Below are 144,179 nucleotides of genomic sequence, written 5' to 3'. Positions count from 1 at the left end.
ATTTGTTAGCCGAGAGATAATGTCGGTATTTCTTGATTGCGTAGACCATGGCCAATCCTTCTCTTTTGGTACTAGTGTAGTTCACCTCTGCATCATTCAATTGACAACTAGCAAAGCCATCTGGATAGTCCAACTTGAATTCACCAGGTTAGGCTAGCAACCAATTGCAAAATTTGATGCATCGATGTGTACGTGGAATATAAGATCCCAATTGGGGGGTCGCAAAATGGGTGCTATAAGATTCCTCCTCAGCTTGAATAATAAATAGGCTCTACTTCAATCCCCTGTAATCATTCCCTATTTCTGAATACAAGAAAATATTATTTTTTCTTATTTTTGCCTAGAGAGATAAAAATTCTAGAGAGTTGTGATTCAATATTGAGATATTTTTTGATAAACAAATTCTCCTAATATCAAAAATATGTTTCAATATTGGATATTTTTGGAAGAAGAGAGCGAAAGATTACCCCCACTTTACGAGATGAGGACATCTCGCGTTTTTCAAGTGGGAGGAGAGGATGTAGATTCCTTTCTCAGAGCCTAAATAATGAATAGGCTCTACTTCAATCCCTTGTAATCATTCCCTATTTCTGAATACAAGAAAATATTATTTTTCCTTGTTTTTGCCTAGAGAGATAAAAGTTCTTGAGAGTGGTAATTCAATATTGAGATATTTTTGGATCAACAAATTCTCCTAATATCAAAAATATGTTTCCGTGAAATAGAAATTCAAAATAAATTTTCCAATGTGCATTAGGAATCAATAAAAAATGATTTAAAAGACCTTAGCCTAAGGGTCAAGATTTTCTGAAATTTTTGGATTATGGTCCAATTAAGGTTCCTATGGGCTAATAAGATTAATCCAAGTGTTGGGATGAGATAAATCCAATGAATAAAATAAAATACCCAAAAATGAGTAAATGCCCACATAAGATGAAGAGTTGACTGAGTACAAGGTTTATTAGTTAAAAACTATTAGATATTACTAAAAAATTAAGATATTTTGGTATAATGATACATTTTTGACACCTTGGTAAGCAGGGGGAGAGACTTCAAGGAGGCACCAATTTCACACACGTGAATGAGTTTTAAATTCAAAAATATTAAGATATTTTTATCTCTCCTCGATCAAATTGAATAAGATATCTCTCCTCTCTCCTCGATCAAATTGAATAAAAAAGGGAGCTAAACTGGTCCAAATCTTGTCCAAATTCAACCAAACTGAACCTGGATCAAATCAAATAAAAAAGGGAGCTAAATTGGTCCAAATCTTGTCCAAATTCAACCAAACTGAACCTGGAAAAATCTAGAACTTAGTTGGACTCAGTTAGTGGCCTCCCTCACCTATAAATAGATCCTCATTCTTTTGTATTCTCATATGTGAACTAGACCATGCCAGTATTCTCATATGTGAACTAGACCATGCCAGTATTACATTAAAATAAGCATATTTTCTATTATCCCCTAAAAATCCTCTACAATTTGGAGAGATTGGAGCTTCTCTCTCTCTTCAACCTTCCTTGGAGCTTTTCTCTCAACATACTAACCAATTGATTGGTTGGGGGCTTCTTCTAAGAATAGAGAAGCAAGCAAATCAAGAGGTAAGATGTGCTTTTATGGTTTTTTCTCTAATATTCTAATGTTTTCACTTCTCAATCCCTCTCACGCTTCAGAAGTATTCAAATGAATGGTTTTTCAATGCAAATGAAGCTCTCTAATGAATTCTAATGATTAATCATAAAAAGATTATCTTTATGCTTAATTTAGGATGTTTTTTTAGTATATCTCTCTCTCCCCCAAAGAATGGTCATTCCTAGGACCAATTCTCTATTCAAATGAAGCTTCTCATGGAGCAATTCTTAATTCTAAAATCAAACTCTATGCTAGTTAAGCTAGAGACTTAAAAAAAGGCTTTTTAATGCTTTTATGTTACATAAATTATGATGAACTTATGATTTAGATCCATAAATTGGATTTAGATCTATTGATAGTTAATCTATCATAATTGTATTACTAAGTCTTATGCTTTCTAAAATTATTAAAAATTATCAGTAATAGCAGCGGAGCTATGGTAAATTTTTAAGAATTAATACATAAATCATTTTTATGCATAATTTGAAAAGAGAACTTCCTACCATATTCTAGGATTAGTCATCCTATGTTAAAAGAATAATTCTCATCACATCCATGGAAAATTAATTTTTAATGTTTATGCCTAAATAGTTAATTAGAGAAAAAGAGAAATTTTTAGTAATTTCATTTTTATGATAAAAGAGGAATTCCCATGATAATGGAGATCCATGTATTTCAATGGAGAAATAGAAAAAATAGGTATATTAAAATAATGAATATTTTTATTTAAAATTAAAGAGAAATTTTAGTTAAATTTATTTTTATGCATGAATAAATTTAAATGATGAAAGAGGAATTCCCATCATATTTGGAATTCAATCATTTAAATAAGAAAAGTGAAATTCTTAGTATAATGGAATTAATGGATATTAATATTTAATTTTAAGAGAAATTTTAGTTAAATTTATTTTTATGCATAAGAAAAATTTAAATGATAAAAGAGGAATTCCCATCATATTTGGAATTCAATCATTTAAATGAGAAAAGTGGAATTAATTTTTAATGACAAAAGAGAAATTTTCACCATAATTCCACCTAGGGAATTAAGGTTGAGAAATTAAATGGTAGAAAGAATATCTTTAGATATTTTATGTGGTTAAATCACTAAATTGGTATTTACCCAAAAATAGATGTTTATTTGAAGAAAATCCTTGTCAGAACTAAACCGAATGATTAGACTACAAGAGGGACGGATAGTAAACCTACTTGTCCATCTCCTGATCTGAATCAAGCAAAAACTTCGTGATTGACTAATTCCAGTTCCTAAATACAAAGAATAGACTACCGTTGAACTAAACTAGTTTTCCTTTGACCGAAATCACAAAGAATCTAGTGGACAATCAGTCAAATGATGGGTAGTTACTCTGATGAGAGATCAAGGACACTCATTATGAAATTGGGAATTAAGGACAAAGGGGTTTTGTGGAACCAATCTTAAACTGGGAATTTTACTTGCATTGGAACCTCTGTTTTTCATTTAAAGGACTGTTTTACGCCAGAATGCTGGAGGAAGCATTTGGCATGTGTTTTACTAAGAGGAGGTTCGTTGTTGCAATAGCTAGCGGGGAGTCGTCGAGGGACGTCGCTCGCGGCAAATCCTATCGAGGTCTTGACCAGCCTCGGTACGATTAAAATGGTGTGCTTCCGCGGTACGATGGGCGAGTACCAACGAAGCAGTCCCTGAGTGAAGTGCTAGGACTCTAAATAGGATCCTAGAGGGTTCTGACCAGGTGATGCACGGGCTCACGGTTGCTAGGACACCCATGCATGCGTCGAGGAAGATTCAGATGGACTAAGAAGAATGACTTTTGGTGAATCAAATTTGGGATATTAGATCTCGTTGGTTGGCCAGGTGGTCTTCAACGGAGAGTTCAGATGACATATTTTGGAATATAATGGACTCAGAATTTTGGAGGATGATGATCAGTAATATTATGATTTTCATTGAAGGATTGTTTTAAAGACAGTCGAATTTGTTATAAATGGCAATTTCATATCGGGTGTGTACGTGGTATGCCTACTTTAAATTTTGCTTGAAAGCTGGCTAGGGGGCCTGGGAACTCTTTTCCTCGGTACCCGGGCGAAACATAACCAAATCTTTATAAAGGAATCCCACCAATACAGTGGTCGGCAGGTGGTTGGCTGGCTAGATTGGGGGATTCTTACGAAACAATTAAGATATGATTAGTTACGTTAGTTAGATTAAGTCCTGAGAAGACCCTTGTTCTATTGGGAGGGAATCAGCGGCGGGCTGTGCCTCATTAAAGGAGGAAAAAAGCAGTGATTCTATAGACCAAGTGCAAGTATGTGACTTTAGGTTCGGTCGGATTAGTTTAACTAGTTAAGACTTGACTCCTTAGATTAATTCCCCCGTGAGAAGATTTTTCCTTGGCGGAATCGCCCGTGCCTTCCGAGCGAGGGAAGTTTTTCCGGGCTCGGTTTCGGAGGAACAGCCGGGCTAGTCTCTTGTTTGGACATTCGCAGGCGAGGCCCCGAGTGTGGATCCCCGCCCTGCGGGAGAGGCTGACGCTGCTTCCGTCGCCAGCACCCTCGCAGGGGGTAGGGGTCTCACAGGTGCGCTTGCCAAGGCTTGCTTCAGACGATCATAAGCCTCTTGACGCTCCTTGGTCCACTCAAAGACAATGAGCAGTTTATACACGGGTCTGGCTATCTCCGCATATGTAAGATTCCTCCCCAGCCCCTCAAGATGTCCAGTTTCTCCGCCTGTAATCAATCCACTTTTCAGAATAATAACAGATCTTGTTTCTATCTATTTTGGCCTCCTGGCAAAGAGAAAATGTCTAGAGGGAGGTAATTCAAAATTGAGATATTTTTGGATATAAAAATCCTTCTAGTGTCTAAAATGATATCCCTTGAAACAGAAATTCAAAAAGAACTTTCCAATGTGCAATTGGAATTAATTAAAAATAGGTATAAAGGACCTTTGCCTAAGGGTCCAGATTTTCAGAAATTTTTGAATTATGCACCAATTAAGGTTCCTATGGACCAATAAGATTAATCCAAATGTAGGGAGGAGATAAATTGAAGAATAAAAGAAAATCTCCCAAAAATGAGTAAATGCTCAAATAAGATGAAGAGTTGACTAAGGACAAGGTTTATTAGTTAAAAAAGAAGAGATAATTAGAGGAAATGATGCATTTTTGACCCCTCAGTGTGGGGATCTCCTCTCATGAAGGAGGTGCCTATTTCACATGTGTGGAGGAGTTTTAAACTCAAAAATAATGAGACATTTTTATCTCTCCTCTCTCCTGTTTTAACTAGAGGACCCATGCCCGCAGATTGCGCTTCTTCATCATGACTGGTTTGGAGATCAAAAAATCAATGATCCCACTGGACTTAGTTGGAGAGTGTGGGTTGTCACCTTCCCCAAACCCAGTGTATCTCAGCCCTTCTTCCATGGATTTCATCTCTCCTCTCTCTTGTTTTAACTAGAGGACCCATGCCCGCAGATTGCGCTTCTTCATCATGACTGGTTTGGAGATCAAAAAATCCCTGGGCTATATCAATGATCCCACTGGACTTAGTTGGAGAGTGTGGGTTGTCACCTTCCCCAAACCCAGTGTATCTCAGCCCTTCTTCCATGGATTCCTCACAACTAGTTTTTGCGGTGGTCAGGTTTCTCAAGACACTTGTGTGTGCTTGCAGGCTATCCCGATCCCACACTTCTTTGATAGGAAGTTCCTGGATGATTTGATGCACTATCGTCAGGCGTAAGATTGTCTCTGATGAGTTTTGTAGATCTTAAGTGCATGTATGTATGATTTGATAAGATAGTATCCAACCCAATTGATTCAATTCCTTGTTCTATCGCTCTATTCAGGAGGCGTGAATTAATAGAGAATATTTCACGTCATGAAATAGCAGGACTTAGCTCATGTCATGAAACTGCAGAACAAATGGTTCACATCATGAAACAAGAAGTGTTTCACGCCGTGAACTACTTCGAAAGTGTTTCACACTGTGAACTACTCAAAAAGTGTTTCACGTCGTGAAACACTTTCACGTGATCTAATCTTTCTCCTTAAGATAAAATTCCTTCTTTATCCGACCCTCACAGCCTTAGTTTTGTCAATTTGTTGGTTTTGGTCTTCTCGTGAAACAAGAGGATTTAAGTTCACCTCGTGAAAATAAAAAGTGTTTCACGCTATGAAGTACTTCGAAAATGGTTCATGTTGTGAAAGTCTACTGCACTTTCATGTGATCCATTTTTTAGCGGACTGAATCGTGTTAGAGGTGTCAGGATAAGGGTTTCTATTTTTTGAATGTAATCTCGTGAATTTTGGCTAAAATCCTGACATTGATTTTGTGAGCGACTCGCGGCGTGAAATTGCAAGAAAATGGTTCTCGTCGTGAACAACTTCTTGCACTTTCACGTGAAGTTTTCCACGTTGGTAATTTGTAGTCTTGGGTGCATAAAACTTATCCAATTGATGAAAATTAGATTGTGCCAATGCTAGGGAATGAAATGCAAGTTCCTGGCTCAATCAATGGTCCCTTATGTTTTTGATTTTGTTGAATTTTTTGAAAAAGGAAGAAAACAACACACAACCTGCTTCTTCACGTTGGTGTTTTTTTTTTTGGTGCTAACAAACTTATCAAGAATAACCAATGAATCCTTTCCTAAACTACTTTCCACAACATTCACAGCATCAAAACTATAAATTTTTTTTTTCAACCACACACACCTTATCCTTCCATTTTCCACATAATGCATTACCAAAATGCAAAGGCAACAATGAATACTATGCAATGGGAGTTGAAACTCAAAGAGTATGGAAGAAACAAAGGTGTTTCCCAGGTAGCGGCTCCAAAAATGTTATGCTAAACCCCACCTCTAAGAGGGAACTCTACACATTCACCTAGTGGATGAGCAATAAAACACAACCGTCGTGGGGTACTTACCAATGCTTCGAGCTCATGTCTCTTGAAGCCTCCAAGCTTGCATGTATACTCCAAACTCCAAGCTCCACCTCCTCACTGTCACCGTGGAGTTGCTCACACTATCACATAGGCCAATCACACTCTCTCTCACTCTCTCATACAAGCATAAACACACAAGCATGAGAGAGGCACAATGCTAGAATGCTCTCACTCCTCACTCTCTCACAAATACAAAGGAAGAGCTCTCAATAGCACAAAGGGGATTGTATCCTTTTATTTATGAGAAAATACCTTATATACAATTGGTCCTTATTCACACTTGAGCGCCCAAAACTTACTAACTAGGCCTTGGGTGGCCAATGTCTCATAATATACAACCTTTATAGTGCCTTTATATAACACTTATTAATGTCCTCAATTGAGGATCATGGTGTTAATCCAAATGGGATTAACAATCACATCAAGAAGGCATAGATCCGACCCATCCACCATTGTTGTGAGCTCACCAATTCCCTTCACAGATACAAAGACTTATTAGCACATGTGAGACTATCTTTCCCTGTGGGGTAGTGTGGTAAACCCTCCTCGAGGTGATATGCCCAGAGGCACTACTATCAAAGTACCATAGACTATGATGTCTGATTAACACTAAGAGACATGTCCTCCTTGAGGTGATATGCCTAGAGGCATTGTGCTATCAAAGTACCATAGACTCTGATGTCTGTTTAACACTAAGAGACATGTCCTCCTTGGAGGCATCATAGCTGCAAACAAGAAATGTTTAATCCTCTTGCACTATGAGATCCCACTGCCCCCTCCATGCACCGGACTCCGGTAGCTAACAGCGGAAGCAGCCCCCCGTGCGCGGGGCAAGGTTTCTCACACGGGGCCTCGCCCTCGAATGTCCGGGCACGAGACTAGGTTGGTGGTCACTCCGAAAACCGAAATCGAGAAAAATTTCCCATGCCCGAAAAGCGGGGACGATTCCACCTTTTTGAATTTTTCTTAACGAGTTTTCTAACGAGATCACTTCTAAACTATCCTTCACCTGAATAAACCAGATAGAAGAAAACTATCACTGATATAATTTGATCATCTGAGTAAATTTCAACGCTTTTTTCCTGATCAAGATCAGGCACAGCCGTTGATCCACTCAATTGAAAAATTTATCAGGGAAATTAACTAGCTAATCGAATCCTAGCGTAATCCTAAGATTTTTCAATTTGATTATTAAAACTCCACTGATTCTAGCCTAACCCCATCCGGCCCATGGGTTAGCCACCACCCTGCCAGTCGAATCGGTGGAACCAAACAAGTACTCACCCACCCATAATTGAAATGCCTTTCTTAACTTTAGCTTTAGAAAACAGATACGCGCACATTCCTCTTTAAAATTTTAATAAAAACAATCCATTGACAAACAATTTACTGGTTACACATGTCATACTTCAAAATTTCCATTGAGTCTTTGTTTCTCACAAAACAGTATCACTCTGCACTCTCCGTTGAGACCAGCGAGTGAACAACGAGATCCAGTGATAGATTACAATAACATTGGTCTGTCATACAATATCTTCCTCGACATACGAATGGGTGTCCTCGGCACCGCGAGCCCGTGCATCGCCTGGTCAGAACCCTCCAGGATCCTCCTTAGGTGTCTTGGCACTTCACTCAAGGACCGCTTCGTCGACCCTCATCCATCATACCGAAAGCGCACCATTTTAACCATACCGAGGCTGGTCAAGACCTCGACAGCCTTTGCCGCGTGAGCTGTCCCTCGAACACTCCCCGCCCACCAGCTGTTGCAACCGAACTTCCCTTAGATAAACATATATGCCAAATGCTCCCTCCAGCATTCTGGCATAAGACAGTCTTTTAAGAAAACAGGGTTTCTATGCAAGTTTATAGTTTTGATTTTGTTTGAAAAGCATGAATAATCTTAAATCCGTATCTCAATACTTCTAGATCCAGGTGTGAATTCCAAACAGAATTCCTCGAATTCTGTTAACTTGATCCTCCTTAGATCAAAATCAAAAGTCTTAACTTAGTTTCAGATTTGGTGAGGGATTTGAGTACATTTTTCCTGAACTGGGCACATCGTCATTGGTTGAATTTGACGAAGGAATTAGGTCTTGGTCAATAGTCTGAATCTGAGTTTGGGTCTGGAAAGGTTTTTCTTAAACTATCTCTCTCGAAGGTACTATTTCAATTTCTCTTTTTCTAAATTTCGCTCGACGAATATTTGCTTACAGATTTCTAAAACATGGATTTCTAAATTTCTCTTTTTCTAAATTTCGCTCGACGAATATTTGCTTACAGATTTCTAAAACATGGATTTCTTAAAAGGAATAAAATAATCATTTATCTCGATCTCCGACTTTGATAGTTTAATTGAATTTTCTCATTACCATCTTAGTGAATATGAAATGGTAGAATTTCCTCTCACATATTATCTATCTATTCATTTTTCTATTTTTTACGAAAATTAAATAAAGGATTAAGAAAAATCCTTATTTAATTATAAAGATTCTATATGCATCTAATTATGCATAAAATCCGATTCTGATGAAAGTCACACTTTTATCATCATAAAAATCATTTATGATGAAAATCACTCTTTTAATAAAAAAATATCTTTTATGTATCCATTTATGTAAAAAAACCATTTATGATAAAAATCATACTTTTAATATAAAAAAATATATGAGGAAAATCATACTTTTAATATAAAAAATATCTTTTATGCATACTTTTATGCATGAATTTCAATTATGATAAAAGTAACACTTTTATAATAAAATAAATTTCTTTTATGCATACTTCTATGCATGAAAATCAATTATGATAAAAGTAACACTTTTATAATAAAAAAATAATCTTTTATGCATACTTTTATGCATGAATTTTAATTATGATAAAAGTAACACTTTTATAATAAAATAAATTTCTTTTATGCATACTTTTATGCATGAAAATCAATTATGATAAAAGTAACACTTTTATAATAATAAAAAAATCTTTTATGCATACTTTTATGCATGAATTTCAAATATGATAAAAGTAACACTTTTATTAAAAAAATCTTTTATGCATACTTCTATGCATGAAAATCAAATATGATAAAAGTAACACTTTTATAATAAAAAATAATAATCTTTTATGCATACTTTTATGCATGAAAATTAAAAATGATAAAAGTAACACTTTTATAATAAAAACATAATCTTTTATGCATAAAAATCCATTTTGATGAAAGTAACACTTTCATAATAAAAGAAAATTATTCCTTTATGCATAAAATAATAATAATCAATATGCATTTTCTATGCATGAAAATGACACTCTTAGAGTATAGAATTGATAGGAATTACTCTTTTAGCATAATAAAAGATAATTCTTATAAAAATTTTACCATAACCTCCTTTGTATGGCTGACCATTTTTCAAATTTTCCTACTTGATTTTGTCACATAAAAATTAACTCTAATTGATTTAAAGTAATCTATACTAATCAAAATTTACTTACACAAGAGAAAACATTATGAAAAGTTTAATTCCATCAATTATCACTTAGCTAGGATAAAGAAGGGTTGATTCTAAGAAGAGAGAGGGGAAAAGCCTTTCGATCAAGGCAAAACATCCATTTATCACTTCAAACAATCATAAACATTAGAAAAACATAAAACCAATAAAGAAAAATACAAGAATCTCTACTTACATAATTTCTTGGAGCTTTCCTTTGGCTTGATGGTTTGAGGGTTCAACTCTTGTTTGTAACAAGAGTGGCCACCAATCTTTTGGAAGAGGGAGGGTCAAAAACTAATGAATTATGAATTAAATTCACTGTTTTTGGCACTTGGGAGAGGCAGGGTAACAGTGCATAACACTATTGAGTTTCAACAAAGGGGAGGGCTTCTATTTATAGGAAAAAGTGAGCTTCTAACCAAGCCAACTGATTCTAGAATTTTCCAGATCAGTTTGGTCACTTTTTGACCATTTTTGGGTCAGTTTTGGTCACTTTTTGGATCGAACTGAAACAAAGGAGAGGAGAGATAAAAATATCCCATTATTTGGGAGTTTAAAACTCATTCAAGCATGTGAAATAGGCACCTCCTTCATGAGGGGAATTCCCCCATGCAGAGGTGTCAAAAATGCATCATTTCACCTAAATATCTCTCTTTTTTAACTATTAACCTTGTCCTTAGTCAACTATTCATCTTATGTGAGTATTTACTCATTTTTGGGGGATTTTTCTTTTATTCTTCTATTTACCTCCTTCCTACATTTGGATGAATCTTATTGGTCCATAGGAACCTTAATTTAAAATTTCGAAAAAATCTTCACCCCCAGGATAATGCCTCTTGAACAGATTATACTTAATTTCTAATGCATCTTCTGAAAATCTTTTTGAACTGTTTCAAGGGAACTTATTTTAATAAGATGAGAATTTTTTCTATCCAAAAATATTTAATATCTGAATATTATCTCTCTAGAATATTTTCTCTCTCTAGGTCAAAACTGGTAGAAACAAAATCTTTTATATTTCTGAAGAGGGATTTGATTACAAGGGAGGATGCTGGACATCTTGAGAGCCTGGGGAGGAATCTTACATTCTCTCCCACTTGAAAAACGCGAGATGCCCTCATCTCGCAAACTGGGGGTAATCCCACAACAGATCGGCTTCATTCTCCTAGGTGGCATCTTCAAAAGGATAGAACTTCCATTTTACCAATAATTCTCTGAGAATTCTGTTCCTGAGAATCTTTTCTCGAACATCAAGAATTTCTTCAGGTTGGAGTTCCATCTGCCCTTGGGTTGAAGAGGTTAAGATTTCATCATCAAGCACATGATTTGGGCTTGGCACATATTTCTTTAGAAGGCTTACATGAAATACATTATGAACTTTGAGATGAGGAGGCAGAAGAAGCTCGTAGGCTAAGTCACCTACTTTCTTTGTAATCAGATATGGCCCACAATATCTGGGGGATAACTTCTTGTACTTCCCAAGAGATAAAGAACTTCTTTTGGACCGTACTCGAATGAAGACCATATCTGCTTCTTTGAATTCTCTATCTGTCCTCTTCTTATCTGCATATTGCTTCTGTCTATCCTGGGTAGCTTTTATATCTTTACAAATTAAACCAGGATAATGCCTCTTGAACAGATTATACTTAATTTCTAACGTACCTTCTGAAAATCTTTTTGAACTTCTGTTTCAGGGGAACTTATTTTAATAAGATGAGAATTTTTTCTATCCAAAAATATTTAATATCTGAATATTATCTCTCTAGAATATTTTCTCTCACTAGGCCAAAACTGGTCGAAACAAAATCTTTTATATTTTTGAAGAGGGATTTGATTACAAGGGAGGATGCTGGACATCTTGAGAGCGTGGGGAGGAATCTTACATTCTCTCCCACTTGAAAAACGTGAGATGCCCTCATCTCGCAAACTGGGGGTAATCCCACAACAAATCGGCTTCATTCTCCCAGGTGGCATCTTCAAAAGGATAGAACTTCCATTTTACCAATAATTCTCTGAGAATTCTGTTCCTGAGAATCTTTTCTCGAATATCAAGAATTTCTTCAGGTTGGAGTTCCATCTGCCCTTGGGTTGAAGAGGTTAAGATTTCATCATCAAGCACATGATTTGGGCTTGGCACATATTTCTTTAGAAGGCTTACATGAAATACATTATGAACTTTGAGATGAGGAGGCAGAAGAAGCTCGTAGGCTAAGTCACCTACTTTCTTTGTAATCAGATATGGCCCACAATATCTGGGGGATAACTTCTTGTACTTCCCAAGAGAGATAAAGAACTTCTTTTGGACTGTACTCGAATGAAGACCATATCTGCTTCTTTGAATTCTCTATTTGTCCTCTTCTTATCTGCATATTGCTTCTGTCTATCCTGGGCAGCTTTTATATCTTTACAAATTGCCTGCATCTGCTGCTCCATGTCGTCAAGCATCTGTCTGGACATCTCAACCCTAATCAATGGGTGTCGGACCAAGTTAATGGAGTTAAGTAATCTTGTCCATACAGAGTTTTAAAAGGGCTCATCCCGATACTTCGGTGATAAGAAGCATTGTAGGCGAACTTGACTAGGTGCAGATAGCTTAGCCACTTCTTGGGTTCCCTGCCACACAGCATGACCGAAGTATATCTTCAATTACTTGGTTTACCCTTTCAGTTTGACCATCGGTCTCAGGGTGATAAGCTATGCTGAGATCCAAGAAAGTTCCCACTGCTTCGAAAAATGCAGTCCAAAACCTTGAAGTAAACTTGGGATCTCAATCACTTACTATCTCCTGGGTAGGCCATGCAATCTGAAGATTTCTTTGAGGAGAACACTCTAGCCACATCCACTACAGTGTAGGTGTCTTTTACTGAGATTAGATGGGCAACTTTGGTTAGTCTGTCAACTACCACGAAGATGGAGTTGTAACCTAATTGCACTGAAGGTAATCCAATAATAAAATCCATACTGATACATTCCCACTTCATCTGGGGGATGTCCAACAATGGATGTAACTTCCCAGGCATTTTTACTCTCTCGGCTTTGACTTTTTGGCATGTCAGACATTAACGTACATGATTCAGTATATCCTTTTTCAGACCAGGCCAAAAGAAGCTTTTCTTTACAGACATGTAGGTTTTGATGAAACCTGGATGCCCTGCTCTCTATAAGGCTGTCATGGGCTTCATTCAGAATTTGGTCCTTGGTTCCCTCATCATTAGGAATGCATAGCCTGCGATTATAATACATAATGCCATCATCCAGGTTGTACCCCTGAACTCTATTCAACTCCTGAGGAGTTTTGCTTTCCTGCATAAGTAGGGTAGCAATAGGGCCAAAGAATCTGTCCTGCATGATCTTCTCTCTTGCTTCAATAATCAAGGGATTTGATATTACAGCAATTGCAAGAGCAAGGAGGCTTTTCTGCTGAGGGCATCTGCTACCACATTCTCTTTGCTTGGGCGGTACTTGATTTCAAAATCAAATTCCTGCAAGGTCTGCATCCACCTTCTTTGGCGCATGTTGACGTCCTTCTGAGTAAAGATCCACTTTAAGCTCTGATGATCTGTCATCAAAGTGAATCTTTTTCCCAGTAGGTAATGTCTCCACAACTTTAAGGCATAGACTACTGAAAGTAATTCTAGGTCATGGACAGCATAATTCCTCTCATGCGTTCTGAGCTTTCGGGATTCATAGGCCACTGCATGACCTTCCTGCATGAGTGCACCTCCCAAGGAAAACCACTTGCATCAGTTACTACCTCAAAGGGTAGAGAGAAATCTGGCAGCTTCAGAACGGGACTGGTTACCAAGGTGGTCTTTCACTTATCAAAAGCACTCTGGCACCTGGCAGACCACTGAAACGGGGCATTCTTCTTGAGAAGATTAGTCAGGGGAGAAGCTATGAGAGCATACTTTGGTATAAAAATCCTATATACCAACCAGTCAATCCCAAGAATCCTCTAATTTCTTTCACTGTCAATCACTGCTTGGACTTTTGCGAAATTTGGAGAAATTCCATCTTTGGATACCAGAAAGCCCAAGTATTCAACGTGGTTGGTAGAGAAAGTGCATTTGCTCTTTTTGGCAAAGAGTTGATGCTTCCTTAGAATCTCAAGAACTTTTCTGACATGAGTCTCATGGTCAGTTGCATTCCTTGAGTAAATCAGAATGTCATCAAAGAAAACTAGAACAAAATCATCCAAGTATTCTTTGAGGATGTCGTGCATTAGGCGATTGAATGTAGCTGGGGCATTTGTCAATCCAAACGGCATGACAGTAAATTCATAATGCCCATACCGAGTATTGATGGCTGTCTTCGGGATATCTTGCTCATTAATCCTGATATGATAATACCCTAATTTGAGATCTATCTTTGTGAAGATCTGGGCTCCACTTAGCCTGTCTAGAAGCTCATCAATTCTGGGGATAGGATATTTATTCTTAACTGTCAGCTGATTCAGACCTCCGTAGTCCACACAGAGTCTAAGCGTTCCATCTTTCTTTTTCTGAAAGAGAACTGGCGCACCCCAAGGTGAAACACTGGGTCTTACAAACCCTTGTTCTAACAGCTGTCTAAGCTGTTCCTTGAGTTCAATGGCTTCAGGAAATGGCATTTTGTACATGCACAGGGCTACTGCGGGGGTCAATTCAATCACATGATCTACTTCCCGGATTGGAGGCATTTCAGTTAGTTCTGCTGGGAATAGATCATCAAATTCACTTAACCATTCAAGTTCTTTAGCCTTAAGCTTTGAGTCTACTGGGTTCATTTTGACAACATAAATTTGCTGCTTCTTTCTAAGTCCTTTCAGCAACCTAGAAGCTTTTACTAACTGAAGGTCTGGGGATCTGGAAACTCCAGTTCGTTGAACTTTGTTCCCATGAAGATCATGGAAGGAAATGGTTCCATTGTGACAGTGTATGTCATCTTGATTTTTGTGGAGCCAATCCATTCCAAGGATCCCATCAAAAACTCCTAGAGGTAAGACTTTAAACTGGCAGTCGATTACGTTACCATCTAGATTGAACTGGATAAGATTTGTCTCATGGTGAGTGAAAAGAGTCTTCCCACTGGCCAATTCAACTTGCATAGGTTTCCCTGACTTCTATTCTAAGACTAGCTTACGCAAGCATCCAAGGGAAATGAATGAATGAGAACTGCCTGAATCAATTAAAAGCTTAAAAGGCTTACCCTGATACTCTGCTGGAGTATGGATGACAGAGAACTGCTAGTTAGGCCCTTGATTTTCAATTGCAGCATAGATCTGCCCTCTTTCCTCTTCTACTACATCTGAAATTGTGACCGCTCTCGCTGCTGCAGTCTGAGGTGGAACTCTTTCTCTTTGGTTGCCCCAGTTCTGGGAAGGAGTTCTGAGATTACTCTGGACAGAGGCAGATGGCTGAGCTGGAGTTCTTTTGGGGTTACCCTGGCTTGGACGAGATGGACCTTGGTTAGATTGGTATGAAGGGGTTGGTCTCTGAATTCGGGGTCCTTGACTTCCCTGTCCCCTTGACATGGCAGGAGTCGGGCAGTCTTTTAACTGGTGACCAAAACCCTGGCATCCAAAACATCAGTTTTCAGTTCTGAGCTTATCTCTCTGATTTCTTGAAAGAGGCGGGGCTCCTGAGAAAGTATTCTGGGGGAAGGGTCTTCCTTCACTTCTGAATCTTCCTGCATCTTGATTCTGATTCGGGCCTTGCTGTCTCTTTGGGGGTGGAAAGTTTGAAGTACTTCCCTGGGCTTGGAATCTTTTAAAGTTAGAGGGTGTAGGCTTTGGCGGGACCTTTACTACAAACGCTTTGGCAAAATCTTTTGCCATTCTTACTACTTCAGTCATGGACACTGGCTTGGCATTTTTGACCAGTGTGTCCAAGGGTTCGTTCATTCCCCGAATGAACCTGGCCATGAGTTGCTCTTCATCTAGAGGTGGTGAATATTTGAGTAGAAGAGAAAAGGCCTGGTGATATTCCTCGATGGTTTTACTCTCCTGCTTTAGCTATCATGTCCTGACTCTCAGAGAGTCCAGGAATTCTAGATAGGTTTGGGGTGGCCATCTATAAATTTCCAATTCAATTTATAAGTTTTCAATTTTTGAAGTTCATTCACATAGTATTAACAAGTGAAAAACATTTCTTTCCCAGATTTCTATTAAAAAAAATTTTAGGCAATTTCTGCTCTGATACCAACTGTGAGATCCCACTGCCCCCTCCGCGCACCGGACTCCGGAAGCTAACAGGCGGAAGCAGCCCCCTCATGCGCGGGGTAGGGTTTCTCACACGGGGCCTTGCCCTCGAATGTCCGGGCACGAGACTAGGCTGGTGGTCACTCCGAAAACCGAAACCGGGAAAAATTTCCCATGCCCGGAAAGCGGGGACGATTCCACCTTTTGAATTTTTCTTAACGAGTTTTCTAACGAGATCACTTCTAAACTATCCTTCACCTGAATAAACGAGATAGAAGGAAACTATCACTGATATAATTTGATCATCTGAGTAAATTTCAACGCTTTTTCCCTGATCAAGATCAAGCACAACCGTTGATCCACTCAATTGAGAAATTTATCAGGGAAATTAACTAGCTAATCCAATCCTAGCATAATTCTAAGATTTTTTAATTTGATTATTAAAACTCCACTGATTCTAGCCTAACCCCATCCGGCCCATGGGTTAGCCACCACCCTGCCAGTCGAATCGGTGGAACCAAACAAGTACTCACCCACCCATAATTGAAATTGCCTTTCTTAACTTTAGCTTTAGAAAACAGATACGCACACACTCCTCTTTAAAATTTTAATAAAAACAATCCATTGACAAACAATTTACTGGTTACACATGTCATACTTCAAAATTTCCATTGAGTCTTTGTTTCTCACAAAACAGTATCACTCTGCACTCTCCGTTGAGACCAGCGAGTGAACAACGAGATCCAGTGATAGATTACAATAACATTGGTCTGTCATACAATATCTTCCTCGATGTACGAATGGGTGTCCTCGGCACCGCGAGCCCATGCATCGCCTGGTCAGAACTCTCAAGGATCCTCCTTAGGTGTCCTGGCACTTCACTCAGGGATCGCTTCGTTGGCCCTCATCCATCATACCGGAAGCGCACCATTTTAACCATACCGAGGCTGGTCAAGACCTTGGCAGGCTTTGCCGCGTGAGCTGTCCCTCGAACACTCCCCGCCCACCAGCTGTTGCAACCGAACTTCCCTTAGATAAAAATATATGCCAAATGCTCCCTCCAGCATTCTGGCATAAGACAGTCTTTTAAGAAAACAGGGTTTCTATGCAAGTTTATAGTTTTGATTTTGTTTGAAAACCATGAATAATCTTAAATCCGTATCTCAATACTTCTAGATCCAGGTGTGAATTCCAAACAGAATTCCTCGAATTCTGTTAACTTGATCCTCCTCAGATCAAAATCAAAAGTCTTAACTTAGTTTCAGATTCTGTGGGAGATTTGAGTACATTTTTCTTGAACTGGGCACATCGTCATTGGTTGAATTTGACGAAGGAATTAGGTCTTGGTCAATAGTCTGAATCTGAGTTTGGGTCTGGAAAGGTTCTTCTTAAACTATCTCTCTCGAAGGTACTATTTCAATTTCTCTTTTTCTAAATTTCGCTCGACGAATATTTGCTTACAGATTTCTAAAACATGGATTTCTTAAAAGGAATAAAATAATCATTTATCTTGATCTCCGACTTCGATAGTTTAATTGAATTTTCTCATTACCATCTTAGTGAATATGAAATGGTAGAATTTCCTCTCACATATTATCTACATATTCATTTTTCTAATTTTTACGAAAATTAAATAGAGGATGAAGGAGAATCCTTATTTAATAATAAAGATTCTATATGCATCTAATTTTGCATAAAATCTGATTCTGATGAAAGTCACACTTTTATCATCATAAAAATCATTTATGAGATGAAAATCAATCTTTTAATTAAAAAATATCTTTTATGTATCCATTTATGCATAAAAACCATTTATGATGAAAATCACACTTTTAATATAAAAAATTATCCTTTATGCAACCATTTATGCATAAAAATCATTTATGATGAAAATCACACTTTTAATATAAAAAAATATCTTTTATGCAACCATTTATGATGAAAATCACACTTTTAATATAAAAAATATCTTTTATGCATACTTTTATGCATGAATTTCAATTAAGATAAAAGTAACACTTTTATAATAAAATAAATTTCTTTTATGCATACTTCTATGCATGAAAAGCAATTATGATAAAAGTAACACTTTTATAATAAAAAATAATAATCGTTTATGCATACTTTTATGCATGAATTTCAATTATGATAAAAGTAACACTTTTATAATAAAATAAATTTCTTTTATGCATACTTCTATGCATGAAAATCAATTATGATAAAAGTAACACTTTTATAATAAAAAATAATCTTTTATGCATGAATTTCAAATATGATAAAAGTAACACTTTTATAAAAAAAAATCTTTTATGCATACTTCTATGCATGAAAATCAAATATGATAAAAGTAACACTTTTATAATAAAAAATAATAATCTTTTATGCATACTTTTATGCATGAAAATTAAAAATGATAAAAGTAACACTTTTATAATAAAAACATAATCTTTTATGCATAAAAATCCATTTTGATGAAAGTAACACTTTCATAATAAAAGAAAATTATTCCTTTATGCATAAAATAATAATAATCAATATGCATTTTCTATGCATGAAAATGACACTCTTAGAGTATAGAATTAATAGAAATTACTCTTTTAGCATAATAAAAGATAATTCTTATAAAAATTTTGCCATAACCTCCTTTGTATGGCTGACCATTTTTCAAATTTTCCTACTTGATTTTGTCATAAAAATTAACTCTAATTGATTTAAAGTAATCTATACTAATCAAAATTCACTTATACAAGAGAAAACATTATGAAAAGTTTAATTCCATCAATTATTACTTAGCTAGAATAAAGAAGGGTTGATTCTAAGAAGAGAGAGGGGAAAAGCCTTTCGATCAAGGCAAAACATCCATTTATCACTTCAAACAATCATAAACATTAGAAAAACATAAAACCAATAAAGAAAAATACAAGAATCTCTACTTACATAATTTCTTGGAGCTTTCCTTTGGCTTGATGGTTTGAGGGTTCAACTCTTGTTTGTAACAAGAGTGGCCACCAATCTTTTGGAAGAGGGAGGGTCAAAAACTAATGAATTATGAATTAAATTCACTGTTTTTGGCACTTGGGAGAGGCAGGGTAACAGTGCATAACACTATTGAGTTTCAACAAAGGGGAGGGCTTCTATTTATAGGAAAAAGTGAGCTTCTAACCAAGCCAACTGATTCTAGAATTTTCCAGATCAGTTTGGTCACTTTTTGACCATTTTTGGGTCAGTTTTGGTCACTTTTTGGATCTAACTGAAACAGGAGAGAGGAGAGATAAAAATATCCCATTATTTGGGAGTTTAAAACTCATTCAAGCATGTGAAATAGGCGCCTCCTTCATGAGGGGAATTTCCCCATGCAGAGGTGTCAAAAATGCATCATTTCACCTAAATATCTCTCTTTTTTAACTATTAATCTTGTCCTTAGTCAACTCTTCATCTTATGTGAGTATTTACTCATTTTTGGGGGATTTTTCTTTTATTCTTCTATTTACCTCCTCCCTACATTTGGATGAATCTTATTGGTCCATAGAAACCTTAATTTAAAATTTCGAAAAAATCTTCACCCCCAAGATAATGCCTCTTGAACAGATTATACTTAATTTCTAATGCACCTTCTGAAAATCTTTTTGAACTTCTGTTTCAGGGGAACTTATTTTAATAAGATGAGAATTTTTTCTATCCAAAAATATTTAATATCTGAATATTATCTCTCTAGAATATTTTCTCTCTCTAGGCCAAAACTGGTAGAAACAAAATCTTTTATATTTCTGAAGAGGGATTTGATTACAAGAGAGGATGCTGGACATCTTGAGAGCCTGGGGAGGAATCTTACATTCTCTCCCACTTGAAAAACGCGAGATGCCCTCATCTCGCAAACTGGGAGTAATCCTGCACAACAGATCGGCTTCATTCTCCCAGGTGGCATCTTCAAAAGGATAGAACTTCCATTTTACCAATAATTCTCTGCGAATTCTGTTCCTGAGAATCTTTTCTCGAACATCAAGAATTTCTTCAGGTTGCTGTCCTTGGGTTGAAGAGGTTAAGATTTCATCATCAAGCACATGATTTGGGCTTGGCACATATTTCTTTAGAAGGCTTACATGAAATACATTATGAACTTTGAGATGAGGAGGCAGAAGAAGCTCGTAGGCTAAGTCACCTACTTTCTTTGTAATCAGATATGGCCCACAATATCTGGGGGATAACTTCTTGTACTTCCCAAGAGATAAAGAACTTCTTTTGGGCCGTACTCGAATGAATACCATATCTGCTTCTTTGAATTCTCTATCTCTCCTCTTCTTATCTGCATATTGCTTCTGTCTATCCTGGGCAGCTTTTATATCTTTACAAATTGCCTGCATCTGCTGCTCCATGTCGTTAAGCATCTGTCTGGACATCTCAACCCTAATCAATGGGTGTCGGACCAAGTTAATGGAGTTAAGCAATCTTGTCCATACAGAGCTTTAAAAGGGCTCATCCCAATACTTCGGTGATAAGAAGCATTGTAGGCGAACTTGACTAGGTGCAGATAGCTTAGCCACTTCTTGGGTTCCCTGCCACAGCATGACCGAAGTATATCTTCGATTACTTGGTTTACCCTTTGAGTTTGACCATCGGTCTCAGGGTGATAAGCTGTGCTGAGATCCAAGAAAGTTCCCACTGCTTCGAAAAATGTAGTCCAAAACCTTGAAGTAAACTTGGGATCTCGATCACTTACTATTCTCCTGGGTCGGCCATGCAATCTGAAGATTTCTTTGAGGAACACTCTGGCCACATCCACTGCAGTGTAGGTGTCTTTTATTGGGATTAGATGGGCAACTTTGGTTAGTCTGTCAACTACCACGAAGATGGAGTTGTAACCTGATTGCACTGAAGGTAATCCAATAATAAAATCCATACTGATACATTCCCACTTCATCTGGGGGATGTCCAACAATGGATGTAACTTCCCAGGCATTTTTACTCTCTCGGCTTTGACTTTCTGGCATGTCAGACATTAACGTACATGATTCAGTACATCCTTTTTCAGACCAGGCCAAAAGAAGCTTTTCTTTACAGACATGTAGGTTTTGATGAAACCTGGATGTCCTGCTCTATAAGGCTGTCATGGGCTTCATTCAGAATTTGATCCTTGGTTCCCTCATCATTAGGAATGCATAGCCTGTGATTATAATACATAATGCCATCATCCAGGCTGTACCCGTGAACTCTATTCAACTCCTGAGGAGTTTTGCTTTCCTGCATAAGTAGGGTAGCAATAGGGCCAAAGAATCTGTCCTGCATGATCTTCTCTCTTGCTTCAATAATCAAGGGATTTGATATTACAGTAATTGCCAGCAAGGAGGCTTTTCTGCTGATGAGGGCATCTGCTACCACATTCTCTTTGCCTGGGCGGTACTTGATTTCAAAATCAAATTCCTGCAAGGTCTGCATCCACCTTCTTTGGCGCATGTTGATGTCCTTCTGAGAGGTCCTTCTGAGTAAAGATCCACTTTAAGCTCTGATGATCTGTCATCAAAGTGAATCTTTTTCCCAGTAGGTAATGTCTCCACAACTTTAAGGCATAGACTACTGAAAGTAATTCCAGGTCATGGACAGCATAATTCCTCTCATGTGTTCTGAGCTTTCGGGATTCATAGGCCACTGCATGACCTTCCTTCATGAGTGCACCTCCCAGGGAAAAACCACTTGCATCAGTTACTACCTCAAAGGGTAGAGAGAAATCTGGCAGCTTCAGAACGGGACTGGTTACCAAGGTGGTCTTTAGCTTATCAAAAGCACTCTGGCACCTGGCAAACCACTGAAACGGGGCATTCTTCTTGAGAAGATTAGTCAGGGGAGGAATCTTACATGCACAAAGTTTATATATGCATCACCATTACAAGCATTAGAAACCGAGGAGTTTGCAATAGACATACCAGACTCTTGCTTCTCCTACTTGGCAATCCTTTTCCTACATTCATTAATAAAATGCCATGGCTTCTCGTGATCATGGTAAGAACCTGTGCTTTTGATTGGAGCTCCCACTTCCCCCGCTCTGCACACATATATTCCCCCATCACCTAGCCCTCTGCACCCCCATGCCCCCCTTCCCCCCCACCGCCCACCAAGCCCCTCCCTCGTGCATGCTAGGTAGTGTCCTCCTTGCCCTACATGTAAACCCCTTTTGCCATTGGTGGGACGAGCATCATTGCTATTTACATAAACCCCCCATAGGCCCTTGGCTACCACCACCATTGGTGGGATGAGCATCATCGCTATTTACATAACCCCACAGGCCCTTGGCTACCACCACCAATAAATTTCTAACCATAAAACTCCATAAAGCATAATTGCTCCCATATGTGTGATTTTATAAAATATACAACTAGTAAGGACTAGAAAAAGGCAAAGACATCCTATATGCAACCCAAATATGCATTAATGTGCACTGCTAGGCATAATGAGCACAAACCGTCACCAATGTAGTAACCCTGTACTTATCTTGTGCAATCATGTTGTAAGAATCCAAAGGAAAGAGTGAAAAAAAAAGCCTCGCTTACAAATGTAATTTTTTGACACTAGAATAGTGTGTGTGTAGATAGCCAATGCCGAGAAGCTTAAGAACCCCAAAATAAAAAAAGCCCCAGATTCGTTTTTGGCATCTCTATATTATCTTAAGAGTTTCAGAAAGATGCCACGTGGCAAGAATTTGGAGGTTTGGGAAGGGGAGGAGGAGGTTTGGGTAGAATTTGATTTTGGAAGCCTCAAAAGACGTGCGAAGCACAAGTTCCCAACTAGTAGCAATTACAGGTTATAGCCAGTTACAATCATGCGGGTAGATAGTATGAACATTAGTACACTAACTGTACAGATGCGCAAGGAAGTACGGGTAGGAAGGGGTAGAGTTGCTACCACTAATGCTCGTTGAAGCTCTCGCCCCCCTGCTCGAGCCTGTTGCCCACCTTCGCCCTCACCTTCGCCGTCGCCTTCGTCCCTCGCCTTCGCCATCGCCTTCGTCCCTCGCCTTCGCCCTCGCCTTCGTCCCTCGCCTTCGCCCCCTCGCCTTTGCCCCCTGCCTGCCTGCCTTCGCCGCGCCCTCGCCCCCCGCCTACGCCCTCGCCCTCGCCTTCGCCCTCTCCCTTCACCCTCTCCTTCGTCCCCGCCTGCTCGCGCCCCCCCTCCACGTCCTGCCCTTGCCTGCCTGCCCCCTTTTCCTTTCGCGCCCCCCACTCCCCTTTCGCGCCCTTCTCCCCTCTTTTTCCCCCCCTTTTCGCGCCCTTCCCGCTACCCGCTCCTGCTCCCTCCTTGCTTCCCCTCGCCTTCCCCCCCCCACCTTTTTCTCTCCTCTGTCATCTGCCCCTCCCCCCCTCGCTTTCGGTCTTTCCCTCCCCGCTCCGCGCTTCCCCCCGTTTTCGTGCAGCTTGGTTCTTGTAGGACCCTCCGTCTCCGCTTCGCCCTCGACTCAGCTTCAGACTCCGATGGAGGCCCCTCCCGCCTCACCTTAGAGGGACTCTTCCACAGCCCCCTCGCCTGCCCCCCTGAGGATACCCCCTTCAGGCTTTCTCTTTTGCTAGAGGAGGAAGTGAGCCTCGTCCCACAGAGGTGGAACGCCTCCAGGTACATTCCACCATCTGTCGTATAGTTGGCACCTGCCCCAGCAGAGGGGAGATCCGGGATCTTCTCGAGGCCCGCCTTCTTGTTGCAGATGTGGGCAAGATCCTGGACGTTCAGTTACTGGGCTGCAGACACTACCAGATTGAGTTCGAGACAGCCCAGAGCGTGGCCCAGGTCCTAGCCATGAGTCCCCTTGACATCAGGGGCGATCGGGCCTTCTTCAGACATTGGCAGCATGGTTTCGACCCAGCAGCGAGACCGAGCAGGGAGAGCGCCTATTCCATGTCACAGTTTGCTTTCTTGGACTTCGTCGCACGTACCTTCCACTCCTTCTAGGATAGGTTTATTGGTGGGCTCGGTGCTTGAGACTGGCCCCACAGCAGCTTCAGTGGTGGTGGCTAGAGCAGCTGGCCTTCCTTCGGTCAGAGTTTTGGTTCTTAACATCTCCTCCCTTCCGAAGGTCATTCAGTTACCTAGGATAGGGGGGATGGATCGATCAGAGAGTGGAGTTTTCGGGGCTCCCGAACCACTGTTTAATATGCAGGCAGGTCAGCCACCTGCAAGGCCTGCCCTCGCAGGAGACCCCGACCTTCACCGCAGCAGAGCAGACCTCCGATGGCCCGTCCACAGATGCGGCTCGGTAGGTAGCCTCTGAGACACCTGCTCAGCCCCCAGAGACCTCTGATTGGCAGCCTGGACAGGGGCGCTGTAGAGGGAGACAGCCACAGCAACATGCCCAGAGACCGACGTAGTAGGAGACACAGCCTCAGCATCATTGGGTTCCAGTGAGGAATAGCTTTGCTCCCCTCTAGGAGGAGACCCCAGTGCAGACTGAGGATCAAGAGATGCCAAAGCCCCCCTTCACCTCCACCCCCCCTCCCCCCTCCCGCCTCGCTTCCACCCTCGCCTCCTCCCGTTCCCGCTCCCGCATTTTTAGCGTCTCCTTCCCCACCCCCTTCCCCCCCTCCCGCATTTTTAGCGTCTCCTTCCCCACCCCCTCCTCCCCCTCCGCTAGTCTCAGCTCCCCGGGAGGCACTGGCAGTGCCCTGGCGCTCACTTGCAGTCCGGCGGGCACTGAGCACCGACCTTGCTCGTGTACCGTAGAGGAGACCTACCATGCCGTTTCGTGCTTCACGGATATCCTCTATCCGCAGTCGACTGAGTAGTCTCGACACTAGACAGCGCTCAGAGGCTTTCGACTACTCCTTTACATGCCTATTTGGAGCGGAGGGCCCCCATGAGCTAGCACCTATCAGATTTCATGTGGTGATACGTCTGGCCCAAGGGGAGGAGGCACTTGATTCAGCGGTGGCCTTCTCCTTCCTTCTTTGCAACACTCGCGATCGGGAGTGGACTCTGGATCTTGCTCTTAGTATTTTGCAGACACAGGCAGTTGAGTTTTCTCACTATGTGAGCGACTTGGAGATTACAGACATGGTAGGCCGACTCTGGGAGTTGGCACATTTCTTTGATACCGGGAGTGCGGATGCCTCCAAGAATCAACACTTGGTGGTTTGCATAGTGGCAGACCTAGCACAAGACCCTGGCTATGTATGCATACATTAGGATTCTTTCTCCGAGTGGGAGGCAATCGCTATGGGACAACACAGCCACTGGCGCCTAGTCCGAGACTCTTGTAGCACACCGGGTGGGCAGATTCATAGTCGCTCGGATGGGGATTACTCTCCATCCAAGCCGCTTGCGAAGGCCCGGTGTATGGCTGAGACAGCCTCCACCTCAGCAGGTCATCCATGAGGATAATCTCATGGAATGTACAGGGCCTTGGCGGTGCACACTATGTACGTTATCGTGGTTGCTTGAGGTAGGAGCTTCAGAGATGCCTGGTTGGGGGCAGTATTGATATTCTGATGATGCAAGAGCACCATTTGAGTGAGAGCAGGATTCAGAGATATGGTTCGGTGATGCCTGGTAGATGGGACACTTTTTGGTCTGCAGGTTTTGGCCCCTTGGATGGGCAGGGAGTATGGTCATTGTGTGGATGCATGGTGGCAGGCCATTGTGGATTCGCAGGGTCATTGTGCCTAGTAGAGCGCAGTATGTTATTCTGAGGATGCAAATGCATTGCCTGAGGCTGCACATTGGTGTGTTGGGGGAGACTTCAACATGCTTGAGGACCCGGCCCCGATAGGGTGGGAGGCAGTCATGTTACAGTGCACGGCACGGAGCTTGCAGCTTGGGAGCGATTTTATATGACACTGCGGATCACTCATGCATGGCAGCATGAGGCTTTCTCCCATTCTCAAGACAGTCTTAGTTTTTCTCGGTCGGATCGCCCCGGCAGGGAGGGACTAATCTATCACGGATTGATCGCTTCTATGTGGGCGACAGGTTCGGGGAGCGTGGTGGCTCAGTTGGCATTCTCGCTGGCACCTCTTTCTTAGACCATGCGCCAATTATTTTGACTCTTGAGGAGAGGACACGGGAGACCAGCTTGCAGTTGAGGATCCTAGAGAGGATACTTGCAGACCCCAGTCTTTTTGAGGACATTGAGAGGATATGGCAGGATAGCCAGAGCTCTGACTTGGATGCAGCAGGCCAGTGTGCCCAGGGGCTCATCGAGCTCAGCTCTTTTTTGCACGGGCTACAGCCTTGACACGGCTGGGAGAGACACAAGAGCGGGAGCGTTGCTTGAGATGTAGCCTTGCTTCGCTCCAGTGCCTTCAGGAGCAGCAGCCTACATGTGAGTGGGTAGCGTCCCAACTGAGCCAGGCATGCCAGGAGAGGTTAGAGAGGCAGAGGAGCAGAGACACGAGTTTTACTATCATCGTCAAGCCTCTCAGTGGACTCAGCTTGGTGATAGAGTGATTGGGGGGTTTTTTGAGATCATCGGACCACCCTGCCATGCTCGAGCAGGAGTACGCCAGCTTAGGAGGCAAGACGGATCGTTAGCCACTGAGCCCGAGGAGATTAGAGCTATTTTCGCTGAGTTCTACAGAGACTTGCTTTCAATGGAGCCAGTCACATGGAGGCACGTGATACTCGAGCAAGAGTACGCCAGCTCAGAAGGCAGGACAGATCGTTAGCCACACTGAGCCCGAGGAGATTAGAGCTATTTCCACTGAGTTCTACAGAGACCTGCTTTCAGCGGAGCCAGCCCACGGAGGCACGTGATGCTTGTAGAGAGACTGTGTGGGCCCATGTGCAGATCGTATGCGCACAGCTTTGGGTGAGCTCCTTTCAGAGGATGAGCTTGGTGAGGCTTTGAGGGCTCTCCCGCATCATAGTTGCCCTGGGGAGGATGGATTGATGCCTACCTTTTTTATGCGCTATTGGGACCTTTTGGGGCCAAGCCTGCGTAGGGGTTTTCAGCATGTTTTGGACAGTGGGGTGATGCCACAGAGTTTTTCAGAGGGCTTGATCTTTCTTATCCCCAAGGGGGAGGGAGTGTCAGATGATATTCGGCAGTGGAGGCCTATTACGATCCTCAATACTGTCTACAAGGTCCTAGCCAAGGCCTTGAGTTTGAGGATCCATCCCTTCCTTGGGAATTTGATTCATGCTACCCAGACAGGATTTGTCAAAGAGCGTAGTATCCTTGACAACATTTTCACCTTCTGGGAGGCGACGGCCCGAGCTAGATTTCTTGGTGAGGACTTGGTCGTTATGCTTCTCGATTTTGAGAAGGCATACGATAGAGTTGACTGGGTTTTTCTGGAGGGCACTATGCTTCGCTTGGGTTTTGAGCTAGACTGGATTCGAGGGGTGGCGGCTCTATATTTCACACAGCTCGTAGGCCAGGTATTGATGTGGCAGGAGGACGGGGGCTGAGTTTTGAGCTGACCAAACCAGTCCGTCAGGGATGCCCTCTCGCTTCGTTCCTTTTTCTTTTCTTTGCAGAGGCTATGAGCATGTATCTGACAGCAGAGGAGGTTGGTTTGAGAGGACTCCAGCTTCCAGTCTAGGGTGAGGACTTGCTTGATTCTGAGTTTGCTGATGACATGGGATTGTTTTTTCATGGCCAGGAGGCCAATCTATAGAGGGCAGAGCAATCTCTACAGGTTTTTGGTGTGGCTTTGGGAGCATTGATCAATTGGCACAAGACAGTGGCTTTTTGGATCAGTAGCGCCCCCGCTCCGGCATGGAGCCCAGACCCAGGTTTTAGATGGATTCCTCCTGGCACAGCAGTGCAGTATCTGGGATGCCAGATAAGACTTGATTTGTCACCTGAGCAGCAAATCGCCCCGCTTCTTCTAAGCATTCGAAAGAAGCTTTTATATTGGAGTACAGCTCGACTTTCCTTGGCTGGGAGGGTGGTGGTGACAAACCAGGTGCTTTAGCGACTGTGGTATATCACATCTTGTTGGATTTTCTCGAGCTCTTGCATTAGCCAGGTACAGAGGCTGATCAGGAACTTTCTTTGGTCTGGGCGGGATGGTCAGCCGGCTCAGGCTAAGGTTGCTTGGGCAGTTATTACTCTTCCGCTGGCCCAGGGGGGCTTGGGCATTATAGATCCAGCTGATCAGAGTAGAGCCTTGTTGTTGGGGAAGCTTATTGTTCGGGGGCTGCTCCCCAGCAGGGGGCACTTGGGCACTTGGGCTGCTCCCCAGCACTTGGGCACTTGGGATCTTCATAGAGATGAGGAGGACAGGCCTCAGTAGAGGATGGGAGGACAGATTTGCCTTGAGTATCCTGCGAGCTTGGGAGTTGCTGAGATCGGGGCTTTCTCAGAGACCTCCCACTTGTGAGGAGGAGCGGGCCAAACAGCCGCTCATCTGGAGCCCCGCGGTATGCACAGAGCAAGGTCATATGCTGGGTTCTCGGCCTTGTCTAGCCTGGGGACCATTGGTGGGGCAGGCCCAACACGTAGTTTTGGAGATTGGAAGGCCTTTTGCAGTCTCCCGGAGGAGATCCAGGTGGAGAGGCTGAGTCATTTCAGAGGAGGGTTGATTATGAGGGATGACATTCGGGAGGCTCTCACTGGGGAGTGGTTCATGCCTTTTGAGCCAGCGGCCCCACGGTGGATGGGAGCCTTTACACAGTTGGAGATCTTGATTGCTGTCAAAGCTTACACTGAGGATGGTAGATGCCTCTACTATGAGATACAAGATGAGGGCAGACTTCAGAGAGTGGAGGCGAAGTCGCCTTTGGTTGCAGAGTGCATCTTTCAGAGGATACGGATAAATAAAACCTAGTCTAGGTGTCGTTTCACACCCAATGTCCAAGGGGAAAGACACGTAAGACAAAAGTTCCCTTGGAGTTACACATGTAGCACTAGATGTAGGCACATACCTTCAAGTCCCCCCTTTAGTGGTAATGCGAACTTGTACAAGGATGTAGATCACTCTCTGTAGGAGAGTAAGCCCAAAGCTTTGCATAAAGCTTCAAACTTCTCTTGAGGAAATGCCTTGGTAAACAAATCTACAATGTTATCATGTGTAGAGTAGTAGGTCAAAGTGATCTCCTCTATCAAATTGATGTCCCTTGCATGAAGCCTCTCCTTAGCATAGTGATAATTAATGTATTTCTTTGTGCTTTGTACGTGCATGGAAAACTTGATTCATGTCTTTAAATCCCTTCAGAAAATATGATCCATCATTTTGTTAAATGTGGTAAGGGAATTCATGAGACCAAACGGCAAAAGCAAAACTCATACTTACCTAATCATGTCCTAAATGCTGTTTCGTGTACATCCAGTGGGGACACACACACCTGGTGATATCCACTATTAAAAAAAAATTGATTAAAACATGCATACCCCCATCAAGTTCATTGAGGACATCATCTATATGTGGGATTGGAAATCGGTTCTTAATGGTAAGGTTGTTTAGAGCTCGATAATCTAAACACATGTGAAAGAAACCATCCTTCTTTTGCGTAAGACATGTGTGAATAATATGGAAGAGCTTGGCTGAACCAAACCTTGGTCCAATAATTCGGTCACGTTGTGAGAGGAGTCTAGAGCTGAAAGTAGACATGGTATGTGGGAACATCTAATGTACATAAGATGGACCCTAGATGACAAAACAACGTGTGGCAACCAGAGTGGATAAGCACAGGTGCAAAAAAATGAAAATAGAAGGTGTATGGGCGATTATGGGAAGCCGATGACACAACAATTTAGAAGGCAACAAGGCAGTGAACGAGCCTATGAAGGGAAATCAAGAGGATTTTCCTAGGGGTAGGGGTGGATGAAGAGAGTACGAAGAGAATAGAAGAGAGAAGCAAGAGAGCGAAGAGTGAGAAAAGTGAGTGACTACAATGAAGAGACTACTTGTTGTAGATTGAAGGTCTTACAATATTCGATGGTTGTAGAGAGTGAAGTTCAGTGCAACAGAGATGAATTTGGATAAATCAAAGCAGAGAATGTGCCTAAGGCCAGAGAATTAGATAGGAGGAGGTTTCCCTTTGATTTTTGTGTGGCAACTTTGTTAGAGATATGATTTAGTCCAATTCTTGCTCAATTGTTGCTGCTATCAGTCATCTGAGTGCTAAATTGTGTCTATTTAAGGAAGGCCTGCAATTTGTGGTTGTAGATTCATTGTAGCTTAAATAGTTGTAGGGGTCTATTAGTGGAATATTCCCAAGTCTTTTAGTGTGTTTTATTTTGTCATGTGTTTGAATCAATGTCTTAGCGGTGTTGAGACAAAGTCTGTCTTTGTTTTTGTGAAGAAAGCTGAGAGTTCAAAGCTTGAATCTGTGTTAAGATTGATCAGAATTTTTGATATGGAGCTTGGTATGTGTTATTTTTTATTGGCTTTGTTGAAATAGAATGACTATGAGTGTATGTCTAATATCATGGGAGTTAGAGTGGTCTTATTAGCTAAAACAATCATCTTCTGTTGAGATAGAATGACTATGAGTGTATGTCTGACATCATGGGAGTTAGAGTGATCAGAGTGGTTTTATTAACTGAAACAATCATCTTTTGTTGAGAGGATTCAGAGACAGGTCAGTTGTGTGTTTAGGGGATTAGCTGGTGACGCAAAAGGGTTGTTATGATCCTTTTGGATTTAAGGGAAGTAGTTTTGAGTTTAGTCTGACAGAAGTCAATAGTCAGGCAGTCGGGTTTGTGGGTTGATTGATCATTCAAAGTCTATCAGTTGATTGTAATCAGTTGGATGTTTATAGGGTTGTAACTTTATGTAGTTTGAGTGTTTAGAGAGTTTAGAGGTGTTAGAGGACTTAGAGCTAAGGAAATCTGATCTAGTTGGATGTCAATTGTTAGCCATCACCAATCAGATCAGTCAATTGTAAGTCAGTTTGTTGACAGCAAAGAGTCTTTGGTGGTATATCTCCATGAAATTAGGGCACCCTAAGGGTTAGGAAGATTCGGCTCGGACAAGTAAGAAAAAGTTTATGTCTAGGTAAGGCATTTGAGTCGGCTGGTTCTATCTTCATTAGTTGAATCAGTATCCATCAAGACCAATCGGATTGATGTCAGCAGAAGATACGCATAGCATAAAGAAGGTGTTCGATGCGGTTTTGGGGTAGAAGGATTGAGGTTAGCTAAAACAGAAAGACAATAAGAGAGCTAGGAGGACTTATATTGGATCGTATCTACATCAATCTTTCGAATCTGTTTACAGACAGACAGCAAGGTGAGACTAGTGTTGACAGGGTGTCAGCTACTACAGCAAAGGAGAACTCATTCACAGGTTGTTCTGAGAAGTTCTAGGTCAAGTGTTTTAAGTTGGCTGATGTTGGAATACATTTTGGGAGTCAAGTGGGTGGACATTAGAATACATTTTGGTTGACGTTAGAATACATTTTAAGTTGGCTAACGTTGGAATACATTTTGGGAGTCAAGCGGACACATTTCTATCTGGGATTGGCAACAGGTATCCGTCTCTAGACTACTGTTAGAATTAGATCAATTATGTGTAAGCAGAGCTGGGGGGATTTAGGTCAACTACTTGTCAGGGAAAGTTAGCTGAGGCATTTAGACTAAAGATCAGAGGTCTTAGTAGTTTGATCGAACCTAGGAGGTAATAGTCAAGCCAGATTGAAAGGTCTAAAAGTGTCCATTTTTGTCAGCCACCAAGGTCAGAGGATTGATTCCTAGTTGATTGGTGCCTTTTGAGTTGGGATCCTAGTGTCCCTTAGTTCTGATCCCTATATTTTTTCTTCTTGTGTGCCTGCTAGTGTTGTAGTACAGGCCATCATCCAGCTACCTCACATGCTTTGGTGCCCCCACTGAGGAACATGAAGCTCTTGCTTAAGACTTTGATCAGCAGGTTGAAAACCACTTACAGATCAACTCAAGACCTATGGCTGATTTTGCTATATTTTTTCAGAGGTGAAAGGGGGGAAGATGTCACTCACTTCTTGAGGAGGGTTAAGTTGACAGCATTGAGGAATAATAGGGATGATGATGTGTAGAAAGCGTAGATGGTAGGATTGCTTTTGGAGGGAGCAGCCCGGGAGTGGTATGAAGATGTGTTAATAGAGGAACAGAGGGGTAATTGGGAGTACTTGCGGAATGCACCAAGAAAAAAATACGAGAAGACTAAAAGTACAGAGGATATCTGGAAAGAAATCAATATGTTGTACGAAGGGGAGGAAGAAAAGATTATTGCTTTTGTAAATAGATTTGAAGGAGTTTGGAGAAGGATTATGAGGATATTAGGGGAAAATGAGATGCCTCTCAATTTCTTGAAGAAGGATAGATTCATAGGAGTGCTACATGGGGTTATTAAAGATAAGATTAAACTAAAGGACCCTGATAACTATGTTGAGGCAATCAGGTTGGCATTAGAACAATGGAAGAAGAAGGTGAAGAAGGAAGAGCTGGCTTGGAAAGGAAGGGAGCCAGGTTTGTTAGCTAGATATGACCATGGTACCTATGGGCATATGATTGAGCCTTTACCTATTAATGTTAATGTAGAAAGAGATCATTGTATTGAGATGCCAAGGGCTGCTGAGATAGACACATAGGTTAGGAAGGTCTACATCAGGAAATTTAGAGGCTAACTAAGTAGATAGGGAATCTAAATCTTGTCGTGCCAGTCATTTAGAATCAGGTCCAAAGACCACAGGGAGAAAGACCACCAAGGAATAGGATGGAGAACTTTCAGTGCTATAACTGTGGGGAGAGGGGGCATATAGATCCACTGTGTACTCAGCCAAGGAGGGAGCCGGGAGGCGTATACCCAATTATTCAAAGGCCTGAAAGGAAACAGAGGAGTCAAAAATATGGAAGTGAATAATGGAAATTAGGGGCCAGTACAAGGGCATAACCCACCTCAAGGACCTTTGGGGCATGTACACATGCTTGAGACCATTGAAGAAGAGAAGGAAGATGGAGTGGAAGTGTCGGCGGCTAATAAAAGAACTAGGTTGTAGAGGTCGGATTCAGAAGGTGCTCGTAAGGAAACTAGGGCCAAGAAGAAAAGAGAAAAAGGGAAGACACCCATGGAGAAGTCCAGTAAGCAAGGAAGATCTAGAGCCAGAAGGAGGAAAATTGGTATGGAGGACTTCCAACTGGGTGAGGGGGAATCCCCTTACAGTCTTCTGTCAAATGTGAAGCATAAGAAAGTAGATATTACATATGGCCAGCTTTTGCAGTTGAAATCTAGCATAAGAAGATAGTGGCATAAGCTTGCTAGTGTCAGACGGGTCAAGGTTTAAACACTCCAGGCTAACGTGGTTTAGCTTAGTAGAGTGTCTGATATTTTACCAATAGTTGATGTCTAGATTTAGGGCAGGAAGGTAAGCAAATGTCTGGATTCAGGGCAGGAAGGTAAGTAAAGTGTATATAGATGGTGGAGCCCGAGTGTGTGTTATGATAGAGGAAGCAGTTCATGATTTGGATTTGGAAGTGACAAGTAAATCCATATTCAGTGTTAAGATGGCCAATAGTTTAAAAGTCAAGTGTCTGGGTGTGATTGAGGGGATGGAGATGAATTTACTTGGATAGAAGTTAGTAATTGATGTATACATGTCATGCTAGATGGGGTTGGGGCATATCTCATTATATCTTGGGAAGACCCTGGCTTATTGCAATGAGGTCTAGGCAAGACAGGTATAGAGGATGCATAGATTTGTTTGTTGATGGGGCCCAAAGGAAAAATAATAAGATATGATCTAAAAACATGTAATATTTTGGATATTGGAGAGAAATTGGAGCCTGAGAGAGCAGCTAATTTAGCTTCTCTTGATAGTTATGATGACTACTCTACTGATTCCTCTAATGGAACTGATGGGGAATCAGAAGTGGATCAGAGATTGTTAGAATTGGAAGCAAATATTTGTGGTGTGTAGATGATTAACCATACAATAGAGTCGGCAAACTTTGAAGCCCAATGTTCCAAAGGATGTACTTATGCAGATGATTTGACCAAAGAGGAAAAACAACAATATGGAGAACTGCTAAACAAGTATCTCAAGTTGTTTGCTAAGAACTATACTCAGATGAGAGGTACATATAATGTTGTTCATTAGATCAAACTAAAGGAAGGAGCTAGGCCAATAGCTCAAAAATTAAGGAGATTAGGGACAATATAGAGGCAGATTTTGGAGGCTGAGGTCACAAAGTTGCTACAGGCTGGTTTTAGTTATCCAATTGATGATGTTGAGGGGGTGTCTCCTATTGTAGTAAGTGGAGAATCTGTGTGGACTACAAACCACTGAATGCTACAACAAAGAGACATCATTACCCTCTTCCCTTTCAGGATGAAATTCTAGATCAGGTGGCAGCAGGCAATGAAAGGTATTCAGCCTGTGATGGTTTTAGTGGATATTGTCAGATTAGGATAGCTCCTGAGGATCAGAAGCTATCCTGATGAAATTCTAGATCAGGTGGCAATGAAAGGTATTCAGCCTGTGATGGTTTTAGTGAAAGGTATTCAGCCTGTGATGGTTTTAGTGGATATTGTCAGATTAGGATAGCTCCTGAGGATCAGAAGAAGACCAGTTTAATTACTCCATGGGGAGTGTTTTTTTACAAAGTGATGCATTTTGGATTGCTTGATGCTCATGCCAGTTTTTAGAGTTGGGTGGATAAGATCCTTGCCCCTTACCTGGGAACTTTTGTCAGAATATTCATGGATGATTTCTGTGTATATAGTAACAGGTTGTTACATGTAGAAAGGTTGGACATTATCTTTAGACATCTTGATAATGGAGCCTAGCTCAACCCAGTAAAGTGTAAGTGGCAAGGTTAGTGCTCTTGGGGCATGAGGTGAGTGAGAATGGAATAGCCCCACACCCTTCAAAGGTAGAGAGTTAGATGAAAAGCCCCAGGAAAACCAAAGAGTTAATGAGATTTGTTCAAAAGCTCATGTATCTATCTAGATCTTTTTGTATGCTGGCTGAGTATGTTTACCCTTTGCAAAAAGCTAGTCATCATCAAGATCCATTTAAGTGGAGTCACGTAGAAGAAGATGCTTTTGAGAGTCTCAAAGATAAGCTGTCTACCCTACCAACAATGATGCCCCTAGATTGGAACAAATCCTTCTATCTGAGCCTCGGTGTTGGGAAACATGGAATGGGAGCAGTGCTGATGCAGAAAGCAACAAAGGAGTCATATATGAGACCTTTTTTTTATATTAATAGGACAAAGGGTGAGATTGAAAAGGCTTGTCATGAGGTTGAGTTGTTGGTTTGGACACCTGTATATGCCATAAAAAGGTTGAAGCCTTATCTAATTTATAGACCATTTGTTGTTCACTCTTCTTGTAATCTTCTACCTCATGTAATGAAGTATCTTGGTTACAACCAAAAGTGGATCATGATAGTATAGGAGTTGGACATAGCTTTATTAAAGAAGATAGTGTGAGGGCTCATATGGTAGACATGCTAACTAATAAAGAGGTACAGGTGAAGCCCAAACCCATGAAGGATATTGAAAAGCAGGTGGTTCTTGCTCACAAGTTACATGAAGAACTGCATGATATAGATGGGACTCTATTCTTTGATGGGGCTTTCAAAAGGAGTCTTAGTAAAGGGGGTACTAGGTTTGTTTTTGTAAGCAGAGAAGGTTAAGAGATATGGTGTGGTAGTTGAGAGATACAGGGTAGAAGCAACAATGAGGCTGAGTATTGCAGCCTCAGTTTGGGTCTTGAAGATTGTAGACAGACAAAGGTGAAAAGACAGGTTATAAAGGGTGATACTCTACTTGTTTATAAGGTAGGTACAAGGTACCTGGAAAGTAAATAAACATGAGATGAAGACATGGTTCTTTATGGTTGGGAAGCTCCTTAGCCATTTCCAAGACAGGTTATAAAGGGTGATACTCTACTTGTTTATAAGGTAGGTACAAGGTACCTGGAAAGTAAATAAACATGAGATGAAGACATGGTTCTTTATGGTTGGGAAGCTCCTTAGCCATTTCCAAGACTTTCAGATTTGGCATGTGCCCAGGGAGAACAACATGAGAGCACATGAGCTAGCAGAGCAGGTTTTCTCCAAGGATTTACATGCTGTGACAGCCCAATGTCCATTGTATCAAGGTAGGGAATCCCTTTATTAATAAGAACATGTCCTTCTAATAACAGGCTTTGCAAGAAGGGGATTGGATGCTTCAAAAAGGAAGGCAATTGTCAGAAGAGTTATGAGATATGTATTGATTAGTGATATATTGTATCATAAGGGAACATATGGTGTTCTGAGAAGGGTTTTATGTGAGGATGAAATTCAAGATTGTTTGGAAGCTTGTCATGAAGAAGGTTGCAGAGGCCACTATGGGGTTGACATTACAAAAAGAAAGGTATTGACATCAAAGCTTGTGTGGCCAAGTATGAACAAAGACATCCAACATTGGTGCAGGAGTTGTCATGAATGTCAAGCTTTTTAGAGGTACTAGTCCCTGAACCCATGCATCACATTATGAGCTCTTCCAGGAACTAGAAGTAGAAAAAATTATATCATCACTATAGTGGATTACCTAACAAGGTGGCAAGAAGCTAAAGCAACCAACAGTGCCACATCACAACAGGTTTGCAAGTTTGTCTTTGAGATGATTTGATGTAGATTTGGTGTTCCTTTGGAGTTAGTGAGTGACCAAGGAAGGGAGTTCAAAGCTATTGTAGTTAAGAATCTGACCAAGAAATTGGGTATTAAGCACATGTTTACTACACCATACCATCCCGAGTGCAATGGGTTGGTTGAAAGCTTTAATGGGGTTTTGTAGAAGCTATTGTTCAAACTAGTAGAAGACTACCCCAATGATTGGGATATGTACTTGGACAGAGATGTATGGGCTTTTAGGGTGTCTAAGAAGAATGCAACATGGTTTACCCCATATCATTTGGTGTATGGAGAAGAATGTATGTTTCCAGTGAATGTGATGCTTCCATCACTTGATTTTTCGTTACAACACAGGATGATCCAAGAGGAACAAGAGAGAAAGAGGTTGACCAGTTTATATTCTTTACTGTTGGGAACAGAGAGGAAGCCGTCGGGTGGTATGCAAAGGTTGGTCAAAAGATAATTGAGACATCTAATGATAAATTGAGAAGCAAGGATCTGAAGAAGGGAATGTTGGTTCTAAGGCACAATAATGCTCTTAATACTACCTTTCAGACTAAATTCAGAGTCAGATGGGAAGGTCCTTTTGTTGTACATGAAGTTTTTTCTAATGAAACTTATCAGTTGCAAGACGTGGGAGAGGTGATGAAAAACAAGTAGAGGGAGAGGAGACACACACACAGGAGCAAACCCTAATGTATATTGCAAACCCTAACCATAGAGGGAAGCCATCTCCCTTCTCACACAATGCATAAAGCCATAATCCATAATACACAAGACACACTATGTGTTGTGTCCACACACAGCTAACCCTAGCTAATGTCCACACACTATGACCAGCTGGACGCGGTCATTTATGTCTCACACATGCTGCTACCTAACATGCCAGCACATAGCACAGCTGGCACATGCTGACATCGAGCTTGAATCTCAAAAGCCCCTCTCAAGCTTATGATGTACTGCCATAGATGAAGATGTAGATGAGCTTGGGCTATCAAAGCTCTCAACACTCCCCCTCAAGCTCATCCCATGTACTCCCAACATTGTACGCAAGTACTCAAACTTCTCCCTGCTAAGTGGCTTTGTAAAGATGTCGGCCACCTGCTCTTCAGTCTTCACATACTGTAAATCCACTGTACCATCCACAGTACTTTCTCTCTGACAAAGTGATAGTGGACCTCTATGTGTTTGGTCCGCGCATGAAAAACTGGATTCATGCTGCTCATGTTGTCACAATGAATGACAACCTTGCCATCAATTGGCTCACCCAAATCAGCCAAGAGATTCTTTAACCATACTCCTTCACATGTAGCAATGGCTGCACCCCTGTATTCAGCCTCTGTACTAGATAAAGCAATAGTAGGTTGCTTCTTGCTACTCCAACTCACCACTACACTTCCAAATGTAAAGGCATAACCACTAGTAGACCTCCTGTCATATGAGCTACCTGCCCAATCTGCGTCTGTGTAGCCATGTACATTCAAGCCTTTGCCATGCTTATAAAGAAGACCATAATGTGCAGTGGTCTTTACATATCGCATAATGCGTCTCACTGCATCCAAATGAGGTTTTCTGGGACTATGCATAAATTGGCTTACTAGCCCCACAGCATAACTGACATCCGGGCGTGTGATAGTCATGTAAATAAGGCTTCCAACCATCTTTCTATATATAGATAGATCATCCAACTCTTCACCAAAATCAGCCCCTAACTTCACATTTTGCTCCAAAGGTGTACTCATTGGCTTACACCCTGTCATGCCATATTTTGCCAACATATCCAATGCATATTGGCGTTGCACTAACCATGTACCTGCATGGTCTTTGATCACTTCAATCCCAAGAAAGTATCTCAATTCCCCCAAGTCTTTCATGTCGAATTGCCCACTCAATGCCTGCTTAACATGCATAACATCTGTAGCATGATCCCCTGTGACAATCAAGTCATCCACATAGATGACAAGTAAGACAATCCCCCATGATCTATTTTCTTCACATAGAGTGAAGAATCTGCTATAGAAACCTGAAATCCAAGAGAGATAAGATATCTGCTCAGCTTATCACTCCAAGCACGAGGTGCTTGCTTCAAACCATATAATGCTTTCTTTAATTTGCATACATGAGTGGGATATCTTGGGTGTACATATCCTTCTGGCTGTGCCATATAAACTTCTTCTTGTAGATCACCATTTAGAAATGCATTTTTCACATCCATTTGATGCATTTCCCAACCATTTGCTGCAGCCATAGCAATGACTGCTCTCACTGTTCCCATCTTTGCAACTAGACTAAATGTTTCATCATAGTCCAAGCCTTGGGTTTAAGCATAACCCTTAGCTACCAATCTTGCTTTATGACGTTCAATGGAACCTTGGTAATTCAACCAAATCCCATGTTTCATTATGAACCAATGCGTCCATCTCAACATCCATTGCCTTCTCCCATACATGCTTTCCAATAGCTTCTGTATAGGATGTAGGTTCCACATGCTTCACCAAAGAGGTCATATATGTGTAATGCATAGCAAAATCACGATATGTCAACCCTTTGGGATATCTGACCATTTGGGAACTCCGACCCTTTGGGATCTCTGCAATGCATGTGGATCACTCTGAACACCTGTCACTCTAGCATGTGGTGGCACATATCTATCCTGCCTTGCACTAGGTGTGCGTAAAACTGGTATTCCAAGTTCCTCACCCAAGCTCTCTGAACTTGACGACTCATAACCTGTAATTCCAATTCCTTCAACCTTCTTTTTCCCTTTATTCACAGCACTACTCCCAGTGCTCACACTCTCATGCCTCAAGCGTCCTGACCATGGACATATAGTGCTACTCTCAGACTCTACTGGCCCAGACATAGAAATAGAACTTGCTTGTGGCAAGTTCATATGCACATCAGCATCAAGGGAATCAATGACACCTTCATCCTTTGCTTTGTACCAACTAGCAAGTTCATCAAACACCACATCTCGTGAGATAATCACTTGCCTCGTTTGTGGATTGTAACATTTATATGCCTTGCGATCCTGTGCATATCCAACAAACACACACTTCTCTACCTTAGGATCTAACTTTCTCCTTCTCTCGTCAGGCACATATACATAAGCTATGCAACCAAACACTTTGAGGTGTCCAATGTCTGGCCTAAAACCTGTAAGCCGCATCTCTAGCATACTTCCATGTATGGCTGCTGTGGGTGTCTTATACACCGCGGTGGCACATGCTTCTGCCCAATAATAATCTGGCATGCTCTTTTCATTGAGCATTGCCCTGGCCACATCACAAACGACTCTATTCTTTCTCTCAGCCACACCATTTTGCTGAGGTGTATACCTGCAAGTTAACTGCCTTCTTATGCCATGCTTTCTCAAGAAATGCTCAAAAGCATGTGAGGTGTATTCACCACCTCTATCTGTCCTCAAACATTTTATCCAAGAGCCATATTGCTTCTTTGCAAAAGCTTTGAAGTCCATAAACTTTCCCAACACTTCACTTTTCTCTCTGAGAAAGTAAATCCAAGTCATTCTGCTGAAATCATCAATGAATGTCACATAATATAAGCTATCTTTAATGGATGGGTTTTGTGCACGACCCCATACATCGCTATGAACTATTTCAAGTGGCCTGCTACTCATGTTGCCTTCTCTAGGAAATGGCAACCTCGCCTGCTTTCCAAACTAACAGGCATCACAAACATGCATATTCCCATCATACTTGAATCTAGGCAGCCCACTAACAATGCCTCTTGTCTGCATGTTCTTTAACCTTTGTATATTCACATGTCCAATCCTCTTATGCCACATGTCAATGTCCTGTACCACATTTTGACTTTTAGAGAACATGGCTAATTTCAACTCAGGAATCCCAGCATCCAACTTAAATAACCTGCCTTCTTTCTTTCCTTTGGCAATGACTCTACATCCATTTTTGAAATCCTCAACGAAGCAACCATGCTCATTGAAACGAACCTGTAAACCCTGTTCCACCATTTGACCAACTGCTGAGGCAAACTGTTTGTAATAGAAGGCACATACAAGACATCTGCCATAGACTTTGTTTCACCATTGTGCATAACCAATGGTACACTTCCAACATGTCTGATAGCATGTTGTGTATCATCTCCTGTCTCCACATAGCCTTTCACATCCATAGGCTTCATATGCTCAAACCATTCACCATAACAAGTCATATGGTTTGATGCTCCAGAGTCCATATACCAAGTATCATCACTTTCAGTATTTGTCATCATAGATCCCACATGCTTCATGGCAAACAAGTGATTTGCGCTACCATCATTACTACTTGATGCATAATTTCCACCATGTTGTGCATAATGTCCACCATGTTGTGCTCTACCCCCCCTCTCAAATCATTTTATTTGCAGAAACAATCACGTGCCATATGACCAAATTTCCCACACCAAGGCATGTGAGTAACCCATCAATTGTCTGATTTTTACCAAAAACTTGCTCTAATTTCATCCACCAAGTGACTCTTTTTCTCTGTTTTGTGAGAGCTTCAAAAACAGTAATTTTTCACTCATTCAAATGCATCATACTTGCTCCAAATTCACTATAGGGCAAGCTTGCACATGAGTTGCCAATACATGTTTCTTTGCCAGATTGCATCTATTTTCACCATACATCACCGCTTCCAAGCTCCAATTATAGCTTCCAAAAAACCAGAATTTTCTTTTGCTTTGGGCAACCCTAATTTGCCTTGTTTGTGCTTGAATCACGTGCAATCTGCTCAAGGGTGTTTAGTAGTCCTTACCCGATAGGCCAAGCTCTCAGATCTGATAGAAATCAGTGTGCTCCAAGCTTCACAGCATCAATGGCAAGCTTCACAGCTTTTCTTCACAGCTTCTTCTCCCTCTTCTCTCACTCGCTCTTCATAAACCCTAATAGAGAGCACCAGGCGCTGATACCATGATGAAAAATAGGTAGAGGGAGAGGAGACACACACACAGGAGCAAACCCTAATGTATATTACAAACCCTAACCATAGAGGGAAGCCATCTCCCTTCTCACACAATGCATAAAGCCATAATCCATAATACACAAGACACACTATGTGTTGTGTCCACACACAGCTAACCCTAGCTAATGTCCACACACTATAACCAGCTGGACACGGTCATTTATGTCACACATGCTGCTACCTAACATGCCAGCACATAGCACAGCTGGCACACGTCGACATTGAGCTTGAATCTCAACAGGAGGACATATGCATGCTACCAGAGTTAATGGCCTGAGGTTGAGGGCATATCATATCTGAATCATGTGAGCTGACTGTGAAACACTTGAAAGCGTTTCACTAAAGGGTTGGGGCAATATGTGAGAGAAGTCTAGAGCTGAAAATATACATGGTATGTGGGAACATCTAATGTACATAAGATGGATGACATGGATCCTAGATGGCAAAACAACGAGTGGCAACTAGAGTGGATAAGTGCATGTGCAAAAAAATGAAAATAGAAGGTATATGGGCAATTGTGGGAAGCCAACGACACGACAATCTAGAAGGCAGTGAGGTGGTGATGAGCCTATGAAGGGAAATTAAGAGGATTTTCATAGGGGTGGATGAAGAGAGTAGGAAGAGACTAGAAGAGCGAAGAAAGAGAGCGAAGAGTGAGAGAAGTGAGTGACTACAGTGAAGAGACTACTTGTAGATTCAAGGTCTTACAGTATTCGATAGAGTTACAAAGTGAAGTTTAGTGCAGTGGAGGTGAATTTGGATAAATCGGAGTAGAGGATGCACCTAAGGCTAGAGAATCAGATAGGAGGAGGTTTCCCTTTGATTTTTGTGTGGCGACTCTGTCAGAGACATGATTTAGTCCAATTCTTGCTTAATTGTTGCTGCTCTCCAGTCAATTGAGTGCTGAATTGTGTCTATTTAGGGAAGGCTTGCAATTTGTGGTTGTAATTCATTGTTGCTTGAATAGTCGCAAGGGTCTATTAGTGGAAGATTCCCAAGTGTTTTAGTGTGTTTTCTTCTGTCATGTTTTGAACCCATGTCTCACTCAAACTACATAAAGTTACAACCCTATAGAGATCCAGCTAATTATAATCAACTCATAGCTGACTTTGAATTATCAATCAACCCACAAACCCGACTGTCTGACTACTGACTTCTAAACCCTCTAAACACTCTAAACACTCAAACTACATAAAGTTACAACCCTATCGACATCCAGCTAATTATAATCAACTCATAGCTAACTTTGAATTATCAATCAACCCACAAACCCGACTGTCTGACTACTGACTTCTATCAGACTAAACTCAAAACTACTTCCCTTGAATCCAAAAGGATATAACAAACCTTTTGCCTCACCACTTGATCCCCTAAACACACAGCTGACTATAGCTGGTAGTCTTTTTACCCTATATGTCTCTGAATCCTCTCAACTGAAGATGACTATTTCAGCTATAAGACCACTCTAACTCCTAGGACGTCAGACATACACTCATAGTCATTCTATCTCAACAAAGTCAATCAGAATAACACATACCAAGCTCCATATCACAAATTCTCATCAATCCTAACACAGATTCAAGTTTTGAACCCATGATTAGAGGGTTTAGAGGTGTTAGAGGACTCAGAGATAAGGGAATATGATCTAGTTGAGGCAGCTGTCAGTTGTTAGCCACCGTCAGCAAAATTAGCAATCAGATCAGTTAGGTCAACCAATTGTAAGACAACTATGGACAGCAAAGAGTCTTTGGTATTATATCTCATGAAATTATAAGGGTTAGGAAGATTCAGCAGACAAGTAAGAAAAAGTTCATGATCTAGGTAAGGCATGTGAATCGGTTGGTTCTGTCTCCGTTAGCCGAATCAGTATCCGTCACACCAGACCAGTCAGATTGATGTCACAGTGAAGATCCGCAAAGCATAAACAAGGTGTTCAGTGTGGTTCTGGGGTAGAAGGATTGAGGTTAGCTCTAGGAGGACAATAAGAGAGCTGGGAGGACTTATATCGGATTGTATTCTGCGTTAGGCTTCTGAATCTGTTTACAGACAGCTAGGTGAGACTAGTGTCGGTAGGGTGTCAGCAAAGGAGAACTGACATGTTCTGAGAAGTTCCGGGTTAAGTGTTGAAGTTGGGGATTGGCAACATGTATCCATCTAGACTACTGTCAGAATTTGATCAGTTTTTGTGCTAGCTGGGGGGGGGGATTCAGGTCAGGTACTTGTCAGGGGAAGTTAGTTGAGGCATTCAGACTAAAGATCAAAGGTCTTAGTAATTTGATCTGACTTGGGAGGACAGTTGGAGGTAATAGCCGAGCCGGATTGAAAGGTGTAGAAGTGTCCATTTGTGTCAGCCCCAAAGGTCAAAGGATTGATCCCTAGTTGATTGGTGCCTTTTGAGGTGGGATCCTAGTGTCCCTTAGTTCTGATCCCTATAATTTTTCTTCTTGTGTGCCTCTGCCAGTGATGTAGTAGAGGCCATCACCCAGCTACCTTACAACATGTTCCATCATCTCTTCTTACTGTGCTCTACATACCCTATATGTGGGTCTATTTGGCGAGGAACGGCTGAGCACCAAATCAATGAGGTGATCCTTGGGCCCTTCAAGAGAGGTAATCCTCCTAGCAAAGCATCTACAAAACAATCCTTAACTGTGTCCAAGAATTTCAACCTATCACACTTGTAAGAGTGTCTACATTTACATCATCACATTTAACAATGTCATGTATAAAGACCAAGTATGTAGAAACACTCTTTTTCATTTATTAATTTGAACATGAGATACAACTGGAATGGAGTTTCCCTCTTGGCCAGCATCATTAACATGCATGCAGCCCTTGTGCATAAAAGTAATCCTGTTTGTTTTATACTCCTTTCGTGGCTTAATGCAGTGATGCCATGGCTTTCCTAACAGTACATCACATCCTTGCAATGGTGTAACCAAGAAATTCTCATGATCAAGGTACCCCTGGATATGTATGCACAACTTCCAATGATGGGGTCACTTGCACTTGCTTTCCCCCACAAAAGCGGCCTTCGCCCTCAATATGGGGTCCCATGTCCTCTACATCTATGTTCAATGGTGGATGCCATCTCCACAAAAATGAAGTTATCTATGGCACAATCATCAAACATAAAGAGTGTGGTCCAATCCTTAAGCTGTCCACAAGCTTTGCAAACTACCCTCTCTTTATCATCATTCTCTGTATTCCCTTTCGCACATCGGGAATGGCATGCGCATTTGCCTTTTGCTACTTCTCTTTGTCCTTAGTCTTGCATTTAAGACATTCACAAAACATGTGGTCTTGGCTACCACATGAGAAGCCCTCTTTAGCATATTGCTCCCTTTGCTTAGGAGTTAGGCTAAACTTGTGCTTATTTTGAGAGGCATTTGTGGGTTGTGTATTTTCAGCCTTTTCTCCATTTTTTACAATTTTCACAAAAGGTTAGTATGTCACCCTTTCACATGTTATGACCAGCCCTCTCTTTGCCCTTGAAAGCATGGTCTCCTTTGCCAAAAAGTTGCAATTTATGCTCTAATTTCTCGATGTCAAGAGAAGCTATTGTGAGCAGCTATTGTGTGGTCTTGTAAAGTAGAATTGTGATGCGTATCAAGACTAGATTTATAAACCAGTTGAAGTCCAAACTTGAACTTCCTCTTCCTCTTCCTCTTAGGTTCACCCACACGAACAAAAATGGAGAGACCTCTAAATAGATATTCCAAAATTTGTTCACATACACTCATTATCTTTCTGCTCTATCTTGTCCCACTTGCTTATGATCTTCTCCAACAGCATTTGGAGGCACTTACAGGACTAACAATTGGACTGCAATGCATAATGGCCAACCAAAGCCCGCTATGTGTGTGTGTGTGTGTGTGTGTGTGTGTGTGTGTGAGAGAGAGAGAGAGAGAGAGAGAGAGAGAGAGAGAGAGAGAGCCCACTATCAACCTTGGTATCTTCCTTAACAATTGGAACCAAATTGAATTTACATTTGACCCTGGCTTTTGAACTGATCAAAAGGTCCAACTTGTAGTAGAAACAATCAACCATGTCCTGGAGGACACTAAAGGAGAACACAATGCAAATTTACATGCATCACCTCAAACATGGTAAGCTTCCAATGTTGTGTTCGAGATGATCCAGGGATTCGCCTAGCATATCTAGTATTACCATTCCTAGAGGGGTCACATCTCATTCTAGTGCACCCACGAAACATCCCTTCCCTAGAGTGAGTGTGCTACCAACTCCTGCTGGACCGTGGCTGCACCTAAACACATGACTAAAGCACCTATTGGGGCACCAGTAGGACACATACCTCATGTAGCACATCTACCCCCACTAGGGTTTAGGCCAATGCATCCTCTTGCAGTGCCACATGTTGCACCTCCACCTACTCTTATCATTACTCATGTTACAGCACTAGCTCTGCCCACCACAAACCCAGTTGCTTTTGCACAGGCCCTAAGAAGAGCGGTAGAGCAGAAAGCATAGCGCCTTGTGAGAGATGGTGGTTGACATAGCCCCACGAAAAGACTTCCCAGATAGCCAAGCTAACTCATAAATTCACTAGAGATGGGTTACAACCGATGGTGAGGAGCTCCCTAAGGTTGTGCCCCTATGAATGATTCGTGCTCTACCTTCTGATACCAAGGGGATTGGTTATAGTGAACTTGAGTCCACATGGGATGACTCAAGCTCAAGCATTAATAGTGGTGAGGGGTCTAAAATAGAGACTAAAAGTGACACCAACTCCTCAGTCACCATCCAAAGAAACTTTAGGGAATAGCTCCAAATCCAATATGGATTCCCAATACGAAGAAAGGCATGAAGTTCATCAAGACGCCAAGGAGCATCTCCAAAGATGGCAGAGACGTAAACACTATATGCAGTTAATCATCATAAAAGGTTGCAAGAAAAAACAACTACCACCCAATGGCTCTAGTACATGGGTATAGTTGACTTACATCAAAAGTTTATAGACAATTGGGGAGAGGAGTTACAAAAGGTAAAGTATTGTAGACCACTCCCAACTGATATAGCTAAGGTGGAAATCTCTGATGAACCAAAACCAAGTCGCTCAGCTAGAAGGAAACAAAATCATAAACTCGCACAGAAGGAACGAGATGCTAAGGCTACAGTTTCAAAGAAAAGGAAAATGAGCCTGATTTGCACCCAGCACCTTGAGCATTACAAGTCATACACCATAGGGGAATGCAAGTCATACACCATAGGGGAATGCAAGTTAATGTTTGATAATACCAAACATAACCCCATAAGTGAGAGTGGAGGAGCCTATAATGGGCATGTAGAGGTCAAAGAAGTAGACTTGGCTAAACCAGGAGAAGATCCTAAGCCTGTCTACATAGCCAAGAACTTAAATAAGGCCGAGGAGACTGAACTTGTAGCTCTCCTCAAGGAGTATAGGGATTACTTTGCTTGTACATACCATGATATGAAGGGAGTTCCTGCAGAGGTGGTACAACACACCATCCCCATGGTACCCAAAGCTAAACTAGTCCAACAGCGACCTTATCTAATGAATCCAAAATATGCAAGCATTATCAAAGAAGATATCGATAAACTCATATAGTGTGGATTCATATATGAGATTGAACACTCAAAATGGGTCTCACCCATTATGATTGTTCACAATTGTATGTGTCCTAGCATAGCCAAGGGAGCATAAATTGAACTATCCTATTAGTTTTGCAAGTTGGCGATTAGATGACGCTGAAATAAATTACACCACCCACTGAGCGTGAAGGTTAGAAATGGTTTATGCTATAAAGAAATTTTGACTTTACCTTCTTGCTAACAAATTTATTTTCTATGCTAATAATCAAGCCTTGTTATATCTAGTAAACAAACCATGCTCCACAGGAAGGATCACGAGGTGGTTGTTGATTCTTCTTGCATTCAATTGTATAGTTCTTATGAGGCCTCACAAGAAACATGTCATGGCAGATCATCTATCCCGCATATCTAAATATGGCAAAGCACCAATTGAGGTTGATGTGATGAGTTACCGAATGCTACACTATTCAAGGTTGAGGCTATTCCAGAATGGAGTGAGAGAATCGTTAACTTTTTAGCTAATGGTTTTCCAGAAGGAAAGGAATTGAGAAAAGATTTAGCAAAATAAAGTTGCTAAAAGAGAGTGCACCTTACCAACTTATTATGGAAAATCTTTACAGACGAGGTAAGGATGACATTTTAAGACATTTCCCCAAGGAGGATGAATACTTATACATCATCGAACAAGCACACCAAGGGGTAACTGGTGACACTTTCTAGGAGATGTTATAGCAAGAAAAATACTCCAATCGGGGTACTGGTGGCCCACACTCTTCAAAGATTGTGCATTACTTGTTAAGGGATGTGATGAGTGCCAACGTTGTGCAAAGCCACATAAGAAGGACATGATGCCAGTGCATCTTGTCAAGTCAACCAACCTTTTGAAAAATGGGGCTTATATTTCATTGGCCCTATTAGTCCTATTCATGTGGCACACAAGCACACTTCATCATTGTTTGGATTGAAGAAAGAGCTTCACGAAAAGTAGATGCCATGGCGATTGCTAAGTTTCTCTATGAGAATATCATTACCCGCTTTGGATGTCCATTTGAGCTAGTGAGTGATCAACGTAAGCATTTCATCAACGATGTAATAAAAAATATCACTTACACATTCATGATCGCTCACCATAAGTCAACGCCATATTACCCGCCATAGGCAAATGGCCAAGCAGAGAGCACCAACAAGGTTCTTATTTTGATATTAACAAAGGCTGTTGAGGCTTAATGCACTGATTGGGAGTCTAAGCTCACAACAACTTTATGGGCCTATCGCACATCATACAAAGTTTCAATTGGTTGCATGCCATTTAAGATGGTGTATGGACTTGAGGCAGTAATGCCTTGGGAGTTCATTATCCTTAGCTTAAGGGTAGCTGTAAGTGAAAAGCTTGATGGTAATGAATTGGCTAACCGATTATTTGTTTTAGAATAACTTAGAGAGGAAAGACAAGGTGCAAAACATGGTGACAGAAAAGGACCGAAGAAAGAAGTCATTTGACCAAAACCTCAAGGACAAGGAGATCAAGGTAAGAGATCTTGTACTTATGTATGGGGTCTGCAAATGAAAAGAAAAAGCTTAAATATACTCGGAAGGGACCATTTAGGGTTTGTGAAGTTACCCCACAAGGTACTATACATGTTAAGACTCTTGACAGATTTGAAACTATTGGTTTCCTTAATGGTTGTAAATTTACAAAAATACTATGGACCTCTTATTGAAGAATCCTTACGTGCTTCTCATGACAAGAAAGCCACCAAGGAGAGGACCGCTCAAAAGAAGACCCAAGCCCAAGAGGAGGCAAGGGAAAGATGAGCCAAACTTCAATAACATTGGGAAGAAAACCTTAGACCTACTACACACGCTTATGTTGGAGAGGTAACCAGCATGGAGGATCACATCCTAGCTCTTAGAACACCCATTGAGTTGCCTAGCCCCTATGATAAAGTGTTCTATAATGCTATGCTTGACACGAGTGCTAGTCACAATCTACTCTCCTTTGCTACATGGAATCAGTTGGGTAAACATCAACTAGAAAAGTCAAACATGAGAATAGACTGTATTAGTGCCAAAAATACCAAAGTACTTGGTTTGCTTAGAACTATCATCTATGTGATAACGGGCCCTTGGTTGTTAGTTTTTTGGTCATGCCCGCAAACAAGAACTTTAAAAGAACATGTCGTTCTTGGATGGACCTAGATGATAGCGGCTCAATGCGGAATCGACTGGGCCACAAGGAGTATCACATTGGCAAAAAAATTCTAACACTACACTTTTACACTTCAAATGTGTTGGACCAGCAACAAACATTGAATGCTGCAAAACAAAGCCTCAACACGCAGAATACAACTCTTAACATTTTGAGTGTACAAAACGGGCAATTTTCCATGGTACCCTTGAATGTGCTTACACGCTTTCAAGCCAAGGCACGAGAAACCGTAAAAAGAATGCAAAAGAAAACGCTTTGAAATGGGTAGAAGAGCATGTTTTAAAGCATAAACCAAAAGAATGAAACAAAACCTTATAAACCCAAGAAAAACAAGGGGCAACGAGCTGTCAACACCAAAGTTGAAATAAATGACAAGGGAAAGGAGCCTGTGTAGGACCTAACCATAAAAGAGCCAAAAGTTACACATGATGCAAAAGCATCCACCTCAAAGGCTGCCACTTAGACAGAGAACAAAAAAGCCCAAAAGAAAGTTTGTTCTCGTCGCATGGAAAAACGTAATGAAAACCTGACGATCCAAGGAAAGTTAGAAAATGATACAAGTTCTAGTACATCACTTAGTGAGGATGAAACAAGTTCTGATTTGTCACTCATCAGTGCACCTCACAGACTAATCAAGAAACTAGAATCCGCCCAACCACCCCAAACTGAAAATCATGATCACATAATATATATGGAACACAAAAAGCAACCTCAAGAAAGCATGCTTAGCATTGTTGAGTGTCATACAGGATCACTAGTTGTGATTGAATCTCATAATGTTAAACCTAAAAAAGCAACCAAAATACAAAAGCTGGAGGAGTATCGCTTCCCCTTTCAAGAGGAAGACGACGTACTCTCTACATAAGAGTCATTAGAGACAGATTACACGAATGATGCATGTGAGGAATTTGATGAATCCCTTACAAAATTTATGCATGTGAGGAATTTGATGAATCCCTTACAAAATTTATGCAATCTCTCGAATTCTCATTTATGCAAAATTTATGCAATCTCTCGAATTCTCATTTAGAGGAGTCCTCTTCTCTCGTAGTGAAGCTAGCATAGCTTCAGCCCTTGTACCTTTAAAGGCTAAACATGCATTATACCAAGATATAAAGAGCTGCATAGAATAGGATTGTAAGGACTCGCAAGTTTCCAAACAGACCTCACTTAAAGTTGTCAAAGGACCGAGTGTGCCATTGTACACATTGGGTACTATTGAAAAAGCTGAAAGCTAAGAAGAGGATGAAAGTGAATGGGAATATGAAACCGAAACGAGATCTGAAGCTAAAACAAAAACTGAAACATCCATGATACCACTAGAAGGTTTTCTCATGGTATGGTTATATTTTCCTACGGCCAATGATGTCAAGCGCAAACACACATGGATTAGCGCTTGAGCTAGTCATAACATCATGACAATAGACACTTGGGTGTCATTGAGACGACCTAAAATCATTCCTAAAGACAATGGTCTTGCAAGTGGTGCCAATGGACAAAACATTGAAGTTCTAGGTTGCTTTAGCTATGCTACTCAAATAATCGGTGAAAATGTGGAATTTCTATTCCATGTTACCCTAGATTCCCTTGAGTATGATGTCATCATTGGTGGAACTTGAGTGCGTGACTCGTTGTATTCAATCGATGAATCCATGCAAATAGTCATCTCATGTGAACACTCCTGCAGGCATTGTGCAATTGCTACTACGGGAGGGACAGACCTTGGAGGAGTTGAAACTTCCAACATATCTTACTCAGAATATCCCAAGAATTATGGTTGGATTAGAACTTTCCAATAAAATCACCACAATCCAAGCACAACTTTATCCACAATGAGAGCACAATCTCGTGACCCTCGAGTTATGGCATTTGTTAGGTCATCCAACACTCACGGCTCATCCTGATAGAATTTCATTCACACAAGACTTGACCATGTCAAGTTTGGGGTACTTTGAACATACAATGTATTTTGAAACTAACCCCCTTACTTGCAAGTTTTTTGTGGGGTTAAGTATGTGTTGGAAGTAGATTTGATCTTGGGACATAAATGGGCTATTGCTGCCCAAGCATCATTGTGCTTTGCTAGCGATAGGATCATCATGATAGTCAACGACAAAAAGTTATCAATACCATATTGCACTAAAGAGGATCCAACCCTAATGGATTTCTATGATGCTGAATGCAAAAAACTACAAGCCTCTTCCTCAGAAGCCTCCCATCTGCATCACTGACCGACTCGGACAGTGCATCTAAACCTTCACCTCCATCCTCACCAACGAAGTCAAATGCCAAAACCTCGCAATCAACAGTTATTCCTAAAGAAGTTCTCCAAGTGCAACCATATCTCTTTGAAAGGGAAAAGCCCCAAAGCCAACGCCTCTTCATCAACCAACCTCACCAAAGGAGACGACTGCATTTTCAAAAGCCTCATCTTCGAAAGCCACTCCACAAGAGACTCAAGCCTCATCGTCAACAACGCCCATGAGTCTCAAACTCGTAACCTCAATGCCAACCAATGTGAAGGAGAGCCCCAACCCTTGGACTTCATCCAAAAAGAAAACCCCATCATGACATAACCAAGATCATGATATCTTAATGGTATCATAATATGGGTGGAGAAGCAGCTACTTGTAGCTCAGGGCTACTACGAAGGTGCTAATCCAATTTAGGTGACTCGATAATCAAAGCCTCTTCCTCAACGCAAGCCTCAAACGCTAAGAAAGAATAACAATAATCCACAACGTCGTCCACAAAAGACTAAGCGAGTTCCTAAAAGAACTCTGGCAACTCAACAAGTGTGGGTACCAAAAAGGCTATTGCTGCAAGACCAAGGGTACCACCAAGGTAATACCAAAGCTTGGATTCCCAAGTGCATCAAAAAGTCCCCTAAGCCTACACAAAGAAAGAATCCTCAGCACCAGAAGCATCATCCACCAATTCATAATGTTCATCAAAGATAGGTGCCAAGAACAAGGGTATTATGATGGTAATCCCATCATATGGTTGCCAAGATCAAACAAAGGAAGAAACTCTTCACCACCAACACCTTCAACCCTAACATCTTCACCTAACGTTCAACAAGAATGGAGGCCCACGCAAAACCAAGCAAGCCACTCAACCCCTCTCGTATCCAACCAGAAGCTAGAAGTTGTACCTACCGGGCCTCGACAACACTTGAACCACAAATTCAAGAATTAATTTCCACATCTGCATGGAGACTTATGAGCACATCAAAGACAAATTCATAATGCTCTTTTTACCCCTCTAGATGAGAAGCATAGGTGCAGAAGTTACACGGCAAACATAAGAACCTATTCCCTCAAAAAGGAGAGTAGCCACAAGAACCTGTTGATTGCAAGGTGGTAACAAAATTTAGTGCAATAAATTTAAAAAAACACAAACACGTCACACTTTAAGCCTTTATGAATTAACATTTCACGCTTTAAGCCTTCACGCCTTAACCCTTCACACTTTAAGCTTTCATGCTTTAAGCCTCACTTCACGCTTTAAGCTTTCATACTTTAAGCCTTCACAAATTAACGCTTCACGCTTTAATCCTTCACGAATTAACACTTCACGCTTTAAGGTTTCACGCTTTAAGTCTTCACGAATTAACACTTCACGCTTTAATCCTTCCCGCGTTAACCCTTCACGCCTTAACCCTTCACGCTTTAAGCTTTCACATGTTAAGCTTTTATGTCGTGACCTACAGTTTGCTGTGTCACAACATAAACTAATTACTCTACTAATTTCCCACATCACTCTAGTGTTGATATTATCCACTTTACTAACACTCTTTCCATCACCAAAGAAAAAGAAAAAAACAAAAATACAAGGGAGTCACATAAATGGTCTACCTAAAAATGATAGAATATCACAAGGACCTCCTAACGATCTTCAATAGCCAATACATTTTTGTTAATAAGCTTATAGCTTACTATTCTTTAAGCTAAGTAATGTAGCAGCTGCTCCATGAGTACATATCCATACTCATGCAATGGAGAATATTTGCACCAGAGCCTCACCATTGACAACCTTCCAGGTACATCTCTAGATGGGGGGGCCACAGTAGGCGATAGCCTAATCAATGGTACAGCCCATCCCCTAGAATTTTCCTTCATATTGTAAAACTCTCCAAACACAAGTCTTCACAACATTAATCTATAATCCTTACATTAACCTCGCAAAAGTCGATGTACTTCGTTCAAGCCTCGCTCTACTAACAAGTGGCTACTTCAACAAGAACACCCTACTTCATGTATATCTGCTTCATAGAGCACTTATACATAAAATCATAAAAATCACATGAAATGAAGCATGCACGAGTAGGTCCTACTCAACAACAATTGAAAAGTATCCTACCACAAAAAGGGACATCATCGAAAGCCAAATACTTCAAGGGATTAATGTCGCTTCAATGAATTAGACGAGGAAGTGAGAAGCACAATCTTGTTCTGATGATTATGTCTACGTTCCTCCGGATCCTTCCTTCTCTTCTCCCCCCTAATTAACATCTTTTAGTTTCCCAACTAACACAAATCCTATGTAACTTTGCTTATGATTGCCAAAAACAAAGTGAGCAAAAAATATAACCCATATAAATACATGCTCATAAAAATATAAAAATGCAATCACTGGCAAAAAACCCCCACCACAATGCGGCGGTGTGACAACGCTTCGCGGGAGGCACAGTGGAATTGCTTCTCAAGGAGTTGTGGAGCTTGGACCTCAAGGGTTACGAGTTCAACCATTGGAAAGAACATCGCGACAATTGCGGTTCACCAAGTAATCTTCTTATTGGATGTGTTCCAACAAGGGGGGTTTGGGTGAGCCATAACAAGTGTTGCATGTGTCGTGTATCCCTAAGAATTTGGCATCAATTGGACAAATGGTAGTACAAGGAATACAAGTGAGATTTAATGAGCATGGTTGCTTTGTGGAAGGCTTTAAGAATAGATGTAAGCTCATTGTAAAGGGTCAAAAGGAAGGAAGATTGTTTACTTTGGATTGAAGTATTAGAGAATTGAAGTTACTCATGTTGTCACGCGCATGGGATTGTGCTAGACATTGATATGTGGCATAAGAGAATTTGGTATGTGAACATTCAAAAGTTGAAATTTATGCAAAAAAAGGCATTGTTGTTTTTCGAGACTCAAATATGATGGGAGTTCACATGTATGTGATGCATGTCAATTTGGAAAGCAAGTAAGCTAGTAAAATAATAATAAAAACTTTTTAAATACTCTCTCTCGCTCTCTCTCTCTCACACACACACACCCACACACACTTTTCTTATTCAAACACATATTATTTCTCTCTCTGTCTCTCTGTCTCTCTCTCTCTCTCTCACACACACACACACCCTCTCTTTATTCAAACAACTCCAAAGCACACACACACACACACACACAAAACTATCTCTCTCTCTCTCTCTCTCTCTCACACACACACACACACACACACACACACTTTTTTTTTTGGGTAATATCCAGTGCAGTATATTTATATGCTCATAAATTTACAAGATGGGAAGTCTCCAAAATGGAGAGTATCCCAAATGTCAGAAACATAAAGAGAAAAGCTCTAAGCAAGAGACATCCATATCACCCTCATTGTTTGGCAGGCATCATATAAGGATTGCCGCAATGAGGCTCGGAAGGATTCATATGACTGATGATTATGCCGACCCAAGTATGCCAAATTATGCTCACTCCAAATTGTCCAAAGAGCCCAATATCTCACCCAAGAGAGAAAAAAAATAATTTTTAAAAACTTTTTAAACACTCTCTCTCTCATCCCCACCCACACTTTTTTGATTCAACATGCACGCAGCTGTAGTTGCTGCCTTCTCTCGCTTCTCTTGGGATTGAACATTACCCAACAGCATACTCTCTCACACACACACCCACAACCCACACTTTTTTGATTCAACATGCACGCAGCTATAGTTGCCGCCTTCTCTCGCTTCTCTTGGGATTGAACATTACCCAACAGCATACTCTCTCTCACACACACACCCACAACCCACACTTTTTTGATTCAACATGCACGCAGCTATAGTTGCCGCCTTCTCTCGCTTCTCTTGGGATTGAACATTACCCAACAGCATACTCTCTCACACACACACACCCACAACCCACACTTTTTTGATTCAACATGCACGCATCTACTGCCTTCTTTCACTTCTCTCGGGATTGAACATTAAGAGAGAGGGAGAGGACACTTACCACGTTAGGCGATGCGACCACCAGAGGAGGGCGAGGAGACTCCAGCACGAACCTTGAAGCAGAGCGCGAGGAGGCTGGCCACCGTATCCTACAAAAAAAAGAAAGAATTAGACAGCACGGGCCGTGAGAGAGAGAGAGAGAGAGAGAGAGAGAGAGAGAGAGAGAGAGAGAGAGAGAGAGAGAGAGAGAGAGAGAACTTACTAGCTGAGGTGTTGAAGGCCGAGGAGCGCGATTCACAATCTGCGTTGGCATGATGCATGCAATTAGCCATTTTTTGATCCTACACACACAGACATGTACCATTTTCTGATGCACGCACACCCACACACACATGCATGCACCGTTTTCTCAATAAAACATGCAGACAGAGACCATGCACACTGTTCACCGAATGCATGCACTGTTTTCTCAATAAAACACGCACAGAGAGAGCATGCACACCGTTCACGAGAGAGAGAGAGAGAGAGAGAGAGAGAGAGAGAGAGAGAGAGAGAGAGAGAGAGAGAGAGAGAGAGAGAGAGAGAGAGAGAGAGAAAGAAGAAAGAAAGTTATATTAACGTCCACGGGAGGCCGAATCCGACCTATGGGACAGATCAGGTACATCCATTTACATTCCACTCTGGGTATCAATGCCAAAGAGGCATAAAACTGAAAAAAAAATAACTCAAAATGAACTCTTAAGACTCTTAAGAGTTTAAATTACAATGGGTTCTATTGCATCTAGTTCGAAATTGAGGTTCAAAATAAAAATAGCTTTATTTCACCCATGGATGGATTTGCTCTTGAGGGGGGTGGGGTACGGAATTCTTTAATGATTGCTTGTCCTCCTCTGTATATTGCCCATTTGCCATTCTTTCTTCCTTCTTTAACTTTATTCAGCTCTGCCGATTTGTTCTTGAGTTGTAGCGGGGTGAGTTCATCAGCTATCCATACCTTTGTCCCTTGGAGAGACCTTGTTTGCTTCATCACTGCTATTTTCTCATTGTTGTCCATATAGGAGACTTTTGCCTGTGTACCCTTTACTATAATAGAGATAGGGTCTCCTAAGTCCACGAAGGGGACTACTTTGCTCAGTTGTGCTGTAAGTACATCTGTATCTAATATGTAGTCTTCTCGAAGCTCTTGAGCTATGTCTGCCCTATCCCAGCCTTGAGGAAGACCACCGACTCTGATTACCTTTTTGTTACTTTCCATTCGTTCCTTTTCTTTGACTGCTGATATGACTTCTTTAACAAAATCTTGTGAGTTAACTGAATTTACCTTTGAAACATGGTTTGTCGTTTCTGTTTGTAGTGTTGTAGGTATGGGTCCTTCTCGTGCTTCCTCTTGCTTCGTCTTCATGGCTTGCACTTGCACTTTCAGTTCGTTGATTTGTTCATCTTTCTTGATAGTCTCGTGTTTCAGTGCTGCTAATTCTCCCTGGAGTTTCTTCAGTTCTTGCATGAGGTAGGCTTCCCATGGTGTCGGGTGGAGGAATGGGCGGTATTCGTGAAGCGGTGACTGAGGCAAAAGACTTCTTACTTTCCATGTGTTGCTGCTGATAAAGGAGAGGGCTGTTGGTGGAACGAGTCCCCCCTCAAGGGTACCCTCTCCCCTTTGGGGGAGACTCAAAAAATGCGACCTACAAGATGCTCAGCTACAGGTGCAGGGGAGAGTTATGTTGCTGCCTTGGGGGCCTGAGCAAGGGTGGGTGGGAAAAAGGGGAGCGAAGAGAGAGAAGGCGAGCTGGGCGAACCTGCAGGCAGAGAGAAGCGGGGAGAGAGAAGGCGAACTGGGCGAACCTACGGGCAGAGAGAAGCGAAGAGAGAGAAGCGAAGGCGAACTGGGCGAACCTGCAGGCAGAGAGAAGCGGGGAGAGAGAAGGCGAGCTGGGCGAACCTGCGGGCAGAGAGAAGCGGGGAGAGAGAAGGCGAGCTGGGCGAACCTGCAGCAGGCAGAGAGCGAAGAGAGAGAAGGCGAGCTGGGCGAACCTGCAGGCAGAGAGAAGCGGGGAGAGAGAAGGCGAACTGGGCGAACCTGCGGGCAGAGAGAAGCGAAGAGAGAGAAGGCGAACTCGGCGAACCTGCGGCGGCGGCGGGCAGAGAGAAGCGAAGGCGGACTGGGCGAACCTGCAGGCAGAGAGAAGCGGGGAGAGAGAAGGCGAACTAAGGGGAGCGAAGAGAGAGAAGGCGAGCTGGGCGAACCTGCAGGCAGAGAGAAGCGGGGAGAGAGAGAGAGAGAGAGAGGAACAAATCTGGAGAGCTCAAGGTCGAGGAGTGGGAGAGAAGGTCAAACCAGGAGAGCTCAAGGTCGAGGAGTGGGAGAGAAATTTGAACCGGGCACCTGATGGAGGGCGGCGGCGCTGCAGGACGACGTGGTAGGGACCATGCGGATATGAATCGGCAGCTGCTGATGGAGGGCGACGACCAACGAAACCTCCTTCCTTCGACGTGGGGGAGCTCTGGCAAAGGGCGGCGCCTGCAGAGGTGTAGTAACTCTGGCAGAGGGTGGTGCAGAAGGCGGTGTGGCTGGTGCAGCCTTCATACAAGGTCTAATGTAGGGTCTAAAAAAGTTACCAGGTGTCAGCGAAAAGAGGCCCTATAATATATATAGAGAATATAGAGAAGATAGATAGAGGATGGGCGGCCTGCCTCTTTTTTTTTTTTGGCCTTAGTCGTTAGCTGCAACGTAAAGTATTAGGCCTTCTTTGTTTTTTTAATAAGGCTAAGGTTTGAAGCCATTAAAAAAAAAAAAACCGACAAACGGCGAGTAGGGCCGATTCAGCCTAGAAGGGCGGAGACTGGCGCGTGGGAGCAGAAGGAGCCAAGCACTCATTGGTCACAGCCTGGTGAGGCTATAGTTTGCCATCCTTTTTTTTTCCTGTGTGTAGAAAATTTGGGGGAAATCAGAATTAGGGAAAATTGGAACATTGGGCAAAATTGATAAAGGCGTTCTCTCTCTCGCTTCCATAAAAATCACGCTATGGCTGATTTTAGGGTGCTGATTTAGGGTTTCTGATTTTTGAGTAGCGTTAGGGAATTCTGGCTGTGGGCATTCTATAGATTGGAGCTTGTTTGCTGTGATGTCTTAGTCTATTAGTGTTGTAGGATACATGATTAGAGACATAATACAGAAAGTAAAGACACTTAGAGTGGAAAGCTGAAATGCTTGCATTGATACACAAGTCCTGACGGAAGGGTGCGACTCTTGAATTGAATAGTTATGTAGAGATGTATCCTTTGATCAATAGATGTGTCTTTTTGAAGCGACATGTCCTTTCATATTAACCCTTGGTCCTTTCACGGTGTTGGTGTGTTGCATGGACAAATAATTCATGAAATAGAGTGGTCCAGTCTCTACGGTCCTGTGCTTTCACTGGACTCCGCGGAGAGCGCCCAACTGGTGTTCCAGGACCACGCACAAACAGGCGTTCCCGTACTAATGCCTGGCTCTCCCGATCTCAGCACATTTGGACCGTGGTTCTCCAAGAGCTTGGACTACCCGGCACCGAACGGGTGTTGCCGTGGAGAGAGAGTCTCTTATCAGATTTATCACAAAATACTTTACTTAAATCTGAAAATTCACTTACTTGAAGATGGCAGATGGAAGTCCAATACCCGAGGTATCTGTGTGTAGCTACTTGAGTGGGACACCAGATGTAGCCACTTGAAGAAGGAAGACGTCGCCTATGGAAAGGAGGCACAACCGCCTACAAAGGAGAAGAGGAGCAGCCCGCTGGAGATAAATACATAGGGGCCTGCTGTGAAGGCAGTGCAACCTGCATGGAGGTGACACACAGCCTGTATGGTTGCCAGGCTACAGTGGAGAAGGGATGGCAGCTTGCAGCCACCGGCTTGTAGCGCACAGTTTGCGGGAGAGGACACACAGTGGACAGTCGCCTGTTGAAGTTGGAGTGCTGCCTGCATGAGATGGAAAATCTGCTGGAGTTGGGCATGCGCAGCCACCAGCTGAAGGTACTGCGGCAGACTGGTTGCAGTGCACTTTGACGGGCAAGAAATGAGCTTGCTTGCTAAACCTGTCCACAATGGTCCAAATAGCAGCATTCCCATGCTGGGATAGGCAAGTCCATAATAAAATCCATAGTAATACTTTCCCAAGGTTGCGAGGGAATAGGCAATGGCTGAAGCAAACCTGGAGGTTTTTGCCTGTCAAATTTCACCTTTTGGCAAGTGATACATGCACGCACATAAGCCTCAATGTCTGTACGCATGCTTGGCCAAAAGAAATATCTCTGAATCATGCGTGTAGTAGGCATGATACCTCTATGACCAGCATAAGGTGGAGCGTGACATTCGTCCATAACCTTTGGACGCAAATCCTTCACCACACATAGGCAATTATCCTTCATAAGATAACCCTCGTTGATAGCATAAGAGGCATGTGAATGACCAGCCATCAAATCAGTCCATATATGGCAAAAATTAGCATCCAAATGATACAATTCTCGCATAGCAGATAAGTCTCCATGAGAGGCCACTGAGACTGTAGCTACATAAGGCCTCTTGGATAATGCATCGGCCACCACATTTTTCTTTCCTGGAGTATGCACAATCTGAAAATGAAACATGGAAAGAAAGTTTGCCATTCTCATCTGCTTCTCTGAAAGCTTTGTTTGAGATAGAAAGTATCTCAAGCTTTGATGATCTGTCTTGACTACAAATTCAGCCCCAAGAAGATAATGTTTCCATATCTTTAAGGCATGAATTACAGCCAAGAGCTCTTTCTCATAGATATCCATATGAAGCTCAGCATCATGCAAACGACGGCTCTTGTATGCAATTACATGCCCTTCTTGATTTAGGACAGCTCCTATGCAATCACCACGAGCATTACAATCAACTACGAATGACTTGTGCAAGTCAGGAACAATCAAAACTGGACCACATATGATAGCATGCTTGAGTTGCAAGAAAGCATCCTGTTCTTTTGAAGTCCATTTGAAAGTGATTTTCTTCTTTGTGAGATCATGTAAAGGAGTGGCTATCATGGCGAAATGCCTTATGAAACGCCTGTAATACGAACATAATCCCAAAAAACTACGTACTTGATGTACGTTTTGCAATTCGGGCCAATTCCGAATGGTCTCAATCTTTGCAGGATCCATTGTAACGCCATTCTTGGATACAATGTGACCCAGATAATGAATCTCTGAAAGGAAGAACTCACTTTTCTTGGCATTAATGAAACGTTTATGCTTCCGCAACTCTTCGAACACTGTGACCAAACGAGTTCTGTGTTCCTGCTCATTCTTAGAGAAAACCAAGATATCATCAAAGAATACTCCTGTGAATTTGCGATGGGGTCGGAATATCCTATCCATCATACGATTAAATGTAGCAGGAGCATTGGTGAGACCAAAAGGCATTACCAAAAATTCATATAGTCCAAAGGCTGCCCTGAATGCAGTTTTATGGACATCTTGTGGCACGACTCGTATTTGGTGATAACCACTCTTCAAATCAAGTCGGCTAAAACAAGCCGAACCATCAAGCTTATCCAAAATATCATCAATACGCGGAATTGGAAATCTGTTCTTGATGGTAAGCTTGTTTAAAGCTCTATAGTCCACGCACATGCGGAATGATCCGTCCTTCTTTTGAACAAGAAGCACAGGAGAGCAATAAGGTGAGGAACTGGGCTGAACCAAACCTTTATCTAAAAGCTCATTTACCTGCTTCATGATCTCTTCTTCTTGTGCAGCACTCACTCGGTATGCGGGTTTGTTAGGTGGAGAACTACCTGGCGCAAGATCTATGCGATGATCTTCGGGCCTTTGGGGAGGTAATTCTCCTAGCAATGCATCAGCAAAACAGTCGTTGAATGCATGAAGAAAATTCAGCCTATCATTAGACATAGCATCCACATTTTGATGATTTGGCACAAGGCTATCACGAACAAAAACCAAGTACGCAGAAAGACTCTTTTTCATTGCTTTATTAATTTGGATGTGTGATACAAGTGGGATGGAATCCCCTTCTTTGCCAGCATCAATAAAATGCATGCGGCCTTTATGCATAAAAGAAATCATATTGGTCTTGTATTCTTTGCGGGGCTCAAGCCTATGATGCCATGGCTTGCCTAGCAATACATCACATCCATTTAGTGGAGCAACTAAGAAATGTTCATTATCAAGGTAGCCCTGGATATGTATGCGCAACTTCCCTATCAATGGGGTAACCCTGTGGAGAAGATGCATGACGAGAGGTGACTGTCACCTCTTCCTTTTGCATAAAAGACCTCAACCTATGAGATGCGGGATCTCCATGCTTCAAGCGAGGTGGATTTCTGAATTTCAGCTCTCCGTCGTCCCCCTCTTTGATATCACCTTTGCGGAGGAGGTAGGCAAGTGCCAACTCCCTTGGCTTCTTGCCCACTTCCCGTGCCATGGACTCAAAAGTTACATCTACCATTGCATCAGCTTTCCTAGCTTCAATGGCACTTTGCACATAGGGATCTTCATGCAAAAATTTTAACTCTTGCTCTTGTGCCTGCAAAAGTTTTCTCATATGTTCCATTTCAGCTCTCATTGCATCAGGCTCTTGTTCAAGCATGACTGTCTTTCCTCGAGACAGTTGACCCTTTGATTCACTATCATTTACCCTTTCAAGGGGCTTGTGCCTTCCTTGCAGAGCATCAGAACTACGAGAGGCACTAGATGGACCCCTCAAATTAGGCACTTCCAAAGGGTTGCCTTGGCTGTCCATTGTGTTAAGTGTGCTAGAAGCGGGGTGTCCAATACACAGGTTCGTTTCCCCACTAAGAAGAGGGGAAACAACCGTGCTCTGATACCAATGAAACCGATCCTGTCAAGTGGGAATAGACTCCGTTGGACACCCACACGCGTAATAGCACAACTTAATACCACAATTTGAAATGGACAACTTAATAACAACTTGAAATTGAAATGAAATGAAATGAGATAGATGGACACCAGCACTGGGGCCGGAACGGGCCGACCCCCCCCTCAATATATGATATGTTTATTGGGAGTATTTAACAAATACAATGCTCCATGGGTTCCAAGAACCAGATGATGTCCATGTACAAATGAATATAGTACCAAACAAAAAGGGTCGAAGTCGACGTTCGAAGTAGAGCAACCACTTGAGTGGTCCAGTCTCTACGGTCCTGTGCTTTCACTGGACTCCGCGGAGAGCGCCCAACTGGTGTTCCAGGACCACATACAAACAGGCGCTCCTGTACTAACGCCTGGCTCTCCCGATCTCAGCACCTTTGGACCGTGGTTCTCCAAGAGCTTGGACTACCCGGCACCGAACGGGTGTTGCCGTGGAGAGAGTCCCTTATCAGATTTATCACAAAATACTTTACTTAAATCTGAAAATTCACTTACTTGAAGATGGCAGATGGAAGTCCAATACCCGAGGTATCTATGTGTAGCTACTTGAGTGGGACACCAGATGTAGCCACTTGAAGATGGAAGACGCCGCCTATGGAAAGGAGGCACAACCGCCTACAAAGGAGAAGAGGAGCAGCCGCTGGAGATAAATACGTAGGGGCCTGCTGTGAAGGCGGTGCAACCTGTATGGAGGTGACACACAGCCTGTATGGTTGCCAGGCTAGAGTGGAGAAGGGATGGCAGCTTGCAGCCACCGGCCTGTAGCGCACAGTTTGCGGGAGAGGACACACAGTGGACAGTCGCCTGCTGAAGTTGGAGCGCTGCTTGCATGAGATGGAAAATCTGCTGGAGTTGGGCATGTGCAGCCACCAGCTGAAGGTACTGCGGCAGTCTGGTTGCAGTGCACAGCCGCCTGGCTATAAGAGTACAGCTGCTAGCGATGAATGTACAGCCGCCTGCTGTGGTAGGCAGCGTAGCTTGAGGAGATGGCCACCTGGTTATACAGAAACGCAGCCAACAGCCTGAAGTGCAGTCGCCAGCTGTAGAGGTAAAGCATGCGCAGCCTGTATGGGAGAGGCAGCATGCACAGCAGTTTTGAGAGAGGCAGCATGCGCAACAGTTTTGATGCAGATGGAGCGCACAACCGCCTGGGAGAACATGCAATGGAACAACCTGAAGAAAGCGAGGAGATGAACGCCCGGATGATTCTCCACGAAGGGTGGTGGTTTTTTTTTGAGTATTGGAGGGGGAGTAAAACAATGAGATTTGACTGGCTCCCCACGTTTGCATGTGGGCGGCCAGTTCCATGGTGGGTTGGGTAGGCACCCCCACCCCCACACACACACAAGTCAAGTGTGGCTCCCCACCTTGGCCCCTAAGTGGGTGCCCACTTTTAAGTGAGTGTGAACACATAACCTTATAAAACAAAGGGTTAGAATATAAAATATTAAACCAACATGTGCAATACACTTACCACCTGTTCACATGCACCAAAACTCGTCAGAAGACAGAGCAAACTTCACAACTCACTGGCAGGCGTCCCCGCTCAGTAAATGACACGTCAAGCAGGCAAATACAAAAATACAAGTCATGCGAAAACAGTTTCAAACATGCAAAACATGAGTGCATGTGCAAATAGTATCATGGACACATCTCCCGTTCATGGAACAAGTACAAAATATCTGTCGGGCACAAAAATGGCACGACGTAAAACATAAATCCTAGTCTTCCTATGGAGTGACAGTCCCATAGGTAAGACAGTTCCAGGCACGAGCCTCCCTATGGAGTGACAGTCCCATAGGTAAGACACGGCACGAATACTGGCTCTTCCATGGCGTGACAATTCCATGGATAGAACACAGTCCAGGTCATACACGGGTGGCACCAGTCTGGCTCCCGTCCATACGACACCATCCTGCTAACACACGGGTGGCACCAGTCTGGCTCCCGTCCATGTCAGCAAAATACTGGCCTCTTCACATGAGACACCGGCGTGGCCTCAAGTGAACGAGACACAAAAACTGGAGATGGACCAAATGGTCGGCCAATTGGTGACAGAAAGATGAGTATCCATGTAGCTGGGTCTAATCACAAACCCATCCTCCGTGAGCTGGAGAAGATGATCTCTATAGAAAGCCATCTTCGTACCAAGCTCGTGTGTCGGCTGTATCCATGTCCTCCTAGTGTCAAGCTGAGTCAAGTCCTGCCTGATAAGTCTGGTAATCTCTGCCCGTGTGAGAGAGAGGGAGGGTGCATCCAGGGAGTAGAAATGGAGGTAGCCTGTCCATACTAAAGCTATGCAGTTGGAACCAAGTTGTCATCTGTGCATACCAGCATGATCCGTCTCCCTGTGATGCCAACTGTCGTGAAGACTCCAGGGCTAAGCGAGCATATCTGTCTCTAGGGAGAGCCCAAGTGCTATGTATAAAGGAGACTGATTGTCACCATTTGGCCACCCGAATGGTTCACTCTTGCTTTCACACTATGTACATATTGGATTGGTGTCCATGGCTTATGGAATGTGCCTATGCATGTGATTGACACGTGTCATGCTGTATAGTTGGATATGATATTCCGCTGGGACTTGATGTTATCATGCCCGGAATATCTGGAGGACTTGGCTTTCCGCTGGGACTTGTGCCTTTGTGTACATGCCCGGAAACGCCGGGAGGATTGGCTTTCCACTGGGTCTGGTATCGCATATACTTGCCTGGAAACGCCTGGTATTATATGGTTTCATGAACGGAAATCGCTCATGCCAGTGCTGCATTGCATAGCATCTTTATGTGCTTGCCTGCAAATGAAAATTGCATGCTGTTTTCATGCCTGCATGACCTATGTGTAGTTCCGGGTAAGGGGACGCCCGTCCATGAACCGTGCGTGTGAAACTGTCTGCTGACATGGTTGTGTGGCATGTGAACAGGTGGTAAGTATTACCCAATCTAGGCCCAAATAGCCCTTAGGACTTAGCCAATATTTATAAGTGAGTGCGTTCCCACTTCATTAAAGTTTGGGCGCCCAAAAGTCACTTATAAATTATGACCACTTCCAAGTTCACACTCACTGAAGTCCCGAGGCGGACAAGACTCAATGTCCAGGACCTGATCCTCCCCTTTTACTCATAAATGGGCATCTCCCCATGTCCCTTCACCTGATTGGACCCCAATTCACTTACTTATTAAGAGAAATTCGTGTTTTCTCTTCATGAGGATTTTTGGAGGCTGAAAACTCTGTTTTTCCACCATTTCTCTCCATTTCCAAGCTCTCCATAGCCATACCCAACTTGCTAGGGTATTTTCCAAGCTTCCAAGAGTGTTTCCAAGTGCTAATCACTCTCCTACTCACTCCCAATGAACTGAAATTCAGCAAAACAGCTCTCATTTTTGCTTGTATTTCTGGTCTTTTTGCTGAAAACCCTAATTTCAGCCTTCCTTTCTCAAGTTGAACATAGGGGAAGCTTTCCCAAGGTTCCCTTCATCCTCTTGAAGACTTTTGTCGCGAAGGATTGCGGCAAATCGAAGATATCAACACTTCTAAAGCTTCCAACGTGAAGGCTTCCGCTTGCAACAACTTCTATGAAGACTGGTAAGGTAATTGGACAATGTATTGTCATTACTTACTCAGTAGAAGGGCAGGACTCCTTGTTTAGCCACCCTGTGTAGTATTTCTCTTGTTCTATGTGCTCTTGAAGATGTTGCTACCTTGCTTGGTAGAACATAGAGCCAATGGTAGAGAATATGGGCACTGAAGTCGGGCCGGGCATCAAGGCAGCTCCTTGGTGATCTACATCGACATACCATTGTTTTTTAAATGCTGAATTTCATATGCATTGGCATGGAGGATTTGGCAATGGATGCCCGTGAAACTATGTATTGAATTTCTCCAATAGTAATACAATTTACTCAAGGGAGGGGTCGGTCGTTCCGGCTCATTGTGTGCCTCTTGTCAATTCAGCAATTTACTTCTTGTATTTGAGCAAGTGTCCTTCAAATCTTAGTGTATTTAAGTGTATTGATTAGCATTGTGTTCAACCAAGTTACATTGGTATCAGAGCATACGGTTCTCTTTCACTTCTATCGTGAGAGACGATCACCGTGAACACTAGCTATCTCTACACTTAGAACATTATGGACAGCCATACAATGAATGTTGGAGATGCTAATACAAGAGGCAGGGACAATGAAATGCATGCCTTCAATGCTTTACAGGATGAGCAAACTCATGTGGTGCACAATAGGGAACATGAATATGTGGGACAGCCGTCGCGTGGCAAAGAGAAGATGCAAGAAGAAGAGTCCATAGTCTTGAGGGCTGAACTTACTCGTATGCAGGCTCTTCTCCATGCACAACAAGAAGAATTGAATCTCTATCGCCGCGAGGATCCATTGGTACATGACCGTTTGAAGGCCAAGAAAGCTGAATCTTATATGGATCATGCAATGGCAATGATTGCTCAAGAGTTGCACATGCAACCGAGGGATGCAGCACGTGCATACTTGGCTCGTATCGAGGATGCCTATGTAGAAAAGGCAACCATCCTACATGTCTTGGAATCCCCACAAGTACCCGAACAAGAACTTATGTCTAAGAGGATGAACCTCCATGCGATGGGAGAAGTTATGGCTAAAAATGTATCAATGCATGTTGAGGGGCCGGCCATGCCTCATGCTTACAGGGCACATGTATTATGTCTTATGCATCACCTTTTGGTCCAAAAATGACCAGTCCTCACAGGAGCTGTCCCAATGGACAAACATGGGGGAAAACATGTTGAGATGCACACACATGCATCAAAGTCTCGTGACTTCAAAGCCGGAGACAAATCTGTGAAGTTTGACACATATCATGGGGAATACGATGCATCAAAGGCACTTGCTTTTATTGCCCAGTTTGATATTGCTTTCAGTGATGAGGATTTCACTCAGAAATCCATGATCCGGCATGTAAGCATGTTCATGAAAGGCACTGCTGCCCATTGGTGGCTCACGGAGAAGCTCTCACCGAATCCCGTTAGATCATGGGAAGAGTTCAAGGAGAGGTTTTATGCTCAATTCTTGCCTCCCAATGCGTTGAATGAGATAACAATGAAGTGGGATTGGGTAAAGCAAAATGAGGGGGAATCGGTAAATGCATATGTACAAAAGTTTTGGAAAGTGCTTTTGGAGGTGTCTCCATTTATGCATGTCACCGAGGCGGAAAGGAAGAGAAGGTTTCAATCGGGATTGCAACCCGTGTACAAAGCGGGATTACAAATGTATCCTGGTCATACCTTACACCAATTAATCGCAGCCGCCATCGCCACCGAGCAATTGGAACTCAAATTGAGTCGATCCAATAAGGCTAAACCCTCATTTCAAGGCAAAGAGAGGGCTGTCCAAAACCTGCAAAATGATGGACAGCCACCTAAAAGGGACCAAAACCAAGCCAAATCAGGTCCAAAAGCTGAAAATAAGTTTGCTAACAAGCGCCCTTATAAGCCGGCAAACTTTGGTCTTAGTGCTGAGAAGAAGGAGCAATATATGCGTGAAGGCAAATGCTTTACTTGTGGCAGCACTGAGCACATGGCAAGAGCATGCCCAAATAAGAAGAACAAAGCTGAAAATGCTAATGTACCGAAGCCTAATGTGCATATGGTTCCGGATGTGCAGGGCAACACTTCACATGATAGCAAAGATAGGGTTGTATGTAAAGCTTGGGGACAGCTCAAAGATCAACCCGCTTTGTTCATGTTTGATGATTGTGCATCGGAGAATTTCATATCCACTCAGATGGCAGCTGCTTTGGGTATTGAAGTGGAGGACATGGGTCCTCAAATTGAAGCAGGGGCTGCCTTTGTTGGTAGAGAAGTGCAGGTCATGCCTATTTTTGGCAAGTTGCGCATACACATTCAAGGCTATGTGGATCATGAGGATTTTCTTGTGGCGCCTTTGAATGGCTGTGATGTATTGCTTGGAAAGCCTTGGCATACACGTATTGATCCGTGCAAGGCTTACAAGACTAACAGGATCACCTTCATGCATAAAGACCGAGAACATGTAATTGATGCTGGTGAAGAGGGTGATACTATTCCCCTTGTATCTCATGTACAAATTAAGAAAGTAATGAAAAAGAGTATTTTTGCGTACTTGATTTTTGTACGAGATCCTGTTGAGAAAAATAATGTACATGTAAACACTCTTTGTAATGATAGGCTGAAATTTTTGCAAGAGCACAATCATTGTTTTGCTGATGAGTTACCAAATGAGTTACCACCTGTACGACCGGAAGATCATCGCATTGATCTTGTGCCGGGTAGCTCACCACCTAATAGGCCAGCCTATCGTGTAAGTGCATCCCAAGGAGATCATGAAGCAAGTGAATGAGCTTCTTGAGAAGGGTTTGGTTCAGCCAAGCTCTTCTCCATATTGTTCACCCGTCCTCTTGGTTCAAAAGAAGGATGGATCCTTTCGTATGTGTGGATTATAGAGCTTTAAATAAGCTTACCATCAAGAATAGGTTTCCGATTCCACGCATAGATGACATCCTTGACAAGTTGGATGGATCGGCATGCTTTAGCCGAATTGATCTCAAGAGTGGATATCATCAAGTGCGTGTATTGCCTGAGGATGTACACAAAACTGCTTTCAGGACAGCATTTGGGCTTTATGAGTATCTTGTTATGCCTTTTGGTCTTACAAATGCCCCGGCTACATTCAATAGAATGATGGATCGCATATTCCGTGGGTACAGGAAATTTACAGGTGTCTTCTTTGATGACATACTAGTCTTCTCGAAGACCGAAGAAGAGCATAAAGCTCATTTGGCTATTGTTTTTGAAGAGCTCCATAAGCATAAACTCTTCATAAATGCAAAGAAGAGTGAGTTCTTCTTGTCAGAGATACATTATCTTGGGCATATTGTGTCCAAAGATGGAGTGTGGATGGATCCTGCAAAGATTGATGCAATTCGGAATTGGCCCGAATTGAGTTCAATGCATGAGATCCGTAGTTTTCTTGGATTATGCTCTTACTACCGCAGGTTCATTCGGCACTTTGCATGGATTGCTTCTCCTTTGCATGATTTGACAAAGAAGAAAGCCGTGTTCAAATGGACTAATGTAGAGAGAGATGCATTCCTCAAATTGAAAGATGCAACTACTCATGGTCCAGTGTTGATCGTTCCGGATTTGCAAAAGCCTTTTTGTGTGGAATGTGATGCATCTGGAAATTGCATAGGAGCTGTCCTCAATCAAGAGGGACATGCCGTGGCTTATGAGAGTCGTAGGTTACATGATGCGGAGCTATCTCTTGGCATATATGAGAAAGAGCTCTTGGCTGTAATTCATGCACTTACTATATGGAAACATTACCTTCTTGGGGCTGATTTCACTGTGAAGACAGATCACCAGAGTTTGAGGTATTTTCTTACTCAAACTAAGTTGTCAGAGAAGCATATGAGGATGGCCAATTTCCTCTCTATGTTTCATTTTCAGATCTTGCACACCCCAGGAAAGAAGAATGTAGTGGCCGATGCATTGTCACTCACGAAAGCCGTATGTAGCAGCTATCTCGGTTGCCTCTCATGGGGACTTGTCTACCATGCGTGATTTCTATCATACGGATGCTGATTTTGCCACTATTTGGGCTGATTTGATGGCTGGTCATGCACATGCCTCATATGTGATCAAAGAGGGTTATCTCATGAAAGATAATTGCCTATGTGTGGTGTCTGACATGAGGCAACTGACATGAGGCAAAAGGTTTTGGATGAGTGCCATGCTCCTCCATATGCTGGTCATAGAGGCATAATGCCTACTACGCACATGATTGAGTGGTATTTCTTTTGGCCAGGTATGCGGAAGGACATAGAGGCACATGTACGTGCATGTATCACCTGTCAAAAGGTCAAATTTGATAGGCAAAAGGCACCAGGTTTGCTTCAGCCATTGCCTATTCCTACGCAGCCATGGGAAAGTATTACAATGGATTTCATTATGGACTTGCCACGTACCCAACAGGGTAATGATGCAATTTGGACAATTGTGGACAGGTTTAGCAAGCAAGCTCATTTCTTGCCGGTCAAAAAGACCATCAAAGCTGAGCATATGGTTAAAATATATCTTGCACAAGTGTTCTAACATCATGGAATGCCGAAGTCCATTGTGGGGGATAGAGATCCCAGGACTACAAGTCTCTTTTGGCGGGCCTTATTTGATAATATGGGCACCAAATTGGACTTCTCATCAGCTTATCACCCTCAAACGGATGGGCAAAGTGAAGCCGCAAATTCAGCCGTGTTGGATCTCTTAAAATGTTATGTGGCGGATCAGAAGTCTTCTTGGGAGAAGTACTTACCGCTTGTGGAATTTGCATGCAACAACACGGTGCATGCATCTACGGGAAAGGCCCCGTTTGAGATTGTTTATGGTAAGGTGGTTTTGCCACCCATCCTTCGCACAAAGGATGAGATATTTGCAGCTGATGAGTATGTAAGAGACTTGGATATTACTTTTGCTCAGGTGCGGACAGCCATTACAAGGTCACAAGACAAGTATAAAAAGGCTGCGGACAAGCATAGAAGGCAATTGGATGTTAAAGAGAATGATTGGGTATTGCTGAAATTTGAGAAAGCAAGACTTGCAAAGAGGCCTGGCAAAGAGGGTGCATATCCTAAGCTTGCAACCAGGTACTATGGGCCTTTTCGAGTGATCGAGAAGATCAATGAAGTGGCTTTCAGATTGGCATTACCTAGTCATTGGCACATACACAATGCTTTTCATGTGAGTCTCCTTCGAAAGTATGTAGGGCCGGAGCCCAGTGAAATGGTCATTGAGGATCCACCAGAAGTGGATGAGCTTGAGGAGATCTTGTAGCCAGAGCAGATTGTGTATCACAAGGAACGCAAACTTGCTGCAGGCAAAGTTGTGAGGCGTTACCTTGTGAAGTTTAAGAACTATCTTCCCATTGATGCTAAATGGGTAGATCAAGAGTTCTTCAAAGATTGCCCGCATGTGCTTCAGACATATTTGGATGCATTTCAGTTGCGGACAACTGTTTAGAAGCGGTGGGCAATGTCACCATTTGGCCACCCGAATGGTTCACTCTTGCTTTCACACTATGTACATATTGGATTGGTGTCCATGGCTTATGGAATGTGCCTATGCATGTGATTGACACGTGTCATGCTGTATCTTTGTGTACATGCCCGGAAACGCCTGGAGGATTGGCTTTCCACTGGGTCTGGTATCGCATATACTTGCCTGGAAGCGCCTGGTATTATATGGTTTCATGAACGGAAATCGCTCATGCCAATGCTGCATTGCATAGCATCTTTATGTGCTTGCCTGCAAATGAAAATTGCATGCTGTTTTCATGCCTGCATGACCTATGTGTAGTTCCGGGTAAGGGGACGCCCGCCCGTGAACCGTGCGTGTGAAACTGTCTGCTGACATGGTTGTGTGGCATGTGAACAGGTGGTAAGTATTACCCAATCTAGGCTCAAATAGCCCTTAGGACTTAGCCAATATTTATAAAGTGAGTGCGTTTCCACTTCATTAAAGTTTGAGCGCCCAAATGTCACTTATAAATTATGACCACTTCCAAGTTCACACTCACTGAAGTCCCGAGGCGGACAAGACTCAATGTCCAGGACCTGATCCTCCCCTTTTACTCATAAATGGGCATCTCCCCATGTCCCTTCACCTGATTGGACCCCAATTCACTTACTTATTAAGAGAAATTCGTGTTTTCTCTTCATGAGGATTTTTGGAGGCTGAAAACTCTGTTTTTCCACCATTTCTCTCCATTTCCAAGCTCTCCATAGCCATACCCAACTTGCTAGGGTATTTTCCAAGCTTCCAAGAGTGTTTCCAAGTGCTAATCACTCTCCTACTCACTCCCAATGACGGAAATTCAGCAAAACAGCTCTCATTTTTGCTTGTATTTCTGGTCTTTTTGCTGAAAACCCTAATTTCAGCCTTCCTTTCTCAAGTTGAACATAGGGGAAGCTTTCCCAGGGTTCCCTTCATCCTCTTGAAGACTTTTGTCGCGAAGGATTGCGGCAAATCGAAGATATCAACACTTCTAAAGCTTCCAACGCGAAGGCTTCCGCTTGCAACAACTTCTATGAAGACTGGTAAGGTAATTGGACAATGTATTGTCATTACTTACTCAGTAGAAGGGCAGGACTCCTTGTTTAGCCGCCCTGTGTAGTATTTCTCTTGTCCTATGTGCTCTTGAAGATGTTGCTACCTTGCTTGGTAGAACATAGAGCCAATGGTAGAGAATATGGGCACTGAAGTCGGGCCGGGCATCAAGGCAGCTCCTTGGTGATCTACATCGACATACCATTGTTTTCTAAATGCTGAATTTCATATGCATTGGCATGGAGGATTTGGCAATGGATGCCCGTGAAACTATGTATTGAATTGCTCCAATAGTAATACAATTTACTCGAGGGAGGGGTCGGCCGTTCCGGCTCATTGTGTGCCTCTTGTCAATTCAGCAATTTACTTCTTGTATTTGAGCAAGTGTCCTTCAAATCTTAGTGTATTTAAGTGTATTGATTAGCATTGTGTTCAACCAAGTTACACTGATCGAGTGAGTGCCTCTAGTACCAATGGGGGGGCAGCCATCTCTGCACGGATAATATCATGTGGTACGGAGGCCTTGGCCCTAATCATCCGGGAAATCATAGAAACCAAGGGCCTCTCCATACATCTCCATCCATCAGTGCTACCAGCTCGGCTGTGGTGATCCATTGAGGGTCTCCATATCTCCACTCCATACAGCATGGCTGAAGTGACCAAAGTGTCAAAGAGCCAGAGCTTTGTTCGAGGTTCCTGAAACTGAACCTGCGAACACATCCTCTCTAGTCTCCCCGATGTTGCATAAGCTCTGGTCAATCTGGTCTCCGCTGCTCTCCTCAAGGAAAATAGTGGGCCACTAAAAACCACACCAAGGTAAGTATATGCATCTGTATACTCCATTGTCTCCTGACCATATGTAAAGGTGGGTGCTGACCTCCTAACCCACTGTGCTGTGGTGTTAAACACCATCACCTTGGTTTTACCAAGGTTAACAGACAATCCACTGTCCTGTGCAAACGTGTGCAATGCATCCAAATGACGCTGCATCCCCTCTGGAGAATCTGAGATCAGCACAATATCATCAGCATACAATAACAACGGAATCCATGTCCATGCTAGCTGTGCTCCTCTGTCACCTTCCCGCTCTACATAGTCCGAAACCTCATCCACATACATCCCAAATAAGGTGGGAGAAAGGGGGCAGCCCTGTTTCACCCCAATAGTGGAGTGAACCATCTCAGATATACCCTGAGGAGTACGTACCTGCCCCACAACTGTCCTGTATAAAGCCATGATTCCCCAAATCAGCTTTGTGGGCACTCCCATCTCCTGTAGTCTGCGCATCAGTCTGGCTCTTGGTACTGTGTCAAAAGCAAGAAAGAAAGAAAGATTTTATTAACGTCTTCCAAAAGACCGAACTCAGCCTATGAGACAAATCAGTGTACCTGTGTGGGGTATCCTCTGTCATCCCAACAAAATGAAAAAGTACTGAACTAAAAAGCTGAATCTGGGTGTGCAAAAGCAAGAAAGAAAGAAAGAAAGAAAGATTTAATTAACGTCTTCCAAAAGATCGAACTCGGCCTATGAGACAAATCAGTGTACCTGTGGGGTATCCTCTGTCATCCCAACAAAATGAAAAAGTATTGAACTAAAAAGCTGAATCTGGGTGTGCAATAAGTACAATGAGTGGGGGAGGTGATGGAGCTCTACTACTAGGAGAATGCAAAGCTATATGCATGGAGTATACAATCATGATATGCAACCTAGCTAGCTCCATCCTGTACCATACTGGGGGTATAGAATGGTACACATCAATGAAGGGGGTGTCCACAGCTCCCTGAAGAACATGCCTGGGCGAGCTAGTCGCTGCGCACCCTCTCTGTGAAACTGAGCTCTGATCTCTGTCATCTCTCTCTGGTATAGGCGTGGTGTCCGAAAGCCAGGTGTCCTCTGTCTCTTGCGGGCTCTGAGTGTCTCTGCTCTCTAGAGAGTAATTCCCTGCTGTGTAGGGGTGGATCTCTGAAAAAATGTAGTAATCTGTGTCTGTCGTCCCCTCTCTGGAGCTGTCTGAGCCTGTAATGATGTCTCTCTGTGACGCTGTATGTCTAGAATGAATCTCCCCAGTATGCGTTGGTCTGCTGCCTCAAAGATCTGGCGTAGGGAATGTGGCTCTCTGAATAAAATGGGATCTCTCTCTCTGATGGCTGTATATGCTCTGCATCTGCATACATAATGCTCCTCACTCTCCACCTCCTCTCTGCACAATCTGCATACCCTCTCCTCTCGGGGGATCCGTGCTGCTCTGCCAGTCTCGATCTCCAATCGATGTGATGAGACTCTAAGCTGACCAATAGCTACCCGGGAGCCGTGTGGTAAAAAGCCCTCCATGTATCTAGGCCTCTCTATAAATCCATCATTAGTGATACTCATGAAGTGATCTATGTAGTACAGCATCTTCGGTGGAAGAGGCTGTGTAGGCGATATCGATGTCTCTCGTGTATAGAGCTGCCATAGGTCCTGCCTCAATACTCTATTCCTCTCACTATGAGAGAGACGGATATGTGGTGCATCCCTGTCATACTGGAGTGGTAGTAGATGATCCATGTCTAGGCCATGTTGTGAGAACCAATGTGTGACCTGTGCATACCATGATCCTGTGTCTCCTGCCTTAGCCAGCTGTCTAGATGCCTCAAAAGCTCTGTATGACAATCTGTCCTGTGGCATCTCTCTGAATCTGTCTAGCAGGCATATAGTCTGGAATATGGCCTCTACCATCATAGGAGGCGCAGCAAACTCTGCTCGGATAATGTCATGAGGTACTGACGGTTTGCTGCGTATCATGCGTGCCATCATGAGGGCATGTGGTCTCTCTATCTGTGTCCACCAATGGGTAGCAAGTCCTGGCGCCCATACCGCTTCTCCATACATCAGAGGGGGGACGACAGACATAGATTACTGGATGGAGCTCTGCTACTAGGAGAATGCAAAGCTATATGCATGGAGTATACAATCATGATATGCAACCTAGCTAGCTCCATCCTCTACCATACTGAGGGTATAAAATGGTATACATCAATGAAGGGGGTGTCCACAGCTCCCTGAAGAACATGCCTGGGTGTGCTCTGAAGCGAGCCAGTCGCTCCGCATCCTCTCTGTGAAACTGAGCTCTGATCTCTGTCATCTCTCTCTGGTATAGGCGTGGTGTCCGAAAGCCAGGTGTCCTCTGTCTCCTGCGGGCTCTGAGTGTCTCCGCTCTCTGGAGAGTAATTCCCTGCCGTGTAGGGGCTGGGAGTGGGATGGATCTCTGAAAAAATGTCCTCCCCCACTCATTGTACTTATTGCACACACAGATTTAGCTTTTTAGTTCAGTACTTATACCCCATACAGGTACACCGATTTGTCTCATAGGCCGAGTTCGGTCTTTTGGAAGACGTTAATAAAATCTTTCTTTCTTTCTTTCTCTCTCTCTCGGTTGAGTACTTTTTTTTCCGAGAAAAGATCCTTTCATTAGTTATAAAAACGCCCGTAGGGCTACAAAAGATCCTCTCCTGCTCACAAGAAAAACAGAGCAGAGAACAAAGCAAGGCAGCCAGGGAGACTCTCCCTAGGTGCTGAAAAGTACAAGTATCAAAACAAAGAACTGAGGGGCTATATCATACAATAGGAGGGGGGAAAGCCAAACAGGTGGCCTGTAGTGCCAGCGGGGGGACCCCGCGTGCAGGGTGTAGAAGGGGCCGCTGCGCCAGGTGGTGTGAAAGGCCTGGCGCCGCAAGATCGCCTCATCCGAGTCGCCCCGAATGCGGTCATACTGTCCTCGCAAGGTGTGGATCAACTCCTGCCAAATCCCCCGAACAGTCTCTGCTAGTGGCTCCAGTCTCTGAAACACCGGGCCTTCAAGGTGAACCAGATGGTGATGCTGCTGAGGAGCTCCCATCGTAGATCCCTCTCCTGTGTCCAGCTGGCGGATGAGAAATCCGGTGAAGGAACAAGGCGAGGCTGGCCCCTAATGAATCTGATGGCTTGGCTGTCCTGCTCCATCTCATAGCCCATAGCAGGCCCTGACGAAGTCGACCAAGCAGCGGCACCCCACGTATACGTACCCTCTGGAGAGAGGGGGGCCAGAATACGCAGCATCCGCAGCCAAAACTGCTGCGGATGAGGGCAGTTCCAAAGGCAATGTCTCTGTGTCTCCATAGGGTGGCCGCATCGGACGCAGGCCGCCGGAAGACCGTTGTGGACAAGCCAGGTGCCAACTGCTGAGCCCCTGTGGGCGACCAGCCCCCACTGGAAAGTCGAGATCCTGCGGGTCTGTCGACTAGCCCAGAGCCGGGCCCAAAAATCCTCCAGAAACTCCTGTGAGAGTCCCTGTAGCCGCCAGTGCCCCGCTGCAGCTAGAGAGACCATCCTCCTCGCCGTCAAAATATGCCGTCCCAATCGAACAGTATACTGAAAAAAGGTAATCTCTGTAGCCTCAAGGGATGCATAAGGATCATGCCACTCGTACTCACCAGGGTCCCACTGGAGCCGGGCCAAGGGACGCGCTGCATATGCCCATATGCGCCAATCCGGGAGCACATCTGCAGGGTCTGGGTCAATATGCCACTTCCGAGAAGCGGCGGCCACTACCCGTATCCTCTGAAAGGTGCACTCTGCAACCAAAGGCGACTCCACCTCCACTCTCTGAAGTCTGCCCTCATCCTGAATCTCATAGTAGAGGCATCTGCCATCCTCAGTGCAAGCTCTGACAGCAATCAGGATCTCCAACTGTGTAAAGGCTCCCATCCAGCGTGGGGCCACTAGCTCGATAGGCGTGAACCACTCCTCTGTGAGTGCCTCCTGAATGTCATCCCTCATAATCAACCCCCCTCTGAAGTGACTCAACCTCTCCACCTGGATCGTCTCTGGTAGACTGTAGAAGGCCTGCCAGTCTCCAAAGCTACGTGCTGGGCCACGGCCAAAGGTCCCCAGGCTAGACGAGGCCGAGAACCCAGCATATGACCCTGCTCTGTGCGAACCGCTGGGCTCCAGATGAGCGGCTGTCTGGCCCGCTCCTCAACACAAGAAGGAGGTCGCTGAGAGAGCCCCGGTCTCAACAGCACCCAAGCTCTCAGGATGCTCAGAGGATGCTCAAGGCAAATCTGTCCTCCCATCCTCTACTGAGGCCTGTCCTCCTCATCTCTATGAAGATCCATCGGATCTCTGGTGCCCAAGTGCCCCCTGCTGGGGGAGCCTGAGCCTGCAGAGCCGCTGCAAGAGAAGCTCTTTCCAAGGCTCAGCGCCTGGAAGCAGCCCCCGAACAATAAGCTTCCCCAATAAGGCTCTACTCTGATCGACTGGATCTATAATGCCCAAGCCTCCCTGAGCCAGCGGAAGTGTAATAACTGCCCATGCAACTATTGCCCGAGCTGGCTGACCGTCCCGCCCAGACCAAAGAAAGTTCCTGATCATGCCTTCTCAAAATCGAGAAGCATCACGACCAAGTCCTCACCAAAAAATCTAGCTCGGGCCGTCGCCTCCCAGAAGGTGAAAATGTTGTCAAGGATACTACGCTCCTTGACGAATCCTGTCTGGGTAGCATGAATCAACTCCCCCAGGAAGGGCTGGATCCTCAAACTCAAGGCCTTTGCTAAGACCTTGTAGACAGTATTGAGGATCGTAATAGGTCTTCAATGCCGAATATCATCTGATACTCCCTCCCCCTTGGGGATAAGAAAGATCAAGCCCTCTGAAAAGCTGTGTGGCATAACCCCAGTGTCCAAAACATACTGAAAGCCCCTGCGGAGGCCTGGCCCCAAAAGGTCCCAATAGCGCATAAAAAAGGCAGGCGTTAACCCGTCCTCCCCTGGGCAACTATGGCGCGGCAGGACCTTCAAGGCCTCAGCAAGCTCAACCTCTGAAAGAGGCGCACCAAGAACTGTACGCATACGATCTGTGACCCTCCTCTGCACATGGGCCCACACAGTCTGTCTGCAAGCATCCCGAGCCTCAGTGGCTGGCTCCGCTGAAAGCAGGTCTCTATAGAACCCAGTGGCAATGGCTCGGATCTCCCCGGGCTCGGTAGCTACAGACCCGTCCGGCCTCCCAAGCTGACGGACTCTTGCTCGAGCATGGCGGGGTCCAGTAATCTCAAAAAACTCCCCAGTCACTCTATCACCAAGCTGCGTCCACTGAGAGGCCTGGCCACGATAGTAAAACTCATGTCTCTGCTCCTCTGTCTCTCTAACCTCCTGGCGTGCTTGGCTCAGCTGGGACGCCACCCACTCACATGCAGGCTGCTGCTCCTGAAGGCGCTGAAGCGAAGCAAGGCTGCGTCTCAGCCGATGCTCCCGCTCGCGAATCTCTCCCAGGCGTGTCAAAGGTGCAGCGTGCAGAAAAGAGCTAAGCTCGATGAGTCCCTGAGCACACTGGCCTGTTGCATCCTGGTCAGAGCACTGACTATCATGCCAGATCTTCTCAATGTCCTCGGCGAGACTAGGATCTGTAAGTACCCTCTTTGGGATCCTCAACTGCAAGCTGGGCTCCCGTGTCCTCTCCTCAAGTGTCAAAATAACTGGCGCATGATCTGAAAATGAGGTGCCAGCGAGAATGCCAACTTAGCCCCCTCGCTCCCCTAACCAGTCGCCCACATAAAAGCAATCAATCCGTGATAGATTAGTCCCTCCCTGCCGGCGATCCGACCGAGAGAAACTAAGACTGTCCTGAGAGCGGGAGAAGGCCCCATGCTGCCATGCATCAGTGATCCTCAGTAACATGCAAAATCGCTCCCAAGCTGTAAGCTCCGTGCCATGCACTGTAACATGACTGCCTCCCACCCTATCAGCCGGGTCCTCAAGCATGTTGAAGTCACCCCCGACACACCAATGTGAGGCCTCTGGCAATGCATCCGTAACCTGGGTCCAGAACTCTGCTCTGGCACTAGCATGGTTGGGCGCATAGACGTTGAGCACGCCCAATAGCTCATCATGCATCCTCAGAATGACATACTGTGCTCTGCCAGGCACAATGATCCCTCGATCCACAATGGCCTGCCGCCATACATCTGCAATGACCATGCATACTCCTCCGTGTCCACCCAAAGGACCAAACCCTGCAGACCAAAAGGTGTCCCATCTACCAGGCATCACAGAACCATATCTCCGGATCGTGCTCTCACCCAAGTGGTGCTCTTGCATCATCAAAATATCAATGCTGCCACCAACCAGGCATCTCTGAAGCTCCTGCCCCAAGCAACCACGATAGCATATATAATGTGCTCCGCCAAGGCCCTGTACATTCCATGAGATGATCCTCATGGATGACCTGCTGAGGTGGATGCTGTCTCAGCCGTACGGCGGGCCTTCGCAAGCGGCTTGGATGGAGAATAATCCCCATCCGAGCGGCTGCGAATCTGCCCACCCGGTGTACTGCAAGAATCACGGATCAGGCGCCAGTGGCTGTGTCCCATGGCGACTGCCTCCCGCTCAGACAGAGCAACCTCGTGTATACATACATATCCAGGGTCACGTGCTAAGTTTGCCACTATGCGAACGACCAAATGATGAATCCCTGAGGCATCCACACTCCCGGGATCCAAGAAAAAATGAGCCAACTCCCATAGTCGGCCTATCACATCTGTCACCTCCAGATCGCTCACATGATGAGAAAACTCAACTGCCTGAGTCTTCAAAGTGCTAAGAGCGAGCTCCAGAGTCCACTCCCGGTCGCATGGGCCACATAGAGGGAACGAGAAGGCCACCGCTGAATCAAGTGCCTCCTCCCCGCGGGCCGGAGGAATCACTACATGAACTCTGATGGGTGCTGGCTCATGGGGGCCCTCTGCTCCAAAAAGCCGTGTGAAGGCGTAATCAAAAGCCTCCGAGCGCTGTCTAGTGCCGAGGCGACTCAGCCGACTGCGGATAGATGATATCCGTGAAGCCCGAATCGGCATCGTAAGTCTCCTCTGCGGTGCTCGAGCAAGGTCGGTGCTCAAAGTCCTCCGGACTGTAGGTGAATGCCAGGGCCTCCCGGGGAGCTGAGGGGGGAGGAGGGGGGGGCGAGGGGGGTGGAGAAGGAGCCGCTGCCGAAACCGGAGCGGGGACGGGAGGAGGCGAAGGTGGAAGCGAGGCGGTAGGGGGGGACGGGGGTGGGGGGGGTTGAAGGAGGGGGTGCTGGCATCTCCTGGTCCTCAGTCGTCGCAGGGGTCTCCTCCTAGAGGGGAGCAAAGCTGTTCCTCACGGGAACCCAGTGATGCTGAGACTGTGGCTGTTGCTGCAACGGTCTCTGGGCGTGCTGCTGTGGCTGTCTCCCTCGACGGCGCCCCTGTCCAGGCTGCCACTCCGAGGTCTCTGTGGCCTGAGCAGGTGTCCCGGAGGCTGCCTGCCGAGCCGCATCTGTGGGCAGGCCATCAGGGGCCTGCTGCTGCGGTGAGGGTCGGGGTCTCCTGCGAGGGCAGGCCTTGGCCAGATGACCGACCTGCCTGCAAATGAAGCACTGGTTCGGGAGCCCCGAGAACTCCACTCTCTGATCAATCCATTCCTCCCCTATCCTAGGTAGCTGAATGACCTTCGGAAGGGAGGAGATGTTAGACACCAAAACTCTGACCGAAGGTAGCCCAGCTGTTGGGGTAAAGGCATTATGCCCACCCTTATAGTGTGTACAAGCCCATAAGTTATAGTACATAGTACACTTAGTACTTTTAATGTACTAAGTGCACTATGTGTACTAGTGCAATATACATGTGTGATAGGGGGAGTCACACACTCACACTTGGTGAGTTGACTTATCCCCACAACTCTCTCTCTCTCTCTCTCTTGCTTCTTTCTCTGTGTATGTCTCCCACATGAACTCTAACCCTAATTCTTCACTCTCCCATTCAACTGGTATCAGAGCCTGAACTTCCAACAATGGTGGTGTCGAATTTGCTGTAAAGGAGAAGGTGACGTGGAGCGAACCGTACGTAGCTTACGTGGAAAAAGACTTTGAATGCTAACGAGTCGGCGACGAACGGCGTAGACTCCTCCAGCTTCGTGCGAACCTGCAGCACGGCGCCCGTCGCACGTCTGACGCCTTGTGGCCACCAACGCTACACGCTCACCGCACCGTCTCTGCCGGCTCGTGTCAAGTTGTAAAAGCCTTTGCTTCACCCACAGCTATACGCCATTTCTCACTGTCTTGCAGCGCACGTGCTCCTTGCTGAGCACCGAAAGCTCCAAGCAATCTCTTCTGCTCGTGCCAAGCTCAAGGCTCCATAGCCGAGCTTCTTCTTCTTCGCGATGAAGACGACTCCGCACACCCGCACACACACGGACACAACCGTGGCTCTGATACCAGTTGAATGGGCATCAAGTGAAGACGTGAATAGGACCTCATCCTCACTGTCACCTGCATGTGACACATTGATTTCTTCAATCTTGACTCCACTTTTGCCCTTTGGCTTTACATCTTTGGCTTCATCTTTGTCTTTGTCTTTGCCTTTTTCCTTTTCCTTTTGATCATTTTTCCATTTGTAGCATTGCCTTTTGATGTATCCCTTCTTGCCACAATAATGGCATTCCAAGTCCGTTTTGGAGCGGGACTTGCTCCTTCCCCGTTCTTGGCTTTTACCCCTTTGCTGGGATCTCCCACGTGCATTCATTGCATTGGACTTTCCAACAGAGTTGTTTTTCCTGTTCATCTCCTCTTGAAGAAGAGCACCCTCAACATCTGCATATGACAGCATAGCATTCGAATTGCTAGTGGCTGTCCTGAATGTGTCCCAACTCTCTGGCAAAGTGCATAAGAGAAAAGTGGCTTTGAAGTCATCGTCCATTGCCAACTTTTGATTGATGACTTGGCTGACAATACCATTAAACTCATTTAGATGGGCTGCCATAGACGCCCCTTCCTTCATCTGAAGACCTATGAGTTTCTTCAACCAATACACTTTGCTTGAGGCACTTTGCTGGGCATACAAGTCCTGCAATCTTTGCCACATTCCCCAAGCTGTCTTCTCTTCATGAATGCTGAAAAGTAAAGAGTCTGACACAGACAACATGATAGTAGATCTTGCCAGCTCATCCATATCTTCCCACTCTTTAGCAGTAAGAGAAGCAGGCTTTACACCCCTTTCTTTGATAGGCTTGTGCTGCTTCTTCTGGAGCAACACATTATAGCACTGGGTTTGCCAAATATCATAGTTATGTGAGCCTTCAAGCTTCTTGATGTGAAGCAATGAAGAGCTCTCACCTGAGATTGCCATAGCAATATGCAACCTGTCAATGCCTGACTCCCTGCAAAATGTGCAAACACTGCACCAAAAGCACACAAAGTGCTCACAGTTGTTCTCCCAAAGTTTATCTCCCACTGCGGAAGCACTGCTGTAAATCTGAAAACAGAGAATAAAACAGCATATATGTGTAGATAGTAGACTACAGATGATCAAGAACCTCAATATGAATGAAGGTACGGCACGAGGTAGGCCCATGAGTGCACTGGTATGTACAAGTCACGTCTGAAATCAGAGATAACAATCATGAGGAATGAGGAACCTATTATATAGGTCCTCAAGTGCTGGTCGGGCAGGCTGACCTGGACAAAATTCCATCAAATGCTGAAAAATGCTAAAAAGGCACCCAAAAAAACAATGCAAAACATAGTTGCACTCCGTATTGGTACGGAAAGATTCAGTCTGTACAGTACGGATCTGTACGTTCCGTACGTCGTACGAAACAGTACAACGTGGACTTTTTTTTTTGAAGCCCAAACCTGTCGGTTTCGCATCGCCTAGGGTTCCCTACCTTTTTTTAAATCAAATGCCTTCGTGTTTTGGGCCACTGTCGCGTTTCCGTACCTGCACGGCACCTAAAGTACTCAACCGAGCCCCAGCAGGAGAATTAGTGTTGCTGAGCGCTCGCTGAAGCCCTCGCTCCCCCCCCTGCTCGCGCTGACTGCACGCCCTCCCCCCCTTTTTTTCCCGCCTTCGCGCTGCTCCCCCCTCCCCCGCCTGCCCTCGCGTTTGCCCCCCCCCTCCCCCGCCTGGCTGTTCTGCGCGCCCCAGCGCTGCTACGCCGCCGCCCCCTGCTCCAGCTCTCCCCCCCTCCCCCCCCCGGTCTGTCTTCAGCGCCCCCCCCCCCCCCCCTCTAGCCGCCGTCGCCTCTTCTCCCCCCCGCCCCCCCTTCTTCGCGCTGCTGCCGCCTCCCCCCCTAGGGGTTTTTGTCCTCGCCGCCTCCCCCCCCCCCCCCTTTTTTTCCTTTTCTGATTTTTCGTCCCCCCTGGGGTTTTCTTCCCTTTTTGCCTTCCGCCTTCCCCCTCCGTTCTTTGTGTGCAGCTCGGTTCTTGCAGGCTCTCCGCATTCGCTCCGCCTTCGACATAACTTCAGACTCTGATGGAGGCTCCTCCCGCCCCGCCTCAGAGGGACTCCCCCACAGCCCCCCTCGCCCGCCCCTGAGGACACCCCCATCAGGCTTTCTCTTTCGCCAGAAGAGGAAGCGAGCCTCACCGCAAAGATGGAACGCCTCCAGGCTCATTCCACCATCTGCCGTATAGTCGGCACTCGCCCCAGCAGAGGGGATATCCGGGATCTTCTCCAGGCCCGCCTTCTTGCAGATGTGGGCAAGATCCTGGACGTTCAGCTACTGGGCCGTGGACATTACCAGATCGAGTTCGAGACCGCCCAGAGCGTGGCCAAGGTCCTAGCCATGAGTCCCCTTGACATCAGGGGTGCTCGGGCTTTCTTCAGACCTTGGCAGCATGGCTTTGACCCAGCAACGGCCGAGCAGGGAGAGCGCCTTTTCCATGTTACAGTTTGCTTCCCTGGACTCCGCCAAGAGTATCTTCCGCTCCTCTCTAGGCTAGGAGCATTGGTGGGTTCGGTGCTAGAGACTGGCCCCACAGCAGCTTCAGTGGTGGCCAGAGCAGCTGGTGAATGGGAGAGTGAAGAATTAGGGTTAGAGTTCATGTGGGAGACATACACAGAGAAAGAAGCAAGAGAGAGAGAGAGAGAGAGAGAGAGAGAGAGTTGTGGGGATAAGTCAACTCACCAAGTGTGAGTGTGTGACTCCCCTATCACACATGTATATTGCACTAGCACACATAGTGCACTTAGTACATTAAAAGTACTAAGTGTACTATGTACTATAACTTATGGGCTTGTACACACTATAAGGGTGGGCATAGTGCCTTTACCCCAACAACCTCCCACTTAAAGGCTAAGTGCCCTTAAGTAAAGGAAAAGAAAAATCAGCATGTACATGATAATATACAAGGCCATATCAAGGCTGAAACTGGCTTCATCCAATGCCCATCAAGTGTCTGCAATGAGCAAATCGCTGTGGAGGCAAACTCTTTGTCAACAGATCAGCCGGGTTGTCATCCGTATGAATCTTAACAAGCTGAATTTGCTTGTTCTCTATCACCTCTCTGATGAAGTGATACTTCACATCCACATGCTTCGTCTTTGCATGAAAGACAGGGTTCTTTGCCAACTGGATGGCACTCTGACTGTCACAATGCAACAATGGAATATCCCCTGTATAACCCAAATCAACCACTAACTGAGATAGCCATAATGCCTCCTTGCAAGCCTCTGTGGCTGCAATATACTCGGCCTCTGTAGTAGATAAGGCTGTGCACTTCTGCATCCTGGATATCCATGACACAGCACCTCCTGTGAATGTAAACACATAGCCGGTAGTAGACTTCCGGTTATCTGGATGACCGGCATAATCCGAATCCGTGTAACCATGCACTAATGCATCCTGTTTGCCAAAGCAAATGCACATATCCTGTGTGCCCTTCAGGTATCTCATGACACCTTTCACTGCTTCCCAATGCTTCTTGCCAGGGTTGGCCATGTATCTAGAAACCACTCCCACTGCAAATGCAATGTCCGGCCTAGTAGCAACCATGGCATACATGAGACTGCCACAAGCTGAAGCATACGGAATCTTGGCCATATCAGCCCTGCCACTATCTCACTGTGGGCCGAATAGAAATTGGGCAAAAGCCCCTTGACTGCAAGCTGATTTCTGAGGATTCAAGGCATAAATATCTTGCCTGCTACTTTGCCAAGCTCAACAAGCATACGATCTTGAAAAGCCCCTTGATTTAAGATCAATTTCTGATCATACATGGTACATTGACGCACATGAAGGCATTTAGAGTCTTCGCGGTGCTCCCCCCCTGGCCACATATACATCCAATACAGGAAAGCCCCTTGATTTACAGGCACATTGAGTGCTTGACAGGCATCAACACGTTGCCCAAAGCATCAAATGCGAGTGCCTGCATGCAAATCAATCCAATCGGCACCAAAGCCCCTTGATTTGCACTGCAATTTGCTGCAATTTTGCCCGAATGTGCGATTTCTCACATCATACAGCATGTATGAATGCTTAATTGCACAATTACATCAAAAGCCCCAAATTTCGACATCCAATTTCTTGCAAATTGATCCTGATTGTGACCAATGTCACCCAATTTTGCCAATTTTGCTCAAAATTGAGCAATTCGGTACTTGTACCTGCTCAATTGCAAATCCCAAAAAAAAATTGAAGCAGAATACCTTGTAATTTCTGATTTTTTGTTGCAGAAAAAGGGGTGATGAATTTGGTGCTGCTGCAAAAATTTGATGCTGATGGCTATCAACGGTTTCGGTAGGATTGGTCGGAACTTCATTCGCTGCTGGCACGGGAGGAAGGACAGGACTCCCCTTTGGACGTCGTTGTCATCAACGACACTGGAGGTGTGAAGCCGGTCGGGCGCTGCCGTTACGCCTTGGAGAAGGATAGAGAGAATCAAGGGGGCGGTGAAAAGGACAAAGCGTGATGTCGGTGGCAAACCTGGAGAACCTGACGACGCTGAGGCAGGAGTACGGGCTGGCCAAGAGCGTGATAGAGGTGATGCTGGTCATCCAGGCGTACAAGACGCTGCGCGACAGGGGTCCTTTCCCAGCCGACAAGGTCGTGGGCGCCTTCGCTGGACAATTTGTCTTCGTCCTCTTCGACACCAGCAATCGCAACGTCTTCGTCGCACTCTACGCCTCCTGCTTCACCCGTCCGCGATTCCAGCTGCCCAGCCAACGGGCTGCTCCCGCTTCACCTCCTCGAGCTGCTCTCCTGCACCTTCCGCGCCATTGCTCCCAGCTGCCCAGTCACGGGCTGCTCTCTTTGGCTGACTGAAGGTGAGCTCCCTCGCTCACGCCTCTCTGTACCTGCCGTTTTGCTTCATCACCATCGGCTGTCGCCCGTCAACGCCTTGTGTGGGCTGACCCGATTTTGCCCAGCCACTCGTCGTGTCCACCTTCATTGGACGCGTGGCTGCTCAGCGCTGACACGCCTGCCCTTCGCCTAAGTGGCCAGCGCTTCTACACGCTTTCCCACGTTCACACAGCCTTACGCTCACACAGACAGCCCAGCGTTCAACGCTCACACAGACAGCACACGCCTTGCTTTGCAGGCTCTTTGGGAGCGTGCCATGAAGTCAGAGATGGATTCTCTGCACAAAAATGCTGAAAAGTAAAGAGTCTGACACAGACAACATGATAGTAGATCTTGCCAGCTCATCCATTAAAAAGGTCACCTAACACGAGGCTTGGTGGGAAAGTGCCAGAGGAAGTATGGACAGGGAAGCCTCCGTCATACAAGCACTTGAAAGTGTTTGGTTGCGTTGCGTACGTGCACATACGCAGGGAAATGCGCACCAAACTTGATCCTAAGTCTCACAAATGCATATTCCTAGGATATGGTGACAAAGGTGAAATGGGGTATAGACTTTGGGATCCCGTGAATAGAAAGATTATACGCAGCAATGATGTCATTTTTGATGAAACATGCATGTATAAGGAGCCTGGCAGAGTCATCTTTGATGATGATGGACATCATGGACAACAACCAAGGGCTGTAAATCAGCCATTACAGCAGTAAAACCAGCCCTTAAATGGTGCTGAAAATGGTCCAAATGGACAGCCAGACATGGCAGAAGATATCCCTATGGATATCCCATAGTTAGAGGAGATACCGGGCATGATTTTTCAGCCTTATGGCATGGAACAGGAGCCACCAATAGGTGATATGCAGGCTGGACAGCAACCTGCAAATGATGGTCATTGGGTACGGAGGTCCGCAAGACCCTCCAGAGCCCCTGACAGGTTTGTTCCAGGGGTTGACTACTTGATGCTTACTGACTGTGGGGAGCCCTCATGTTATAAGGAGGCTTTACAGAGGGCAGACAAGGCTCTTTGGGAGCGTGCCATGAAGTCAGAGATGGATTCTCTGCACAAAAATGGAACATGGAAGTTGGTGCATTTGCCTGCAGGCAAGAAGGTTTTGCCATGCAAATGGGTTTACAGGCTCAAAGTTGCACCAGATGCAAAGCCAAGATACAAAGCCAGGTTAGTGGCTAAGGGCTTCAAGCAGGAATATGGTGTGGACTTTGATGAGATCTTCTCTCCAGTGGTCAAAATGACCACACTTAGAGCTGTATTAGCTTTGGTTGCTCATGATGATCTGGACTTGATTCAGATGGATGTGAAGGCTGCTTTTCTTCACGATGATCTCCATGAGGAGATATATATGCAACAGCCAGAGGGTTATGCAGTAAGTGGAAAGAAGAAGCTTGTATGCAAGCTGAAAAAGAGTCTTTATGGGCTCAAACAGGCACCAAGAGAATGGTATCTTAAATTTGGATACATTCATGAAATCCCAGAAATTCAGGAGAAGTGACATAGATCACTGCTTATACACCAAGAAAGCTTTGGATGGCAGTCTATTGATCCTCATCTTGTATGTTGATGATATGTTGATTGCCGGGAAATCTCGTAAGGAGATGGATACCTTGAAGAAGAGGCTGCATCAAACCTTTGATATGAAGGATTTGGGTGATGCAAATCACATTTTGGGTATGCGGATACTTCGGGACAGAAATCAGCATGTGTTGTATTTGTCTCAGAAGGAATACATTGGCAAAGTTTTGCAGAGGTTCAATATGGACGGGGGGAAGAAGACTAGTACTCCTTTGCCTCGATATGTGAAACTCAGTGCTATGGACACTGTTGTATGCAGTGTTCGAGACTGTAAAAATCTGATTTTCACTCATTTGGACAGCCAAGAGAGCATTTATTGCTACTGTACATGCTGGTACAGATTTGGTACAGCTTTGTACAAGTTTTGGCATGGCTGCACATTGATTTGAGTGAGCAAAAGGTTCATTTTCAGCTGCTGTACTTGCCGGTACAGGTTTGGTACATCATTGGTGAGCACTTAGTACTGCTGTACAGTACTTTGGAAGGGCAACAGAGCACATTTAAGGTGCTGTCCTAAATCTGCAGCAACCAGATTTTGGTGATTTCATCACATACAGTGGGAGAAAAGTTGCAGCTCATATTTCTCACATGGTATCAGAGCCTAGAACTGCTCTAGGACCTGCGTTTTCCTTCATGATCCTGTTGTTTACAGATTTCAGTACATAACGACCTACGTTTTCAGATCTGGGAGCTGCATTTTTTGTCTGAAAGCTGTTTTTTCTCAGTGGTGCTGTGTTTTCTTCAATCAGGGTATGTTTCTCTTCACAGAGCTATGTTTTCAGCATCTGTGGTGCCATTAAACCTTTCTTTTCTCCCCTTCTGGTTTTTTTCTTTGAGAGGCTAGGTCTCCATGTCTCAAACGGGGTGGATTCTTGAACATAAGCTGTCCATCCTCTCCTTCTTTGGGGCACCCTTTCGGATAAGATAAGAGAGTGCCAACTCCCTTGGCTTCTTACCCACTTCTCGAGCCATAGACTCAAAAGTCATGTCCACCATAGTATCAGCTTTCTTGGCTTCTATGACACTGTGTACATGGAGGTCTTCATGCAAGAATTCCAGCTCTTGCTCTTTTGCCTGCAAGAGCCTCTTGATGTGCTCCAACTCAGCCCTCAATGCATTGGGCTCTTCCTCATGCATGGCCTACAGATCGGGCTCTTCCTCAATGCATTGGGATCTTCCTCATGCATTGGGCTCTTCCTCATGCATGGCCTACAGATCGGAAGACAATATACACATATTTAGAACACTTAACTAAAGTTAACAATTAAAACAACATTAGCAACATAAATACTGGAAATACCAAAATACACATGATACCAGCACTGGGGCCGGAAAGGCCCCCCCCCCTCAATACATTTGTATTTCTTGGAGTATTTATTTGTACAAGTGTCACGGACCAAATAGGCCAGATTTCTCCACATAGGGAGTGAATACAACTCAAACAAATTGGTTCAAGTCGATGAAGATGTGTTGGTCGGAGAAGTCTCAAATCACAGGCACACCCCCACCTTCACTGGGTGCCCGGGACCGTGCACCAACAGGCACGCCTGTACTAACACAGGCCAATGGGTACACCGCGGAGGGAACATGGCCTGGTTCTCCCAGATAAGCTTTGCTCCCAGATTTCCTAGTGTGTCTAATCTTCACTGGCTCTCAGAAGCTCTGAGGGCGCGGTTAGCACCACCACACACGGAAATACTAACCACACCAGGAAAACTTCCTGAGCATGGTCAGCATAAACATGCTTTGTTTCTGCTCTGCACAAAACTTAAAGAATTCTCTGAATTTAATTTAACAAATTTTAGATTTACACAAATAAGAAACATGAGGGCACCTGGTACAATCTGGTGTAGCAGGTACACTCTGGTATAGCCGGTATAATTTAGGTACTGTAGGTATAATTTAGGTACTGCTGGTACAATTCAGTAGGTACAACAGGTACTATTCAGTAAATATAGGGTACAACAGGTACTATTCAGCAAGTACAAGGTACATCAGGTACTATTCAGCAAGTACAGCAGGTACATCAGGTACTATTCAGCAAGTACAGCAGGTACAACAGGTACTATTTAGCAAGTACAGGGCCAGGCGATGGAGAAAATGCAGAAATCAGCCCATGGAGAAGCAGGCGATGGAAAGAATGCAGCCAGCCTTCTCCCACATGGGAAAATTACTAAGTTATCTTATGCAAAAGTTATCCAAAGGTTTTAAGGGTTACACAATATTAGGGGTTACTTAAAATGCTCATGGGCACCCTACAAAGATAATGTCCAATCCCTAATTTAAATGTGTGTGAACACATTGGCTTATAAATATTAAAGCTGGCCATAACTTATAAATTTTACATTTAAAAAAAGGAAAAAATGGTAATACTTACCACCTGTTCACATGCCACACCAACGAGTCAGCAAACAACACTCCACGGTACACTGGGGGCGTCCTCGTTCAGTGTACTGGCACGACATAACAGGCAAACACACGCAAACAAGTCATGCAAAAATAAATTTATGCATTCAGACATAAATGCATGTGCACATGTAATGGATGAAATCTCCCTTTCATGAAACTTGTACAAAAAGTTCATGTTGGGCACAAAACTGGTGTGACAGAAATATAAATATATGTCTTGGTCTTCCTATGGAGTGCTAGTCCCATAGGTAAGACGCCATCCTGGCCATACACGGGTGGCACCAACAGGCTCCGGTCCATGCAACACAAAGCAGGTCACACACGGGTGACATGAAATTGGTTCCCGTTCATGTGACGCAGTACTGTTCACACACGGGTGGCACTAATCTGGCTCCCGTCCATGTGACACCAAAAGAATGTCCCTTTCACATGGGACACTGGCTTGGTCCCATGTGAACATGGCACAAATTTGGCCGCTCTATGGAGTGACAGTCCCATAGAAGTGGCTCGAGAAATGGAGATGGACCAAATGGTGACACCAAGTGGCTGGCCAACAACAGTTGAGATAACCGACCAGCATCAGTACAGCATATATAAGCCATTGCATCATTTCAGTCATTAGGCATCTCATAGATCTCATCTCTTCTCAGTGTTTCCTATCTAGGGAGCAAGGAGAGTCAGCATATTCAGCATTCAGTCAACAGTAAGCATTCAGTTCAGTCATCTCCTGTCTCCTACATAGAGGAAATCGGCATCCAAGGGTGGACGTCAGCATTGGAGAAGGAATCAGTCATCATCATCAGCATTTAGCATATCTCTGTCATTTTGAGAAGGATATTCAGCATAGATCTATTCATAGATCTCAGTTGTAACCATTGCATTTAATATAGTTGCATTGCATTGCATTGACACCATTGTCTATCCCATAAGCATCATTAAGTGAAGTTTAGTATTAGCGTAAGGTTGTTTTACTACGATCAATTCCCTACATGTCACATTGGTATCAGAACGTTACAGGGTAACCAGCCTTAGATCATTATCATTCCCAAAGTCATTCAATAAGTCAACATATTAGTCGCTTCCGCTCAGTTAAATCCAGTCCTCAAGATCTTGTAGGCCATCCTTAGGGTTTTCCCTTAGGCATGAATCAGTAACCCATCCATCTACATTCTTGTATAGCATATAGGGTTGCACAGGGCTTGCATCAGCATAGTAGCATCTCGAATCTGCAAGGCACACATGTTTTACCCATGAGTTTTCTGGGGAAGAATGTCATCCATCATCATCAAAGGAGTAAATGGAGTTTTGGGCTTTAAGTGGCAACACAGGGGGTTCTCTTCCACATAAGAAGGCTGAAGTTTGCTCCAACATCGCCTCAAGAGGTTCAGAGGTTCATGAACGACGGAGATGGTGTGTGAAATGATTCCACAGACAGGTTAGTGGTGTTCAGAGGTTCATGAACGACGGAGATGGTGTGTGAAAGGATTCCACCGACAGGTTAGTGGTGACTCAAGTTTTCCGAGCAGATCTATTAGCATTTGTCATGTAGTTTCCGCAGTAAAGAAGTCTTTGGCTCAAAGGATTCAACTCTTGCAGTCAACCTCAGTCCCGGCAGAAGAAGTCAGAAGGGGGCAATGGTTTCAGCAGAGGAGTCAAATGGTTGCTAGGTGTACCACCCTGCAACAGCTTAGCAGAGGGGAATGTCACGTGCACACCCAGAAGGTGTACAAGTGACATGGCATATCAGAGTATTCATAAGCATTTAGCAGATAGCATTTAGGAATATCAAGTATTACCCAGGCATTTTCAGCATATATATCAGCATGTGCAACATGTGTTTGGGGCTTCTACAGCACCAACATCAGCATATAAGACAACAAAAGCATGTAGGACATTCCAGGATCAGGTCGGGGCCTGTTAGGACCAGCCGACAGCAGTTAATGGCAGCTGACAACATCATATAGGCATTTGATGAAGTCGTGAGTTCCCAAGTGGCTGGCCGATAGCAGTTGGGATAATCGACTAGCATCAGTACAACATATATAAGCCATCGCATCATTTCAGTCATTAGGCATCTCTTAGATCTCATCTCTTCTCAGCGTTTCCTATCTAGGGAGCAAGGAGAGTCAACAGATCAGCATATTCAACATTCAGTCAGCAGTAAGCATTCAGTTCAGTCGTCTCCTGCCTCCTACATCGAGGAAAGGCGGCATCCAAGGGTGGACCTCAGCATTGGAGAAGGAATCAGTCATCATCATCAGCATTCAGCATCTCTCTCTCATTCTGAGAAGGATATTCAGCATAGATCTATTCATAGATCTTAGTTATAACCATTGCATTTAATATAGTTGCATTGCATTGCATTTAATATAGTTGCATTGCATTGCATTGACACCATTGTCTATCTCTTAAGCATCATTAAGTGAACTTTAGTATTAGCCTAAGGTTGTTTTACTATACGACCGATCCCCCCGCATGCCATAGTGGGCTCGGATGAGGATGAAGGGGCTGAAGGAGCTACTGCGGGAGAAGTTGGGGGCGAACATGGGGGAGGAGGCGGAGGTGGCGGGGGGGAGGGGGGGGCGGAGAGGTTGGAGAGGGTCACTGCTAGGAGATATCCACAGGAGAGGAAGGCCGCTGGGAGAGGCTCGCCAGGGCCACAGTGGGGTCTACTGGCCTCACTGGGCACTAAGAGTCAAGAGAGGAGTCTCGACGAGGAATCGGCCGCCAAACCGGGGGGGGGGGTCGAAGGGGCCCGCTCCATGATTGGAGGGGGCCCATCGCCAACGGGTAGGTGCTGTGATAAATGATCAAAGCGGTTCTCTGACAGAACCGAATCCTCCTGTACTTTGCCAGCCTGACGCGCGCGGCGAGGGCGCTCAGCTCTGGTGGTCGGCTGGTGGCTTGGGCACAAGTCAACCATCCGCCACTCCCCCGCGGTTGGATCGTCCGTGGTCAGGACCTCATGCTCCTCTGCCTAGGAACTTACCTCTCTCTTGGCCCCTTGGTGAGGATGAGAACGGGGAACGGGGGGGAGAACCACCGAAGGCGGTCTCTTGGACTGACGTCGAGGGCAAGCTTTGGCAAGATGTCCCATCTGCCTGCAAATGATTTCTTTATTAACATCCTCATCTTGGAAGGATGTGTTCATCGATTTGTGGTGTTGAAGGTGATTGTCCTGTGACCTAACGGTTTTTCATATTATATCTCAGCATGGGGTTGTGTGAATTGTTAGCTAGTCCATTGTACTTGCTACTATCCAACCTTTTGCATGTTAAGAGCCCTCTCAAAGTTTTGGCCACTTGCAGTTCACCTGAATTCAATCTTCTCTTAATGAATGAAGTAGTAATGGAGCTGGATTTTTTGGGACAAAAAGTTTTTCCATTGTTTCTTTCAAAATGTTCCTCATTAGTGCTTTGTTTTTAATTGTAGGGCTTGTTGCTGCTGGCATGGCATTGAAAGTGCCCTTGGGTGTAACCTCACAGTCTGGAGGAAATCCAGCAATCCAGAGGCCTCGAATTATTCTGGCTGCAAGCGGGAGTGTGGCTGCTATAAAGTTTGGGATACTTGCTGATAGTCTTTCTGACTGGGCAGAAGTAAGGGCAGTGGCTACGAAATCTGCCCTTCACTTCATAGACAAGGTATCTCTACCACCAACTGTAAAGTTATACACGGATGAGGATGAATGGTCAAGTTGGAGCAAGATTGGAGATGATGTACTCCACATTGAGCTGCGTAAGTGGGCTGATGCAATGGTGATTGCTCCTCTTTCTGCAAACACACTTGCCAAGGTATAATTTTTCTGTTTCCATCGATCTGTAGGTATTGATGCTATGGTTGTGACTATGCTGAGTTCTTGTTTCCCTCTGGAGCCCTATCTAGTAGCTTTATTGTGTTATCCCTTTCTTTCTACATGCTTTTGGTATCACCTTTTCTTGATTTATTCTCTCATTGCCACTTGCCCTAGCCTTGTCAAGCCCTTCGCTTCCATTCGTCTTGAAATTAGTACCTCTAGGGCCTCTTTTCTGCCTCATAAATTCTTCTCTTGGCTTTCTAGGTAAAGTCGTTAAAGGACTCCCTGGATATGAAAATTAATGAGGTGGTAGCTCAAGTGGTGAAGTATTTGGCTTGGGACCCGTGAGGTCTTGGGTTCAAACCCCCACTAGGTGCTCCCACGGCGGCATCACCTATGGGTGGAAAAAAGCACCTACAGGCGGTGAAAAAAACGGTAACTATAGGAGGATCTTGGGCCTAAGCCCAGTTGGAAAAGAAAAAAAGAGAACTGAAGAAATTTTTTCAAACAGAGCTCAGAATACTTGTCTTGTAATGGGAGGAATGGGTGGCCATGGAGAGATGTGGACAGGGAAGCACTCCCCAAGGATAAGGTGTAAGGCAAATAATTTACCATAGGAGTGGGATATGAGACATATGGGAGCAAGAAATCATAATCAGCTTACAATGAAGTGAAAGAAGATGATGGAAGAAGGGCGAGCTAGAAGCCCAAACTTGGTAGGCAGGTGGCTGGATTTTTTGGAGCTATAGACGTCCAAGTTGCAAAATGCAGGGCGAAGTGCTGATCGACTGCATTTTAAAGTCACCACTTTCTAGGCTCAGTGTTATAGAGTCAGTTGTTTGTGAGCGTCTCTCAGCCCGTATGCAGCTTCTGTAGCACCAGCAGAAACTTGATTGTTTGCCAGTAGTGTAGCTTATTATCTCCAGCTTAAAAACGACTGCACATTGAGGTTTCAACAATTTTAGCCTTCAGCCGATTTGTTTTCCATTGTCTTCTCAACAATAAAGCAATTACTTGGTTTGGGGTGGGGAGCTCCAGGACCACATAGGGGGTATCTTTGCCTTTATACGTATGCACACTGGATTTAGCTGATGTGTGTGGTTGTCGACCCTGTGATCGTACTACGCTTTTACTCAATCCATGTGACATTGTTGTCATAGCAAACACCTTGACCTAGACAGCTTTTCTCGGCTAGAAAATTTCTTTTGATATTTACTGCTTAGATTCAAAGGTTGGTACCAGCCTTCAGCTTGCAGTTCAGTTTCAGATGCAGCATTCTCTTCTTGCACTCTTACTCAAACAGCGTTGGTTTGTTACAACAAAAATGGGGAACTTTTCTTCTTTCTTATTTTTTCCCAAGAAAATATCCTCCATTGATCAAAAGAAAACGTCCACATAATCCAGACTACAGGCACAATGGACCCGGATGTGAGGTCTGAAAACCAAAAAACACGAGGAGGGGTTTCCTCTAGAGCAGGCTGCTCTCGAAGGGAGGCTACATGGGGGGAGGGGGTGTAAAAGGCCAAACATGCACCCCCCGCCCGGCTCCCACCCTCTCCTTTCCCCCTTTTTCCCTTTCCCTGACAAGTGAAGAAGGGGTGCAGGCTCCAAGTGTGCAAGAAGGCTACATGGTGCTGCTGCAACCAATCCGAGTTGCCATTGAGGTGTTCCCATCACCAACAAAGGGTGTGGTTGATGTGCATACAAATGAAGCAAATAGTCTTTGCTGGTGTAAGCCCAGCGGGGCGTGCCGTGATTGATTCCACCACGTATCCAAGAGATAGAAATATAGAGAGAGAAGATAGAGAGAGGGAAAGAGAGAAGGGTTTAGGGTACTTTCCACAGGACACACACTAAGCGGGGAACAGGCCCTGTCCCCTTTCAAGAATTTATTCAGGAACAATCCACGGGCTCGCAAGCCAGGACCAATACACAAGTTGAAGTCGATGTCAAGGACGAGATCCTGATGCCAAGCACACCACGGGGATGTCCCACAAGAATCTCTCACCGGGCAAGTACCAGATTCAAGTCCAAATCCAAGTTCAAATCCAAGTCCAAGTCCAAATGCAAGTTCAAATCCAAGTTCGTAAACAATAGACAATTGTGGACAATGAAGCTTTTAGTGTTCAGTTGTAAGTTTGTTGCCCAATCAGGATGTAGTAAGCAGTCCACAAAGGTCGTCAAGTTGGCGTACGGTTCAGAACAGGTTTACGGCAACATGGCAGAAAACAGTAGATAGACATACGGTGCAGTCAGTAGTCGTACAACAGTTGTACGGTAGCTGTACAGCACACAATACAGGCGGGTGCAGACAGCAGCAACCAGGTGGCAGCGGCGTATGGCACTGGCGGCAGTGGCAGCGCTGAACAACTAGGTGTTGGCGCTGACAGTAGGCAGCAGGCAGCAGTGCACAGCAATAGGCAGTGGCGCTGGTTCAGGACAGGCGGCACAGCCACGTGGCACAGCTGGCAACGGCGGTGCTGGTAGGTGCAGGCGTCACAGGCAGCAGTTTAGCTGGCATCGGAGAGTAGTGCACAGGTGGCGAACAGTAGGTGCAGGTTTAGGCAGCGCTGGCGGCAGTGGCTACTGTCCAGAAGGAAGCGGTGGTGACGGCGGCGCTGTCCAGCACAGTTCTGTTGGCGGCAGCTCTGCAGTTGGTGCAGGCGGAGGTGGTGCTGGTGCACAGGCAGAAGGCGGCTGTTCTTTAGGTGGCGCACAATAGCTGTACGGACATCGGCGATGATCAGCAGATGGTGGTGATGTCAGGCAGCGACGGTGGTAAAACTCCACGCTTCGGTGAAGTTGACGAAGATGAGTTCCACACCTTGATGAAGATGGTGATATTGTGCTCCAACCTTCAACGATGATGGCCACACCCTGATGATGATGATCAAGAGAGACTCATGCTTCTTTTATATTTGAGGAGGGGATCTTGCTTTTTGCCAAAAAGCTGTTCTTTTACTTTGCTTTTGTCTTTTTCACTTTATACAATAAATATTACTCAAATAAGGCCAACTTTAATTAAAGTTCTTGTGCTTTGCTTTTTTGGCTTTAGGGCCTTTCTTTTTGGCCCTAGAGCTGCTTTTTGCTTTTTGGTCCGGCTCAGTCTCCTCTTGCCAGTGGTGCGCCTGGCTCGTGGTCAACACAGTTTGACTTTTTGCTTTTCTCTGCTTTTTTGACCAAAACTGGTGCTTTTCCATGTGCAAACCTTATGGTCCCTGTCCCCATGCCTTCTTCCACTAGTCGTGTGTTTGGGCAAGGGTTCCATCATGTGAATAGAGGGTTGGGAAGGCCAAATAGTTACATTCCCTCCCTCTTATATCGCAGTTGTCCTCAACTGCGACATGCACGTGTACCAAGCATATCCATATGTTCCAAGTACTAGCCCCATCTGGGGAGCTTGTGTATATGGTCATTCCGGATATCTGTGGTGTTATCTACTCATTTGGCAACATCATCCGACTGTTCATCAATAGTCACCTGGGCTATCTTGTTGCATTGACGGCCCGACCATGAAATCCAAGGTATCTGGCATAAAGGCCATCCAATGGGTCATTTGGTATCGTTGCCACCCAAATACAAATTTTGCTCCTTCGGTTATCTGGCATCGTTGCCACCCAAACTAGAGCACGTCCAATTAACCATTACATAAGTAGAATAATGATCAATTACATTCCAGAATATATATGCAATGAAGAGGGCTAGAGGTACAATCCCTCCCTCTTGAATCTGTCTTGTTTGTAAGATGTCTATGCCTGTACTTCTAATACATCTAGACCGACTGCTTCCTCATAAACTCGAAGTATCTCTAGTTAGTCCTTGAAGTACTCCTTTGGCATCCATTTTGCATCCAATGGTGAATAATTCTTCAAGAGGAACTTTCTAACACTGTCTTATCTCTTCTTCTCTCATAATGAAACATAATTTGTTCTGGTTGTAAAATCTTTGCTCTTCCACCTTTGGTGGATCCTCGAAAACAGGCTTCTTTGGGAGTGATCCTGTGTATGGTTTCAATAACTGACATGGAAGGCATTATGTATCCTCCAACGATCTAGAAGGTCCAATTGATAACATACATTGTTGATCTTCTTGGTAATCTGAAAATCCATAGCAATACTCTCCCTTGGAACATTCGGAGTCGGCAATAGTTGCAAAATCCGGTTGGCTTTGTCGATCAAACTTGACCTTCTGACAAACCAAACATTCTCGAACATATTATTGTGCTCCAATCTTCAAGGATGATGGCCACACCCTGATGATGATGATCAAGAGAGACTCATGCTTCTTTTATATTTGAGGAGGGGATCTTGCTTTTTGCCAGAAAGCTATTCTTTAACTTTGCTTTTGTATTTTCACTTTATACAATACATATTACTCAAATAAGGCCAAGTTTAATTGAAGTTCTTGTGCTTTGCTTTTTTGGCTTTAGGGCCTTGCTTTTTGGCCCTAGAGTTGCTTTTTGCTTTTTGGTCCGGCTCAGTCTCCTCTTGCCATTGGTGCTCCTAGCTCGCGGTCAACACAGCTTGACTTCTTGCTTTTCTTTGCTTTTTTGACCAAAACTGGTGCTTTTCCATGTGCAAACCTTATGGTCCCTGTCCCCATGCCTTCTTCCACTAGTCCTGTGTACGGGCAAGGGTTCCATCATGTGAATAGAGTGCTGGGAAGGCCAAATAGTTCCAGCCGGAGGGGTGATGGATCAATCAATGGCCTCATTGCATCATGCGCACAAAATGTGCCCGGTGAGGATGCTTCTAATGAGCTCCCATCCATGGCACACATTGGCCTTTGTGGTTCAGTGGGACACTAGGACCGAGGAGGCAAGGATGGCCAAGATGCGAAAGTGAGTGAGTTGGAGGGCAAGACCTATGCTATCCTCCTCGTAGAGTAGAGGTGCACCCACCTCCATGGCCCAAGCAATCTTGTCCTATGTAGCGTAGTGGAGAGTTTTTGGTTCATAGATGAACAAACAGAGGATCCTCCACCAAATCTATTGTGCCTTCCGGGGCGTCACACCAGTTGCATGCGGCTGGACAACCAACAATGGCTAACGAAGTGCTCACCTCTAGGTTGCGGTGTAGCCAAGAAAAAAGGGTAATCTTTTGAGGCTAAAAACTATCCCATGGTCACTACCAAAAGCCCAAGAGGAAATTGGGAGAGAGGATGTCACCAGTATGGACAATTATGTGTGTGAATTCCATGTTTGGCCAATTATCCGTGTGATGTATTCATATGGGTGGATAATTGTGCGTGTAAATCTTATAAATAATGACTACGACTCATTTGGCCAGACTCCCATGCAAGGTTGCATACCCTAGGAGTATGATTGGAGGCGTACAATGCTTGAAGATGGGTGGATTATGTAAATACAATTGCATTGTGCATGAGCATGTTGTTTGGCATATGCTTTGCATGTGTATACTAGTTTTTATGGTGTAGACATTTCCTAGATTCAATGCATGTGCATGTCCGAGGGAGAGGGGTTGTATAGAAACCCGTGGATGCATGTGTGCATAATCATGTTTGAATTTGGCGTAGTGTATCTTATGTGTCTTGCATGTGTAAGTATTGGCTTATAAAATTAGTTGTTCTAGTAATGTGAACAGTGCAAGTTCACACTACACTAAAAACCCGATAAAATAATAAACACGGTGGACAACTTATAGGTTGGGTGCCTCTTTGAAGTGTTGGCTGCCCAAAGAGTGGCCATGTGTGCGAGTGTGGGCAGCCCACCACATGTCAACTACATAGTTGGCCAAACAAAGAGGCGCACTTATCAAATAGCATGTTTGGACACACAGGGAGGGACACTTGTGAAGAGGCTACCAACCTTTTTTTCCCTCTCCTATACATGCACTTTTCAGCTCATATTGATACTACTTCTTTCCTCTTGCTCTCTACCTCATTACCTAGTTGTCGGGACTCGTTTTTGGCCTCTTTTTAAAGCTATACTACTACAAATGCATGCCCTACTCTTACTCGATCATTCCAAGCTTGTAAAAGAGAGACTCTTTTGGTAATAAAATACCATAAATTGGGAAGGGCGGGGTGGCCGATCTATCTTTGACCCCTAGTGCAGTGTTTATGGTCTTGTGTTGTGTGGTTTATACTCTCATGCTTAAGTGTTTTAATTAACTTAATGATTAATTGGCTTGATGTCATGTGCATGCACATGGACATGCTAATCCCAAGACTAAATCCCTGATTTGCAGTAGATAAACATTAGATTAGGGCTCAATTATATACAAATGATCTCCACGTAGGCCAAGACAATAGTTGGCCATGTGGACAGGGGCTTGTAGATGACGTCAGCAACATATAGGAATTTATGTTGTCCATGAACTAGTCGATAGCAAGTCGGCCAGTTGGGTTTGTGCGCCAAAAAGCCTATAAAAGTCTAAGCCATGATCCATTCTCAGTATCTCACTCCCTTGTGGAGTAGGGTCATAGACTAGGCTCCACGCATGTGACATTGGTATCAAAGCTTTAGGCTAATTTTGAGATATTGTTGCTGCACATGTCCCACCCACCCTTACTGCATCGCACATGGATGAAACCATGGCCCGTGTCTTGATCTTTTGGTGGTGTAGTGACCAAGCAACATTGTATCAACTTCGGGTTTAGCAATGCTAAACATTGATGGTGTCCTAGATGAAGGTGCACAGTCCAAGGAGAGTAACACATGACATGGAAGAAGTTCCCAGGAGGTTGTTTGGTGGTGTTCGACAACACCCAAGGGGAATGGAAGCCCTATGGGTCGGATGCCACTTGTGGCATACCAAGAAAGGTTTTCAGGAAAACGGTTCCAAGAGATAATGATCATCCAAGGGGTGGAGTGAGGGTGCCAGGCTTAATACTCAAGAAAAGAAGACCAAAGAAAGTGTTTAGGGACAGGGCAAGAATGCAAGGGGACAAAGTGGAACAGATGCACAGATCTTCATCAGATTTGGAGTAGATTAAGATACCTAAGGTAAGGTTTTCATTGAAAAAGGCAAGGATGATAGGTATGGGAGACCATATGTGGAGATAGGGGATGATGACAATCATCTAGGGTAAGAAGTTGGAACCCCGTTGTCACATGCACTCTGCATTGTAGTGCATGGTGACAAGATGGCTCATCATCATCAGTACATTATTAGTACCCTTTAGGATGATAATTGTCGTATGCCATGACCCCATTGTAATCCTCAGTCCAGGACAAGTCAGGCACGAGCTACGTAGGTCATTCCTCAGCCTTAGATAGTCAGTCGTCAGTCAGTCAGTCCAAGTCCCTTAACCCACTTGAAGAGATGCATTCATGCATGTAGAGACAGTAGAAGCCTTATGGTTTGCATTAGAAAGCACTCTGCATAATGCATACCATTCATCCATTGCATATAGACCATTGCAGAAGCCTTCAGATAACATCTAGTATTTATTAGGATTTATCCAGTATTTTTCCCATCATTTATAGCATTTAATGGGCATTTTTTCATTATTTATCCATTTATGCAAGACAAGATGCAGTCGGCCAGCTCTGTAGCCAGCTGACCAGCATCAAGTGTCCATATAAATAGTTGAGCATATCATTCATTCATCATTCATATCATATTCAACCTTGAAGACCTCAATGCTTGGAGCCTTGAGCACAAGGAACATAAGCGATTGGAGAATTCAGCACATCAGCCTTCAGCGTTTCATCCATCAGCCTATAGGAGCATCAACGCTTGAGCATTCAGCCTGCATTCAGCAAAATGCATTATCTACAGCATTCAGCCCTACAGAGCATCTTGCGTTTTCAGCATCCTTGTTTGCATCGTTTTGCTATAGCCACTCGGTGAAGGTAAAACTCAGTATTCATACTCATTTTCAGCATTCATACATAGCCTAGAATAGTCCCAATCAGCCTCTTCTATCAGCCTCAGATTTGCAGCCTTCCTACATCCATTGGGAAGATTGCATAGGCTCGAGATTGGACATCATTGGTGCTTCTACAGCCGTGTACAGCTTAGCCCGATTCCTGGTCCTCCGAGATCTTGCGTTTGGCTTATCATCAGTCCACAGTCAGTCTCTTCAAAGAAATAAAGCAAATACTATTCCGGTAACGGGATAGGTGGCCCTTCGGTGGGTAATTCGGGACCCCATACGGTGTACGATTTCTATATCTCTCTCTCTCTCTCTCTCTCTCTCTCTCTCTCAAATCTCTTAAAGTTTGAAGTCATAAAGTGGATTGCTAAACTCGCAAAACTTAGGATACGGAAGACGGTGTGAGCATTTGTGTGACAGGATCCTCAATAACGAATACTTCCGTTGCATGTTACATTGGTATCAGATTCATCTTGTCCACACACACCGTATCCTAGTGTGAGGGCATCCTTGTATGGTCAGATTGCATTCCGGCACGACCACCGATTTCAGCATCATGTCTATAGAGGAGAGTACACATCAGCCGGAAAAAGTCTCCCCCGAAGGAGACCTTACTCTTCCGACTACCGCAGACACCATAGCTGTACTCAAAGCTCAGAACCAGCTTCTCATGGAGCGTCTCCAACTCTTGGAGGCAACAACAGCACATCCTCCTCCGCCTCCAACAACCCCCGGCTATATCTCCCTCTTCTTTCAAATGGAACAACAAAGAAGAGAAGACGAGGCTAGACGGAGAGAAGTAAGAAAGCAGCAAGAAAAAGCAGATAGATGGGACTATGAGGAAGCCCTACGCAGGATCGAAGAAGACCGGCGTCAGGGTGAACTCGTCGCTCGGGAGCACCAACGAGAGCTCGATCGAGAACATATGTTCCTCGGGCACCAAAGGGAAAAGGAGGCCATGCATCTTAGATACTAGCACCTCTCTTCAGTTTCCTCAACCTCAGGTGCCACCAGCCAACAGCCCGTGACATCGACTACCGTCATTCGAAGTCAACCGCATTTTAGTAATTATGATGGTAAGTGTGATCATTTAGCAATTAATGAATTTATTGATCAATTTACTGCTCATTTTCCATTAGCTAGGATTATGGATCCTCAAGACAGAGTCCACGTAGCGGCTCCCCACCTTACGGGTTAGGCAGTCACTTGGTGGCAGCATTGGTCTAGTCTTCATATAGACCAGATCACAGGTATCACAGCTTTTAGCTGGGATACATTTGTTCGTGACCTAAAGACTAGATTTCTCCCGCCCCAGTATATGACCGGCTTGGCAGATGAGTTTTATGGGCTTAAAAAGAACGGGTCACTAGTGCTTCAGTTTTCCGGAAAGGTTATAACTTTAGCACAACAGTTAGGGTTATCTGAGCAGGCCAAGATGAATCAATTCATTCGTGGATTAGATCTCAACATCCGGTTCACAGTTCGCAACTTTGAACCCAATACATATGACCGGACTTTGACTCTTGCTCAAAATGAAGAAATGAAGATGAACGGAGGCAAGCCCAAGCAGTTGTCACAGTCCAATACCAAACCCGAGCAGCAATCTGCTGCGTAGCCAGGGAAAGGTAATGCATCTTCTAAAGATGCTACGAAGGACATCAGCAATAGCTCTAGTTCAGGGGTAAGAAGGATAAAGAAGCCAAGCCTAAGAAAACCCTTGAGGAAAAGGCTAAAGCAGGCATCATTGGAGGTTATACCAGTCAGAAAACAGATGCTGTTTTTGTCATACCATAGGGCATGGTAAGAAGAATTGCCACAAATGGCAAGCAGAGCAAGCCTCCAAAGCTCCTTCTGCCACAGCATCTCTAGCTCCTCCAGTCCCGCCTACTACCACAAATGCAGTTCAGCTTTTACCTTCTATGCATTCTATGCCATCCGTGGTATTTGATGCTAAGCGCGAGGGTGAGAGCGATGCTGGACAGAAAAGCCTCATCCAAGCTTATGGCACTACCAAGGACCAGCAGTTTGTAGTCTTGTTTAACACGGGCAATTCTGAGGACGCCATCTCTCCCCAATTGGCTAACAAGATGAGCTGGACATTAGTACCATTTTCATTTGGATGTCGATGGATTCACACCTGGTCTCCGCACCCACATATCTCAAAAGGCATAGCAGTTTGCCTTTGAAGTTCAGAAGGCCTCATTCCAAAAAGATTTCATTCTATCGCCTCTTTTGGGGTGTGACATGATCTTACGAATCCAATGGTTTTGTAACTTGGTTGAACACAATGCTAATCAATACACTTAAATACACTAAGATTTGATGGACACTTGCTCAAATACAAGAAGTAAATTGCTGAATTGACAAGAGACACACAATGAGCCAGAACGGCCGACCCCTCCCTCAAATAAAGTATATTGATCTTGGGAGAATCAAGTACATAGTGTCATGGGCATTTCTGACCGGATTTCCATACCAATGCATATGAATACAGTATTGCAAACAAGTGGTTGTCGTTGTAGACTTGCAATCCACACTACCCTCTCAAGTGCCCATGTTCCCTACCATCTGCTCTCTATTGTTCCACCAGCACATGGTAGCAACAATCTGCAAGAGAGCACATAGGACAAGAGAACACTACACAGGATATGTGATCTTGTAATCCGGTTCCTCCCTCTTGCTACTTGCTTCCATATTTAAGCGTAAAAGCTTACCAATAGCAAGTAGAGTCGATGACAGCGGAAGTCTTCACGATGGAAGTCCTTGGAGTGTTGAGATCTTCGATTTGTCGTCTTTCTTCGCGACAAAAGTCTTCAAGAGGATGAAGGGAACCTTGGGAAAGCTTCCCCTATGGTTCAGCTTGAGAAAGGAGGGCTGAAATTAGGGTTTTCAGCAAAAAGACTAGAAATTACAGCAAATAAAGAGAGCTATTTTGCTGAATTTCAGTCATTGGGAGTGTGTAGGAGAGTGATTAGCATCCGGAATCACTCTTGGAAGCTTGACAATCACCTTAGCAAGCTTGGAAATGGAGTTGGGAAGGAGAATGTGTAGAAAATGCAGCCCAACAGGCCTCGTGAAGGAGGCGCCAATGTCTAGAGAGAGGAAGAGGAGTGAGGTGGTGAGTTGTCCAGTGTAGGTGGCAGGCGGAGCAAGCTAGAGTGGACACATGGCTGGTTACTCCCCTTTGTACAAAGGGGATAAGGTCTGGGCGGTGGACATTGGGTTATGTCTACCTCGGGACATGAGTGTGTGTGAACACTGGGCTGGTCATAATTTATAAGCGAGTTTTGGTCGCCCAAAACTTAATGAAGTGTGTACACATTCACTTATAAATTAGTGCTAACTCCTAAGGCTAGGTTTATGACAAATACTTACCACCTGTCACATGCCACATAACCATGTCAGCAGACAGTTTCACACGCACGGTTTGCGGGCGGGCGTCCCCTTACCCGGAACTACACATTGGTCAAGCAAGCATGAAAACAGCATGCAATTTCAATTGCAAGCAAGCACATAAAGATGCTATGCAATGCAGCATTGGTATGGACAATCCCCGTTCATGAGACTATACCAAAATAGACGTGCTCTAGGCAAGTACACGAGGTACTAGACCCAATGGAACACCAATCCACCAAGCATTTCCGGGCATGTACACGGAGGCACACGTCCCAACGGAAAGTCAAGTCCACAGTAACACATGAGTGGCATCAATCCTCGGCATATAGAACTGCCATGGACATTAGTCCAATGTACATACATGATAAGAAAGCACAGGTGGACCAATTGGGTGGCCAAATGGTGACATCCCTCCCAGCTTCTAAACAATTGTCCGCAACTGAAAAGCATCCAAATATGTCTGAAGCACATGTGGGCAATCTTTGAAGAACTCTTCATCTACCCATTTAGCATCAATGGGAAGATAGTTCTTAAACTTCACAAGGTAACGCCTCACAACTTTGTCTGCAGAGCAAGCTTGCGTTCTTTGTGATACACAATCTGCTCTGGCTACAAGATCTCCTCAAGCTCATCCACTTTTGGTGGATCCTCAATGACCGTCTCACTGGGCTCCGGCCCTACATACTTGCGAAGGAGACACACATGAAAAGCATTGTGTATGTGCCAATGACTAGGTAATGCCAATCTGAAAGCCACTTCATTGATCTTCTCGATGACTTGAAAAAGGCCCATAGTACGTGGTTGCAAGCTTAGCATATGCACCCTCTTTGCCAGGCCTCTTTGCAAGTCTTGCTTTCTCAAATTTCAGCAATACCTAATCATTCTCTTTAACATCCAATTGCCTTCTATGCTTGTCGGCAACCCTTTTATGCTTGTCTTGTGACCTTGCAACAATGGTTGCCTTTTATGCTTGTCTTGTGACCTTGCAACAATGGTTGTCCGCACCTAAGCAAAAGCAATATCCAAGTCTCTTACATACTCATCCACTGCAAATATCTCATCCTTTGTGCGAAGGATGGGGGGCAAAACCACCTTACCATAAACAATCTCAAACGGTGCCTTTCCCGTAGATGCATGCACCGTGTTGTTGTATGCAAATTCCACAAGCGGTAAGTACTTCTCCCAAGAAGACTTCTGATCCGCTACATAACATTTCAAGAGATCCAACACGGCTGAATTTGCAGCCTCACTTTGCCCATCCATTTGAGGGTGATAAGCTGCATCTTTCAATTTGAGGAATGCATCCCTCTCTTTTTTTTTTCCGAGAAAAGATCCTTTCATTAGTTATATAAAAAACGCCCGTAGGGCTGCAAAAGATCCTCTATGCTCAAAAAGAAAACAGAGCAGAGAACAAAGCAAGGCAGCCAGGGAGACTCTCCCTAGGTGCTGAAAAGTACAAGTATCAGTACATAGAACTGAGAGGCTATATCATACAATAGGAGGGGGGAAAAGCCAAACATGTGGCCTGTAGTGTATGGGGGGACCCCGCGTGTAGAGTATAGAAGGGGCCGCTGCGCCAAGTGGTGTGAAAGGCCTAGCGCCGCAAGATCGCCTCATTCGAGTCGCCCCGGATGCGGTCATACTGTCCTCGCAGGGTGTGGATCAACTCCTGCCAGATCCCCCGAACAGTCTCTGCTGAGCGGTTGTCTAGCCCGCTCCTCATCACAAGTGGGAGGTCTCTGAGAAAGCCCCGGTCTCAGCAACTCCCAAGCTTGCAGGATATTCAAGGCAAATCTGTCCTCCCATCCTCTACTGAGGCCTATCCTCCTCATCTCTATGAAGATCCATCGTATCTCTGGTGCCCAAGTGCCCCCTGCTGGGGGAGCCCGAGCCTGCAGCCGCTGCAAAAGAAGCTCTTTCCAAGGCTCAGCGCCTGGAAGCAGCCCCCGAACAATAAGCTTCCCCAATAAGGCTCTACTCTGATCAACTGGATCTATAATGCCCAAGCCTCCCTGGGCCAACGGAAGTGTAATAACTGCCTAAGCAACCTTTGCCCGGGCTGGCTGACCATCCCGCCCAGACCAAAGAAAGTTCCTGATCAGCCTCTGTACCTGGCTGATACAAGAGCTCGAGAAGATCCAGCAAGACGTAATGTACCACATGGTCGCTAAAAGCACCTGATTTGCCACCACCACCCTCCCAGCCAAGGATAGCCGAGCTGTACTCCAATACAAAAGCTTCCTCCGAATGCTCAGAAGAAGCGGGGCAATCTGCTGCTCAGGTGACAAATCTAGTCCAATCTGGCATCCCAAATATCGCCCTGCTGTGCCAGGAGGAATCCATCTAAAACCCGGGTCTGGGCTCCATGCTGGAGTGGGAGCGCTACTGATCCAAAAGGCCACTGTCTTGCACCAATTGATCAATGCTCCCGAAGCTGCACTAATAACCTGAAGTGACTGCTCCGCCCGCTGAAGATTGGCCTCCTGGCCATGCAAAAATAACCCCGTGTCATCAGCAAACTCAGCATCGAGCAGGTCCTCCCCCCGGACTGGGAGCTGGAGTCCTCTCAAACCAACCTCCTCTGCCGTCAGATACATGCTCATAGCCTTAGCAAAGAAGAGAAAAAGAAACGGGGCGAGAGGACACCCCTGACGGACTGATCTGGTCAACTCAAAACTCGGCCCCCGTCCTCCTGCAATCAGCACCTGGCTACGAGCTGTGGAATATAGAGCCGCCACCCCTCAAATCCAACCTGGCTCAAAGCCCAGGCGAAGCATAGTGCCCTCTAAGAAACCCCAATCGACTGTATCGTATGCCTTCTCAAAATCGAGAAGCATCACGACCAAGTCCTCACCAAGAAATCTAGCTCGGGCCGTCGCCTCCTAGAAGGTGAAAATGTTGTCAAGGATACTACGCTCCTTGACGAATCCTGTCTGGGTAGCATGAATCAACTCCCCCAGGAAGGGCTGGATCCTCAAACTCAAGGCCTTTGCTAAGACCTTGTAGATAGTATTGAGGATCGTAATAGGTCTCCAATGCCGAATATCATCTGATACTCCCTTCCCCTTGGGGATAAGAAAGATCAAGCCCTCTGAAAAACTCTGTGGCATCACCCCAGTGTCCAAAACATACTGAAAGCCCCTGCGGAGGTCTGGCCCCCAAAGGTCCCATCAGCGCATAAAAAAGGCAGGCGTCAATCCGTCCTCCCCTGGGCAACTATGGCACGAAAGGGCCCTCAAGGCCTCAGCAAGCTCAACCTCTGAGAGACCTGCTGAGGTGGATGCTGTCTCAGCCGTACGGCGGGCCTTCGCAAGTGGCTTGGATGGAGAATAGTCCCCATCCGAGCGGCTACGAATCTGCCCACCTGGTGTGCTGCAAGAATCTCGGATCAGGCGCCAGTGGCTGTGTCCCATGGTGACTGCCTCCCGCTCAGACAGAGCACCCTCGTGTATGCATACATATCCAGGGTCCCGTGCTAAGTCTGCCACTATGCGAACGACCAAATGTCGAATCCCTGAGGCATCCACACTCCCGGGATTAATGAAAAAATGAGCCAACTCCCATAGTCGGCCTATCACATCTGTTACCTCCAGATCGCTCACATGGTGAGAAAACTCAATTGCCTGAGTCTTCAAAGTGCTAAGAGCGAGCTCCAGAGTCCACTCCCGGTCGCATGGGCCACAGAGAGGGGATGAGAAGGCCACCGCTGAATCAAGTGCCTCCTCCCCGCGGGCCGGAGGTATCACTACATGCACTCTGATGGGTGCTGGCTCATGGGGGCCCTCTGCTCCAAAAAGCCGTGTGAAGGAGTAATCAAAAGCCTCCGAGCGCTGTCTAGTGTCGAGATGACTCAGCCGACTGCGGATAGAGGATATCCGTGAAGCCCGAATCGGCATGGTAAGTCTCCTGTGTGGTGCTTGAGCAAGGTCGGTGCTCAGAGCCCTCCGAACTACAGGTGAATGCCAGGGGACTGCCAGGCCTCCCGAGTAGCTGAGGCGAGCGGGGGGGGAGGAGGGGGGGGGAGAAGGGGGTGGGGGAGAAGCCGCTACCGAAACCGGAGCGGGGACAGGAGGAGGCAAAGGTGGAAGCGAGGCGGAAGGGGGGGACGGGGGAGGGGGGGTGGGGGCGAAGGAGGGGGTGCTGGCATCTCCTGGTCCTCAGTCGGCGTTGGGGTCTCCTCCTGTAGGGGAGCAAAGCTGTTCCTCACGGGAACCCAGTGATGCTGAGACTGTGGCTGCTGCTGCATCGGTCTCTGGGCGTGCTGCTGGGGCTGTCTCCCTCGACGGCGCCCCTGTCCAGGCTGCCACTCCGAGGTCTCTGTGGGCTGAGCAGGTGTCCCGGAGGTTGCCTGCCGAGCCGCATCTGTAAGCGGGCCATCAGGGGCTTGCTACTGCGGTACAGGTCGGGGTCTCCTGCGAGGGCAGGCCTTGGCCAGGTGGCCGACCTGTCTGCAAATAAAGCACTGGTTCGGGAGCCCCGAGAACTCCACTCTCTGATCAATCCATCCCCCCCCTATCCGAGGTAGCTGAATGACCTTCGGAAGGGAAGAGATGTCAGGAACCAAAACTGTGACCGAAGGTAGCCCAGCTGCTCTAGCCACCACTGAAGCTGCATTGGGGCCAGTCTCGAGCACCGAGCCCACCAGTGCTCCTAGCCTCGAAAGGAGCGGAAGGTACTCGCGGAGCGGAGTCCAGGGAAGCAAACTGTAACATGGAAAAGGCGCTCTCCCTGCTCGGCCGCTGCTGGGTCAAAGCCATGCTGCCAAGGTATGAAGAATGCCCGAGCGTCTCTGATGTCAAGGGGACTCATGGCTAGGACGTGGGCCACGCTCTGGGCAGTCTCGAACACGATCTAGTAGTGTCCACGGCCCAGTAGCTGAACATCCAGGATCTTGCCCACATCTGCAAGAAGGCGGGCCTGGAGAAGATCCCGGATCTCCCCTCTGCTGGGGCGAGTGCCGACTATACGGCAGATGGTGGAATGTGCCTGGAGGCATTCCACCTCTGCGGCGAGGCTCGCTTCCTCTTCTGGCGAAAGAGAAAGCCTGATGGGGGTATCCCCCAAGGATTGAGTACATTTTGGAGCGTTTAGATGGTGCAAAATTTTTCACTAAGATCGACCTCAAGAGTGGTTACTATCAGGTCCGCATTTTCGAAGCTGACATTCTAGAAATATTTTTCCGAACACGAGCATGGTCACTACGAGTTTGTAGTCAAGTCTTTTGGGCTTACAAATGTACCCGTAACCTTCAATAAAATGATGTCCAAGATTTTCACAAGTCTCATTGGTAAGTGTGTCTTCATCTTTCTTGATGACATACTTGTATTCTCAGCCACTGCGGAGCAGCATGAGAAAGATGTGGAGAAAGTCTTGCACTTTTGCGAGATAATGGGCTCTACATAAATGCCAAAAAGTCTATCTTCGGTGTTAAAGAGGTGCTCGTGCCTGGATCTACGTCTTACCTATGGGACTGTCACTCCATAGGAAGACCGGGATTTATGTTTTCTGTCGTGCCATCATTGTGCCCGACAGATGTTTAGTACTTGTTCCATAAATGGGAGATATGTCCATGATACTGTTTGCACATGCATTTATGTTTTGCATCTTTGGAACTGTTTTCGCATGACTTGTATTTTTGTGTTTGCCTGTTTGACGTGCCACTTACTGAGCGGGGACGCCTGCGAGTGAGTCGTGAAGTTTGCTCTGTCTTCTGACGAGTTTTGTTGCGTGTGCAGAGGTGGTAAGTGTATTGCACTTGTTTATTTTATAGCATTCTTTTTAACCTTTGTTTTTATAAGGTTGCAAGTTCACATTCATTAAAGAGTGGGCACCCTCCCAAATATCTCATGATGTCCTTGGTAGGGTGGGCACCCATGTATGGGTCAAGGTGGGGAGGAAAACCCCTCACTTAATCTCATGTGTGGGGGTGGGTGCATGGCCACCTACCTTGAGACTTTGGAACTGGCCGCCTCCATGCAACTGTGGTGGGCCCCACATATTTCTCTGCTCCTTTCAAACATTCCCTCCCTCTACAATGGGAGGGTCTGTAGATGACAAAATGACCTATGAGACTAAACGATTACATTGTGTCCATGAAATATGAAACCGATCCCGTCAAGTGGGAATAGATTCTGTTGGACACCCACACGCATAATAGCACAACTTAAATATCACAATTTGAATGGACAACTTAATAACAACTGAAAACTGAAATGAAATGAAATGTTGATCAATGGACAACAGCACTGGGGCCGGAACGGGCCGACCCCCACCTCAATATATGATATATTATTGGGAGTATTTAAAAGATACAATGCTCAATGGGTTCAATGAACTTGGGCTATATCATCGGTTCCGATGGGATTCGATTGGATCCCCCAAGGTTCAAGAGATCTTGGATTGGGACATCCCTCAGACCGCCGCCCAAGAGATCCGTTTTCGTAGGTCTTTTTCAAGCCTACAACACCCATGTTCACGAGTTTTCCAACCTTGCAGCACCTCTCACCAACTTGCTCAAGGGGGTGAAGACTCGTAGACAAAAAGTCGAGTCACACGCAAGGCGCTCGATGCATTCCGTGCACTCCAGAAAGCTGCCTCAAAAGCGCCTGTTTTGAAGCTAGCATCTTGGGATGAACCTTTTGAGGTCATTACCGATGCAAGCAATGTAGCCATTGGTGCAGTTCTCCAGAAGGACAATAGACCCATGGCCTACTAAAGTCGAAAGTTGGATGTCGCCGAAAAGAATTATTTGGTTTATGGCAAAGAGCTTTTGGGTGTAATCACAGTGTCAAACATTGGAAGCCTTTTCTTTATGGACAGGTCTTCACAGTCAAAACAGACCACCAAGCACTTAAGTGGCTTCAAACCATGCCATGTGCCGAGTGGAGTGATCGGCAAGCTTGGTGGATTCAACTCTTCCAACAATTTGGAGGAATGATCGAGTACATCCTTGGTAAGCATAACCCATTGCAGATGCTCTTAGTCGAAAGGCCAGCATCCAGGCAATGTAGAGTCTACCATTCTCGAAATCACGAGAAAAGACTTAGTAGCATGAAAGACCAGTATGTAGACTCCCATGAGTTTTGTACTCAATACAATTTGGCCCTCACTTCTGAGCCTGGTCATTATTCAGTGCAGAACGGTTGGTTGTTCTTCAAGAACCGCCCTTGTGTCATTCAGGAAAAGCGATTATCTCTTCTCCATGATGCCCATGACTCCTTAGTTGGAGGAAATAGAGGTATCAACAGTACCCTCGAGAAATTAGAACGGTCCTTTTATTGGCCAAAAATGAGGCGTGATGTATATTCATATGTTCAAGTACACGATTTGTCAAATAGTTAAGTTTCCACATACAAAGAAGGCTAGGTTACTTCAACCTTTGCCTATCTTCGACGGACCTTTCATTGACATATCTATGGACTTTGTAGGGCCTCTACCAACATCCACCGGATCCCGTAACACTTAGTGTTTTACCATTGTGGATCGCTTCAATAAGTTCTGCATGCTCATCCCATGCAAGCATACGGCTGCAACTGAGGATGTAGCCCATCTTTTTCTCAAACATTGGTACCCCATTTGTGGTTTGCCTAGCACCATTACATCACACATAGATTAGTTTACCTCACATTTTTGGAGGGCATTATTCGAAAACTTTGGAACTAAGTTACAGTTGTCTAGTGCATTCCATCCCCAGACAGACGGCTAGACAGAAATTTATAACCAGTTGGCCTTTTGATGTTCTCAAGTCATATTGTCATAACCAGCAATCCAAATGGGAACATTATCTTCCATTGGTCCAAGCCATCTTGAACGATACTCATTCAACTAGTGTCGGACGGACTCCGTATGAAGCAGCCTTTGGTCGCCGTTTCTCTTCTCTTTTGACGAGATTAGTTTCTCCATCTCTTGAGGCTAATAAAACGATGGAAGCATTTTCCGAAATCATTGAATCGATGGAAGCTTATAGCAGACATGCAAATAAGTCTAGACAAGATGTCCACTTTAAGGAAGGGGATTGGGTCTATCTGCGCATCATGAAACAGAGATTGAAACAAGTGGGCAAACACTGTCGCGAGCTTTCTTTCCGTAGTTTTGGACCTTTCCTAATAGTTAAAAAGATAAGTGATGTCTCCATGAAATTGAAGTTGCCTAACAGTTGGACAATGCATGATGTTTTCCATGTTTCTTGGCTAAAACCATATGTTGGACCAGAAGTGTTTGATGTTTCAGATGAACAGCAGCTAGACGTGGTACATCCTCTCTGGGATCCTCAACTGCAAGCTGGTCTCCCGTGTCCTCTCCTCAAGAGTCAGAATAACTGGCGCATGGTCCTCAAGCATGTTGAAGTCTCCCCCAACACACCAATGTGCGGCCTCGGGCAATGCTCGGGCATCTGTAACAAGGGTCCAAAACTCTGCTCTGGCACTAGCATGATTGGGCGCATAGACATTGAGCACACCAATGTGCTCATCATGCATCCTCAAAATAACATACTGCGCTCTACCAGGCACAATGACCCCGCGATCCACAATGGCCTGCCGCCATGCATCCGCAATGACCATACATACTTCTCCCTGCCCACCCAAGGGGCCAAAACTTGCAGACCAAAAAGTGTCCCATCTACCAGGCATCACCGAACCATATCTTCGAATCCTGCTTTCACTCAAATGGTGCTCCTGCATCATCAGAATATCAATACTGCCCCCAACCAGGCATCTCTGAAGCTCATGCCTCAAGCAACCACGATAACGTACATAGTGTGCACCGCCAAGGCCCTGTACATTCCATGAGATGATCCTCATGGATGACCTGCTGAGGTGGAGGCTGTCTCAGCCCCATACGGCGGGCCTTCGCAAGCGGCTTGGATGGAGAGTAATCCCCATCCGAGCGACTACGAATCTGCCCACCCGGTGTGCTACAAGAGTCTCGGACCAGGCGCCAGTGGGGGTGTCCCATAGCGACTGCCTCCCGCTCGGAGAAAGAATCCTCATGTATGCATACATAGCCAGGGTCTCGCGCTAGGCTAGGTCTGCCACTATGCGAACCACCAAGTGTCGATTCCCTGAGGCATCCGCACTCTCGGTATCAAAGAAATGTGCCAACTCCCAGAGTCGGCCTACCATGTCTGTAATCTCCAAGTCACTCACATGGTGAGAAAACTCAACTGCGTGTGTCTGCAAAATACTAAGAGCAAGATCCAGAGTCCACTCCCGGTTGCGAGTGCCGCAAAGAGGGAAGGAGAAGGCCACCGCTGAATCAAGTTCCTCCTCCCCTCGGGCCGGAAGTATCACCACATGAACTTTGATAGGTGCTGGCTCATGGGGGCCCTCCGCTCCAAATAGGCGTGTAAAGGAGTAGTCGAAAGCCTCCGAGCGCTGTCTAGTGTCGAGACTACTCAGCCGACTGCGGATAGAGGATATCCGTGAAGCACGAATCGGCATGGTAGGTCTCCTCTGCGGTACACGAGCAAGGTCGGTGCTCAGTGCCCGCCGGACTGCAGGTGAGCGCGCCAGGGCACTGCTAGTGCCTCCCGGGGAGCTGAGATGAGCTAAGGGGGAGGAGGGGTGGGGAAGGAAACCGTGAAAATGCGGGAGCGGGAACGGGAGGAGGCGAGGGTGGAAGCGAGGTGGGAGGGGGGGGACGGGGGAGGGGGGGGCATTGGCATCTCCCGATCCTCAGTCTGCGCTGGGGTCTCCTCCTGGAGGGGAGCAAAGCTGTTCCTCACTTGTGTCTGCTGCTGCGTCGGTCTCTGGGCATGCTGCTGTGGCTGTCTCTCTCTACGGCGCCCCTGTCCAGACTGCCAATCAGAGGTCTCTGTGGGCTGAGCAGGTGTCCCGAAGGCTGCCTGCCGAGCCGCATCTGTGGACGGGCCATCGGAGGTCTGCTGCTGCGGTGAAGGTCGGGGTCTCCTGTGAGGGCAGGCCTTGGCCAGGTGGCCGACCTGCCTGCATATAAAACACTGGTTCGGGAGCCCCGAAAACTCCACTTTCTGATCGATCCATCCCCCCCCTATCCTAGGTAACTGAATGACCTTCGGAAGGGAGGAGATGTCAGGAACCAAAACTCTGACCGAAGGAAGGCCAGCTGCTCTAGCCACCACTGAAGCTGCTGTGGGGCCAATCTCAAGCACCGAGCCCACCAATGATCCTATCCTGGAAAGGAGCGGAAGGTACTCGCGGCGAAGTCCAGGAAAGCAAACTGTGACATGGAATAGGCGCTCTCCCTGCTCGGCCGCTGCTGGGTCGAAACCATGCTGCCATGTCTGAAGAAGGCCCGAGCACCCTTGATGTCAAGGGGACTCATGGCTAGGACCTGGGCCACGCTCTGGGCTATCTCAAACTCAATCTGGTAGTGTCCGCGGCCCAGTAACTGAACGTCCAGGATCTTGCCCACATCTGCAAAAGAAGGCGGGCCTGGAGAAGATCCCAACTATACGGCAGATGGTGGAATGTACCTGGAGGCGTTCCACCTCTGCGGGCGAGGCTCGCTTCCTCCATCACTTATCTTTTTAACTATTGAAAAAGGTCCAAAACTACAGAAAGAAAGCTTGGGACAACGTTTGTCCACTTGTTTCAATCTCTGTTTCTCATAATGCACAAATAGACCCAATCCCCTTCCTTGAAGTGGAGTCTCGTCTAGACTTATTTGCGTGTCTGCTATAAGCTCCTTGTACTTTGGTCAAGCGGTCTTTAACTGAGTCAATGATTTCGAAAAATGCTTCGTCATTTTGTTAGCCTCAAGAGATCGAGATACCAATCAAAAGAGAAGAGAAACGGCGACCAAAGGTTGCTTTATACGGAGTTTATCCGACACTGGATAAATGAGTATCATTCAAGATGGCTTGGACCAATGGAAGATAATGTTCCCATTTGGACTGTAGGTCATGACAATATGACTTGAGAATATCAAAGGCCAACTGGTTATAGATTTCTCTCTAGCCGTCTGTCTTGTCTGTGGATGGAATGCACTAGACAACTGTAGCTAGTTCCAAAGTTTTCGAATAATGCCCTCCAAAAATATAAGCTTGGAATCTCTATTTGAGGTAATGGTGCTACGTAAACCACAAATGGGGTTACCAATGTTTGAGAAAAAGATGGGCTACGTCCTCAGCTGTGGCCATATGCTTACATGGGATGAGCATGCAGAACTTCCTGAAGCGATCCACAATGGTGAAACACTGAGTGTTACGGGATCCGGTGGATACTGGTAGAGGCCCTACAAAGTCCATGGAGATGTCGATGAAAGGTCCGTCGGGGATATGTAAAGGTTGAAGTAACCCAGTGGAACCTTAACTTTTTGACAAATCTTACAGGCTTGAACATGTGAATATACATCACATCTCATTTTTGGCCAATAAAAGTACCGTTCTAATTTCTCGAGGGTACTGTTGATACCTCTATGTCCTCCAACTAAGGAGTCATGGACATCATGGAGAAGAGCTACTCGCTTTTCCCGAATGACACAGAGACGGTTCTTGAAGAACAACCAACTGTTCTGCACTGAATAATGGCCAGCTCACAGAATCTTGTTCACATTTATACGATTCCAATACACGCGTCCGCCTCCCGTTACACATTCCATGCAAGAACTCTGACATAACTGATAATATCAGCGGAATGAGGTGCCTTGGACTTTGCCTTCGAACAACTCGTCTTCATATGGTCCTTTTGCATGCAAGAGAAACATCTGCCCTCCCTAATAATCTGCAGGATTTGCTGATGCTTATGATCTTTCTTCGGATTGGGTTTGGTCTTGTGGATCCTTCTTAGACTTAAACTTTCGTTTACAACTGGAATCCTACCAAGAGGTTCCTGTGGTTTGAGGTTTTCCAGAGACCTGAGTCTGGCTGGCCATCGTCTCTTCATCCGGATGGCATCCTCCAATGTTTTGCTATGATTGTTCTTAACCCATGGATAAAAAACCCACACAATGTTGTGGCATCCATGTGTGCCGCTTGGGATTGCAACCCTCCCACGAACCAAGCCAGTCAGCCTTGGCATCCCATACCACCAGAGCATGTCCTAAGGGACCCTCGGTAAGACTGCCTGTGATCTACCACGTCCATGGTAGGAGTAAGTCTCTCGGTCCAGGTCCAGACCACAATGAATCAATAATAACTCAAGAGTCACTTATATAGTACTTATTGCTGCTATAAATAACACCCGAGTCATAAATAGCCAATAACCTTAAATTTATAAATATTGAATCTTAGCCACCCATATGCTTCATGCGTTGATGCTCCTTGTGCTGTGGACTGAAAACGCTGAAGGCTGAGATGATCTAGGGTTGAATGATCAATCGCTTATGCTCCTTGTGTTGAAGGCTCCACGTTTGATGGCTGATTTATGAGATGGTTAGAATGAGTGCTATGGAATGCTATTTATATGCACAAGTGATGGTCAGCTGGCATTTTATGCTGGCCGACTGTAGCATAAAGTGCTACACGACTTGTTCATGTTAAATAATGATATTTAAATGCTGTAAAATATGGAAAAAATGCCACATAAATACTAATAAATATCCTAATGATACCAAATGCTATTTCAAGGCTTCTGCAATGATCTATGTACAATGGTTGAATGATATGCAATATGCAGAGTGCTTTCTAATGCAAACCCTAAGGTTTCTACTGACTCAACATGCATGAATGAATCTCTTCAAGTGGGTTAAGGGACTTGCCTGACTGAGTGACTCACTATGGCTGAGGAATGACCTACGTAGCTCGTGCCTGACATATCCTAGACTGAGGATTTTAATGGGGTCACGGTGTACGACAATTATCATCCTAAAGGATACTAATATTGTACAACGTTGCATTGATGACGATGAGCCATCTTGTCACCATGTATTACAGTGCAGAGTGCATGTGACATTCCCTCCTGCTTAGCTTGGCGGTAGGGTCATGGCTTCCAAGTAGTCCGCCAACAACTGGGGATACTCTTGAAAGAACTTCTTGTCTAGCTAAACAACTGTGGGTACCTCAATCTCGGAACTTCGTATAGAACTGATGTATTCTTCGACCGGAACCATGCTTCCAACAATGAAGAAGGATCTGCTCAAGCTCAATGACTTCTGCTTCATCTACCATGTCTGGTTGCTATTTATCTAGAACATCAAACACTTCTGGTCCAACATATGGTTTTAGCCAAGAAACATGGAAAACATCATGCATTGTCCAACTGTTAGGCAACTTCAACTTCATGGCGAAAGAGAAAGCCTGATGGGGGTATCCTCAGGGGCGGGCGAGGGGGTTGCGGAAGAGTCCCTCTGAGGTGAGGCGGGAGGGGCCTCGCGGAGCGGGGAGGGAAAGACCGAAAGCGAGGGAGGGAGGGGTGGATGACAGAGGAGAGAAAAAAAAGAGGGGGAAGGTGAGGGGAAGCAAGAAGGGAGCGGGAGCGGGCAGCGGAAAGGGGGCGGGAAGGGCGCGACAGGGGGCGGGGGAGCACTTAACAATTGAGCATTACAACCACAAAGCTGAAAATGACAGTACACCACATAAAGGGGCCGATGATAGGCTGACCCCCCCCCCCTTTAGGTTATATTACCAAAAGAGTCTGCAAAGTACAAGATTATGGGTGCCTGGGGATTCACCACCAGCCTGCACCTGATTCTTCCAAATACATCATGTATGAAAACATCTCAAACAAGAGAATCTGTAGGTACATCCGCCCTACACACAGGTACATCCGCCCTGCACAAGCCTCTTCACAGGTACATCCGCCCTGCACAAGAGTATCACAATCCTCACAGGTACTCCGCCCTGCACAAGATGTAAATGGATCTTTAGGCCCTGTTTCCACGCGAGAAACTGATCCAGAAACCTGTGTTCTCCGCGAGCAAGTGTTCCCAATGCTTGCCCTAAACACCTGTTACACCAGGAATCCTTGAGACACATCCATGCTCACATATTCCATTGCTGTCCGGCCTGTTTTATGCAATAACCAGTCCAAAACAGCAACTTTCCATCGCGAGAAATCCACCTGTAAAGGGTCCTACAGCCCTGTGGAGGTCCCTAGAGCTGTCCTGTATTGTCCAAGTTGACTTTGGACACCTGTAACCAGCCCAAAACTCGCAATAACCAGAAAATACAGGTCTGAAATTTACCAACCAGCCCTTTAGAAGAGTGTGGGGATCATTATCCAAGCTTGTGTGAGTCCGGGAAGCAAGCAACCAGCCCTGTAGCAACTCCCAAAGCTTCAATCAGCTCTCCAATGTGTTGAATAATGAATAAAACAGCCCAAAAGGCCTCTTGAGGGAGGCGCCTTTCTCCAGTGCCACCTAAGGGGCTTGGTGGGTGCACAAACTGGCTGACATGTGTCCCCCATAAGGTGTCCAGGTAGGTGTCCAGCCCATAGTGCTCCATTTGTCCTGTTTGTATAAGTTTAGGTCCAACCAAATGGGAAATGGCCATAAGCTGTCCGGACTTCATTAATTTTGGTCCAACCAAATGCGAACGCATTATAAGTTGTCCGGCCACTTATTAATGAGTGTGGACCTGCAAACCAATAAACTTTAGTAGTAAATGAAATAAGCTGTAAATTGAGTGTGGACGCACTTACCACCTGCAAAACCCATAAGCCCACAGTTTTAGGCCCAAGCAGGAGTGCACACAAGTGTCCACAAGGTGCCCGGGCGTCCCCGGTCCCTCGGACTTCACAAGCCAAAATAACAAGCATTGTCCAGACAGCAAGACAATGTCACACAAAGTAAAATAAAGTTATGGCATGCATCATTTATGCATTGTGCACATGTAAACTTGGAGAACCACCTATCATCATTCTTGTACTTGAAAATATTCCGCCTGCCATCATAACACACCATGTGTGCATGGCCAGAATCCACACGGGCACCGCCCGAAAGTCCACAAATGTCCTGCCATGTCCTTGGACTCATATGCATCCACTCATATGATCCATACACATGCCCAGGTATAATACATGCATGCATCCGCATGTTTCTAGGCCTGACACGCATCCGCATGTCCCTAGAATATAGGGATTTGTGACATCCCCCCGGCTTCTAATCAGTTGACCGCAACTGAAAAGCCTCCAGATAGGCCTTCAAAAGATCTGGGTAACCTACGAACAAGTTTGCCTCCCGCAAGCTTTCGTTCCTTGTGAAAAACAATCTGTTCAGGTTGAAGAATCTCTTCCAGCTCATCCACCTCGGGTGGGTCTTCCAAAACCGACTCAAACGGTGTCGGTCCCACATAAGGCCTCAATAGGCTCACATGAAAAGCATTATGCATGTTCCAATGATCTGGGAGTACAAGCCGAAATGCAACATCATTGATCTTCTCCAAGATCTGAAAAGGTCCATAGTACCTGTTGGAAAGTTTAGGATACTTTCCCTCTTTTCCTGGCCTCTTCCGAAGGCGTGCCTTTTCAAATTTCAGCAAGACCCAATCACCTTGTTTGAATTGTACATCCCTTCTATGCTTATCAGCTGCCTTTTTATTCTTGGTTTGAGACCTCTCTATGGCTGTCCGTACCTGTGCAAATGCTGTATCCAAGTCTCTGATATACTCATCTGCTGCAAAAATCTCATCCTTTGTACGAAGGATGGGTGGTAGTACCACCTTGCCATAGATAATCTCAAAGGGCGCCTTGCCCGTAGAAGTATGTACCGTATTGTTGTAGGCAAACTCCACAAGTGGCAAATACTTCTCCCAATCCAATTTGCGGTCGGATACATAAGATTTCAGCAAGTCGAGGACGGCTGAATTTGCTATTTCACTTTGCCCATCTGTCTGTGGATGGTAAGCTGATGAGAAGTTCAGCTTTGTACCCATATTGTCAAACAATGCGCGCCAAAATAAACTTGTGGTTCTAGGATCTCTATCCCCCACAATAGATTTAGGCATGCCATGGTGTTTGAATATCTGTGCCAAAAACATCCTAGCCATATGATCTGGCTTTATTGTCTTGCGCACGGGAATGAAATGTGCCTGCTTGCTAAACCTGTCAATAATGGTCCAAATAGCATCATTTCCCTGTGGCGTCCTTGGCAAATCCATAATGAAATCCATAGCAATGCTTTCCCATGGTTCATTTGGTATAGGCAAAGGTTGAAGCAATCCAGGTGCTTTATGTCTGTCAAATTTGACCTTTTGACATACCATACATTCACGTACATATGCTTCAATATCCTTGCGAATATGTGGCCAAAAGAAATACCTCTCCAAAGCTTGTGCTGTGGCCAAAATGCCTCTATGACCTGCATATGGAGGAGCATGGCACTCATCCATAACCTTATGGCGAAGGTTCTTTACCACACACATACGATTTTGCATCATGAGATATCCATCTCTTATGACATAAGATGGGACAGCAATACCCTCTTGCAAATCAGCCCATACATGTGCAAAATCCTCATCCAGATGATAAGTATTACGCATATCCGATAAGTCCTCATGGTATGCAACTGTAATAGCATGAACCTGTGGTCGTCTAGATAAGGCATCCGCCACCACATTCTTTTTCCCTGGAGTGTGTAAAATCTGAAAATGAAACATTGAGAGGAAATTTGCCCATCTCATATGCTTCTCTGAGAGCTTACTTTGAGTCAAAAAGTATCTCAAACTTTGATGATCAGTTTTGACCATAAAATCAGCCCCTAAAAGATAGTGTTTCCAAATAGTAAGGGCATGAATTACAGCCAACAACTCCTTCTCATAAACCTGTAAGTGAAGCTCTGCATGTTGCAAGCGTCTGCTCTCATAGGCAATGGCATGTCCTTCTTGGTTCAAAACAGCCCCTATGCAGTCCCCACTTGCATCACATTCCACAACAAAAGGTTTGTGCAAATCCGGAATAATGAGTACCGGTCCCGAGATGATTGCACTCTTCAACTTTTGAAAGGCATCTCTCTCTTCTTGTGTCCATTTAAAGATTGCTTTCTTCTTCGTTAAGTCATGTAACGGAGCGGCAATAAAAGCAAAATGCTTGACGAACCTCCTGTAGTAAGCACATAAACCAAGGAAGCTCCTCACTTCATGGACTGATTTCAGCTCTGGCCATTCTTGCATGGTTTGTATCTTTGCGGGATCCATGCGCACACCATCCTTTGATACAATGTGACCAAGATAGTGAATTTCTGGGAGGAAGAATTCACTCTTTTTTGCATTTATGTAGAGCTGATTTTCCTTAAGCTCTTTAAACACAATAGCCAGGTGCTCACGATGTTGGGCTTCATTCTTTGAGAATACAATAATGTCATCAAAGAATATACCTGTGAACTTTCTATGCTTTCTGAACACCCTGTCCATCATCCTGTTGAAGGTAGCGGGTGCATTTGTAAGGCCAAAAGGCACCACCAAAAACTCATAAAGACCAAAGGCTGTCCTGAATGCAGTCTTGTGTACATCTTGAGGTGCCACTCTCACTTGATGATACCCACTCTTGAGGTCTATTCGGCTGAAACATGCCGAACCTTCAAGCTTGTCCAAGATGTCATCAATACGCGGAATGGGAAACCGATTCTTGATGGTTATCTTATTGAGGGCACGGTAATCAACACACATCCTGTAAGTACCATCCTTCTTTTGAACAAGAAGTACCGGCGAGCAATATGGCGAGGAACTAGGCCGAATCAAACCCTTTTCCAAAAGTTCATTCACCTGTGCCATAATCTCTTCTTGTTGACTAGCACTCACCCTGTATGGTGGCCTATTAGGTGGAGAGCTACCGGGAATTAGATCTATGCAATGATCTTCCGGCCTCTCAGGTGGCAACCTTGCTGGCAAAGCATTTGCAAAACAATCTTTGAACTCATTCAAAAAGTTAAGCTTGTCTTGATCTAATGCAGTAACATCAACAGTAGAATGTTCAATGGTATCACGTACAAAAACCAAGTAAGAACAAGCTGATTTCTTTATTGCCTTATTAATTTGTACATGGCTTACAAGAGGTATGGTACTTCCAGTAGTACCAGCATCTATAGAGTGCTCACGGCCTCTATGTACAAAGCTGATTTTCTTCTCTTTGTAAGCCTTAATAGGCTCTAAACGGTGATGCCAAGGCATCCCCAACAAAACATCACAACCTGTAAGAGGAGCCACTAAAAAGCTCTCATAGTCGAGGTAGTCCTGTATATGTACACGGAGCTTACCAATGACCGGAGTTACATCAACCTGTTTACCCTCAAAGGCGGCATCTGCATTCATTTGCATTCCCATGTCTTCCACATTGAGACCTATGGCGGCAGCCATCTGTACGGATATAAAGTTATTTGTGGAAGCATCATCAAAAAGAAACAAAGCGGGCTGATCCTTCAATTTGCCCCAAGCCTTGTATATGACTCTACTCTTGGGCTCATGCCCTGTATTACCCTGCACATCGGGTACAACATTCACAAGAGGCTTTTGCACATTAGGCTCAGCATTCTTAGGATTCTGTGGGCATTTAGGATATATATGATCTTTACTGCCACACTTAAAGCATTTTCCAGCCTTCCTGTACTCTTCCAATTGCTGTTTTGAGAGCCCAAAATTGTGGCGTTTACCCCCCGGCTTCTTTTCGGAGTCATCCTTTGCATCTCGGCCATCTTTGGGAGCATTCTTAGGTGGCTGTCCACCCTTTTTCTGGTCATAACCAGCCCTGAATTTGCTCTTGTTTTGACCTGCAAATGGCTTATTTGTGGGTGCTTTTATGTGCAAGTTCTCCGCAATCATGGCTGAGTGTATAAGCTCTTGTATGGTCTTATTTGGGTACACTCCCAAGCTTTGTTGAATGATGTGATGGAGCCCCGATTCAAACTTTCTCTTCTTCTCGTCCTCTCCAATCTTCATGAAGGGAGTAACCTTGAGAAGGACTTTCCAAAACTTTGCTATGTATGAAGCAACGGACTCTCCCTCATCTTGGGACAGCCAGTCCCACTCCTTGCGTACATCCTTTGCAAAGTTTGGTGGTAAGAATTGATCATAAAACTGAATTTTGAAAGAAGACCAAGTTGGGACAGCACTTCCATCAAGTATTTTTGCAAGCCACCAATCACTTGCCGTATCCTTGAGATGCATTCCCACATGCCTGAGCATAGACTTTTCCGAAAAGTCTTCATTGCAAAAAGCTATCTCAAACTGTCTAATGAAAGCAAGTGCTTTGGTAGAGTCCATCCGTCCCTGAAAGTTTTCAAACTTTACATCCTTGTCACCGGACTTGAACTCTCGAGGCTTCTTCCTTCTATATGCATCCCTATGTACATCCTGTTCATCTGCATGATGATGATGCCGCGATGAAGATTCACGATCCCTCTTCATTCTCTCTTGAGTCACACTCTCCAAATGAGTGGAAAGCTCAACACGAGAACGGACATGTCTTCTTGGAGCAAAGCGGGAATGAGTAGAGGATCCCTCATCCTTACTCTTCTCTTGACCTGCATCAAGCCTAGCACCAGGGACTCTTGTCCTTTCAGCATTTGGCACTTGCTGTGCTCTTTCTGCTTGTTGTGCATCATGGGCATCACCATGGGCAGCCATGAGGGGTGGCTTCTTGAAAGCCAAACTACCATCTGCTTCAGTGTATACATCACCCTTAACCATTAGGTATGCAAGTGCAAGCTCTCGGGGTTTCTCAACATCCATTTCCTTTGCAATTGCTTCAAAAGTGACTTCATGGACCGAAGCCTTTGCCTTCGCAGCCAACACCCTTTGTACATCCGGGTCATTTTTCAATGACCTAAGCTCTTCGGTTTCAGCCCTATAGCGTCGCACTTGACGCCTCAAAGATTCCAAATCAGAATGCATAGTGTCATGAGTACCTGCATCTCCATAGACATCATTACCTGCAGCATCTCTTGCATCCTTTGTACCATGAAATTCACGGTCCTGTGTGTTCTCCACACTGTCAGAAATGTGGCTGTCCATGACACTCAAATCAGGTCACCACTTATGATTCCAAGCCTCAGACCGTTTTCCAATGAGGAGAAAAACTGAGCTCTGATACCAATGTAACGGGAGGCGGACGCGTGTATTGGAATCGTATAAATGTGAACAAGATTCTGAGCACTTAACAATTGAGCATTACAACCACAAAGCTGAAAATGACAGTACACCACATAAAGGGGCCGATGATAGGCTGACCCCCCCCCCTTTAGGTTATATTACCAAAAGAGTCTGCAAAGTACAAGATTATGGGTGCCTGGGGATTCACCACCAGCCTGCACCTGATTCTTCCAAATACATCATGTATGAAAACATCTCAAACAAGAGAATCTGTAGGTACATCCGCCCTACACACAGGTACATCCGCCCTGCACAAGCCTCTTCACAGGTACATCCGCCCTGCACAAGAGTATCACAATCCTCACAGGTACTCCGCCCTGCACAAGATGTAAATGGATCTTTAGGCCCTGTTTCCACGCGAGAAACTGATCCAGAAACCTGTGTTCTCCGCGAGCAAGTGTTCCCAATGCTTGCCCTAAACACCTGTTACACCAGGAATCCTTGAGACACATCCATGCTCACATATTCCATTGCTGTCCGGCCTGTTTTATGCAATAACCAGTCCAAAACAGCAACTTTCCATCGCGAGAAATCCACCTGTAAAGGGTCCTACAGCCCTGTGGAGGTCCCTAGAGCTGTCCTGTATTGTCCAAGTTGACTTTGGACACCTGTAACCAGCCCAAAACTCGCAATAACCAGAAAATACAGGTCTGAAATTTACCAACCAGCCCTTTAGAAGAGTGTGGGGATCATTATCCAAGCTTGTGTGAGTCCGGGAAGCAAGCAACCAGCCCTGTAGCAACTCCCAAAGCTTCAATCAGCTCTCCAATGTGTTGAATAATGAATAAAACAGCCCAAAAGGCCTCTTGAGGGAGGCGCCTTTCTCCAGTGCCACCTAAGGGGCTTGGTGGGTGCACAAACTGGCTGACATGTGTCCCCCATAAGGTGTCCAGGTAGGTGTCCAGCCCATAGTGCTCCATTTGTCCTGTTTGTATAAGTTTAGGTCCAACCAAATGGGAAATGGCCATAAGCTGTCCGGACTTCATTAATTTTGGTCCAACCAAATGCGAACGCATTATAAGTTGTCCGGCCACTTATTAATGAGTGTGGACCTGCAAACCAATAAACTTTAGTAGTAAATGAAATAAGCTGTAAATTGAGTGTGGACGCACTTACCACCTGCAAAACCCATAAGCCCACAGTTTTAGGCCCAAGCAGGAGTGCACACAAGTGTCCACAAGGTGCCCGGGCGTCCCCGGTCCCTCGGACTTCACAAGCCAAAATAACAAGCATTGTCCAGACAGCAAGACAATGTCACACAAAGTAAAATAAAGTTATGGCATGCATCATTTATGCATTGTGCACATGTAAACTTGGAGAACCACCTATCATCATTCTTGTACTTGAAAATATTCCGCCTGCCATCATAACACACCATGTGTGCATGGCCAGAATCCACACGGGCACCGCCCGAAAGTCCACAAATGTCCTGCCATGTCCTTGGACTCATATGCATCCACTCATATGATCCATACACATGCCCAGGTATAATACATGCATGCATCCGCATGTTTCTAGGCCTGACACGCATCCGCATGTCCCTAGAATATAGGGATTTGTGACATCCCCCCGGCTTCTAATCAGTTGACCGCAACTGAAAAGCCTCCAGATAGGCCTTCAAAAGATCTGGGTAACCTACGAACAAGTTTGCCTCCCGCAAGCTTTCGTTCCTTGTGAAAAACAATCTGTTCAGGTTGAAGAATCTCTTCCAGCTCATCCACCTCGGGTGGGTCTTCCAAAACCGACTCAAACGGTGTCGGTCCCACATAAGGCCTCAATAGGCTCACATGAAAAGCATTATGCATGTTCCAATGATCTGGGAGTACAAGCCGAAATGCAACATCATTGATCTTCTCCAAGATCTGAAAAGGTCCATAGTACCTGTTGGAAAGTTTAGGATACTTTCCCTCTTTTCCTGGCCTCTTCCGAAGGCGTGCCTTTTCAAATTTCAGCAAGACCCAATCACCTTGTTTGAATTGTACATCCCTTCTATGCTTATCAGCTGCCTTTTTATTCTTGGTTTGAGACCTCTCTATGGCTGTCCGTACCTGTGCAAATGCTGTATCCAAGTCTCTGATATACTCATCTGCTGCAAAAATCTCATCCTTTGTACGAAGGATGGGTGGTAGTACCACCTTGCCATAGATAATCTCAAAGGGCGCCTTGCCCGTAGAAGTATGTACCGTATTGTTGTAGGCAAACTCCACAAGTGGCAAATACTTCTCCCAATCCAATTTGCGGTCGGATACATAAGATTTCAGCAAGTCGAGGACGGCTGAATTTGCTATTTCACTTTGCCCATCTGTCTGTGGATGGTAAGCTGATGAGAAGTTCAGCTTTGTACCCATATTGTCAAACAATGCGCGCCAAAATAAACTTGTGGTTCTAGGATCTCTATCCCCCACAATAGATTTAGGCATGCCATGGTGTTTGAATATCTGTGCCAAAAACATCCTAGCCATATGATCTGGCTTTATTGTCTTGCGCACGGGAATGAAATGTGCCTGCTTGCTAAACCTGTCAATAATGGTCCAAATAGCATCATTTCCCTGTGGCGTCCTTGGCAAATCCATAATGAAATCCATAGCAATGCTTTCCCATGGTTCATTTGGTATAGGCAAAGGTTGAAGCAATCCAGGTGCTTTATGTCTGTCAAATTTGACCTTTTGACATACCATACATTCACGTACATATGCTTCAATATCCTTGCGAATATGTGGCCAAAAGAAATACCTCTCCAAAGCTTGTGCTGTGGCCAAAATGCCTCTATGACCTGCATATGGAGGAGCATGGCACTCATCCATAACCTTATGGCGAAGGTTCTTTACCACACACATACGATTTTGCATCATGAGATATCCATCTCTTATGACATAAGATGGGACAGCAATACCCTCTTGCAAATCAGCCCATACATGTGCAAAATCCTCATCCAGATGATAAGTATTACGCATATCCGATAAGTCCTCATGGTATGCAACTGTAATAGCATGAACCTGTGGTCGTCTAGATAAGGCATCCGCCACCACATTCTTTTTCCCTGGAGTGTGTAAAATCTGAAAATGAAACATTGAGAGGAAATTTGCCCATCTCATATGCTTCTCTGAGAGCTTACTTTGAGTCAAAAAGTATCTCAAACTTTGATGATCAGTTTTGACCATAAAATCAGCCCCTAAAAGATAGTGTTTCCAAATAGTAAGGGCATGAATTACAGCCAACAACTCCTTCTCATAAACCTGTAAGTGAAGCTCTGCATGTTGCAAGCGTCTGCTCTCATAGGCAATGGCATGTCCTTCTTGGTTCAAAACAGCCCCTATGCAGTCCCCACTTGCATCACATTCCACAACAAAAGGTTTGTGCAAATCCGGAATAATGAGTACCGGTCCCGAGATGATTGCACTCTTCAACTTTTGAAAGGCATCTCTCTCTTCTTGTGTCCATTTAAAGATTGCTTTCTTCTTCGTTAAGTCATGTAACGGAGCGGCAATAAAAGCAAAATGCTTGACGAACCTCCTGTAGTAAGCACATAAACCAAGGAAGCTCCTCACTTCATGGACTGATTTCAGCTCTGGCCATTCTTGCATGGTTTGTATCTTTGCGGGATCCATGCGCACACCATCCTTTGATACAATGTGACCAAGATAGTGAATTTCTGGGAGGAAGAATTCACTCTTTTTTGCATTTATGTAGAGCTGATTTTCCTTAAGCTCTTTAAACACAATAGCCAGGTGCTCACGATGTTGGGCTTCATTCTTTGAGAATACAATAATGTCATCAAAGAATATACCTGTGAACTTTCTATGCTTTCTGAACACCCTGTCCATCATCCTGTTGAAGGTAGCGGGTGCATTTGTAAGGCCAAAAGGCACCACCAAAAACTCATAAAGACCAAAGGCTGTCCTGAATGCAGTCTTGTGTACATCTTGAGGTGCCACTCTCACTTGATGATACCCACTCTTGAGGTCTATTCGGCTGAAACATGCCGAACCTTCAAGCTTGTCCAAGATGTCATCAATACGCGGAATGGGAAACCGATTCTTGATGGTTATCTTATTGAGGGCACGGTAATCAACACACATCCTGTAAGTACCATCCTTCTTTTGAACAAGAAGTACCGGCGAGCAATATGGCGAGGAACTAGGCCGAATCAAACCCTTTTCCAAAAGTTCATTCACCTGTGCCATAATCTCTTCTTGTTGACTAGCACTCACCCTGTATGGTGGCCTATTAGGTGGAGAGCTACCGGGAATTAGATCTATGCAATGATCTTCCGGCCTCTCAGGTGGCAACCTTGCTGGCAAAGCATTTGCAAAACAATCTTTGAACTCATTCAAAAAGTTAAGCTTGTCTTGATCTAATGCAGTAACATCAACAGTAGAATGTTCAATGGTATCACGTACAAAAACCAAGTAAGAACAAGCTGATTTCTTTATTGCCTTATTAATTTGTACATGGCTTACAAGAGGTATGGTACTTCCAGTAGTACCAGCATCTATAGAGTGCTCACGGCCTCTATGTACAAAGCTGATTTTCTTCTCTTTGTAAGCCTTAATAGGCTCTAAACGGTGATGCCAAGGCATCCCCAACAAAACATCACAACCTGTAAGAGGAGCCACTAAAAAGCTCTCATAGTCGAGGTAGTCCTGTATATGTACACGGAGCTTACCAATGACCGGAGTTACATCAACCTGTTTACCCTCAAAGGCGGCATCTGCATTCATTTGCATTCCCATGTCTTCCACATTGAGACCTATGGCGGCAGCCATCTGTACGGATATAAAGTTATTTGTGGAAGCATCATCAAAAAGAAACAAAGCGGGCTGATCCTTCAATTTGCCCCAAGCCTTGTATATGACTCTACTCTTGGGCTCATGCCCTGTATTACCCTGCACATCGGGTACAACATTCACAAGAGGCTTTTGCACATTAGGCTCAGCATTCTTAGGATTCTGTGGGCATTTAGGATATATATGATCTTTACTGCCACACTTAAAGCATTTTCCAGCCTTCCTGTACTCTTCCAATTGCTGTTTTGAGAGCCCAAAATTGTGGCGTTTACCCCCCGGCTTCTTTTCGGAGTCATCCTTTGCATCTCGGCCATCTTTGGGAGCATTCTTAGGTGGCTGTCCACCCTTTTTCTGGTCATAACCAGCCCTGAATTTGCTCTTGTTTTGACCTGCAAATGGCTTATTTGTGGGTGCTTTTATGTGCAAGTTCTCCGCAATCATGGCTGAGTGTATAAGCTCTTGTATGGTCTTATTTGGGTACACTCCCAAGCTTTGTTGAATGATGTGATGGAGCCCCGATTCAAACTTTCTCTTCTTCTCGTCCTCTCCAATCTTCATGAAGGGAGTAACCTTGAGAAGGACTTTCCAAAACTTTGCTATGTATGAAGCAACGGACTCTCCCTCATCTTGGGACAGCCAGTCCCACTCCTTGCGTACATCCTTTGCAAAGTTTGGTGGTAAGAATTGATCATAAAACTGAATTTTGAAAGAAGACCAAGTTGGGACAGCACTTCCATCAAGTATTTTTGCAAGCCACCAATCACTTGCCGTATCCTTGAGATGCATTCCCACATGCCTGAGCATAGACTTTTCCGAAAAGTCTTCATTGCAAAAAGCTATCTCAAACTGTCTAATGAAAGCAAGTGCTTTGGTAGAGTCCATCCGTCCCTGAAAGTTTTCAAACTTTACATCCTTGTCACCGGACTTGAACTCTCGAGGCTTCTTCCTTCTATATGCATCCCTATGTACATCCTGTTCATCTGCATGATGATGATGCCGCGATGAAGATTCACGATCCCTCTTCATTCTCTCTTGAGTCACACTCTCCAAATGAGTGGAAAGCTCAACACGAGAACGGACATGTCTTCTTGGAGCAAAGCGGGAATGAGTAGAGGATCCCTCATCCTTACTCTTCTCTTGACCTGCATCAAGCCTAGCACCAGGGACTCTTGTCCTTTCAGCATTTGGCACTTGCTGTGCTCTTTCTGCTTGTTGTGCATCATGGGCATCACCATGGGCAGCCATGAGGGGTGGCTTCTTGAAAGCCAAACTACCATCTGCTTCAGTGTATACATCACCCTTAACCATTAGGTATGCAAGTGCAAGCTCTCGGGGTTTCTCAACATCCATTTCCTTTGCAATTGCTTCAAAAGTGACTTCATGGACCGAAGCCTTTGCCTTCGCAGCCAACACCCTTTGTACATCCGGGTCATTTTTCAATGACCTAAGCTCTTCGGTTTCAGCCCTATAGCGTCGCACTTGACGCCTCAAAGATTCCAAATCAGAATGCATAGTGTCATGAGTACCTGCATCTCCATAGACATCATTACCTGCAGCATCTCTTGCATCCTTTGTACCATGAAATTCACGGTCCTGTGTGTTCTCCACACTGTCAGAAATGTGGCTGTCCATGACACTCAAATCAGGTCACCACTTATGATTCCAAGCCTCAGACCGTTTTCCAATGAGGAGAAAAACTGAGCTCTGATACCAATGTAACGGGAGGCGGACGCGTGTATTGGAATCGTATAAATGTGAACAAGATTCTGAGCACTTAACAATTGAGCATTACAACCACAAAGCTGAAAATGACAGTACACCACATAAAGGGGCCGATGATAGGCTGACCCCCCCCCCTTTAGGTTATATTACCAAAAGAGTCTGCAAAGTACAAGATTATGGGTGCCTGGGGATTCACCACCAGCCTGCACCTGATTCTTCCAAATACATCATGTATGAAAACATCTCAAACAAGAGAATCTGTAGGTACATCCGCCCTACACACAGGTACATCCGCCCTGCACAAGCCTCTTCACAGGTACATCCGCCCTGCACAAGAGTATCACAATCCTCACAGGTACTCCGCCCTGCACAAGATGTAAATGGATCTTTAGGCCCTGTTTCCACGCGAGAAACTGATCCAGAAACCTGTGTTCTCCGCGAGCAAGTGTTCCCAATGCCTGCCCTAAACACCTGTTACACCAGGAATCCTTGAGACACATCCATGCTCACATATTCCATTGCTGTCCGGCCTGTTTTATGCAATAACCAGTCCAAAACAGCAACTTTCCATCGCGAGAAATCCACCTGTAAAGGGTCCTACAGCCCTGTGGAGGTCCCTAGAGCTGTCATGTATTGTCCAAGTTGACTTTGGACACCTGTAACCAGCCCAAAACTCGCAATAACCAGAAAATACAGGTCTGAAATTTACCAACCAGCCCTTTAGAAGAGTGTGGGGATCATTATCCAAGCTTGTGTGAGTCCGGGAAGCAAGCAACCAGCCCTGTAGCAACTCCCAAAGCTTCAATCAGCTCTCCAATGTGTTGAATAATGAATAAAACAGCCCAAAAGGCCTCTTGAGGGAGGCGCCTTTCTCCAGTGCCACCTAAGGGGCTTGGTGGGTGCACAAACTGGCTGACATGTGTCCCCCATAAGGTGTCCAGGTAGGTGTCCAGCCCATAGTGCTCCATTTGTTCTGTTTGTATAAGTTTAGGTCCAACCAAATGGGAAATGGCCATAAGCTGTCCGGACTTCATTAATTTTGGTCCAACCAAATGCGAACGCATTATAAGTTGTCCGGCCACTTATTAATGAGTGTGGACCTGCAAACCAATAAACTTTAGTAGTAAATGAAATAAGCTGTAAATTGAGTGTGGACGCACTTACCACCTGCAAAACCCATAAGCCCACAGTTTTAGGCCCAAGCAGGAGTGCACACAAGTGTCCACAAGGTGCCCGGGCGTCCCCGGTCCCTCGGACTTCACAAGCCAAAATAACAAGCATTGTCCAGACAGCAAGACAATGTCACACAAAGTAAAATAAAGTTATGGCATGCATCATTTATGCATTGTGCACATGTAAACTTGGAGAACCACCTATCATCATTCTTGTACTTGAAAATATTCCGCCTGCCATCATAACACACCATGTGTGCATGGCCAGAATCCACACGGGCACCGCCCGAAAGTCCACAAATGTCCTGCCATGTCCTTGGACTCATATGCATCCACTCATATGATCCATACACATGCCCAGGTATAATACATACATGCATCCGCATGTTTCTAGGCCTGACACGCATCCGCATGTCCCTAGAATATAGGGATTTGTGACAGAATGTACAGTGCTAGGGAAGAGTGTGCACATCCTTTTTTGACCCTGGTTGCACTCACATGCCACACTTGTGCAGAAGCAAGGAGAAGAGACGCACCTAAGTGATCATAGGTATATCATATGAACTTGACGGCAGGACTTGGACATATCTGGGACATGCGTGTCTCATGACTGATAGATATTCATAGTTGTACGTCCATGTAGATTGACAGGTTCATGTTTGTCCTTAGTAATGGAGTTTTTCAAGGACCTAAGAAGGTTCTATTTTTTGTCTTGTTTCCACGATGATATGTTGATGGAATAGTAGCTTCAGTTGAGCTAGTTCCTTGATACGTGGCTATGTGGATTTGATAGACATGTATAAATCTGATTTCAAAGACAGTTGATGCAGGTAGCTGGTTTCTTCTTCATTTATTTCCACAAGTGTAAATGTCCTAAGTAGGGAGGAATGTTATGTACTTCGCACTAACTCTAGAGGTTAGGGACTAATCCAGTAGGGTTAGGGGAACCCTGGGATTAGGGAAAGCAAGGTGGCTAAGGTTCAATATTAATAAATCTAAGGTTATTAGCTATTTATGTTGGACTGTTATTTATAGCAGTAATAAGCACTATATAAGTGCCTCTTTGGTTATTATTGATTCATTGTGGTCTGGACCTAGAGCAAGAGGCTTACTTTCGCCATGGATGTGGCGGATCACAGGTGTTCTTGCAGAGGATCCCTTAGGATAGGCTCTGGTGGTATGGGATGCCAAGGTTGAATGGCTTGCTTGTGGAAGTGGAACCTTAGCCCTTGACTCAGGGGTGGTTTTCAGACGCAAACGCACGGTTCGATGGTGAGCTTGCCTGCACTCCTTTTATTTGGTTTCTCTAACCTTGTTTGTGCTTGTGTATTAGGTTGAATCCTAGAGGGATCTCATAGGGGCGGTGGAGGAACTTGGACCTTGTTATGCCATTGCGAGCATAATCAATGTCACCAACCTGGACATTTCCCAGTATGAAAGGAGTCTAGTAGACTCTAGGACATCTAAATATTTGGAAAGTACAAGCTTTGGGAGTGGGGGATTATCCTGGAATACAAAGGATTACACTTCTAAAATCTTGGAGGGTTGCTATTTTTGGCTTGACTCCGATGGAGATTCTCTTCACGTCATTACGTCTGGAATTGAGCAAATACCAAGAGTTGCCAAAGTATCTATGATAAATGGGCTACTAGTTGGGATATTTTTAGAGAGAGAGAGAGAGAGAGAGTTTATGGAAGGACCCATCTCTTAGATTGAGACATGTGGCAAGAAACTGGACCAAAGTGCGACAAGTGGCCTGACACTTGTTAGAAAGTGGATCAAAGTGAGACAAGTGGCCTCACACTTGTCACTTTAGGTCTTGTGTGGCTCTCCACTAAGCACTTGTCATCATAGCCTTCTTTTTCCATTTTCTCTCATGGGAGCCCCAAATAAATTGGAGCCCTCTCTCTTCATTTGGAGAGGCTCTCTTGCTGCACACTAGCCTCTGCCACCGTTATTACAGGCTGCCCTAATGATGGCTATTCTCTTTCTCTCTCTCTCTCTCTTGAAGGCTGCCCATGAAGTTTACCGGCTGTTGGGGGCTGTTTTAAAGGCTTCCATCGCAAAGAAACACTGACGACAAGTGTTTTGGGAATCCCGTGCGCGCCGTGCTCCGGAAGTTACATCGGTATCAGAGCATATGCTTTCTTGGAAGTGGAGGCTTCCTTCTATCAATAAGGAATTAAAAAGATCTCAAGTGGGGACCACACTTACCATCATTGCTGTTAAGCATGGCCAACTGCTTCATAGCCTATGAAGCAAGAGCATGAGCAGTAGACACCTTGGTCTAAGGATTTATGAATTCACAGAATTTATCTTGGAAGTATGGAGTTGGCTTTTGTGCACGTGTTTAGCACTCTTTCCATATGGATATTGTGGATTGTATTATCAAGATTGCGGGCAAATATGGAGATATATCTCGAGATATCTTAAGGATAATGGTGAGGAGATATTTCTTTTGGCTTCATGACTAACCTAGCAAAGAAAAGCTAAGTATACTTTGAGTTTGCAAAGTTCATGCTTTTGCTACTTATTACAAAGCACTTTTGATATTCACTAACCCTTGTATGCTTGTACAAGGAGAATAGTGTGTTGTTATTTACCTTGAGATGGTTTCAGGGAAACATTGCTTATGGCTCCCTTTATTGGGATGGATTATGTTTTTGGCTCTCTTTACTTTGGATGCACTGGACTTATGGAACTAATGGTGAGTCAAGGATTTCTATTGGTGGCCGAAATGCCTATAAACTATGTGTAGTAGCAGAAATGTTAATGGAGCACCAGGATATCTATGCTTGTGAGTGACTCTTATTTTATGTTACACACTTGAGCCCACCTCTCCTCCAAGGTGTGTGGTCAGAGTATCAACACGGAGTCATGTGGACTAACACCTTGTTGGCAAGGGACTATGTCTACGCCAAGTGTCAGTAAACTGGAATTTGGTATGCTGGGGACTTGACGTCTGCGCACTCAGATCCAGTGGACGTTCTACATCCGCGTGCACGGTCAATCGGTCTTTTATTTCTCGGCCTGGTCTTCGCATGTGTTTGCATGCAAGCCAGTGGAGAGTGGCATGCGTTTGATGTGAAGTTGGGGATTGGGGAACGAGAGATTGGAGCATGGACAGAGAGAGATGATATCTGGACTTAATGGATTGTTTTGTCTCGCCCATTTACTTGGGACATATTATGATATCTGGACTTATGGGACTGTTTTTGTCTCGCCCATTTATTTTTGGACATGATTATGATATCTGGACTTACGGGACTGTTTTGTCTTGTCCATTTATTTGGGACATGATTTTGATATTGATATTATGGAGACTTATTTAGTCTCGCCCATTTATTTTTTGGGACATGGACTCTTTTAGTTATATTGATCTCGTCTCACCTACTTGATGGGACATGATTATATCTTTGATATAGGGCTTGAAGCTTGTAACTTTTAAGCAGCTAGGGAGGATGTCCCTAACATTTCCCAGTATGAAAGGGGTCTAGTAGACTCTAGAACATCTAAATATTTGGAAAGTACAAGCTTTGGAAATGGGGGATTATCTTGGAATACAAAGGGTCACACTCCTAAAATCTAGGAGGGTTTCTATTTTTAGCCCGACTCCGATGGAAGTTCTGTTTGCATCATTACGTCTGGAATTGAGCAAATACCAAGAGTTGCCAAAGTATCTATGACAAATGGGCTACCAGTTGGGATATTTTTAGAGAGTTTATGGAAGGACCCATCTCTTAGATTAGGACATGTGGCAAGAAACTGGACCAAAGTGAGACAAGTTGCGTGACACTTGTTAGAAAGTGGATCAAAGTGAGATAAGTGGCTTCACACTTGTCACTTCAGCTCGTGCGGCTCTCCACTTGTCATCATAGCCTTCTCTTTCCATTTTCTCTCATGGGAGGCCCTCTCTCTTCATTTGGAGAGACCCTCTTGCTACACACTAGTCTCTACCACCGTTACAGGCAACCCTAATGATGGCTATTTTCTTTCTCTCTCTTGAAGGCTGCCCATGAAGTATACCGGCTGTTGGGGACTGTTTTGAAGACTTCCATCGCAAAGAAATACTGAAGACAAGTGTTTTGGGAACCCCCTGCGCGCTGCGCTTCGGACGTTACAATCAGCAACATGTTTGCTTGCATAGATGCTATCAACTGTTGGTGGGGTTGCATAGAGTCTCGTTCAAGCCTTTGTTGGTGTTCTTGGGCAGCTTGGTCTGCCCAGCGTTGCTCTTCTTCAGCCCTACGTTTGCCGTCCTCAGCCCCAGTGCTTTGTTCATCATCACGTCGGGCTTCTTTGGCCCTTCCTTCTTCAGCTTTTTTGGCTTCTTTTATTGCTCCATGATGAGGAACAATCTTTCATGTTCAGAAAGTTCTTTTGGCTTTTCAACTTCGTTGACGGCTTCCTTGGCTTTTCTCTGCCTCCTCTTTAGCTTTTTTTTCTTTGGCTTTTTCTGCTGCTGCTTCTTTAGACTCAATTTGTTGCCTTTGCTCTGCCAACGCTTCCTCCCTGCCTCTGATGGCCCCCCTTTCCTATTGCTTCCCCCCCCCCCCCCGCCCCCACGCCCGCCCGTTGCACCCCTGCTTAGTTGCCCCCACTTCCCTGCTACGTCCATTTTCTTGTTCTCCGCCCAATCCCCCCCCCCCCCCCCCCCCCCCCCGCTTTCCTCTAGTGCCCACACCACCTGGCCTCCTCTTCTGCCCCCACCCTCTTCGCTGCCCTTTCCTTCCCTTCTTGCTTTCCCCTCCGCTTTCCTTCTCTTCGCCGCTCTTTCCTCTGCCTCGCTCAAGAACGGATTACTCTTAAACAGGTTTCAAGTCGGCCTCTCTCTCCAATTAGCATTATGGCTAATCAACCCCCTCTGACCGGGCGAACCATCGAGTTTTCACGACAAGCTTGTGACCCTCTTCGTCGAGATTGAGAGAGACTCCAAGACAACACTCATTGGAAAAATCTTTGGTTGGCATTGACATCTCGCCTGCAGAACAATTCGCTCCTGTGCTCATGAGCATTAAAAGCAAACTTCAGCATTGGTGTAGTAGGAAGCTTGATTTGGCCTCTAGAGCCTTGGTAGCTAGCCAATTGTTGCTGGCGACTGCTTGGTTTGTCACGTCGTGCTGGGTTGCATTGGTTAGCTTCATCGGCTTATTCGGAACTTCCTTTGGTTAGATTAAATGACATAGTACACACACCAGGGCGAGAGTGACTTAGGATACCATTATTATGCCTAAGCAAGAGGGAGGATTGAACATAATTGACCTGGAGGTGGAGTGTAAGGCTTTACTTTGCAAGCTGATAGTCAGAGGATTTCTTCCCGGCAAGGAGCCTTGGAAGGACTTTCTTCTGTAGAAGATTACGAGGTGCATTCCAATTAGGGGAGGTGATTGGATTTACAGCCCACGTTTTATCTTCTCGGATGCAGAGTATCAACCACCTTCTTCACCCTTGAGATCTCTTTTGCGAGCCTTTCATGGGGATGGCTAGACATCTGCCTCTTGGCCAGAAGCATTAATGTACATCTGTACGCCATGGAAATGTGGACATACATTGGTGTTTATATCCTCTTTATTGTCCGTAAGGTTTTTTAGTTCTGAGCTTCGTTAGCAGTTTTGTGTATTATTAACTATAGCATGGTAAGCTTTCTCATTTTGTCGCTGATTATCAAGACTGGTTTTGCATGCAGGTAGCAGGTGGCCTGTGTGATAACCTTCTTACATGCATCATTCGTGCGTGGGATTACTCAAAGCCGGTGTTTGTCGCTCCAGCCATGAATACATTCATGTGGGACAACCCTTTTACACAAAAACATCTTGAATCAGTCAAAAATTTGGGGTTTGCAATCATATCCCCCATACCAAAGAAGCTAGCATGTGGAGATTATGGTAATGGAGCCATGGCAGAACCTTCTGTCATAGACTCAACTCTAAGGCTTTCAATGCATGACCGAGATTCTCAAGGAAAGCCCATGGTTTTGGATTCCATATAGGGTTGGGGTGGGTGATTCCCTCCCACACACTGGGTCTGTCAGCATGACATGACAGTCTATGTAAAACTTCATGGATGATGGACTTGCTCAGGTGGTCTTTATATAGGTAAAAAATTGTTGATTGTTCTTGCTGCAACAGCCACCCCATTGTGAGGCATTACAGGAGCATAAAATGCTAGTTGGTGCTTTGAGTGTAATTAGTAAGCTTTAGATGGCTTTATTTGCTTTGCGAAAACCACCCAACTGAATGCATTTTCATACATTTGATGCAAAGATGCTCTAAATTTGATGAGAAATTGTGTAGAGTGAAGGCTTTTTGTGCCGAATATCTAAATATGTATAATCTATTAAAAAAAAAGCCTTTTTTTTTGAGAACGCTATCACAATATACTCACGACTATTTTTGGTAGAGAAAACATTCATGATTACTGTAATTAATCATTTAATGCTCATAAATTGCTGGTTAACCACTCTTTGTATTGCACTCAATGCGAGCTAATCTAGAGCTAATTTCATGCGTTACATGTGATCTCAAGCTCACAATTAAAAGATTATTTTTTGTAGTCTCATTATCACATTCTCACTTTCTTTGTACCAACTAGCCAACTCATTAAATATCAAATATCACGACTCCTCGACTAATGAGAATGTGTTTTGGGATTGGATTATAGCATTTGTATGCTTTTTGATTGTGTGCATACCCAATGACAATACATTTTTTAATACTCAATCACGATACATTTTTTAGCTTTTGGATCCAACAAAGTCCTCTCTTCTCATCCGGCACATGCACATATACAATACACTAAAGAACTTCGAAGTGTCCAATGTTGGACATCAAGCTTGTCAACCTCATCACTAGTGTACTCTCATGTACTTGAGCTACATGTGTCTTCACAGGATTCTACCCAATAATATGATGTCATATCCTTCTAATTCAACATAGGTCTTGTTCAAGATATACACAGTAATGTAGCACATGATTTTTTTCAATAATATGATGGCATACTCTTTTAATTCAACATAGCTCTATTAGCTTCACCAATCACTCTATTTTCTCCAGCAACCCTATTTTGCTAAGGGTTATACTTGCATGTAAGTTGCTTTCTAATCCCATGTTCTCTCAAGAACTCATCAAATACACGTGAGGTTTACTTACCTCTACCAGCTATCTTTAGGCACTTAATCCAATGATCGTATTGCTTCTTTGTAAGAGATTTGAACTCTTTAAATTTTTCCAAAGCTTCACTCTTTTAAGAAATAGATCAATGTCATCCTAATAAAGTTATCAATGAATGTGATGTAGTACTTGCTTTCATTAATAACATAGTTGTAGATGCCCTCGGTAACTTGCGACGTTATCCAAATAAAAATTCTCTTAATTTTGAGTTGATATTTCATGTTTTTGAGAAGTAGAGTATGTATCGTGACTTTATTTTAAAAAACATACATATTTTCGTGATTTCTAGTTTTTTAAAATCTAAACTCTAAAAATTACAAAAATATGATGATTTTTATAGTTTTATAAAACTTTATGATTACAACTTTCTCATTATTTTCTTAAATTTATGTCATTAATGTGATTGTAATGTTTTGAGTTCTAAAATTCTTAAGATTTCATAAGATTTAACAAAAATTTTCTTTTTTAAAATTTTTAATTATAATATATACTCTATTACATTGATTTTAATATATATATATATAGACTAAATATAAAGACATACATACAAGCATCATTATATTGAACACACACACACACACACACACACACACACACACACACACACACACAAAATAACAATAACAATAACAATAACAACAAAATCTATTTTGTTTAAAAAAAAAGTTTACATAATGTCACATTTATAAAACTTACATGATTATATACATATTTTAATTTATATACATATTGATGTACTTGAAAACTTTATAAATGTAGTATATATCTTATTAAAAATGAGTTTTTAAATCACAAAGAAAAATCACACACAATAAATTTACAATAAAGAAACTAATACCACAAAGCCTTATGGTTGCAAACCATTATATGTTACACAACAAATGAATTGGACTCTAATAAGAATATTCAATTATAAAATAATTTTATGGATTTATTTATGTGACCATTTTGTATTAAATCATCATTCATAAAAATTTATCATATCAATTCAAAAAAATAAACATTGTATTATAATTACACAAATACACTAATCTAATAATAAGATCTTGTAGAATCATTAATTATTACTTGGTGATATCATATAAAATATATTGATAGTTTTATTATGAAAATTTTAATATACTAAAAACTAAGAAAGCAACACTTAAAAATATCATTTTCTTACAAAATTAAACTTTATGATGTAATTACTATGTTAAATATTACCATCATACTATGAAAAGATTAAAAAGATGCTACATACCATCAATCTATGATTGCTTAATTCTCTCAATAGATAAGCTTAAAAGCTTAAAGAAATATTCGAAATCAATAGCCATTATCTATATATTATCTTTAATATTTTTATGATATTAAATACAAAAACTAAAAAAATAAATTTATGATAAAATAAATAAATATTATCAAAATATAAAATAAGATATTTACTATTTTTATATTATATTATATTTTTATAAACAATAAATATAATCAATATAAGTTTAAAAGAAACTAAAATAATAAATTAATTTGTTTAGTATAGAGAAATTTTATATCACTTCATTATCCTTGACTAAATTTTTAATTTATAAAGTGTATTTTTAATGGCATTTTCACTTTTAGGTCAATTTTAGCAATCCCAAAACATAGAAATTTAGTGTAGTTTTAGTTATGATTGTATGCAAGCATCATGTTTTTTTCAAAATATGATTAAAAAGAGATCTTTTTTGAGAGAATATTTTAAAGATACCAAATAGTTATCATTCTTAGAAGATATTACCTAGTGCATCCGCCAATTGTGTTTAATATTTAATTTGTGTATGACCGTAACTATCACTATTATGCACAATCTCCATTTGACCATCCTTGGAAAATGACAATCTTACTTGCTTTCCAAATTGACATGCATCACATACATGTGAACTCCCATCATATTTGAGTCTCGAAAAACAACAATGCCTTTTTTTGCATAGCTTTCAACTTTTGAATGTTCACATACCAAATTCTCTTATGCCACATATCAATGTCTAGCACAATCCCATGACTGCGTGACAACATGAGTAACTTCAATTCTCTAATACTTCAATCCAAAGTAAACAATCTTCCTTCCTTTTGACCCTTTACAATGAGCTTACATCTATTCTTAAAGCCTTCCACAAAGCAACCATGCTCATTAAATCTCACTTGTATTCCTTGTACTACCATTTGTCCAATTGATGCCAAATTCTTAGGGATACACGACACATGCAACACTTGTTATGGCTCACCCAAACCCCCCTTGGAACACATCCAATAAGAAGATTACTTGGTGAACCGCAATTGTCGTGATGTTCTTTTCAATGATCGAACTCGTAACCCTTGAGGTCTCCAAGCTCCACAACTCCTTGAGAAGCAATTCCACCGTGCCTCCCGCGAAGCGTTGTCACACCGCCGCATTGTGGTGGGGGTTTTTTGCCATTGTATTTTTATATTTTTATGACCATATATTTATATGGGTTATATTTTTTGCTCACTTTGTTTTTGGCAATCATAAGCAAAGTTACATAGGATTTGTGTTAGTTAGGGAACTAAAAGATATTAATTAGGAGGGAGAACAGAAGGAAGGATCCAGAGGAACGTAGACATAATCATCAGAATAAGATTGTGCTTCTCACTTCCTCGTCTAATTCATTGAAGCGACATTAATCCCTTGAAGTATTTGGCTTTCGATGATGTCCCTTTTTGTGGTAGGATACTTTTCAATTGTTGTTGAGTAGGACCTACTATTATCATTTTCTATCATGTTGTCATCTAAACGTATTGCTTCTTTACAATAGTGATCGAATGTTTTCAGATTGGATACAATGATAAAGTTGTGTAAGCTGTTATTCTTTATGCCCATCATGAAACATCTCTTTAATTGAGCATCATTTAGTTTCTTCCATGGCTCACATCATGAATCCAAGATTTTTATCCAAAAGATAAAATCTCTAATGGGCTCACATCATAAGTCTAAGATTTTTATCCCCGAAGGATAAAATCTCTAATGGTTTCATTTTGTTCTTCGTTCAATCGAATAGAGTTCTTTTGCTACACTCCACCGATCACCTTGTCTTGAAAAGCCATGAATAAAGGCTATTTGCAAGGTCCTGAAGTTCATCTTGATTGCCGACATCAATGTGATGAACCATCGACTGACCTTTCCCACTAAGCAAAGGTTCAACGCATGTACCTTGGTGGGGTAGTTTGGATTTCCAAAGGCTTTGCATCTTGGTTCAAACATTTGTATAAATTGAACAGGATCAATCGTTTCATTGTGCCAATGATTTTGGAAATCTGTACGGCCGTGTTTTTGTATGTCACGGAGGCCGTGTGTGGGTGCTAATGTGGATAGGCTTGGGCAACCCTCCAATATATCCAAGGTATGGGCATCTAGGGTTGCAAAGAGTTGCTACCTAGTCCTCTTAAACGCTTAGAACTTGTGGTAGTGCAAGGAAAG

The 144,179-nt window shown here is 44.4% G+C and overlaps 1 protein-coding gene across 1 annotated transcript; it reads left to right on the top strand.

Moving 5' to 3' along the window:
• Positions 1-58,432: 58,432 nt before the first annotated feature.
• LOC147627383 (phosphopantothenoylcysteine decarboxylase-like) lies at positions 58,433-139,847 on the top strand. Its single transcript, XM_086816030.1, has 3 exons — positions 58,433-58,581; positions 94,275-94,633; positions 139,240-139,847. Exons 2-3 carry the CDS (start codon positions 94,292-94,294, stop codon positions 139,540-139,542), a joined length of 645 nt encoding a protein of 214 aa, XP_086672156.1. The 5' UTR covers positions 58,433-58,581; positions 94,275-94,291; the 3' UTR covers positions 139,543-139,847.
• Positions 139,848-144,179: the final 4,332 nt, after the last annotated feature.

This window comes from Cibotium barometz, chromosome 21 (genome assembly GCF_041138505.1).
Source record: "Cibotium barometz isolate CiBa-2024 chromosome 21, ASM4113850v1, whole genome shotgun sequence".
Classification (NCBI taxonomy): domain Eukaryota; kingdom Viridiplantae; phylum Streptophyta; class Polypodiopsida; order Cyatheales; family Cibotiaceae; genus Cibotium; species Cibotium barometz.
Note: the sequence above shows the minus strand (reverse complement) of the source record. Positions and strands in the feature narration are given on the sequence as shown.

Coding starts and splice junctions, on each gene's coding strand:
- LOC147627383 (XM_086816030.1), top strand. CDS start 94,292: ATGGCATTGAAAGTGCCCTTGGGTGTAACCTCACAGTCTGGAGGAAAT. Junction 94,634..139,239: donor CTGCAAACACACTTGCCAAG/GTATAATTTTTC, acceptor TTTTGCATGCAG/GTAGCAGGTGGCCTGTGTGA.